The sequence below is a fragment of the Rhinolophus sinicus genome, linkage group LG03 (genome assembly GCF_036562045.2).
Source record: "Rhinolophus sinicus isolate RSC01 linkage group LG03, ASM3656204v1, whole genome shotgun sequence".
Taxonomy (NCBI): domain Eukaryota; kingdom Metazoa; phylum Chordata; class Mammalia; order Chiroptera; family Rhinolophidae; genus Rhinolophus; species Rhinolophus sinicus.
Genome location: NC_133753.1, coordinates 114,065,135 through 114,209,313, shown reverse-complemented (window position 1 = coordinate 114,209,313; position 144,179 = coordinate 114,065,135). Strand labels below are relative to the sequence as shown.

Below are 144,179 nucleotides of genomic sequence, written 5' to 3'. Positions count from 1 at the left end.
TTTTTAAGTAAACCAGTAAACACATTTTCTGATCAAAACTGAGCCCTGATAAAGACCTTAAATGTCTTGTGAAGTAGCATAATAGAATGTGTATTTAATTGTTGGCTACAAATAGTCTATGTACTAGCTCTACATTTCTCAGGATAACTTTATAGAATTCTTCATAATTCTACAATATGTACAGCAACTTGAAAAATCAGAAAATAAAACATCACCATATAAAATGTAGCTATTTAAATGATTACTTCAGAAGGACTTAAATAATAATAATTAATGTGCTGCTTAGAGTAAAACAGTTTTAAAGGGAGGGACTGATTCAATCAAAGGTAATTAGTTCTATTAAATGAAACTTTTGCTTCGGGGACTTTTATTATTTACAAGATATTTTTACCAGTAGTTTAAATTAAACATTTAACTAGCTTGCTACTATGTATGTAGTTTGTATAAGACAGTAACCAATGTTTTTCTCTGAACCCATGTTTCTGTATAACATTTTCTCATTGGAGGTGGCTGTTTAGACCTGGTCCAGTGTGATGGAATTATTTTCTGGGTGTTCAAATATCTTTAACCCTGCTCTTCCTGACTATTATAAGGAAGATACACAGAAAGAATGCAAGGTCTCGGCAGTATTTCACACTTCATTCCAAGGAGGAGGCAAAGGTTAAGAATGAGGAAAATTAAGCAGACAACCATGTGTGGCCAAAAGAAAGGCCTGCTGTTCTGCAGAGGCGGATTCCCCTGACACAAATAGAAGAAAGGCCTGTGAATGAGATCATGTCAACTTCCTCTGCTTACATAGTAATGCCGGGCTTCTTTCCTTTTGGAAAAACAAGTCACCCGTGCACCAGAGTTCAGGGCTGCATTGTAAAATGTTTCCGAAGTCCCGGTGACAGCACTCTGACACAGGTCCAAGGGACAGGCCCAAGCTGGCTTTTGCAGGCCTGGTCTAAGGGCCCGAGAAGAATTCACAGAGTCTACTTTCTGCATGTCAATGAAATCTGAACCTCTCATTATCCACCAGTCAATGAACCTCTAGAAACATATGTTAAATGAGTGGGTTTGATTTTGGAAGGAGAGAACTTTTTCAAGAGTATCAGGATGGTGTTGGGCTGGCTTTGGGCTTAGTGATAAATTTTTAAATGTTGAAAGGAAGTGATTCTGGTTTTGGCAGTGCCAGGACTCATACAGGACGAGATTCAGTAAAATCATTTCACAGATGAACTCTAAGTCAGAAAAAGTTTTCTAAATTATATTTTAATTCATGGATTAGTACACTCAATTTCTTTTATGATTTTTTTCTCACTAAATTATTTTTGCTCTCCAGGAGTGATTCTAGTTAGGTAATATGACATCAATTCCCAGAGGAGGCATTAACTCATGGTAGATTGAAAGGCTCAAGATCATAATATTTTATATACGAACAAGGTTCCTATAATCTAAATCTGAACATTACCCAATTGTTTTATGGGCAAATAGGCCTCTAAGTTACTGAACATTAAACAATGAGCAATATGTTGCTATGGAAATTCTATATTAAAATCAGATGTGTATAGATGTCTACACTTTTTTTTTGGTAGCTGTTGCAAATGTGTTTTTTTTTAAAGTCCCTCTGAGTTTTCCCAGCCATGACAGCAGAGTAGGTAAACACTATGCTTACTTCCTCTCACAACTACATCAATATTACAACTACAGAGCAATCATCATTGAGAATTGCCTGAAGTCTAACTGAACCAAAGCCCTGCAACTAAGGACATACAGAAGAAGCCAACTAAATACTGGTAGAAGAGGCAGAGGTATAGAATGGGCTGCTCTCACAGCTGCATGTCACCATTAAAAATCAGGAGGGATACTGTGGCTGAGGAGGTCCCCCCATCCAGAGGAGCAAGGGGTTTCAGTCCCATAGCAGGCTCCCAGACCAGGGTTCCACTGCTGGGCAAAGAAGTCCCCATATCTTCTTGCTGTGAAAACCAGTGGAGATTTTGGCTGACTTAGTCAAAGGCGGCTGCAGTCCCAGGTGCTCCTCTTAAAGGGCCTGTGCACAGACTTACTCACTGATGGACTCACTCACTCTGAGCTCCAGCATTGGGGCAGCACCTTGAAAGGCATTAGGGACATACGGGAAGGAACTGAGTTGTCTGGTTTCATGGTGAGGGCTGAAGGGGCAGCTTTCTCCCCAACAAAGGAGCTGGCAGAGCCATTGTTTTCTTGTTGAGCCCTTCCCTCTCCTCATGTATAGACATAGGCAGCTGCCATATCTGAGTCTCCATCAACTGGCTAATACTATTAGTTTGCTCCATCCTAGTGATTCCCAGAGACCCACGTCCCCCAAATTTCAGGCACGCCCAAGTCTCTTCCAGTGGCTTTTCCATTCAAACAACCTGTCTTAGTTCATACTATGGACTTTCATAAAATCTCTCCAAGGTTCACAAAACCCAAACAAACAGCATCTGACTTTGGGGTGTCCTGTACCTTTGGCTGAGCAGCCCCAAGCACAGCACTAGTGACAGCCGGTCTCGGTGCATGGCTGAGCCTCTTGAGGCACCTCAAGCTCAGTTCATGTGGCGGCCATGTGCAGATTACTTTGTGGCTCATGCCAGGTGGCCTCGGGCAGGACACAGGCTGCAACTGAACTTAGCCTGCAGTGGGGCCTCTCCCAGCTGCTTCCAAGGATGATACACCCAAAGGCCAGATTGGACAAGGACCAGAGCCCCGCTAAAATGAATCCTGCTCTGTAGGGACAGCCCCTGCACAATAGCTTCTCTACTGTAAGTCACAGCAGTCCTCAAAACCAATCAGCCCTCTCATTGATATGCAAACAGCAACCAAGACTCAACTACAACAGGGGGGCATACACAACCCACATAAAGGACACACCTGGAGCACCCAGCTCTGGTAACCAGGGACACTGCAGCACTGGGCCCCACAGGACACATACTACATAAGGCCATGCTTCTAAGACCAGGAGGCATAGCAGCCCTACCTAATACATAGAAACAAAGGGAGGCAGCCAAAACGAGGAGACAAAAAAAAAAAATATGTCCCAAATAAAAGAACAAAACAAATCTCAAGAAAAAGAACTAGACAAAATGGAGATAAGCAATCTACCAGATGCAGAGTTCAAAACACTTGTTATAAGGATGTTCAATGATTTCACTGAGAACTTCAACAAAGAGATAAGAATCATAAAAATGAAGATAGAAAACACAAAAAGAAAAAGGGGAGGGATTAAGAAGTAGAAATTGGTTGTTACAAAGTAGTCATGTGGATATAGGGTACAGCATAAGGAATATAGTCAATAATATTGTAATAATTATGTATGGTGTCAGATGGGTACTAGATTTTTTGGGGTGATAGATGAGAGAGGAGTTGGGTGGCAGAGTGAAAAAGGTGAAGGAATTAAGAAGTACAAATTGGTAATTACAAAATATTCATGGGGATGTAAAGCAAAACATAGGGAATATAGTCAATGATATGGTAATAACTATGTATAGGGCCAGGTGAGTACTAGGCTATTCAGGGGGGTCACTTTTTAAATTATATAAATGTCTAACCACTATGCTGTACATCTGAAACTAATATAAAATAATATAGAATGTGAACTATAATTGAAAAATTAAAATTGGGGGAAGGTGAAGGGGAATAAGAGGTTCAAATTTCCAGGTATAAAACAAATAAGTCATGGGGATGTAATGTACAACACAGGGAATATAGTCAATAATATTTTGATAGTGTGGTACAGTGTCAAATTATTGCTGGACTTATCATGGTGATCACTTCTTTTGGTACATAAATGTTGAATAACTGTGTTGTATACCGGAAACAAATACAATATTGTATGTTAGCCGTATTTTCATAAAAATATATATTTTTAAAAGTCCCTGTGAAAAAACTTTGAAAAGACCCTATAGCTGGATGTGAGACTAGTAGTCACCTCTGCCAAGGCACAAGTTATTGGTGTGCTATGACTCCAACAACATCCCCTCCACCTCAAAGTAAGATTCCCATGAGGTCAGGTATCTCTACCGACTGTTAGTGGTGTTCTTTAGAATTTCAGAAACAAAGATATCTCATTCCAGGTAATTTGATAACACAGTAGATGCTCTGTTAACTGACCCCCAAAAAGTCAAATCCCCAGACTTGCTGATCTTTCCCAGCCCTGATTCTTGGCCACCCCACATGGATAGCTCATCTTGTTACTCCTGGGTTCCTCTCTAGACAGACTATCTGGGCCTGTCTGCCCTCATCAGTTGTATTATATACTTACCAAGAGAAAGTCATGTTTGCTCCAAGACCTGTTTATATAAATTGTCATTGTTACTATGATTATATGATTTATTTACTATTTAAAATAAACTGATAAAAGTGGCAGAAGAAAAAGTTTTGTACTTTACCTGAGAGCTGTTTTTCAAAAGTCATCAAATTAGGTATGGGTGAGAAATTGTAAGTGATTGGTGGGAATAACAAAAATTTAGGATTTACTTCTTAGATTGCTTCCAAACTTTCTTTAATTCATGTTCCACTTTAAAAAAAGGAAAAAGAAATCCTGCAGTTTAGATGCTCATGCAAAAAAGATGATGCAGAACTTGAACCAATGGCCCAAAAAGTGTTAAGATTAATATATATTTACATGCTTTAAGTTAAAATAAAATGTTTATGGTATATGTCTATCATCATTCATAATTCCCTATATTAATTCAGATTCTTTTTATTAACCCACAAGCAACCAAACCCTGATGATTTTGAATAGGAGGATTTCTACTGAGTAAATAGAGAAATACACTGTGTTATATATATATATATATCTACTGTAGTACATAGATTTCTCCTGTAGTATGTAGCATGCCCTGGAGCAAGAGAAGTAGACAGCAGAGACATGATTCAGGAAGCTATTTTAATAAAAACAAAAAGAAATGAGGACCTGAACTATGCTGATGACAAGAAAGTAACAGGTGTGTAGGAGAGAAATTGCAGAGTAGAAGTAACAAAGTCCTGAATATTTAGAAGAAGGAGTTAATTAACAAGATTCCTAGGTTTAAGAGTAGGCAGTCGGTAGCACCTTACAAAGACACAGGGAATCCAGGAAAAGAAGCTGGTTTAGTGGGAGGAACGGGGACTTGGGTTTCTGATTTATTAAGTTGAAGGCTCACAAAGATATCCAGGTGGAGATACCTGGATGTCATTAGGAGATAGTTAAAAATATAAGAGAGGGATCATTCTTAGAAATAGAGGAGTCATTAACAGAAATACGGTGGTAACATAGACAATAGCAATTGAAGTCCTAAGGATGGAAGAAAACTGAATGAAAGCCAAAAGAGAGAAATGGCCTAAAGAAAAATCTGTAATTTGGGGCAAAATGGATGAGAAGAGCCACAAAGGAGATAGAAGAGTTCAAAAAAAGCAAAGATGAGAGTTACAGTTGGACCAGGTCTCAGAAGCCTAGGGAGGAGAGAGTTGGAGAGGTGGCAGATGGTCAAGGACATATGCTTCAGGAAAGTGCCATTTAATTGGTCCACCACAAGGCTCCAGGCAAGGACAGACTCTCAGAAGAAAGATGAGGGAATACACCAGATTTCCAAATGCTAAATTTTTTCTGGTGAGGAAGAAAAGGCAAAGCAACAGAAAGCTCCAGAAATGTGATGGTGAGGAGAAGGGAGACAGCATCATGCCTTAGAGGGTAAAAATGATGGAGCGATTGAGATTTTTTATGATAATGAAGTCTTTCTCTTTTTTAATTTTTCAATTACAGTTGACATTCAATATTATATTAGTGTCAGGTATGATAATAAAGTCTTGAGCTGACCATATTTATGTGAAAAGGGAAGGAAGCATTAAAAAGATAGCGGGCAATATAAATTAAAAGAGTAAGGGTCGCAAGGAGGTAGGAAGTTGAGGAGCAAGAGAGCAAGAATGGGCAAACTTGGCAAAAAGGAAATGGATCTTCTTTCTTAAAAACAGTAGTGAAGAAAGAGAGAGAGCAAAGAGAGGAAGACAACTAAAAGTGTTCATCTCCACTAGCCTCCAATCTCTTATTAAAGTCTTCTTCATAGCGGCCAGATCAGTGCTTAGTGATGAAGAGTGTCTAAAGCCCTCTGCTAAATGTGATCATGACGGATAGAGTTAGGGATTGGAATTGATTCATGGCATGTAAGAGGCGCACTTACTGAAAGAGACAACTGATCCATAAGTACCTTCACTAAAACAAGCACTCGATGCTACATAAAGAAAATAGAACGGAGAACTGACTCTGGGTGGTGAGCACACAATGTCATATATAGATGATGTAATACAGAATTGTACACCTGAAGCCTATGTAATTTACTAACAATTGTCACCCCAATAAACTTTAATTAAAAAAAAAAAACAAAGAGAAGACAATAGAACAAAAATATTTTGTGTTGATTTTTTTCAACTTGGGTAGACATTACATAGACAATCACAGCATCTGGTAAAACCAAGAAGTGACTGAATTAACATTTTCTAAATTCCCTTCAGGCTCTCCAGTCATGGCAGGGTAGCACAGCCACCTCAAGGCCGGTGATATTGGCATACATAATAGCTCAGTCTCTCTGGGAATCCACTTTTCCGAATCATTTGTCCTTCTCACAGCATCCGCTTGAACTCTTCTGCACACAGATTTTCTATAGCTGTGGTTGGTATTTCTACAGGAATCCCCATCATGTTACTCGGGTATTTGCTTCTCAAAAAGCAAAGCCATGTGTTGATAGGGGAGACAATCCCCAGCTCCCCCTGTCAGAGGTTCACCCTGCAGGCCTGCACTACCTGTTCACAGCCACTTAAAAAGGTGCCAGATTTAAACATGAAGCAGTTGAACTGGTTTTTCTTTTTAGAAACCTTGAACAGCTGAGGCACTGAGAAGTTCATGTGATAGCAATCAGCCTTAACTGGGTTATTTCAATCTTATCCTAAAGCATTCCAATTGCACTGAGTAATCGTGGAAGTTGAAAGAGACATTCTCTGTTTCTGGTGTACAAGAATACTTGTCCACACTGATCTTACCGATGGACAGAAGGTAAATACCTTGTATGATTCAAAATAGTTACTGTTCAAAATATCTCCTCCATGAGGTTGCCAGAGTCCCAGATAGCCCTGTGTCATTCCTGCCTAAGAGGCCACTGTAATTTTACAAGTCACTTTTAGGATGAAAGTAACCCCATAGAGAGATAACCATCAACATTTTATAAACTGGTATATCAAAACCGTCAGCCTGTCCAGAACAGTGAATGGCGGAAAGGCAAGGGCAGTAAATGGTCTAGATTCTCAATAGCCCAAGGAGAAGAGCAGGCCTGGGTGGGAAGCTGCACGAGGGGACGAGCCTTAGCAGCCAGTCTGGTCTCCAGGAGCAGGGATAGAAATAATTACACAGCACAAGCGGGGCAGTGCTTCCCTAACTTACCAAGGGACCCCAAAGGTTTGCTGATAAGGCCTATTCCAGAAGAAATATATTTAATAAGGTCACCTGGGTTGTAGCCTACCATTCCACTCCACACATGAAATTCCAGTCCAGTGACATCCCCATCCCTTCCCCAGCAGCCTGTTCTCTGCTTATGTTCAGATAGGACCAAGTTGTGAGATAAAGGAGGTCAGCACACTAGGTGGACAATCAGACCAGATAATACATAAAATCTAACATTGAGATTCTGTGATTCTGCAAAACATTACTGAAAGTATCGACCGAGGTTTAGGATTTCAAAAGTATTTGGTTAGATAAAACTCTCTTGCAATGAAGATTTTGACTTTCTAAATAATGAAATTCTCTCAGCTCCATTTTCTGTTTATTTTTTTACTGATTTTGAGTACAGAGAAGTCGGAGGTTTGTAAATATATTTCATTTAGCAAGTGAGGGATCCATGCACTTCTTGATGTTATTTTGAGATAGGAAAGTAGATGGAAAAGAGAGAATAATGCTATTCAACATCTATTATGCACTTTGCAACTTACTATCTTATTTAATTCGTTAATATCCAATATGTTTTGTTATCCCCACCTTATAAATGATAGAATCGATACCCACTGAGGTTAAGTAACTTGCCCAGAGACATCAAATCAAAGGGCACAGATCCAGGGTATAACCAGAGTGTTTCTGATACCAAATCTCATGCTGCTTCTACTATCCATTATGGCCTGTCTCATATTTTGAGTTATATTATAGACACGTTTTGACGGACTCCCTCAAATCCCTCCACATTCAATGGTGAAAGTCATGAGTTTTAAATGTAGTTATAACCCAAAGACATTCCTAATCCAACTACAGCTCTTGCTAATTAATCTTTTATCAAATAAGGACATTTTATGCCTATTCTATTTATAGAAAGAATTTCAATTGATTAATGTGGTAAATAGCTAAAGCATTTAAATACCAAATATTGAAATACAGTACTGTGTGTTCTACATTGTAAGTTAAAGCAAAGATTCAAAAGCAAAAATGCAATGGGCAATGGGGTCCTTTAGAAAAGAATCTGATACTCTAAAATATACCCAATCAACCAAATGGGATATGCATAACTGACTGAATAAGATGCTTGAAAAGAACAACTCTAGAATAGTTAAAATACCTATTCATGTCACCACTGCACATCTTTTTTTACTCTGGTGTTTAAATGTTTACTAGCAAAATACATAGATTCCCTTGAAATGTGGTGACCGAATTGCTAGCAATTATATATTTTAAAAATCATATTTTCTGATACAGAGAAAACTAAGCAGGCCATGCCTTTTCTTAAATTAGAATGAGAGAAAAATAAAGTAGACTGTACCCCCACGTAATTTGAAATTATTTCTAAGAAATCTACAGAAGAAGAAAAAATTCATCTTCATGAAGCTATTTGGCTGTATTCTCCACGAGGTTTGACTCCTACAGGCATGCTTCTCCAAGTGTATGATATTTCCTGGGAGAAGAATCAAGCAGAGATGGATGACAAGCTATTTGAAGTTTTAACTGCTCCTTTGCAGGAACTGCCGAGAATAACAGGATTCTGACCTTGCTTTAGTTCTTGGATTACATCCTGCTCTGGAACCTCACAGACCGTCAGTTCCTTGGATTGTGGTTGTGGCATTCAGACTGAACCACCTATTGTGCCACGTGAGGGGTGTCCGGTTCTATCTAGCCTTTATTAATAAGCTCAATATGCTGGTTTTTTAGATTAAGAAAGTGATAAAGCACAGAACTCATCAACTTTCCATTATCTCCTCCAGAATTTAAGGAACTGGAATACTTTGCATGCTAGACTACACCACCTATTACCAACGCACATTATTGTAACTCAGGTCCATGGACTTTGTAAACATCTAGAGCAGAGGAGAAAGGGGCTGCGTTCTAAGATCTGCTGATTCTTTTTAGTTATTAACCAACTTTTTCTGCAAAGATAAGTTCCAGATGAACTCCAGAGATGGGAAAATCATGCCAAACACTTCAAAATTCTAACACACTTCAAAGTAACTGCTTCTTGTCCTATAACAATTTTTGATTTAGTATTTTGGGAAATTCTTTCCCATAGATATATATCTGATTTTATAATAGACGTCAATAAGGAAATAGGATTTGCTTTGCAGAAATTCACTTTATAGCCAAATTTGCTAGCGTGCATCTATTTCATAAACTGGGAGATGAATTTATTTATGTTCGTATCTATCATCTCCGTATCTGCCTACCTCTCTGCTGCTTCCTTCACGCAGAATCTGACAGGAGAAAATTGAATCAGAGGAGAATGTGGTTAATTCAACCAATATGTTAGAACTTGGGGAGAGCTCAACATTTATAACCATCTTGCAGACCACTTTCTAACAGAGTGTATCAATGAATTGCTGCCTCACTCCCAACCCTCACCACCTAAAAAATAAAACAACCTAATGAAGAAAGTATTATTCTCACTATGTTATTTTTATCCCTAATGTACATATTAGGAAACAAAGGTTCTGTGAAGTTATTTGATTTTCCTAAGATCACAGAGTTAATAAGTGTGGCAATAATCTTAAGGCAAAGATTTTTCTGCTTTTCAACTCCAAAGCCCACTTTTTTTTTCTCTAAACATACTGTCTTACTTGCTCAGCCTGACAATATAGTGACCATTTTTCTTTTCTTATACTTCTATCGTCCGTTCTTCTTGTTGAATTTCTTTTCTCCTTTCTTTACCCAGCTGAACAAAAATAGTTTAGTGAATTACAAATCTTCAAAATTAAGGTACTGTTTCTTTAATTGTCGCTAAATTCTCTGTTTAGAACTATGATGCTGACCAAGTTTTATTTCGGGTCTGAGCAGTGTTTAAGTCAAGTTGCAAAACTCAGATTGTGTGTGTGTGGTGGGGAGGGAAAGGAGAAATAAGAAGGGAACTGGCCAAACATCCAGGTGGAATCTTTAAGTAGGAGTCAGAGCAACACATCTTGAGACGCAGCAAGGAGACCCAAAGGAGCAAGAGTCATTTATTTGAGTTTCAGATTATTCACTTTCCCAACTAATCAATAATTGTTATAATTAAAATTGATAGCTGCAAATAACATGACAGAGGGCTGCTGCCAGAATACTGATTGTGTCTTTGGCTTGGAAAGATAGGCAGCAGCGTGGAACACTTATTTTCCAATTTGCTTTTAGCTGTGTGCAAATTGCTTTAGCTGTATCCAGCTGATTTAGACCTTGCCTGGAGGTGCACTAGATTAATTGGGAGCCACACACTCATTGCTTACAGAATGGACTCTGTAATTGGCGAAATTTGTTAGTGCCAGTTATAAAATAACTATATAGTTCTGCTTTTAGCTGTCCTTTCATTACTCTTTCTGTGAGAGGGGAGGGGAAACAATTAGAACCTATCTGACGATTAAGATGGGTGTTTTTACATAAGGACTGAAAGGAATGTATCTATAGTCAATATTTTATACAAGCAAACATTAGTGCGAATACAGTATTGATTTTTTCAAAAGCTGGAAAAGTACTTGAGCGTATGTAAGAATTTTTCCCTCTTTGTTGTGACTGAAACTTAGATAAGAGAAACCACTTCATTAGAACTATGAGCAGATTTTTCAAAATGATTCTTTGTTCTCCTAACTTCACTAAGTTAAATAGAACAAACACTCTTCCTTACGTATTGCCAAATGAAAGAAATAGAAAAATTCTGAGGCTGCAGTGGGGTGTCCTCTAGTTTGTCCTGTTTCCTCTGCTCTCCTTTTTGAGTCCCAAGGTACAATACAGATATCCATGCTGCCTAGTTAAAATATTAGATGAAGTTCAATGAATACGAGCGTCATTTTTGGCTGGAAGGCATTTTTTTTTGAACAAAATATAAGCTATATTATTACATGTTAGAATAACAAGGAGTTATTTGTCTTCAAAGCTTATTATGACAGACAGATGATTACTAAAATTAGTGGGGTGATTACATTGTAAAGTATAAAAATGTCAAATCACCATGTTATACACCTGAAACTAATAAAACTAATAAAATATTACCTACCAACTATATTTAACTTAAAAAAAGTATTTTATGTCAACAGGTTCAATTTGCAAAATGGTTAATTACATTTCTTAAACAACTCTTGTTCTACGCACACCAAGTTATACAGAGGCTATTCCCGTACATATTAAAAAAACAAAACCAATATGTATACACAGAGTAGGGATGTCAGTCAGCCAGGACTCTGTCACTCAAGTGAAAAAATCCCAACTCAAACTCATTTAAGTAAACAAACAAGTGAAAGACTGCGCAGGGGGATTTTATTGGTTCAGATAACTGAAAAGTACAGGAGACAGCGTCAGATGCCACTGGATTCAGGGCTCAAGAAGGTATCATGACTATTTCCCTCCATCTCTTGGCTCAACTTTATTTTCTGTTAGCTTCACTTGCCAGAAAGCCCTCACCACATGGAGGCCCCTGTCAGACCCAGATTTGCATTCTAACTGTTCAGCAATTCCACTGAAAAGAAGGTGCTTCTTTCCTAGGTGTCGCAGCAAATTCTCACACCTGTATTTCACAGGCCCAATAGTGAGCTACTTGCCCACTCCTGAAGTATCACTGGGCCCAGGAGGACAGAATATGCTGGTTAACCACCCCTGAACCCAGCACTCCACCTAGACTGAGAGTAAGGAGAGAGAGTCCCCCAGAGGAACACTGAGGCCTCGTCCCCAAAGAAGGGAAAATGGATGCCAAGGGGGAACAACAAATGACGGTGACACTAAGACACAAAGTTGTTGTCAACTATTAGTGTATTCTTAGTAATGCTTCTTAAACTTCACTCATTGGTATCACTGGGATCTAATTAAAGTTAAAAATCTTTTCCTCCAGAAAAATGCATATGTAACCATGTCATACAAAATGTTGCCTGCTATTTCAGGAGGGTTCATGCATCTCCAGAGCCTAGCTGATAACGTGGAAACTAAGAAATCATTCTGAAACATAAGATACTGTTAGAAGAATCTGCATTGCACATCTGAGAGCAACAATTTTAGGCTTTCTTTTCCTTTCATTCTTTTTTTTTTCCTTCCCCCCCAAGCATTTTCACTTGTGAAGAATTCCCCTTACGCAGCTATTTGTTATCCTTGTTGTGGATGAATGAACTCTGAAAATCCAAACTGTGCCAAATGACTATTTTGTCCAAATGATAGATTGTCAAGGACCAACCTTTCAATTGGATGACTAACATGCTGGCCACAAGAGCGATGTCTGTCCTTCTTTATTTGGCACAAGAAAATGAGTGTTCTGGGGTAAGGCTGGGTAGTGCATCTAATTTAGGGACCCAGCATGAAGATATAGACTTCCAGAAAAAGAAACTTGCTTTGATCTTCTTATTTCATGTCGGACTATAATATGTGACTAGTAAGGAGGAAAAATTATACATAAGACAAACTTTTTCATGGTTATGATCAGAAAGATAAATTGTTTACACATTAAAGTGACTGCCCAAAACAAAAGATTTCATAAAGTTTATCTCAGAAATGTGAATGTGAATATTTAAATTAAAATCATCCTCGCAATTAGATAAAAAAAGTTAACTGTACCTCAGGGGAAAAAAAGACACTCTTAGCAAAAAAAAAAAAAAAAAAGTATTGCTCCACAATAATCTTCCCTCCCAGAAAGAGGTCTTGTCCTGTGTTTGCAAGACAAGATCTTACAATCTGCTAGGAATAAAAAAGACAGACAGAGAGAGAAAAGAAGGGATGAGAAGGCATCATAACTTCAGCTCTTGGTTTTAGATTTTGGAAAAGAGAACAGTTTAAATAAAAGCTCAGATAAAAGAAATGGAAAAATCACCACTATCATAATGTTCAACTTTTGTTGGACATTTTGTCCTTGAAGACAGAATGAATTGCTGTATTTCAAGACCAATAATTTTTATAACAATTTATCAAAAGTCCTACAACTATAGAATAAAAATAAAGTTAATGGTAGGATGGGATAAGGAAACTGAAAGCAGAAAAAAACCAAAAAACTGATATTAACAAAGAACAAGATTAAAGGTATAAATGTGAAAACATATCAATTTCATACACATACATAAAGAAATATCTAGACGGATATTTCTAGAAGGATAACCAACCAATGAAAAATGGTTATTTTCTTAAGAGTTGGGAAGGGGAATAAGGAAAATTTTATTTCCTTTATTCTTCTGCTTTTGCTTAAAATCATTTTTTAAATAATCACTTATTTATACATGATTTGTGCAATGAAAAAAATACATAATAGAAATTTAAAAATGTTTAAAATATGAGAATAAGGATTTCTGGTATAAACAAAATGACAGTTTGGTTCCAAATTTCTTTTCCTTTCCTAGAATCTATACTGAGCAACTAGGACTAGGAAAAAAACAATTTTTATGTGTGGAACTTGGATATCAAGAATACCACACACACTGTTATTAATGCTGCCTCAAACAACTGAGATCAAGCAGAGTCCCCAAAAGCTGTCCTGGAAGCAGCAGACAGCAGCCAAGAAAGGGCTGGAGAGACTCAAGCTGGCAGCAAACATAACATAAGCCCAAATACACCTAGAATGAAAGGGATCCACTAAGAAGTGAAAGACTAAAGAAGATGATATTCTGAGATAGTCTAGATTTGATAGAGCTAAGATCATGCCAGTAGGTTCAGAGAGGAAAAGGAAGCATGACTGCACAACACTGAGATGCCATATTGAAGCAAAATGTCTCTAAGGCAGCAAAGAAAAGGATCCGGAGTGACACAGCCTAGAATTTCATCTTGCCCTACTTCCCCTAACAAAATATACTGTAAATAGGTGGTCCAGGAAAATCTAATCCAATTAATCCTGCAAAACATAATTAGCACAAAGTTGTAAAATACAATTAGAGCATCAAAATTGATCAACAGATTAAAAAAAAACTCAGAAAAATATTGCCATAGAGTAAATGAAATTTGTTATTACAAATTTTACCATGATATACTTTTAAAATAATAAAACAATTATCTCCATAAAGGAAGACTACAAAATAAAAACATTTTAAAATGCAGAGCAGAGTAAGGAAAGAAATACAAAAAAAAAAAAGGAAAGAAAGAATTTTTTTTTTAATGGAAGGAGCAAAGGGAAAAATAGAAACTGCAGAAAAACAAAGGAGTATCAAAGAAAGAAATGAAATAAGCTAAGAAAAGAGATAGACATAAAGAAAAAAATTTTAAAGAATTGCAAAGACTCATAATTCCAAAAAAGACAAAATGTTTTTCATATATATAAAATAAAAGGCTATCCAACATATACATAAGTAGAATCTTCAAGAAGGGAAAATCAGAGCATGTATTTAAAAATAATCAGTAATAGAACTGTCTTGAAAAAAAAATGTAGACTCATATCTACATATTGAAAAGTCATACTCTATACCAGGGAAAATTAAAGCAAACAGCTAACATCAAGACACACTCTACTAAAGCTGTGGGAATTTTAAGACAAAAAAGTAATCCTATAGATTGCTAGGCAAAACAATCAAGTCATTTATATATTTTTTAAGTGTGAATAATAGTTTTATAACGTGTTTTCTTTAAAATAATAAAATATAAATTGAGAGGAGAATGTAGACAGTAAGAAAAGGTGAGGACAAAAGAATGTTATTTAATATTGACAAAACAAGTGGTGGAAGAACAAACATAATTAGCACTAGAAGGTCATAAAAAAGATAATACTGAAGTTGAAAGAGGGAGAGTATATGTAGAAAGGAGCGCTAATTTTATCACTGACGATAGTAATTGGGGTTATTGTATAAAGGTAGCCTTTACATAGGAAAGCTTTCATATAAAGTGGCTTTTGTATGATGAAGTTATACATTTATATAATACAAAAGGGTTATTTAAAATATGTATACAAAAACTACAAAATATTTGTACAAAAATACAAACCTTCCCAAATATCACAAGAATTACAATCTTAAAATAAGAAAAAAGAAAATATCCAAGATGGTGGAATAGATAAACACTGTGCCTGCGTTCTTTCTTGAACATATTTAAATTACAACTAAATTACAGAAGAATCAACCTAGAGAATCATCTGAAGTCTAGCCAAACAGAAGTCCAAGCACAAAAAATATAAGGAAAAAGCTATATCAAGACTGGTAGGAGGGACGGAGACGTGGATTGGTCCCGCACTTCTGTGTCGGGCGTTAAGAATCAGGAAGGATATCTCAGCCATCTTCATTCCCCAGGAGGAGCGAAAGACCCCAGCCTCCCACACCAGGCTCCCCAGCCCAGAGTTCTGGTGCTGAGAAGAGGAGCCCCCACAATATCTGGTTGTGAAAAACAGTGGGGATTCCGAACATTCAGGTGGGCCGGAATGCCACAGGAAAACCAGACAGCCTCTTAAATGGCCCATGCACAGACTCACTCACTGGAAGCCACTCACCTTGGGCTCCAGCGGAGGGACGGTGTACTCGGGGGGCCTCAGAGACATTCAGGGTGGTACACTGAGGTGTGTGGCTTTGGGGGAGGACTGGAGGACAGTCAGCATTTTCCCCCATGAGGGGTACAGCAGGCAGGTGCCATCTTTCTTCTGTTGAGCCTACCCCCTCTGGCCAAATCTGAATCTGATTGGCCTCCACTGCCTGGCCCTGCTGACTCACTGGGAATCTGCCCCACCCAACTCACACACTGCTGGAGGCACTTTCTTCTCGAACAGCCCTACCAACTTTGCACTCTTTCTTGGAAAACTATTAGGGTCTGGCAGGCCCCAGGTGGATAGTACCTGTCCTTGGTGTGCTCTGAGATTTTTGCTGAGTCACTCCAGGCTCAGCACTAGCACCAAACCAGAATTTACATTAACCTGGTGACCACTATTCTTTCCATTCTAGTGACTCCCTGAGATCCAGCCTCACTCAGCTTGCATACCACATGAGGCGTTATCAGTGGTATGAGAACCCCAAGGGAGCTAGCAGGTGGCAGCAGGCCTTGGGGTGTCCTGGCTTTTTGCAGAACTATCCCAGACCTGATACTGGTGGCAGCTGTCCTCAGTTCGCTGTGTGGTCTCTCCCATGCGCCTCCAGGTCCAGAACAGGCAGCAAACAACTGCAATTTGCTTTGTAGTTTCTGGCCAGTCATAGGCAGTGGCTGACCTGGGCCTGCACTGGAGCCTGTCCCAAGAGGCCCCAGAACCAACATACTTGGAGGTTGGCTTCAAACCAAAGCAGAGCACTGCCCAGTTAGCCCTACAAGTGGCACACACAAAGGGCAGTCTTAACAGACATCAGATACCACAGGGGTGAATCCCAATCAGTGGGGTAAGCCTCCCTCAGAACAGCCCATAATCTGTGGATGTGGCCAAACCCGACAGCCAGTCACCCTAATGGTCAATCGCACCCACTGACATACCAAGAGCAATCAAGGCCCAACTACAACAGGAGGGCACATACAACCCATACAAGGGACACTCCTAGAGCACCTGGCTCAGGCAACCAGGGAAATTGTGCTACTGGACCTAAAGGACACCTACTACATAAGGCCACCTGGCCAAGACTGAGAGACACAGCGGATCTACCTAATACATAGAAACAAAAACAGAGAGGAAGCCAAAATGAGGAAATAAAAAACAAAACAACAAAAAAATCATTCCAAATGAGAGAACAGGAGAAAAATACAGAAAAAGAACTAAATGAAATGGAGACGAGCAACCTACCAGAGGCAGAGGTCAAAACAATAGTTATAAGGATACTCAAGGAACTTAGTGAGAACTTCAACAAAGAGATAGAAAGCATTAAAAAGGACACAGAAATAATAATAATAAAAAGACCCAGTCAGAAGTGAAGAATACAATAACTGAAATGAAGAGTACACTAGAAGCCATCACCAGCAGACTAGATGAAACAGAGGATCAAACCAGTGATGAGGAAGACAAGCTGGCAGAAAACACCCAACTGGAACAGCAAAAAGAAAAAAGAATCAAAAAATAAAAATAAAATGAGGATAATTTCAGGGGGCTCTGGGACAACATCAAGTGTAACAACATTTCCATCATAGGGGTACCAGAAAGAGAAGAGAGAAAGCAAGAGACTGAGAATCAATTTGAAGAAATAATTGAAAACTTTCCTAATCTGGTGAAGGAAATAGACATACAAGTCCAGGAGGTGCAGAGTCTCAAACAGGATGAACCCTAACAGGCCCTCACCAAGACACATTATAATTAAAATGGCAAAGGTTAAAGACAAAGAGAGAATCCTAAAAGCAGCAAGACAAAGGCAACTAGGAACTTATAAGGGAGCCCCCATAACATTGTTAGCTAATTTCTCAACAGAAACTTTGCAGGCCAGAAGGGACTGGCACCAAATCTTCAATATGATGGAAAGCAAGACCTACAACAAAGGGTACTCTACCCAGCAAAACTATCATTTAGACTCAAAGGACAGATAAAGAGCTTCCCAGACAAGAAAAAGCTAAAGGAGTTCATCACCAACCCAAACCAGTATTACAAAGAATGTTAGAGGGACTACTTTAAGATGGAAACAAAAAAAAGAGAGAGATCAAAATTGTGTATAAAATGGTAATAGCTATACATCTGTTAACAATTACTTTAAAAGTAAATGGATTAAGTGCTCCAATCAAAAGATATAGGAAGGATGAATAGATAAGAAAACAAAATCTTTACATATGCTTGAAAGACACACATAGACAGAAAGTAAAGGGATGGAAAAAGATATTTCATGAAAATGGAATTGGAAAAAATAAAAAAAGCTGAAGTAGCAATATTTATACCAGACCAAATAAATTTTAAAACAAAAGCTATAAGAAAAGACAATGAAGGACCCAATAATCCCACTTCAGGGTATTTTTCCAAAGAAACCCAAAATGCTACTTCAAGGGCACATGTGCATTCTTATGTTCATTGCAGCATTGTTTATAATGGCTAATATAGGGAGGCAGCCTGGGTGTCTATCAATGGAAGAATAGATAAAGAGGAGGTAGTAAATACCTACAATGAAATATTACTCGTCCATGGAAGGGAATGGGTTCTCGCCATCTGAGGCAGCATGGATAGACCTGGAGGGTGTTGTGCTGAGTGAAGTATGTCAGAAAGATAGAGATGGATGCAATGTGATTTTGCTTATATGTGGAACTTAAGAACAAAATTAATAAACAAAACAAAAACAAACTCATACATACAGAAAACATTTTGATGGTTGCCATGTGGGAGGGTGGTTGGGGTGTAGGTAGAAAATGGGGATGAAATTGAGAAGTACAAATTGGTTGTTAAAAAATAATTATGGGGAGGTAGGGCACAGCATAAGGAATATAATCAATAATACTGTAATAACTATGTATGATGTCAGGTGGATACTAGATTTGTTTGGGTGATAGATGGGAGGCGGTTGGGGGCAGAGTGAAAAAGGTGAAGGGATAACAAAGTACAAATTCGTAGTTACAAAATAGTCATGTGCATGAAAAATAAAGCATAGGGAATATAGTCAATGATATGGTAATAACTGTGCTAGGAGGGTACTAGACCAGCCAGGGGGGTCACTTCTTAAATTATATAAATGTCTAACCACTATGCTGTATACCTGAAATTAATATAAAATAATATTGAATGTCAACTGTAATTGATAAATTTAAAAAGGAGGGGGAAAGGGGAATGAGAGGTCCAAATTTCCAGGGATAAAACAAATAAGTCATGGGGATGTAATGTACAGCATAGGGAATATAGTCAATAAAATTGTGATAGCATAGTACAGCATCAGATGGTTACGGGACTTATCGTGGTGATCTCTTCTTTAGGTATATAAATGTTGAATAACTATGGTGTATACCTGAAACTTATATAATATTGTACGTTAGCTATATTTTTAATAACAATCTTTTTTTAAGTGAAAAGGTAACATAAAATTATATGACTGAACAGAAACAAATAAATCTTTCATAGCTGTAAGTAAAAATGAGCTAAAATTAACTATTAAAGGAAATAGATTTTCAGATTGGATTTCATAGAGAAACTAATCTCTATTCTGCATAAAAGAGACATATCTAAAACAAATAGAAAGCTTAAAATGAAAGGATGGGAAAAGGCATTATAGGCAAATGCAAAATTTTTAAAATGTAGGCTTGCCTCTATTGACAAAAAAAAAGTATATGAGTATATGAGATGAAAATACAATATGATTGTTTTACTTTAGGAACTATCATAAGAATGTTTACAGTTCTTGATCCCATTAGTTACTGCCTGTCCCTAGATACTAAGCAAGGAATTTTTAAAAAGGAAGTCTTTTGGTTACTCTGGGCATTAACTAACCTTAACTCTGCCTCACTAAATTCATTTCTTGCCAAACATCTCAGCCACCATATGTCCTGTGTCTCCAAGGATTCTATACTACCTTTTTCAACATGGTAGCCATAATGCAGATGAGTTCACGCCTTCTCCTAACTGCCCACCATAACCGGGTTTCTTCAAATGATGAAACGCTCTACTATTTCAAAAATGAGATAAAACCTCTATTAAAAGAACTTTGTATAGACTTCTTCAAAATTGATATGTTCTACTTTTAATCCTGATATAGTAAGTACAGTCAGAGGGTGCTTAACCTATTATTAACGAAGACATTTATTTGTTTGCTATTTCATTTGAGCACTTTCCTCATTAAGCTTATATGAGTATGCACATAATGTTATGGTAAAATCAAATACTATCCACAAATAGCCAAGGACAAATTTTGTATAATAAATTTCAAAGCAGTTAACATCACTGTGAATGATTCTATAAGTAGCTAACAAACATTCTTTCTTAATCTAATATATATATACTTTAAATTAAATTAATTGAATAGAGATGATTAAATAGAGATGAATTAATTAATTAATTAAAATGGAGCTGAATAGAGATAGTGAAGAGATAGCAAGAGAAATAGACATGAGGTAGAGACAAAGACAGATATCCTGCCACACATTTTTGGTGAAAGAAATGACGGTTTATTTTTAAAGTGATTCATGTCCATCACTTTAAAAAAATCAAACAGTTCACAATTATAGTAATTAAAAATGAAAGTCCTTCATCCTTAGGCCTCTTCTGCCCACTTCTCATTCATCATAGGCAACCACCGTTAGCAATTCGAGAGGCTTACATTCCAGATTTTCTATCCAAATACAAACATACTGCACAAACACACACTCACACAAACATACAACAGATATACACATTTGTATACAAATACGTACTCATTTATTTACAGATCTGAGACTATGTTCTAACATAATATCCAGCAAATTCATTTGTTAACAATATGTTGTGGCCACCATAGTATGTGAATACATAAAGACTAATTTTATCATTTTCAAGGCAGCTTATTGTGGCTCTGCCATTACTAGACCACATTGATGGGTGTTTTAGTAGTTTTTGGTTGTTTACAATGATGGAGTGAACATTTTTGTACAGTCTTTGTGCAACTGTGTGAAAATGGCTGCAGGCTAAATGCCTGAAAAGGAAATTACTTGGTGAATTTATATTTTTGGCAAACCGTGCTAAATTTGCCTCTAACAGATTTCTCATTGACGGTAGGAACTTTGACCTACACCCTCACCAACATTTAACCTCTGTCATACTATTAATAATAGGTGAAAATTAATCCATTGTCCTTTTAATTCACTGTGTGACAATCTTTTCATATTTCTATCAGTCATTGCATTCCTTTTCTGTTAACTGGTTGTTTATATTCTTTGTCCATCTTTTCTAGGAGGCTGCTGGCTCAATGCTTTTTAAAAATAATCTGAGTATAAAATTTGGCCCTTTGCCCAAGGTATATTTTGCAAACACTTGCATTTCCTCCAGTTTCTTATTATTTGACTTTGTTTTTGATGTTACTCCTGAAATGCAACTTTAAATTTTTTAATGTATTCAAATTTTCCTTTGTGGCTTCTGAATTTGATGCCATTCCAAGAATATAAATAATCAGAGTTTTCTTCTAGTACTATGATACTTTCACCAAATGTTTGATTCATCTGGAAATTATTTTATTTTTTAGGATTTATGTTGGGTTCCAGGTTAGTTATATATTTTTTCATATGGCTAACTAGTGTGTTAAGGTATATTTAAAGCAATAAAATATGACGTTTGCTGGTCAAGCAATGTTTCATTGCAAATAAAGATGAAATTACTCATGTTTTCACGTATTAATTTTACTTTTCAGAAATATTAATAGAAACACTGCAGTAATTTCATGAGTTTTATAACATATATATATCTTAAGAAAGCTATTCTGCAAATTAAAAATAAAGAACAAACAATTGTGAGTTCTGTGTTACAGAAACGTGAGAAAGGAATACCCCCAACTTCCTTTTAACAAGAGAGACTCCAAGGGAACCCAATTATATTGCACAAAAACATTTTTAAATGACTTTTTCAGTAGCGCTTAAATTAACTTTTTAGGGTTATATATCAATAGAAATTGCTATACCGTTTTGCTTTATGAACAAACACTGCAACACTTCTATCAAAGTAGCAAGTATGTTAGTATTCTGCCCCAGCTAACCCAAATCACAGAAATGGGTAATTAAAGTATATAATAGTGTATCATTCATAATCCACTCCAATGGGCAAAAAGAAATACATAAGGAATGACTGCAATAGGATAGTTCCGGTACGCAAGTCAAGCTTATTGCAAAGATTGAAGATCAACTAAAAGCAGACATGCTTCTCAATCTTAAAGACGCTACTTTATCTCCTCCTACCTTGTAAACTTCTCCCGTTAAAGTTCCTTCCTGAGCTGCTGTATCTGTTCTCTAGGCTGAGTCCTGTGCCCACCCTCCCTTCACATGCTAGGTTGGCTGCCTCATCCTACACGTTCTTGTCTCCTTGCCACTGTGACAAGATTGAAATAGCTGGTAGGTAAATAAGTGAAATTAATATCTATTATTCCCCTCCCTCCCCAATAACTCACATTCCCAGCAGCTTTCAAACTATATCTCTCAAAGAATCTGCTGGTACCTGTGATGAAGTTTTAGGCTCATCTAAACAGACAGCTTCTTCAGCGTAAAAATAAAGTCCTAACAACAGCTTATAAGACCTTAATAATATGCCACCTCTATACCCAAAACCACACGTCCATCTCTTCGACCTCATACAATGTGCATTTGACACACTGAGAATATTCAATTCTGCTATGGAAGACAAGGTAACAAATAAGATTGATGCAAATCATTCAACGTGTTACGCACAAACTAAATCATTGACCTGGGAGCTATGCTAGGCAAATACAGCAAGTAGAGCGTATATGTGTGAACCTAGATAGAAAGGAATGGAAGAACCAAGTAAACACTAAATATTCATGATCACTAAATATACATGAGACACACGAAGCACTGAATATTCATTATATACTAAATATACATTAGGACATTAAGCACTCAATATCCATGAAGTTTTATTTCAGCCACTCGTTAGTGACACTCATACAAAGCCCCAACTGCCAGATGTCCTAGACGTGCAAATAAAGCCCATAGCTGCTCATCAGGCTGACATTACAGCTCTTGGCCAGGTTCTCCGATAGAACAAGCATGAGGTGACACCGGGCACCTCACCCTCATCTCTGGCCATCATAACCACACCATCAGTGAGGAAGGCTGATGCAGCACAGAGAGAAACAAGACAAAGGAACATGTGTAACACAGAATTCAAGGGGTGTGGCCCCTCCATTTGCTTGTACCCCAGCCTAAGTGTATTAATCCACTTCATTTCTTTCCACTGGCTTCTAACTCTATGCTTTACATTACTTCAATAAATTCTGTGATTTGTGCATCTCAAATCTGTGAGCTTTCTATGGGATAAGTTGCCTGGCTTAGAGGCTACCATTGCTCAGCTGTATCCATACACACCTTATCTACCATTCTGCTCCTTGTTTGTGCTCTGGCAACACTGTGCCCTTTGCTCTCGCTTAAATACTCCACACACATTCACACCTCAGGACCTTTGCACTTGCTCTTCCGTCAGCCTGAAACACGATTCCTCCAGACATCTACATGACTTGCTCCTTCATTTCATTTGGGTATCTCTTCCCTGAACCTCCTGTATAAAATGACGTAATTCTCCAACAACAATTCTCCAGTTCTCCGACACCCACTGGGAGTCCTACAATTCAATTCAATTCTGAACTACCCGGAGTTAGTGCAGACCCCACAGGTTAAGGGCTCAGTCCCACAAAACTGGTGCCCATTCACATACCAGCCACATATGGGGTCCTCAGGCTACAAGCACTTCTTCCCAGTCAACTATAAATCTGGGGGTTCCTACAATCCCCCTCAGGTTTGATAATTTGCTAGAATGACTCATAGAACCTAGGTAAGCATTATACTTACGGCTCTAATTTTATCCTGAGGATACAGTTCAGGAACAGCAAATGGAAGAGACACATAGGACATGGTATAGGGTGGGGGTCACCCAGGGCACCCATACCATCTCCAGCCATGCCCCCTCCCAGCACATTGATGTGTTCACCAACCAAGAAGCTCCCCAAACCTCACTGTTGAAGAGTTTTTATCAAAATTTCATTACATAGTCATGATTTGTGAAATCAGTGGCCAGTGGTGATTAAACTCAATCTCTAGTCCTTCTTCCCTCTAATCATGTGCTAGTTTCCTCTGGTGACGAGCCCTCGTCCTTAAGCTGTCTCGATGCCTTACAAGAGTCACTCATTAGCATAAATTCAGGTTTGGTCAAAAGGGGCTTGTTATGAAAAGCAGAAGACATTCCTATCACTTAGGCAAGTACAAGGGCTTTAGGGACGCTGTAACAGGCACCTGCACAAAGACCAAACATTTATTTATTTATTTATTTATTTATTTATTTATTTTACCACAAAAATAGAAATTTCCCCTTCTCCCTACGTACTCTCTATCCTCTTTACTATACTCTATATTGTTTGCCATCACTTGATAGGGTATATATTTGTGTATTTGTTTATGGTCATCTCCTCCCATTAGAAGGTAAACTCCATGAGGGCAGGGTTTGATCTCTTTTCTTTACTGTTCTATCTCCAGCATCCAGAAGAGCTTTTAGCCTACAACAGGTACTCAGTCAAATCACTGAGTGATTGTGTCATGTCAGGACACCATGGACTCACCTCCTTTCTTTAAGAATCTGTTTAACCCACACCTCTGGGAGGGACAGCCCTGGGTTCTATCTGTCTGATTCTGCCCTAGCTCTCCCAAGTTGGGCCAGCCACATTTGGTAACTACAGAAACAGAAATCCAGTGCCCATGGCCTAGGAATTTGGAGTGAGAACTGAAAGGCTGAATCAGGTAAATGATGGTGAAAAATGGGCCAGAGTGATCTCCACAGTAATCAGAAGCCACATTTAATGATAAGAGCAGGGAAGCCATAAAGATATAGAAACAGTCAGTCTGGCAACAGAAGCAGGAGAATGGGACAGTTGCACCAAACGAAGCAGGGGTAAGAGGAGATGTGACACTAAAGAGAGATTTAGGGGTTTTCTTGACACCCTCACCATGACCTGCCAATTCCCTTCCTGTCCTTGGATACTGTGGGACTGATTTGCAAGCTTTCAATAAACCCTCCTTGTAACTGAGCTGGTTTGAATGGGCATCTGTTCCTAGCCATAAGTGTTCCTTGGACACAAAGTTTAGATGGCAGTGGTGTAGGGTTGGCCAAAAGAAGCCAAACCTAAGAGGCACCTGAGCAATCTTCCCGTCCCTCAACCCCAAGTTCATTCTAAATTGCAGTACCCTTCTGGTTCCTTGGATCCAAGTTGGGCCACTTTGATCCTCCTGGGAATTTGAAATTAGAAATGCCAGGCAGTACTGCCAGTCAAAGCAGTCCATGTGTTTGGAGAATCAGAGATAGTTAGTGAGCAGAGAGAGAAAGACAGAGGCAGAAGAGGAGAGAGAGAGCAAAGAGAAGAGGCTATGATGAGAGAGAGAGAGAGAGAGAGAGAGAGAGAGAGAGAGAGAGAGAGAGGAGGGAGGAGAGGGAGGCTTCCAAGGAGAATGACAAGGCCTCAGTGCCAGCCCCCTTGAAGCTTGTACACACTTCCTGTCCTTGCTTCCATAAGTCCTCTCTGCCCTACATTAAATCTGCCTATTTTGCTGAAGTTAGTTTGAATAGGTTTCTGTTATTTGCAACTTAGAAGACCTTGACCTAGGCATTAGCAAGCAGGAAATACACAGCTGAGCCTGCTCAGCGTTCAGAGGAAGCCTCAGAGGCCTACAGAGCCACTTACGCAGAATGGGACAAGGTTGAGATACTTGACCTTCTGGGAGGATATCACATTCATATTCAGCACTGATTTCAGTTTCCACCACCAGATGTGAAAAGGAAGTCTCTTTAGTTGACCTTGGGGATGCTGCTTGGTCACTTATATGCCGTCAGCATGCTTCACCCACCAGAGTCAGTCACAGGAACGTACCCGAGCCCCTTGGACTGTCACATGGGGTTTCCAGAAGCTGCATTGCTCGCGTGAGGACTCTCAAGATAGAAACCAGGCTGGCCACTAAGAGACACCAGGGCTTCCCTCGCCTACGTGGCAATGGTTTTTTTGGGTTTTTTTGTGTGTGGTTTTTTTTTCCCTCTGACTTTGCCACTCACCAAGATGCTTGACAGAATCCAGGCAAGGGGCAGAAATGAGTCACCGAAGCTTTGTACCTCTGGGCATATCTGCCACTCCCCAATGGCCTGTTTGGCTGAGCTCACAAAACCTGGGTCAGAGCCCACGGAGCTGCCTGCTGGGGGCCTCTCCATGACTCATTCTGCTTCAGCATTAGTGTGGAGGCAGTCCGGACCAGGAGACAGTCTGGTCAGGTCACCAAACTGATGTCATAAAATCCATCTTTTATGGTCTGTCTCTGTGTATCTTATCAGTGTGGAGACGGTGGGAGTTTGGGGGCAGCTGATGCACAGGCACCTGGGATTTCTGAGACTGAGCCCATCAAGCCTGGAGGTTTATGAGCTTTGGTCACAGAGTCCCCAAAGTGACTTCTTGTCTGCACATCAACTCTTCCCAGTTAACAACATTTCTGCAGGATTCTGCTTGGCTCAGCTCGAGAGAAGCACCTGACTGAGCCACAGAGGGGAGGACTGGCCCACTCTGTCTAGCAGGGCTGGGAGGACAGGGCCTGGGCACCCTGTCCCTAGAAACACCTGGTCCTAGGTAGGCACTTGAGAAATGTTTCCTGAATGAATTCAGCCTCTTGCAAAATTCCTTCTTTGGAAGGAATGTAATTCCACCCGAAGAGTTTCAGCCACTAGACCTGCCAGGTGGAGCAAAAGCCCACCCTCTCCAAGCCAGGGACCACTGCAAGGGACCACTGAATTGTCCATCCTCCGCTGGAGGGTGTTAGTCCTGTGCACACCAGAACTCAGGGCAGGAAATTGAGGCCATTCCTTTGTTTCCTTGCCTACCAACTGCTCTGCTCTCTGAAAGGTAAGAAGAGGGCAAAAGCAAGGAGGATAATCCCCCCACCCCCCATGCCCCCGAACAACCTGGGAGTCACCCCTACTCTTCCTCTTTCAGCAACAGCAAGACTGTTTTCAAAGAACCAGTCAAGGCTCTTCCTTCGATAATTCTAAGTCAATGACCCTGGGCTAACGCCTGGTTTCTCTTTCGCCTCACCACTCTCGTTCTGCCCAGGCTTCAGATTCTCTAGGGGAGAACCAGTTACTGTTAAATGTCTCCCTGATTTCTGCATACGTGCAAACAACACTACCTCCCCACCACACACACACACCCCATCCCATATGTGGACTTACATCTCAGGAGAACCGGAGTGCATGCCAGGGGAATTGACCAAGTCCCGTGGGCCTCACGAAAAGGTTTATTCTCAGACAGCGTGTTCATCTCCCTCTCCTTTCTCCCTAACAGAACCCTGGTTCTAAGCCATGATCCATGCCTCCCATGCATGACCCAGGCCCAGACCCTCACCTGCCTTAGCCTGCAGAAGTCATGGCTATCTCATCCTCTTGTCCATGATGGCTTAGGAATGGAATGTTTCCTGGTTCTGGCCAAGGAGACATGAGAGGATATTAGCCAGAGGTGTCTGAGGAAGGTTTCTTTCCTCCTAAGAGAGAGACGCAAAGACTCAGTCCTGTCCATTGGACATTGATGTCTCTGGATGGGGCTCCTGGAACGCCTGTGGCCATAACAACATGAGGGATAAAGAGGAGGACAAAGTAAAGAGTATCGCAGAGAAGCAGAGCCAGCACCCCAGAGGACTGCCTGGAACTCACCCACGTAATGGAAGAGAATACAATTCTTAACATGTAATGCAATGTAAGAGAATACAATTTCCTTGCAGTTTAAGACAGTTTAAGTCATTATTTCTGTTACATGCAGCTGAAAACATCCCACTCTACAGCAATCATGCTAGAAATGCCCCCCCCCCATGACCATCATGTTGGACGGCGATCCCTGATACACGGGGATTACACCCCTCTTACCCTAACCTGCCAATATCACCCAATAAACAGACCCTGCAAAAATCAGGATCTGATTTAGAAGGACAGGGGGAGGAGCAGTGGACCACCTTCTCATTCTAACCTACAGTTCTTTAAGGACTGCACGAGGCTCAGGATGCCCAGACTGCCCCCTGTTATCCATATTAGGAAGAATGTTTTAATCAAATAGCACATCCTGTCCCAAGCACATACCATCTGGAACAAAATCCCCTTAGAGGCCAAGAAAAATCTAGGCCATTTTTTTTTTGAGGCTTCTGTCATATTAAGATAAAGAAGCAATTCCAATACAAGGTTATTAGAATACAGTTTAAATGTTTATATTTTGCAAATAAATATTTCGTATATGCCCTCCCCCCTACTTCAGTGCACACAAAAATGCATTGGGCAAAAAATCAGGTTATGAGAAAAGAGTTTAAAGTTGTGGTTTGAATATCTTCCTTTTCTAATCTTTTTAGAAGTCCTCTGAGACAGTAAGTATAAGACCATAAGACCATTCAGAGCTAAAGTCCAAATCTGAGACCCTTTGCTAGAACATACCGTATTTCCCTGAAAATAAGACCTAGCTGGACCATTAGTTCTGAGGCATGTTTTGGAGCAAAAATTAATGTAAGACCCGGGTTTATTTTAATATAAGACCGGTATATAACATTAATATAATATAATATAATATAATATAATATAATATAATATAATATAATATAATATAATATAATATAATAATATAATATAATAATAAATATAATATAATATACAACCTGGTCTTATATTAATTTTTGCTCCAAAAGATGCATTAGAGCTGATGGTCTGGCAAGATCTTATTTTTGGGGAAACACGGTAGCAGTGATCCTTTGTTGAACTCCATATTCTCTTCCAGAATCACAAAAGCATCAGCTTTCCCTGTCGGCATCTCACACTCAAGCACCAGTTCCCACTAAGCTCAATTCTTATATTCTGAGCTTCTAATTATCAGATGTATGTGGTAGAGAATTAGAGGTCCCAAGGACCATGATCATGAGCAGAAAAAAAGTAAATCTTCCAGCAACTTCTGCCAGCAATGCATTAGGACCCTCCACGCTCCTAGCGTGCTGCCTCTGGGTTGATGCCCAACTCCAGGAAAGGCTGCACAGGGGTCTGCCTCAGAAAACTGGAGACACACTGTATTTCCCTCATTTGCCCCTCTGAAAGTAATAAATCCTTTAGCAAAGAAAAGCTTGTTAGGTCTTCTTAATTACTTGGGCAGTTTATGATACTTTTTCTAAAGCAGGATAGAATAGTAGTTATGAAGCCTGTCCCTGTCACTTACACAGTGGTATGAATTCTGGAAAACCACTTTACCTCTGTGCCTCAGTTTTCTCAACTCTGAAATGGGAATAGTAATTGGGTTGTTATGAGAATTAAATGAGTTGGTATATGTGAAGTGGTTAGGAACAGTGTCTAATGCATAGTAAACTACATGAGTTCTGACAGTTAAATTTGCGAACTCATCCTAGAAAAAGTGCTACACACCTCATTGCTGAATATCACTATGGTCACCTTCGAAGTACTCCCCTTAGGAAGCTGTGCACTGACACCAGCGCTCAGTCTACCCTTCAAAGCAATTTTGGAACTCCTATCTGGAATGACCATCAGAGCTGTCATCATATTACCCATGTGTCCTGAATGTCATCAACGTCTTTCTTTCAATATTTCCTTTATCTTTGGGTAAAGAAAGAAGTCATTGGGGGCCAGATCAGGTGAGTAGGGAGGGTGTTCCAATACAGGTATTTGTTTCCTTGCTAAAAACTCGCTCACAGACAGTGCCATGTGAGCTGGTGCACTGTCATGATGCAAGAACCATGAATTGTCGGCAAAAAGTTCAGGTCGTCTAACTTTTTCCACACAGCCTTTTCAGCACTTCCAAATAGTAAACTTAGTTAACTGTCCAGTTGGTACAAATTCAACAATGAATAATCCCTCTGATATTAAAAAAGGTTAGCAATATCACAGCAACAAGTTTGCGAACTTGTCAGACCTCATATATATAACTATATTAGCTGCTATTATGATGTTATTATTACTACCCAGGCAGAAAGGAAATTGTTGTTGGATGGTGTGGTAGGCAGAATAATGACTCCCCTGAAGACGTCCACTTCCTAATCCCTAAAAGATGTGAATATGTTAAGGTTAGGTATATGGCAAAGGAAAATTAAGATTGCAAGTGGAATTAAGATTGCTAATCACGTGACCTTGATAGGAGATTATCCTTGATTATCTGGACGGAGCCTAGTTAACCAGGGATCCTCATAAGAGGCAGGGATGTCAGAGGGAGCAGCTGTGATGAGTAAAAACAATAAGAAAAAAAATACACTTCCATGAATATGTATAAAGATGAGACAATAAATAACAATTCAGGTTCCCCAACTTTCCTGACTGAGGATATAACAGGTACTTTAAAGTGCTGAAGGTAATAAAATAACTAGCAAATTTTCCAATAGTGGGACATGTAATTTCATGTTTTGAAAGTGTCTCCCGGCTTGAAAGTAAGGGGATTCTGATGCCCTTGAAAGATAGGTCATGACTCGGGTCCTCAAGTGGTCACTTTCTTGCAAGGATGACAAAAAGGCTTCACGTCGCATGTCAACTTTGATCTATTTTCAGTAGCTGCCAGGAGAGCTGGGCTGAGAAGGTTGTGAGGTCTCACCCACACTTAGCTGGAAAGAGCTGCAATGATGAACCATTTCTGTTACAGACTCAGGTCAGGAGTTTTGTCCCACCCGTACCTACCTGCTATTCCATATAGAGCAGGTTGACAACAGGCCAGCCAGGGCCTGGCTATGGTCTGATCAGACCATAAACTTGGACTCCGAACCTTGCACACACTCATGGGCATTGTCAGTATCTTGGTGCATTAGAGCCCTAGAGATCTTTATGTGCTCTGACTCTCCACGTTTGTCATATTTCTTTTAATTTTATTTCCAAGTGTTTATATGAAAAAAAAAAATCTTCACTGAACTATAGATAGTACCTCTGAGAAGCTCCCAAGTTTACTCCTGTACATGGATCAAATGGGACTACTGGCAGGAAGGAAACCTGAGTTCGATCCCAGCAGTTCACTTACAAATGACTGCTTATTCCAGGTTTTCCAACTTGAAAACCTTCATCCCAAGGAAAAATAATACGTATTTTTAGAGAGTTAGTATGAGGATTTTTGACAACATATATAAAGCATATCTTGTTCGTTGATGCAATATGAGCTAAATTCAGCCCTCAGACATGGTTTTTAGACTGAGTTCATTTTCAATCTAAAAAAAAATTACTAATTATTATGTTAAAATCTGGACCATCCAATTCTCTTTAAAAAGCTAGATCTGGTCCAACTTGATCCAAGTTAGTCAAACGAATATCCATGATATATTTTAATGGAATTACCAGGAACTCTGAAGTCCTTCATGTCTTCTAAAGAAACAAAGAACGAGAAAGCAGCAGTGTATGTGTGGGACGAGGGCCAGGCAGGAGATCTGAATTTCCTATGATCATTTGGTTGTCACAATTTGGGGTAGGGGGTGTGATTAGAAGTTGCTACTGGCATCTGGTGCGTAGAGGACAGCTAAATATCCTACAAAGCTAAACATCCTACAATGCACAGGACAGTTCCCCACCCTTCCCCCCAACAAAGGGTCTGGTCTAAAATGTTAGTGGTGTAGAGGTTGGGAACCTCTGCTTTAGAGAGCAATTTTGTTAATTAAAAGAAAAAAAATCATCCATGACAGAAGTACACCTCATAGTGGGCTTCGCTTTGTTTTCTTCTCTAACGTTAACTGAAAGCAAACAACATGTATGTGACTCAGGCTTCTGCAGGAAGCAGGGACTGGATGGCTGTGGTTGGTGACAAAAGGATAAGAAATGGTACTGCCTGTCTTGTCTCTTTTTCAGAGTCAGGGAGGGAATGAAATGACCAGTAATTATCATTTAAACTGCTGTTTTATCCTGTATCAATCAGAGCTATTCATGCCGGTTACTCTCAGACTCGGGCTGAAACCACACTAAATCAGGGTCACAGCCAGTGTGAATATATAAGGCCAGCCTTTTTACTCTGCAACTGTTAATGACCTGGGCTGAACATCAATGGCAAGTTTCCATGAAAAAGCCATCAGAGATCCTAATCTAGGAACAAATGGTTCTATATGGCGCCTATTACCTTGTTTTTAATATTCTGTGTTCAATGGGACCACAGCTGTAAACAACTCTCCAGTCTCGTTTTGCCATGAAGTTAATTTGCAGTATGTCAGCACTGCAGGCTCTTTGCATATGTTGAGGACAAGCTGATATGAGCAGGCCTGGAATGAATAATGTTTAGTAAAATCAATAAACCTTATTATTAGTCGCTAAGGGGACTGATTTTATGTCTATAAAAGTAAAACAATTAGAACCGTATTAATGGCAGATTCATCATAGTAATATAATGGAGCCAAGCATGCTTGTCTTTTGGGAATCTTTAATTTACCATTCAGTAGTGACTATGTACTCAGCTAGAGAAATGGCACACATAATATAAACAAGCTCTGGCCTTTGGCAACTCATGTTGTCATCAGCAAAAACAACACTGTAACAGTAAGAGGAAGAAACAAAACTTCATTGAGTGATTAACGTAAACCAGTCATGAAAAACGGTCCAGTAAAAGCCTAAGGGGAGAGACTATTCAAATCGCATTGTGCTTTTGGTCATGTATCTCTCTATATTTACCAGCATTCCTGTTTATTACGGGAGCAGGGTGAAGCACAGTCTGATGCACCTATTTATACCCTATCTATTTAGGTACCTAACTAGAAGTGATTACAAGCCTAGTATATAATAAGCACACATCCAGTCACTTTGCAGCTAAGGCAAAACTGCCTTCCATAAGATTTTAAAAAACACTTATTACTAAAAGCAGCAAAGTCAACAGGAATCCACTGTATCGCCTACTTACCAAGAGGAACACAAAAATTCAGCTGGTGAAAATGTAAATTGACCTTAGTTCTGCTCCTGTGTTTCCACAATTGAATTATTCGGTCAGTTCCGCATGCAGACAACCAACAGAAATACCTTACACCATATTCTGAACAAGGGAAACATACTCGTTTAACTGGTCTAAGACCAATCCCAACTAGTCTTCAAGGGTACATCTGGATATGATCTAAGAACTGAAAAAATTTGATAACTTAAAAAATGATGAAAGTATGTGAAAGATTCTTAAAGTGTAGCAATAAACACAGTGTTGTTTTTTTCTTTAATAAATTACAACACGAATGAAATTCAAAAGAAAAACAAACTGAAAATTGAGATTCTCCTATTGAAATCTATTAAGAACAAGGACTAAACCCGTAAGGCACGCAGCAAAAGCAACACTTGGTGGTTTTCCAAAAGCGGAGGAAACATTTCTTTTTGATTGCAAAAATCTCTTCATTTGTGAAACACAGGCCTCTAAGTAGGGGAACTAAGCAAATTATACCAAGACAAATTTTGTCAACTTAAAGAACTTTTTAGAAAACCAAGTGGTAAAACTGTCATTAGCAATTATAGTTAAATCATAAAAACTTACAGCTGGAATGAAGCACTGAAATCAACCAATCCAAACACAGGAAGCACACCCCTATTTGAAGGTTTTGCTCTTGCTTTCCCTCTCTGCAGTGCTTTGCCCCCACATATGTGCACGCGTCCCTTCCTCCTCTCTCTGTTAGTGAAGCCTCCCACATCACTCTATTTACAGTTGCAGACTCCCACACAGTCAGCTAGGCTCACTCCCATGTTTATCTTTCCCCATAGCATTTACCAATCGGCAAATACACACAAAGTCCTCACTCAACGTTGTCAACAGGTTCTGTTACTTTAAGCGAAATGACATATAAGGAAACCAGTTTTACCACAGGCCAATTGATAGAAGTTACTACAGCATCTAATCAACGACATAATGAAAAGAAGTTGAATGACATGTCATCATTCGAGGACCTGCTATACTCTGTATATTATGTATTTTATTATGTTTACCTCACCTATTAGAAAATGCAAACTCTATGAGGACAGGAATTTTTGTATGCTTTGCTCATTGCTATACCCCAGCACCTCACAATGCCTGGGATAAAGTAGGTGCTCAATAAGTATTTGTTGGAAGGAAGGAGGGGAGGGAGAACATGAGGAAACAGTCAGTTCTGTACATCTGACAAAATATTCTAAGTGAAACAATTTAATGACAAGTCAAATAAATGGCTAACTGACTGACTTTTTATACACTTTATCTATTGTCCACCCACGTTACAAAATTTATACCTTTGGAATATCAATCCATATCAAAGAAACCTGTATCTACCTATTTGCAGTAATATCATGCTCCATATTTGGAGTAAATACCCTGCAAATATGCATATACCCACCGAATTAAATACACTATTTAGTAGTTATACCTGCATATCATATAAGGAAAGTTATTATCTGTATGCTGTATCTTATGTATTGGACATTCATAGTATTAGGAAACTTTTCTTTGAAAATTAGAATCACTACCAGTCAGCTGGAAATAATATGAGACAGACAAGAAGCCATTATAAAAAAAAAAAAACTTTTTTAATTCTGATTGCCAAATTATTTAAGGCAGGTATAAAAAAGGAAAGCATTCAATATACATTTTACATAAAATAAACTAGATTACAGCATAAAACAAGTAACCAGGCAATGGCGTTAAAGTCTCTCTCTTCTAAAACTGGATAATTGTAAACATGAAAAAAAAAAAAAAAAGGACTGCAGGACTATTCAAGTAATAGAACAATCACAGATGTCTCTGGTATGCAGGCTATTGGGTTATTTGCCATTCAAGATTATCAAAAAATGACACCTCATTATTCACAGATGCTCATTATTTCCCCATTTTAATCTTTACATTATGTACAACACAGTTTTTGTGGTACTGGCAACCCCATGCCTTCCAAAAGCATTTTTTTCCACAATACACAAGTACAAACAGTGACTACAGGAACATTTTACACTGATGCGTCTTTAACAGGAGCCACCAAATAGACATCTAAATTGTACCAAGTGTCATCATCACAGTTAGCCTTTCTGAGGGGCTTATGGGAAATATATGAAGGATATGCAAAGTTCAGGCACACTGATACATAACATTATTTATTTACAATTTAAAAGGAAAAAAAAAAGAAAGTAAGCAGCCTTTTGTGGCTAACACTTTTTAACATGACAGATACACTTTTATTTCCTTTACTGAGTGGTTTGCAACTTGGCAGCAGACCCTGTGTGTGGCGAGCCTGGTTACTGATACAAAAAGTAAAGAATATATATATATATATATATGTATATATACATATATGTATACGTATATATATATAAAACAGAAGTTTAATTACAGCAACATTTGTTACTCTGTGATAAAATCTGTAATTTACAAAAATGAAATGACTGGTTTTTGCCTGCCATTAAGGCATTTCAAATTAACACCATGGAACTGATGTCTGTATAAAGCGCTTCCCCATGTGATCCAGTCACATGACAACATACATTTCCAATCTTGTTATTCTCTGCAAAAGAAAAGAAAACCTTAGCATTGAGTTCTATCCACATTTGACACTTAAAATATGAAAACCATAAGATTGATAGGCTTATTTTAGTTCTATTCAATTCATGGAATCCAATTCCACAGAAAGTGAATGAACACAAGGATAATGGTATACATTGCGAAAAAAATAATTTTCCTTTTTAAAACAACTTGAGGGATAATTAAAAATAACAAAGAACAAACATTATCTTTAGCATTAAGAAAATAAATTTCGGGTGCAGCTGGATGGCTCCGTTGGTTAAGAGCGCAAGCTCTCAACAACAAGGTTGCCGGTTCAATTCCTGCATGGGATGGTGGGCTGCGCCCCTCCCCCGCAACTAAAGATTGCAAAGGGCGACTGGACTTGGAACTGAGCTGCGCCCTCCACAACTAGATTGAAAGACAATGACTTGGAGCTGATGGGCCCTGGAGAAACACACGGTTCCCCAATATTCCCCAATAAAATTTTAAAAAAATAAATAAATTTCTCCATTTGTGACTATTTTTAAACATAATAACACAAAGGGAGTCACAATGAATACTTGAACACAGCTAGGAGGATAATCTAAGAAATTTTCCAACTGTTTAACAAACTGGTAAGTTAATTACTAATATACATTACAGCTACAGAAACGAGGTTCATGGTATAGAAGTTGCATGTGAAACGTAGTGGCATAAAAGCACATTCATTACAATAATATAAAACCCTAGGACTTCAGTTTTTGGTCTAAAACACCTATATTTGCTTTCCCCAACCCATTAAGATAACTCTATCTAAAAACCCGATTCCAAAGGTGGAGGATATTTACCTTCTTTGTGCAGGAAACATTCCTGATGCAGATGCTTGGGCAGCCACCTGCTGAGAGGCAACGAGGGCAGCAGAGGTCAAGCCTAATGGGGAAAAAATGCAGGGTTTCTGTGACATTCAGAAACATTAGAGTAGATCCAAGCTCAGTGGTGAAGGGCTGCAGATGCAATAAGTCATTTCCTAAACACACACATGAAATGTTTAATGCAGCAAGGACAGAGTACAAACCACTTGGTCTAAGCAGTATCTATTCCTTTATGTGGTTTTCTGAATAGCTATTCAAAGAGAATACAGCATTCCATCTCTCTGGCTCTGCGTGGTGCTAAATGGTTTGCATGTATTCCTGAATAGAAAGCCCAGGAGAAATAATAAGTACCAGGTAACAACAGGAATCGAAAGTCACTGCAAATTATAGAAGCGACATGCTATTTACTTAGAATACAATACTTTCATAATAATTGTTATCACTTTAACATATTCCCGTGATCAAACACAATGCTCCCATAAGGTACATGGAACCAGTGAACCAAACTTAGAAACTGTCTTAACTTTTACCAAGAGAAAGGGAACAGAGAATGTAATGGCTCCAAATGGCATGAAGTTGCAAAAAACAAAAACAAACAAACAAAAAATTCTTTTTAATTCTACAGAAAACAACCCTGGGAAAAAATACAGGAAACAAACGCAAACCTAGGGAAGATTACTCTCTCCATCTGTGTCCTTTGTGTTCTCTTTTAACATCACTAGTTGACACCGAGTAACATGAGTTGAATAAATAAAATGACCATTTCACATCTGTAGCACTTTTCACTTTTGGAAGTACCTTCAAATATATTATCTTGTATTCACACAGCACAGTAAAAAGCAACTTAGCAAGTGCTATGGATGGAATTGTGTCCTTCCCAAATCCCTGTAGAAGCAATAACCCCCCAATGTGACTTTATTTGGAGACAGGACCTATAAGGAAATAATTAAGATTAAATGCGGTCATATGGGTGGGGCCCTGATCCAACAGGATTTGTGTCTCTATAAGGAGAAACATCAAAGAGTAACTCTCTCCTTCCCTCACTCCCTCCTTCCCTCCCTGATGAGCACAGAGAAGAGGTCAAATGAACACTCAGCGAGATGGCAGCTGCCCGTAAGCCAGAAAGAGAGCTTTCACCAGAAACCAACGATGTTGGCATCTTAATCTCAGGCTCCCAGCCTCCAGAACTATGAGAAAATCAATTTCTATTGTTTAAAGCCATAGAGACTGTGGAATTTTGTTAGGGCAACCTGAACTAAGACAGCAAGATCCTAGCAAGTGACCTGTTGGTAGAGACGGTGCCAGTGCCTACCCGCGGGAAGGTGACAGAGGCAGGAAAAATGGCACGTGCTCAACTAAAACACCACGAACTGAAGCCTCCCTCATGTTAATTCTATGGGTTTTTAACAGATGTCCCTCCATCATTAGTGAAAGAGTCACAGCAGTGAAGGGCTTCCGAGGCCCTGGATTAGGTTATAAAAAGTGTTAAGCCTTACCATGTTACTCCCATTACCTCCACGGGAAAAGAGCAGCTTAAAAGGCCTGCACAAACCAGGACAAGTAATTTCACCAAAGCCTCCCACCATGCCTCCCTTTTCTCCACAATTTCCCTGAAGTAGCTATCTGATCTTCTGATTGTTAAACTCGGTGCCCCAGACACTGGCCGCCACCCTCCGTCTGTGAGATAACAGTAAGCCGCCGATAACATCAACAAGTGACAGTTATTAAGTGGTAGCCATTTCATGTCTCTGTCTCAGTAGCATACAAAGCTGTGGGAACAGCCTTACTTGTGCCACTAGGAAATACTAGGAAGCCAGTGTTCAAAACCCTCCCCAGAGCTACTGTTAACTCAAAGCTCAGTATTTTTATTTTAAGACATGAAAGGTAGTTTGGGCAATTGTTTTCCAAAGCAGAATGAACAAAGGCACAATAACCATAGAGCTGCTGACCTTGAAAAGGGTCATATTGACCAGGGATTAGTGGGTAACCCATGCCAACATGGGTGTGGTGATGTGTATGCAGGTGCCGCTGGCCAAAGGGGGAGTGCCGGTCTCTCTCCCTCTCTGCTTCCCGTTCCCGCTCAGCTGTAGCCTTCTCCACTGGCTGCAACAGAAAAGAGAGATTTCCCCCCTTAGTCCTCCGACAACTACTAATAGGAGTACTAAACCACCTCTGTCCCTTCAGCAAAGGGTTTATTAAAAAGTAAATGCATAGATACGTAAAATTCCTTATTAGTGGAACATCATTTAAAAAAAAATGCTTCTGTTTCTGTTTCAGTTGGAATTAAGTCAACACTAAAGACGTGGTTCACCCAAATGGAGTATTAATGTTTTCCTCAAACGACTGAAATAAGAAGACTTCTCTCTCTCTATTCAGTCTTAACTGCAGGTTTAGAATCTACCCAGTTTCTTCCCCAAAACAATTTTAACATAGGGATCAAGGAAAAGAAGTCGTTGTTGAGATTTAAGGTCAAGTTTTCTGATTACCCCTCTGTTTTACTTACATTGCGGAGAGAACCTATCTCATAATTTTAAACACTTTTATCTATTTTGTTCCACTGAAAACACATATCCTAATATTTATGCCAGTATCACGTAGAGAAAAATCGCTGCCGTCTGCCTCCAAAAGCATTCCAGAATCTCTCCATTTTTGAACACTCAGAGGAGCGCTAGTTCTCCCAAATCATAATTTGGTTAAGGATCGTGCGTTTTTGATACATTTCTACCCACTAGAACTTCACCACCCTTTCACCAAAGTTCATTTTCTCCCTTGAAAAAAATTGCACTAGGAGTGCTCACAGAAAAAGATTCATAAATCATCTTTTCTAGTTTCTTTACAGAGTCCCGGTGGACTCATTCAAATCACAGACTCTATATTTTAATTTATTCCAAACTTCTTTTTCTTGCCAAGAACCACATCCTTTCTTTGGTCTCTCTTCACAACACTCTCTAGGACTAGCAGTTGTCCTTGGGTGGGGCGGGATGCGGGTGGTTGCTGGGTGGTGGTAGAGCCATCTTTCACAAAGACACACGTTGGTATTACTTCAGTGGAGTTTTAAGGACATGACAGTGAGTCAAAGACAAAAACACAGCAGATGCAGCCACCACTCCTTAGCCAAATGACTCACTCTGGCACACGACTGCATCAAAATATCTTACATCAGAAATATTTCACACGGAAAGTCGGTTCCGATGAATTTAAATGTCCACCTAAGAAGCATTCTCCTGGGTAGGCAAGGTGTAGTCGATTTTGTAACAGGAAAGCTTAGGACCACCATCCACACTTTAACAATTTCCCCCCCTCATGTATGAAACCATCTTACTTTTGAACATTCCATTCTTTATGTATTAGGATAAAACGGCATCCAGAAATCACAGCTGGGTTCCAAAACCATTGATATTTCAAGACTGTTCTCCAGCATGTCCCTTTTTCTCCCCTCAAAACGCAGTCTTTTTCAATAGTAACAAAAGGAGACTTACGGCAGGAGACTTGCTGCGGTATTGGTTGGCATGCTGCTGGAGCAAATCCAGTGCTTTCGATTCAGTGGTCGTTTTCGGGTTGATGCTGGGGCTCGTATTGACTTTCTCTGCCTCTTCTCTCCCTGACATCTTCCCATAAACAGGATAATGAAATCCTGGAGAGAGATAGGCCCCTGCAGATAAACAACAAATGCCACATCAAGTTACGGGGTTTCATCTTAAAAAAAAAAAAAAAAAAAAAAAAACATTTGGATTACATGAATTTGGGACAAGAGTCACAGATCTTAAAATAGGGGATCACATTAAGAATGGGCTACATCATCATTAAACTGTCCCTAGGTTCTCCAATTTTCTTCTCCCGGTTAATTCATCCTGATCAACGGAGGTTATAAACAGAATTGAGCTTACAGCCATTTCATACATTTATGTGTCCGCTTAAGTGAAAGGAATGGTAACTATAATGACTATGACAGAAAGTGCTTAGAATATTTTCATAGGCAATAAAGTATCTATCAGTCTAACAGTTATAGCAGCCCATCAGAGCCCACGGAAATAATAGCTGAGGGCTCGTAACATTTCATCCTTAAAAACAAAACAAAACAAAACAAAAAAAACAAAAAAAAAACTTAAATTAGTTTCATCTTTGGGACTTTAATCAGCATAAAAACAAGCAAAACAAATGTCACTCTTGAAGGGTCTAATTGATCCTGAGTTTTGAATAACTAAGATATGAACACAGCCTCTTCCCTCCAATATAGTCAGAACCCACAACACGTACCAGGGTAACTGTGCATTAGGACGGGAGAAACAGCCCGGTATGCAGGGTGGCTGGGGTCATACATCTGTGGGTAAGGATAAGCATGCAAGTACTGTATGTAGGACTGATGCTGACTCATGGGTGAGGAGACAGCCACTCTTGTTCCCCGAGAGTCCTTCCAGTTCACAGGAGTCTTTCGATCATCATTTTTCAGCTTGTTCTCCTCCATGGATTGAGAATCAGGACGCTTGGCCTCTTTGGGCTCCTCTTTAATGCTGGTTAATGACACAGGAAGGCTGGGCACGCCACTGTCTTTATTGGGCGTTTTCCTGGGACTGTCCTCCTTTAATTTCTTTTCTCTGTCAAGGTCTTCTGACTTTTGCTGATCCAGGTATTTGGGCTGGTATACGTAATGATGCCATGTCCTTGAATCTGGGTCCTGATTTTTTTTTAAAAAAAGAGATTTGCTTTAAAATTTCAATTTTAACAAAAAACCCATTAATCATCATGATGGCACATTACTATTACTTCTAAGTTAACATTTAGTCATGTGTTAACGCTATGCGAAGAGCTTTACCTCCTCTCACAGAACAGTAATATCTGAGGTAGGCATTATTATTGATCACTTTACTGAAGACAAAAACCAAAGCTGTGAAAGTTCCAAGTAACACCAGGGTCACACTGCTGCCCAAGTGTGGTGCTGGGCTTCGAACACAGGGCTGCTGCAATTCAGAGCTGGGGCCTTAACGTCACTTCTCAACATTAAATAACATCCTCAGATATATTTAATCTAACTCTCATTTTCCTTTTGATATCTCACATAGGTAAAAAGAATTTTTTAAAAATCCAACTCAAGCTAATAATAGTAAATTTAAGTAATTATCATAGCAATTAATGTCACAGGGTGGGGGGAGGGACTTTTGGTTTCCTAATACACGTTCTTCATCTGCAGCTGAAGCTGAATAGGTCGGCTTACGCCTCATTATGTGTTCACACCTCAATCAGAATAAAATTTCAAATTAATAACACACATTATGACTCTTCTATCAGGAAACAAAGCCATCCATAGCCCCGCTCCTCCAAGTTCTAACAGAGCCCTGTGAAGCCACAGCCTGATTCAGGGGGCAGCCTCCAGAGCAGGGGGATTGGGACCCTAAATGGCCTCTGTGCCCCCCATCCCATTCATGATATAAACCCACTGGGTACCTAGGTCCTAAGTGAACATTCAAAGTTGGGCCTAAGGTCCAACTTTTGGGCAGAAATGAACATTAAGAAAGGATTCTGTTGCTCTGACTCACAGGGGGCACCTAAGCATGGGAGTGGGGTGGGGGGCAGGGGTGCTGGGAAATACCAGAATTAATACTCATGGGACGGCAGGGAGTCAGGATATCTGAGCCGTGACAGAAAGTGGTAGCACATGTGTGCCTTCATGGGGACCGATTTACAGGTGTTTGCACATCTAAGTAACCTCAGGCTCTGGGATGGTTGCTTGAGGCACATCCACCCAGATCTCCTCTCGCCTCACAAGGGATCAGCACTGAGCTCTGCTTTGGGGCACTTAACACAGAGTGTAAAACAGAGACCCAGGCATCTCAGATACCATGTGAAAGACATCTGGGACTAAAGTTTTATTTCAAAAATGAGTGGGAAATGTGAATTTAGGGACCCAGCCTTAATATTCCTAAAAGATGCCAACAGAAATTTGGAAATGTAGAACCACCACTGTTTTAGAGATCAGACTCAGAATCTCAGAGTTAAGTCAGGAGGGAACTGAGTGGCCTTGGGGCAGAATTCCCTCACTTTGGCCTCAGTAAGAAGTTCAGGGTCCAGGTCAGATTCTTGGTTAGTTAATGGCATCATGGAACACGAAAAGCACACGTCCACAGTTCTTTTTACTACACAACATGACAAGGAAATAGTGAGTAATGTGCATGTTAGAGGCACACAATAGCTCCTGAGAGAATCTTTTAAAATATTTTTTAAGAGAAGAGGAGTCCACCCTAGTGAACCCCCGGTGTATTTCCTGTGAAGCCTAACCAGATCAAGCCCAGACATGTACAAGTCTCAGACTGCTCTCTCCCTGTGGGGGCCACGCTCCACAATCTTACTTGTTTAAATCTCGAGGTTGGGTCTACACCTGTCTGCTTCATAGAGTCCATGACAGATTTCATTTCTACAGCCTCCTTAATAAGCTGGTGGTTTTCCATCTGCTTAGCTTTGAAGCTGTCGGCCTGAAGCTGCTGCTGGTGATTGGAGAGAAGCTGCGATTTACCTGTCTCCTCAGTTTTATTAGGCACTGACGGCCCTAGTTTAGAATGGTTTTTGTTAGGCTCCGGGGTAGAGGGAGCTTTTGAGATTGTGGCCGACGGCATGTTTTTCTGTTTACTGTCCTCCTTGCCCAGCTCTTTCAAGGGGAGCTCATTTTTCCTTTCACAGTCTCCTCTCCCAGTTTGGGCCATTTTCTGCTCTGCCAGCCTCTGGTCCTCATAGTACTTCTCGTACTGCTGTCTGTAGGCAGGGCTGGTGGCCATCAGAGACTTCTGGTCCATGTAGAGCCCGTAGGCATACTGGCCATAATAAAGTGACTGAGCCAGGGCAGGGTGTCTCTGTGTGATCACCGACTGGTGCTGAGGCTGCAAGGATGTGGAAGTATGGTCCACTCTCTTGGCATCTAGCTGCTCTGCCTTGTCTTTCTTCTCTGCGTCTTCCTCAGACTCCTTCTTGATCTTCATTCCCTGCGTGCTCCCACCGTTCCCAGCTGCAGGGGCGCCGACCTGGCCAGGGTGCATGTAACTTGGAGAATAATAAGGATCGTAGCCATGGTAATAGGGAGAGTGGGACTCTTTCATTTGAGATGATGGAGCTGTAGTTGAAGAATGCCCTTTTACAACACCGTCCTTACTAGAAAGGATATCTGATGGGGAACTGGCCTTTGACCTCATGCCCTCTGACCTACTGTCAGAACCACCATCATCAGCAGCATCAGATATGTCCGAATAGGCGGGGCTGCTTGTCTTGGCCGCAGAACTCTCTGCCCCGTTTTGCGTCAACACATGCAGTGGGGCCATGGGCGCCTGCCCGTTCACCAACGTGTTGCACTCCATTCTCGAGGCACTCCCGATGGAAGGACTGGGAGCATTGTCTGTGAACGTGTAAACCTTATCAGCCTCGGCTTTGATACTGGCCATTCGGCTCTCCTGAGACTCCGACAGCCCATTAGCCAGCCCTTCATTCTTGCTGAGATGGTCCTTTAAAAAATGCCCGGATAAATCTTTCCCAGCCCCCTTGGCGTCCTCTAGTTTGCTCAGCTTTGCATCCATTTTCGGGCTTCCCGTCTCTTTCCCTTCTTTGTCCTTTAGCTTTCGCTTCTCCTTTTTCTTCTTGTCTTTGAGCGACACAAGAGCTGGGTTCACGGTGATGGGCTCCCCCATAATTGTGGGCTTTGGTTGAATGGGTTTTAACGGAGGACTCTTTGGTGTGGCCTGAACAACAGTGGTCGTGAGGGAGGGCAGTCCGGGTATTGTCCCCGTTGTGGTGCTTGTAAAGGCTGCAGTGGGGATGGCGATCAGTTGTGGCGGGGTCGGGGCTGGGGCAGGGGCGATGGGCCGCGCAGTTTTCAGTTTGGAGAGGTTTTTGTCCATTTTGCAATTGTTGGCTTTTTTGCCCTTTTCCTTCTCTCCCAAATTTTTCTTGTCAATTAATCCTTCTGCTTCCAGTTTGGGCATTTCCGCAGCCAAACTGCCATCTGCTGCTGAGCAACTGTCTAAGGTGGCCGTCATGTTGGAGATGACCGGGAGGTTGTTCAGTTCATTGTTAAGGCCTTTCTTTTTTCCAGAATTCTTCCCAGCTTTAGATCCGATAACGGAACCTGGGCCATTGCTCATCAGCTCCCTCTTTCCCTTGGGGGTCCCAGGGGGGTTCCCGGAGCCAGGGGATGCTGGCCCCTTCACCTGGTCGTAAGCCGACACACTTGTGCTTGGCTCACTGCATTCGAGCGCCACGTTACTCAGTGCCTCCTCGCAGTCCGAGATCTTGTCCTCGCTGTCAGGTTCAAACTCCAGCTTGTTTTCTGGGTCTAAGTGTGCGTGAGCCTGGTGGTACCGCAGGCCGTTAATGTGCTTGTACTTTTTGTTGCAGTTTGGGTGGGGACAATCGATTAACACTGGAGAGGAGCAGCCTTGGTCCAAAAAAGTAGTCTCTGGTTTCCCTTGAGGGGTGGTGGGAGTGCTTCTAGAATTTGTGCGGACACGCTTCCCAGGCTTATTATCCTCAGAGCTGGAGTTCAGGTCTAGCTCCATAGGAGGCCTGTTTTTCCTTTTGTTGGTGGAGGAGGGGCTGGCTTTGATGTCCTCAGCAGCACAATTTGGGGGTGTCCTTCGCCCACTGGCATTGAGGCTTCCCCGCCTCCCTTTCCCATTGGCCCCCCCTCTGTTCTTGTTCTGCAGCCCTCTGGACTCTGTGAAGCTGGCCTCTGAGCCTGGGGCAGCTGCAGCAGACCTTGCTCTCTTTCCTCGGCCCCGGCCCCCTCTCATCTCCAGGTCACTTGTCGGTGACTCACAGAACCTAGGGAAGCAAGTAACAGACATCAAAATGAGCAGCCCCAAAAGGGCTAGGTAAAATCACAAGGCACACAATAGCAGCTTGAGGGCTGGGCCCATATAAAGAAAAGACACCCTATTCTTCCAGGGACAATTTTCACGCCTGCAAAAGAACAGGCTACCAACGGCTTACATTCTTTCTCAGAAAGCCAAAGAAAAACAGCTCAGGTAGCCAGCTTCAAATCCAGTTCAAATTCCCATTTTGAGAAAAGAAGAAAACAAAGAAGAGAGAAAAGGGGCAGAGAGTAGAGATCTCCTGGCAGGAAAGAAATCCAGCATCTGCATTTTACTGCGTTAGATCCTGAATTGCTCATTTCCCTTATGCTTGGTTTCAATTACAGGCAGATTTTATGTATTATTCATTTCTCTATATAGTTTCCTTGCAAAGAAAGGATGGGGGAAGGAGAGGAAGGAGGAGAGAAGAGAGCCTGAAATAAAAGGCTCTGTGCATACCTGGGAGGGGCCCAGTCGTGCTTGGTGCAGTCCAATAGGGTCCCTACGTAAGTTTTGTTCCTCCACGTGACATTGACCACTAGGACACCTGCAGGAGCAGGGAATGAAAGAAGACCACGATTAGCACCGATTACTCTTATTTCCAGTTCATTTATTATTATTATTATTATTTTTACCAGCAAAGTTCTATTCTCATTTGCTTTCAAAAACTGTGGTTTGCATTCTTCCTCTTTCTGGTTTCAGTGACCTCAAATGAAAACCCACAGGAAATTGTGTGTGTGTGTGTGTGTGTGTGTGTGTGTGTGTACTCAGGCGCATGAGGTACAAAAGGGTAAGGCTTTGTGTGAGAGTGTAATCAAGATACTGCTGACAGAAGGAAATGGTTTTTGCCATGTCCTGCTGTAAAATAGCAACACTCACCTCTTAATTTTTCTATTATTACACATAATTGCTTTCGTTTGGCAAGCAGCCAACAAAAACTAAGCGCCAGTTACCAGTGCTTAAACCAGAAGGTGACTGAAAGCAATCGGTTTTGTTTCCAATTCAACAATATAAAACAATGGTGGGTTTTTTGTTTTGTTTTTTATTTAGAAAAAAATTATGTAGGTGTCCAAAAACAGATATAGAGCTAGGGAAGTAGGAGCCTGGAATCCACGTAGCAGACAATCGGCTATAATTTCTCTTTTTCCTAATCCTCCCCTCATTGGCTTTGTGAGACAAGAATCAGCCTTGTACAGTATCTGTTTCACTGTTTGGTCTTGTTTCATATTAAGGACTCCTAAAATAGCCCTCTTAAGAAAATAAATGTGCACAATAGGTTTGCTCTTGGGGTTATCTTTAGAATCAACTTTAGTAAGCATTTGCCACAGAGGATTAGAAAAAAAAAACCTCAAACCAGCACACTTGTTTCCTGCAAGCCATTCTGCTTTTCCCAACTGCTTTGCAGACAGACAATTTAATTTAGCACTGCATCTGTGAATTACTAAACTTGAGTGCACTTAGTATACCAAATGTCACAGGGAAACAAAATATAACATCCTCTTTATTTCACTAGAGGACAAGTGCCCTTTTAAAAAAAAATCACTCTTTAAAACATATATACACAGACCTATAATAGATTTTGAGACATACATAAAATATTAGGGTAAAGAAATGAAATATTTAAGTGAGCCTTTGTTTTCTCTTCTGTACCTACGCCCGCACTCTTTCTTGGGAACACCAAGGGACATTACTCAAAGTCTATTTCTAGCTGGTTTGCTTACATGCTCACTGCCATTTTGAATTTTACAGAAAACCTATATTGAACTCCTTTATAATAACGGGCACCTCACAAGGTAAGACTCATTTCCTTGGGAACGTTTTAACAGCAGGTAAAATATTAGAATGGTTGGGACTCAAGTAGTAGGGAAGGAAGGATTTCTTTCAGAAGTCTCAAAAAGAGATTTAAAAATTGTTTCCCATATGGTCTATGTTGCAATTACTTAAGTGACAGCTGAATTTACTCACTGTAGCAATCCTCAAGCAGGGGAGGGAAAAGCAAGTAGCAGAGCACGAAGCAAGCATCTCCTCAGGTCACGACTGGTTCCATTCTGATTCCCTCAGGAATTTTTTTTTTTTAAAACCATTGAGTATGAAAATTCATATTGGAATGAGAATCAATGGTAATTAGGTATTTGGTCAAAATTTGCACAAGACAGAACAATTGGAGGAAAGGATTCTTTATGAGCACATCCCGTCAGGAAAAGGGAGGGGGTGGGAGAGGAGGGGAAGGGGAAAACAGAGCTGGTTTTCTCATCATCTGCTCTCTGGGGCACTGTGTGTGGTGTCAAAGACCTTTGCAGCTGCTTAAAATTCTTTAGCATGTCAGCTATATTTACAGTGCAGGAATATATCTGTACTGCCAGAAGGTTACTGCATTTTAGCTTTAGATGCAATAGGCTAAATCACTGCGTTCCAGAGTCCCTGATGTAGCACAAATGTATAATTAAAATTGCTTGAAAGGAAACATGAAAGAAACAACAAACCCTCCATTCTTGCAGTAATAAAATTAAAAACAGGAAAAGTCTGCACAGACACTTAACATTTGTCTGCAGTGAAAGGCTTTTGTTATTGCTTTTCCCCTAAGGGTTTCGCATTTCCAGCAAACGCTGGCTGCGGATTGGTCGGCGCCTGCTGGGAATGCTCGCATCTGATTGGCTGGGCCGGTGGCGGCGGCCTGGAGCAGCGAGGTAGAGGTTGCGGATAAAGGAGGTTGGCGGAGGAAGGAAGCCGCGCTTCGGCGGCCGCGGGCGAGGCGGGGTCGTGCGCACCAAGCCAGGGTTCCCGCAGCCAGAGTGGGCTGCACGGGCTGCCCGGCTCGGTAAATCACCGAGGGCCTGTCCGTGCGATGAAAGCCACATCTGCGTGACAGTGCTAGTTTACCACCACGACCCACGCTGCGCAGCTCACCGTAGCACTCCAACCCGCTCCGAACCGAATTCGTTGTCTCCAAACAGGACAAAAGAAATCTGGGAGCCGGCGAGAAGGAAGAGACCCCAAACAAGCAAATCCCCGGTTATGTGGAGATACCGTTTGAAGCTGCCACAAAGGCTAAAGTCCAGTTGCAACTTCCACACTGTAAAACTATTCACATCGCCTGATACTATTTCTAGAAGCCACACAAGCAGATCTCTTATCTAAGTACAAGTGATATTGTTATTATTAGCACTCATGGGGGGAAAAAAATCCTTAAAGTCCTTCTTCAACTTCAAAGGGCGTCAATATGTCAGCTTTATTTTTCTAGAAGCCCTCTGCATTTAAAATGCTCAAGATAAATGCTCTATTCCCGGGGAGATTTTGAACAGTCTCCATCACGCGGTGCTAATTAAATACGTGTGCCTGTGTCTATTTTTCTTTATATGTACAAGACGCTTCACAATGCCACAGAGTATTTATATCTGCCTAGAATTTGCATGCGACTATACACACGCACATGTTTACACAGCCAAATCTGCCTTTCTGTGTTGGAATGAAGGCTTAAAGGAATGCTTCTCATAAACGACAAAGTGTCTTGTTTCTTTGTAAAGGAAGTCTGTGTTTAGACAACATCCTATTGTGAGGGGCCAAGCATAAAGGTGTTTTTGCTCTAAAAAAATGTACATGGTTTATCATTTTGCTGAAGCCTCAAGATCCTCAACACTTTGTAAGCCATGGTCATATAACGCAGACTCTACTTTTTACAGGAATAAATGCCCAAAATGAAAATTAGGCCTTTAAAAGTACCAATTTTGAATTCTATAAATCTGAGCATAGTTATGTTTCTTAACTTGATTTTTCACATACATTGGAAATAAATGTATGTACATTTGTTCCAAAAAGATTTAATATTTCTTTTAATGCACATTTATGCTTTCAAACGTCTAGTCTATAAGCTAGGTGCTGGGGACACTTAACAAAAGTCCTTTTCGTCTTTATATTCTCAAGCATCTGACCAGGTTTATTATCCTCCCTTTCCCAAAACGTTAATAATGTCTGCCCTGTAACATTTTATATTTGAAAAAAATATCTGAAGATTGTTACCAATAAAGTAAGGACACCGCTGAAGAGAGCACGGGGTGTTTTGAGTGCACTCACCACACAGGGTTTTCCTCTTGGTATTAAGGCTTTGTCTTCAATAACTGATACAGAAGCTAAACTCTGAAGCTAAACTGATACAGAAGCTAAGCATCTCCCATAAAGCGTATTGCCTACAGGACACTTAATAAGAAAGAACATGGTCTGTGTTTTATAACCTGAGCCTGGTATCTACAAGCTAAAAGAGCCCTGAGGTCTCATAAGGATTCCACCATCACAGTGTTCTATTATTTCCTCTTGTCAATACTTAGTGGGGAAGTGTTCCCAGAGACATAGATGGGCAGGCCCATTAAGTATTTATTGTGCATCTATAGGGTATACACTAGGTACCTATTTGGTGCTGTGGAATCAATCCTTTTGGCTGGAACTCCAGCCAATCTTTATACTTCAAGAGTCTGCAAACTTCGAACAGAGCCAACACAGGCATACCCCATAATCCAGAAGTGTAAGTATAGTTTGCATACTTACCCATACTTACCGAGTAGGCCCCTTAATCCATCACATTAAACTAGACCCTGGATGAGACTTTCACAGTGCCTGCCCTGTCCACAGTCGCTGCTCAGAGGGTAAGCTTAAGGGACTAGGCCGCTAGACCAATAATCCTAATTGTGGCCTCATCTGACAGGACTCATGCTGGGCACGTGAGAGGCAACCAAAGAGGGACTTGCTTTGGGGATCAGAATTAGTCACATGGAAGGAAAGTTAATACTAAGAGTAGAAACCTGAAGGTCACAGGGTACTAAAAGCTGAGACGTATGGTAGGCCAAAGCCCCAAGGATGCAATGGCTACGAGATGAGGAAAATAATGCGAGGCCCTCAATACTTGGTGTGTGTATGTCCCGTTGACCTCATCCCTGACAGGGTCTCTCACCAGCACCCAGGATGGCCCTGTTATTTTCCAGTCATCTTGTTAAAAAGTTGCTCCTGGTTCTGAACTGAAACCGGGCTTTGAATACTGTGGCCCTCTGTGCCTTCTGAAACCCTGGGGAGACAGTCCACCCATCATCCACTTGACAGCCTTTCACCAGGCAAAGGCAGTGGCCAATGTCAACATTCTCTTCACCCCCAGTTCATACTCTTTTTCACCCTCCAGCCTAAACAAGTCTCTTTAACCATTCTTCATGTCACACTTTCAATTCCCCTGAAAAAAAAAAAAAAAAAAAACATGTCTTGAAGCTGTCCTAGTCCACATCCCCAAGGAAAGTTAAGGTTCCTAATGAATCAGGACAAAATGAAGACAAAGTCCAATGTCATCTCTTCTCTGAATCCTCTCCAGTCACACGCAGACCATGTACACCACCGAAAGCTGGCCCCTCCCTCTTAGGTCCCCAGTGCACTCCAGGTATAGCCCTCTCACCAGAATCCATGTTTTCCCTCGGCTAACCACTTCTCAGCCTTGCTACTAGAAAGATGTGGTCCTGGGACTCGGTGCTAAGAGAGCAAACAAAGTGAGTCAACTGATAGTGCCACTTTCAGACCTGGCCCACAATAATCTCCCGTGCATGTTCTTCTAATCTCTTCCCTTTCTGGCTGGCTGGGGTGGGGACTCCAGCAACCTTGAAGGCCACAAGAAGATGGCAGAGTCTCCTTCATTTAGGACCCTGAATGACAAGGAAAACCCTCACCCAACAAGTACACCGACTTCGTCTATTAGGTGAGCAGCAAATAAACTCTATGTTTAAACAGTATGGAGACTATCCATCTTACCCTGGTACACAGTCCTGTTAACATTTGACACCACTTAGATACGCAGTATGCCTATCTCTGCCAACTGGACTACACTCCTGGAAATCAGGAGCGATGTCTGCGCCTACCGCACCTGGGAGCAGTGTGCAGCACCCAGAGAGGACATCCAACACTTAGGAACTACTGGATGGGGACAGAAGAGAATCTAGATTTGAATGCTACCCAGTGACTTCTTTTCACTATTCCCATACTTTTTCAATAAGCATAATCTTCCACTAGTTTATAGATGATAGAAATTCTCTGCAGAGAGATTTTGCTCCCAAGATGTTATAAATATGGTTTATGAATTACTGTTTATGGTATTTGTGAAGATGTTTCTTCAAGAACAGGGCAAATGTCTGATTTCCCAGTGGATCAGCATAACTCTGTTTATATTACAGTTTAAGGACTGTTTCAGTGCCTCATCCCAGGGACAGACATCACAAATGCTGAATTTGGAATCAGACACAGTTTTGTTTCTCGTTTTCTTTTTTGAACTCTTATTCAGACCACCACATCTGGATGGGCTTGGTGTTCACTCATGCAGAAAACAGAAATCTCACACTAATAACAACAAAATGTAACCCATTTATGCCACAATCCTTTTTTGTTTAAGTTTACACATTTCTTTCCTTTTACATATTTTTTTCTAGTAGAAACACTAGTGACAATAAAAGTGCCACAATATGCTGGTTTCATGAGTTCATCATAAAGTTCATATATTTTGGATATCATATTACCCTATATTTTTACACAATGTGACTATTGTATAAGGAATGATTTATCATCATTCCTTTGTGCTGAACTCCGTCTCTCTAATATTTCGTTGTTGTGGTTTTGGTGTATCCGATACTGGTACTTTTTAAAAAGCTGTGTTTTGTGTACTGTCGTTGTTCATTTTTCTGGCTTCAGATAAGTCTTTCTTCAAAGGACAAAGCTCAGTTTATAATTATTTGGGGAAATTTTAAATTTACGACTAAGGTTGCCAATGAAATACCTGGCACCCAAAAAGCAGAGGGACTTTCCTAGGACCTCTGCCAAGTAGATATGGAGCACCAGGACAAGAAAAGTGCTGTCACGTGACCAGAAAATGCAGTATTTTTTTTTTTTTTAAAGAGCCCTACTGCTGGGCTGAATGTTTGAAGAGTCACTTTAACCACATCCTGTAATCAAACCATCTGGAACACAGCGCTGCGATTAGTCACCCTGAACATTGGGCTTTATCTGAACAAACAGTGTATGGCAATGGAGCTTGGGAGATAGGGCAGTACTAACAAAGGGAAGTGTAATGAAACACTTTAGGCCCTAGTGTGCCGCCACCCCTGCCATAAACCCCAGAGACACGCTGCTCTGGTGTTAATGTACTACTTTATGAAAGCACAGTGAGCTTCAAGATTAAAGGACTGAAGGGCTAAAAATTGCTGGTTTGGGTAGATGTTCTCTGTCGGTGGCGGGAATACATTGGCACCACACTATCTACATTAACTATAACATCTCAGATGACAGTTCAGCATTCCTAGTAGCGTTTGGTGTTATTTTATCAGGACATTGGGACAAGGTTCATTTATGGGAGGATAGTTATGATTCTTTCTTTGCCAGGGGTTAATCTGAACACTGAGACATTTCTTTTTGATTCATCAAAACCCTTTCCATAAATAACAAGAAAACAAATATAAGACCTTAATCCAAAGAAACACACTAAACCAACACCAAAAAACAATGGTAAAATGCTACTCCAAAACGTATTTTAAAAGACGGTATTCTTTTTTACTTGACTGTGTTTTAAGTACATTTGATCATCGGATACAGTCTATGGAATTTTTTTTTTTAAATCTGAAAGGATTTACCCTCCCTCCCCCAATACATTGAATAAGCCCTAAACGGGGGAAAAAAAAGAAAAGAAAAAAGAAAAGGGGGAAAAAAAAAAAAAACATGGCTAAAGAAATCTTGTTTCCCCATGGGCCTTACGGTTTAATACACAAAAGAACACAGAGCCACTTCCATCACTGTCACCTCCCCTGCAGCCTTTGTTCTGAGGCCTGATGAGCTGTATTGATTTGGGAAAATCATTGAGCTTCTTGGAAAACTAGACTCTCGCTTATTCACTGCCATCTATTTCTTTCCCATGAAGACAGGTGGTCAATATCCAGTTGACTGGTCAGCTAAAAGAAGCTCTTGCTGCTTTTCTTTTCTTGCTTCCCCAGTAACATTATCCTTTCCCACTTCCAGAAAATACAATGGCCTGTTAAGAAGTCTTGCGGGTAAGAAAAGAGAGCAGAAAGAAGGCTTTTGCAAGGCTGTCCCATACATTTGCATGGGGGCCTGCACTGCACATGTGGATGGTGACAATATTTTCACTGACCAAGCGTTATACAAGTTTAAGCATTAATAAAAACTTTGATAGCGTAACATACAACTTTAAAAAAATCAGATCAGATCATTAGAGCTCAATTAATGTTTACTGCAGAAAGAGATGCTTTACATCTTTTAAATAATCAGTACATGTGTTTTCAGCAAGTTTCATAGTTATAAGATGTCACAGATGTCAGTGTAGACATTTTGGAGAACAAAGAGCATATTGGGAAAAAAATCACATAGAGATCTTTAGGAAGTAATTTTTAAAATGATCAGTAACAAAAAACATGTGCTTTTAAGTTAGGCCGATATTTATATCCTAAAGCAACATTGTTCTTGATGGCTTGAGGCTAGTTTAAAAAAAAAAAAATTGCTTGTTGCAACCATTCACACCACAATCTGTAGCCCTTATTGCTCAGGCAGTTTCTTTAATAAGTTCCTGCTAAGGCCCCCAGGGTCCCCCACTTGGAGATAGGCAGGAAGACAAGTTTAAGGTGTTAGTGTTGGGAGGGAGGTGGGGGGAAGAAGACCAGCCCCTGAGCTTGAGTCAACAAGGGCAGCAAGTCATAGAGACTTAGCCAGCTGCATCAAAGCCACCCCCAGCCCTTCCAAGGGGATGCTTTTCAAGCTGTGGTCCATCCAGGCTCAGGAAACGGACAGCAGGACCAGGTGATTACACTCAAGCAAATGACACAAAATAAAAGTGGGGAAGAGGCAGAAAGGAGAAAGAGACAAGGGAGATGGAACAGCAAGAAATACAGTCAGTCTTCTGAGACAGACATTTGGAGCAATTTAAATGCATGAATTGAACATGTATATGTATGGAGTATATGTAGATATGGATACATTTTTATAAAGAGGCTTCATTTTTTCGATCCAACTTTCCTTGAGGCTTGGAAGCACAGAGACAAGCGACAGCACCACTCTGATTTCCGGTACAGAGTTCTAAACCTGCATTTTCCCCTGCTCCTTTGCAGGCACACATTCGTTTATATGAAATCTAATGAGTTTAGATGACTGATTTCTAGTGCCCACAGGTTGCTCAAACCCTCTCCTTTTTTTTAGGCACAATTTCCTCATGAGAGTAGTGGAATGATGTCTCATTCCCCTCCTCCCTTTCTTCATGGGAAGACCAGAGTTTAGTGCCAATTATAACAGAACTGACTCACCTCTCCTAATCCAGTCTCACAAGCTTTAATTATTAGCTCAGTAGGAGATGATTTTTCTCTTCCTTTAAATAAAAGCATTCCAAAGTCTGGGAGAGGTATTTGATAAGAACTCACTGAACTAGGCCTACTATGAGCTATAGTAATGATACGGTTCTTATTTTATTACCTCTTAACATGTCGTTCCTTCAAGAGTGTTATTTTAGGAGACACCTCTGTACAAGGGGTCTGGGCACAAGCACCCAGCCGGGATCCCCCAGAATGGGAGGGAAGCCGCCTCTCCACACTCCCACTGAAGATAAGTAACTGAAAGAATGCAGGCCCTTCACAGCATCAGGCCCTGTGTCACTGCCTGCATTTAACATTCATTACAGGACCTTTGCAGCTAACAACTTCTACAGTCAGGATCGCCACAATATCATTACCTCAACTTGAAAAACAGGTAAAGAGAAATGCAAAATCCGGCTGGGGAGAAAAAACTATCCTCAAGGCAAAAACTCCCCCTCATGCCACTGCCCCTAAGAGAGCATACTCTAGGGCTAAAAGGGGGAAGGAGGGTATAAGATACTATAAATCTGTAAAATCGTTTAACAGGTACCTGCACTTCCCTACCTCTGGGTGCAGCAGCAAGCAGGCTGTTCCTGGCCCAATGCTCCCCCTGTGGGAGGAGTAAGCAAGCAGGAAGGCACAGGAAGTACTGGGATGAATATAAACGAAAGATGCAAAAATAAATGAATAGAATTGAAGAATGGAAAGCCTCATATACTTTGGGGGAGGGGAGGGGGCACAGAAAAGGGAACATGGAGGTATCGGTCCTCCCAACGTCTCCATCACCTCATCTGCCTCACAAACCTATTGTAGATCAATGGAGGGGGGAGATTAGCCAAATTTCAGGTTGCAATGCTAGGGAATTGCTTGTCAAAATATGTGTAATATAACTGTGGATTATAGGACTGTGTTGTAAAGTAATTTCTTATCATCCTCAGTCCTTGCGATACAACGGGACAGTGGGAACCCCTGACAATTACGCTCACATCAAAAAGCTGCTACTGATGCATGTATCTCACTGGGACTGAAGAACCAGGCTTCATATAAATTATGATGCTTTATTTAAAGTCAGAGCGCTTATTTGCTTTCGTGCCAGCTCTGGGCCTTTTTCATCTCTAGCTCTATGGGGCCCAGGAGAGCACACATTCCTGCAGCCCGGCTGGCCACCAGCTGTGTACGTCATAAATCATAAAACCTCTGAACAAGCCATTCTTTACAAAGGCCAACAGCATTTACTGGAGATGATCACTCTGCTATTATTCCACTTGCTGAAATTTAAAATAGCAATTTACAAACAGCGGCTGAAAAAACAGGGAACTGCCTCTGTCAACTCGTGTGTGTGTGTGTGTGTGTGTGTGTGTGTGTGTGTGTGTGTGTAGGCTCTGCATGTATATGGCATGGGGAGTAGGTACATTGTGTGTGTCACCTAAAGGTCACCATCTGCACATCTAAAAAGGAAACAAGGGATGTGGCTGTCAGAGAATCCAGAGTCAGTGCCCTCACAACAAAAAGCAATGGGGTGAGTGAGGTTTCTGTTCTTGGGAAACCTCCCTGTTCTCACCTGGAGGTGACCTAGCCCTGGGCAGCGTGGGAGGTAGTTCCCATACACTGGTTGTGAAGCCACGTAATCATGGCTCCGGTTCAGAATGCAATAAGGAAGCTGAAGGCATTAACTCTAATCAAGCTCAGTCTGCAGACAATTTTACTTTGAGAACTAGGGAGGAAGAAAGAATAAAAGAGGGATTGGTGATCAAATGGAGCCTCCTAAGCACCTGAAAAGATGGCTCTGGAGACAGACTCAACCTTGCTCCAAGCCCACTTTGTAGCTGCTTTACCTTGAACTAAACCTCTCTGAGCCGCCGTTCCTCGCCTATATAATAAGGAATCATATCAGTATCAAATAAGATGTGATTTCTGTAAAGCATTAGAACATGGGCACTGGCACAAAAGAGTCACTCAGCGAATGGACTTGGCTTCCTCGTCCTTGAAACTGCCCCATAAACCAGGCCACGAGCTCAGGAATGGAGGGAAGTGCCAAAAGACCAAGAATTCCCCACTCAGAACTGCCACCAGCCGCAAGCCTCCTGCATTCCTTCCAGGTAAAGCACCCTGAAATATGCGTGTCTACACTAATTGTCCTCTATTCCTGGTGACCAAGCTTACTGTGCAGGTGGCAAATCTATCGTTTGGAATCTTAAGAGGTGCAAATTCCAAACATGAAAGACGTTTGCTATTTCTACATCTGTCTCAACTACGAAGGGCAAAATTAAAGGTCCCCAGTACCTAGACAACAGAAATGAGAGCCTGCAACAAGGCTCTGGGGATGCAGATGCAGGTTAAATGCAAACTCATCTTTCCAATTCCCATCTGAACAGACCAGTTTTCTTGACAATGGCCAGAGGCTGCCTTCCCACCCTCCCCCACCCCACATTCCAAAGTTCTTATCTTTCAGGGAAGAAAAAAGCCCAACAGAGTTACAAGTATTTCAATAACGTGCTTAGAGACCAGCTCTTTTCTGTAAACAAGCCTAATGAAGCGTGACTAATAGTGCTCTCCCAGAGCAGAGCAGAGGGAAAAGGGCCTTTGTTAGCACTTACTGGAGCAAGTTCTGGTTTTGCTGGAGCAGAACAAAACTTAGCTGGTTATTGATTGACCAGCCCTGCTTCCTCTCCTCGGTGGGTGTCACTGCTTTGCTGTCTATTTCTGTATACTGTGTGTATAAATACATGTGTTTATGTAGACAGAGATGTCCTACACATGCACACTCTAGGATACCGTCACACACAGCCACCCTAAGCTAACTTTAGGCTGCATTTCTTTGCAAACCGGATGACGTATTCAAGGCGTCTAAGTGAAACCTAATTCCTCTCTGATACTTGTGTCTCTTCTAGTCCTTGATATTACCTAACATTTCTCTCCATGTTGTCAGTACCGTGAACGTCAATTTCAGAGTCTGTAAACCAACTCTCCCATGGACACTTAATAGTTTCCAAAGTCACTATAATTTAACCTGATCTGCTTATTACATTCGATAGGCGATTTACTTTTGTTTTTTAATAAATTCAGACTCGCTGATGTGTCCTTTCACCTATCAAATCTAAAACTCCTGAAATTTGGCTCCAAATGATACCTGCTAAATAAATATTCTATGATGATTTTAATTCTATTCTTCAGTTAAAACTTCAATTAAAGTTTGTCTTCAGTGCTATTAATACATACAACAATGATGTTAGCAGGAAGATCTGAAGTTGACCCAGACTTCTTTTTGGACAGACTGGAATTCAAGTCAAAACCTGCTTTCCTTGCAACTCTAAGCACAAATTTCTGTATAAATTATGGACTGCACTTTAGCCTCATCTGAAACATTAGCCCCGCAGGCTGATAAGTTCTGACCCCAGGTGGCATATCAACCCTCTCAGAAGAGGCTGGAACATTAGTGCTTTGCACTGGGGACTAAGGCGTGAGAGCCAATCAATCAAGCTCTCTGACAGCTTTTACGGCCTCTGAGCTTTAGGCCCAAGTCAACCTCCAAGACTCCTATTGTTCGCATTATTCTCTTCTTCTCTGGTCTGATGAAGTTAGGGTTAAGTCCAAGGCTTCAGAGACAGAGAAAAAGGCTATTGTTAGTAACTCAGTCTTTATTGACTCTGACCTGCAGGGCAGCCAGCTTGAAGTCTTTTCCAGAAAGTAATGCACTGTTAATTGCAGCTCCTAGTCAGGGTGTGTTTTATACACCTCTTTTCACTGAAAGAAGGCCTGACTCAACATTTCAACATTTTTCCAGGTTGCCTTGTAACACTCCCAAGAGTTAAAACACACACACACACACACACACACACACACACACACACACAGGACAAAAATCTGATTAGTACCCAACAGTCTCTAAATCGCTAAATCTAATACCAATGCAAACACAGAATGTTTGGTTGGACAATGCTAACACTTGGAAGTTGGCATATGGAGCATTAAATTATTTATTTTCATGGCAAATGTCTGTGGGGATTAGTACATGGGGCAGGAAAAGGCTTGATGGAGAAATGAGGTAAAAATCTATTATTTCCTATGGTTGTTCTTGGCTTAAAAAAAAAAACTAAAGATCTTTTTCAGCTGAAACTACTAGCTATATTTGTGAGCAGTCAGCAACCGACTGGATGGCCCCAGGGTGAAGAGTACAAAACGCGACTCGGGCTTTGTTTGAAGAATTCAGCATTCTAAAGACACTGCAAAATCATTGGTGCAAAGGCTTTCCGGGTTTCTTTGAAAGAAAAATCAGGCAAACCATTATCTATTCTTACCCCATCAGGCCTCTCAGAGAAGAAGGAAAGGCAGTGGCCTGGTAAAAGGTAAGTACCCAGGTCTGTCTGTCCTGGCTAGGTGTCTAACCCAGGTCGGCCACACAGCAAAGACCCCCTACAGAACTTGTTGAAAATGTTGAGCACCAGGCTAGAATCTAACGCCTCAAAGGAGAAATCACATGTTGACATTTTGGAAACTGAATTTCTTGGATGGAAAAAAAGCTCAAAAAACCAATGGTTTGGTTTTTCACTTAGCTTTTGATTTAGAAATTTTAAGCCACAAAATTCTTGAACATTTAGCCACAAGACTATGCTATTTTATTTAGTACATCCCAGACTATGAATTAGTATATATGAATTAGTGCACACTTTTCCAAACAGGTGAATAGAAAGCCATTTTTTTAATTAAATTTTGCTTCATTTATGTGTTTGATAGTGTACTAACCACCCAAGATATGTGGATATAATTCCAGATTTGATAAGCTTTCCATAAAGGTGGTGGTTAGAACAAACTGTGCAACCAGTCCCGATAAAGTCTCTTGGTGTAGCAGATGACATTTTCTGGTGTCGTTCAATTCAACTCAACTTTAATATTAAAGAAAATTTGAAATTTCTAATTTAACCAAGAATGCACAGTCAAAGCACACTAAATTCATAAAGATCATGGGCTACCAGGGCCAAAAATTTTTTTTGCAAAGTAGTCAAAACAAAATTGAATGTGTAGCCTGTTCTTCTACAAAAGGACTTCTTTGGGCAGTCCCATTTCTTACAGCACAAGAATAAGTTAGGAAAAGATTTAAAGAAAGTCATCTGAAATATTCAAGTAGCTGTTGTATATAAAGACGGCCTACAAATTATAAGTCTTGAGTCAATAAACATGGAAGCTGCAAGGGGACAAAATAGGTATCACTAAAATGTTTTAAGCCTGTGGACAAACTGAACTCAAGATCTGATCACTGAATCTTGGTCTAGTCGTTGTGTCTGTGGTCTCCTCAGAAGTGTCAAAGAAGGCAATTCAAAACTAATAAAATAAGCATTATTTTATATAACAGGCAGCTAACATTTGTGCTGCTGTTCTCAAGGGGCAAAGACAGAAAATAAATATAAGGAACACTGATTGAATGCTTTACTATGTGCAGGTCACAAGAATATGTGTTTTTACACAGATTTTTTCATTTCTCAGTGCCTACGTGCCAGGTTCTGTTGTTATTTCTATTTTACTGATGAGCAAATTAACTCGAAGAAAGCTGAACCGACTGACTTGCCCCAGGTTAGAAAGTCAGAGATTTGAACACAGGTAGTCTGAGCAATGATACCGTGCTCCTAGACTCATTATGTAAGTTTATATAAACATAAGTGTATAAATAACACAATTTTGTGAAGGAGCTACACATGCAAGAATGGGGAACCACAAGGCTAAGTAAGGCCGACTCGTCTAAGTGACGACCAGGGCTATGTCTGGAGGCATGTGCTGTAGACAGTGCACATCTCTTTCCAACTCCACATCCAACAGCACATTGGAAGCTTGAAATTGACCATGGAGAGAATACTATATACAGCATAGCAAACACTAGGCATCAGGGTTCCCCTTCTCCCTGCCCCTGCAACTCCCACCCCAGAGCCAGTTGTTAGCTATTTACCAACACACCAATGGCTATAAACCTTAATTTGTTGAACTGCTGTTCTTCTCTCTCACAATGTGCTTAGTCAGAGAAACCAGTGGTCTGGGAAAAGCATGGAACCTGAAAACCCTTCTATATTTAAGCTTAACTACTTGGATGATATCCACAGTACAAAGCTGAGGGATGGTTCTAGAATTCACTAGACTACAGTTCTAACTTATTATGATGTTAGTTGTTAATTCAAAGGGGACACATTTCACAATTTCAGACTTCTCCTGTTTAAGCACTTGCATCTAACCAGTGACCAAATCATGCCTATTTTGACTCTCTACTAATTCCCAACTCCGTCCCCTCCTCTCCATCCATACAACTGCCCAAAGTCAGACCATGGTTATGTTTGCACTGCTACCACTTACCTCTCACCTGCCTCAGACCTCAATGTGCCTTTAAATGTCCAACTCCAGGAAGTCCCGAGACTCCCTGACTGCCCTGTGGACACTGCTACCACAGGACTTCCCATGGCATACACGATCCCTGATTTTACCTGCCAACCCCTCACAGTAGACTAAGCACCATGCCTTTCAAAGTGCCTGGCAAAAAAGCAGGGCCTCAATCAATGGGTATTTTTTAAAAGGCAAATGAAATATTAAAATGAATAAAACCATAAAAGAATCCCTGAGTTATAATTACGTATACAAATCAAAATATAAACGTGAAAACTGTGGAGTTGAGAATTATTCATCACCTGATTCTGATACCTCCTAGGTAAAGGAGCCCATCTCAGTCGATTCTCTCTACCTACAAAGCAATTTGATGATAATATAATAATATAGACGTAAACAATTTGGTTTTCTGTACCTTCTATTTTTCACTAGAAATTTTTCTGAAATAAGGACACCTACAAGTTAGAGAAACCAGGAACCTTCCTCTAGGATTTCAGAAGCCATGTACTCTTCTGGAACTATTACTAAAGTAACTGATGAGGTACATTTGTCTCTCACCTGATGGAGAAGCTCTAAACACAGACCATAACCCGCCCAGCCACAGCAGATCCGGACTGTTGGCCTCTCCCACTACTCCTTGCAATTTAATGAACAGTCATATCCAACAAATCTCCTCCCGATCGCCTGCCAGTGGTTATTCTCCCAGACTCCGGGCCCCAAAGAGAGATTTGTCATTGCTTAAATAAATTTTACAGATGTAATAGATAAAAGCAATAAAAAAAACAGAGCTTTTATAAAACAAAGCTGACAGAGCAGAAAGCTATCTCTCTGTAATGGCCATGTCCGTTTGTGCGTCCTCGGCTGCCTACGTGTACCAAAGGGAAACAGACGATGAAGGTTAGGAAGCATGAAATGACAGCCTTCTTTGCCTTTCAGGAAACATAAATTTTATTTGCTGAATGTCAGTTTTAAAGCCATGGTTTTCAATCTGCGTGTGTGATAACCAGAAATGGATTTCAAGGAGATATACAATTACTTCACTTAGTGCCAAGCAGTGAAAATCCCAGGTGACACGTTTGTGATTATTAACAGTGGAAAACTCGGGTGCACTTCTGAGCGATGCTTTCTTGCTCTGATCCTGGTTGGCACAGCTTAGTTCACTTGCCTTTTGGTTAGCTCGCCACTGGAAGTGGTGTTGGAAATGGAACTGGTGGAACTGGTTACTGGTACACTGACTACAAGTTGGCATTACTGGAAGCGAGTACATTTATTACCTGTCCTCAACAAGTGGCCTGTGACTTTTAAGGGACTTTCTTGGTGCCCACTGAAAGGCAGAAAGCTTTTCTTTCCCAGTGCGCTTTTAGCATGGCTCATGCTCTCCCCATGATACAAATAGATTCGTTTCTTTAAAAATGTCAGGTCTTGAGGCTATTAAAGACCATGTAGCTAGCTGCTAATAAAAGGGAAAGAGATGGAAAGGACACCATTTCAATATCCTTTCATGATATAGTAAAGGCACTTTTCCCCCCCAGAAGATTGGTAAACTCATTTTGACTAGTCTCTTCACAACTCAAATGATCAAAATATAGACTGGTTTTGCTGTATGTGTGTGTCTTAATCTGTTTAACAAAACTGCGGCATTTAATGTTTAACTCTGGTTAATTAAATTAGTCTAATTTTGTTATGGTAGATTTTAAAATCGAAACTTGATAAATGTGTATAAATCACAGTGTGCAGGCAAATATTCTACAACGTATAACAAAGAAATACTGGAAACCCTTTTTTATATATATATAAAAAAGGCTATTCGAAGAAAACATGCCCATAATAGCAACAATGCAAATGCCAGTAATCAACACGAGTAAATATGGTCAATACAGATGCAGCCGGTGGTGTCCTCTGGTGCAGGAGATTACAGAAATGAACATTTTCATTTCCTTACTATAAATTAGCAATTCAATTGAAAGTAAAAATAAATTGCCTGATCCCTGAGTGCATGAGGAATTTAGGATCAATCTTTCAAGATAACTTCTACTTAGAATGCATTCACTACCCCAGCCCAGTCATCATGTGAAAGGAATAAATGAAAGAAATTTACTGGTATGGGTTTCGGGACTGGAAAGGGGGCGATCAACTTTTTTTTTTTTTTTTTTTACAAAGGAGCACTCTTCATAACTACACCTCTTCCCGCCATTTACATCCAACCTCAGAGGAAAGGTGCTTCTGACAAGCACTGAAACTGGGCTCCTGGGACAGTGTGCATTCACTGCAGACCCGGCAATGCGTTCACGTCCCTCCCTTCACCGTCACCGTCACCTTTGTTTGCAGTCAAGACACCTGCTAGCCTGATGCAGCTGTCAGAAAGGACACACATGGCAACACTAACACCACTGTTAACTGTCAGAGTTTCTGTAAGTATGAGGGTCTTCCCATCTTCTAGGTTGGAATCCCACATTATAGAGACTATGCTGACAAGTAAAAGAAAAGCACTCCTGTCTTTCCTACTTAACAAATAGGGACTTGTACTTTTGTTTGCTAATTTAACAAGTGCATTTGGTGATGATTATGTATCAGGCATTACTGAAAATGTCTTACAAATATTAACTCATTTAATCCTCCTAACAACACAATGGGTGGTACCATATTGTGTCCATTTTACAAACAACAGACTGAGGCATAATGCAGGGTGGCGTTACCACCGAAGATCACACGGGTAGTTAGCAATGGAATTGGGAATTGGAACTCAGGGGGTCTGGTGCAAGTTTGTGACAATTACCCAGGATCCCCATGTACACTGGCCAAAGAGGGTGAACATATGCACGTGGCCCTCGATTCAAGGGGTTTGCCTCTTACCCTAATTTGTTAGGGTACTAAATCTACATGACAAGATACATGATTTACACAATAAGCTTCATCATATCGTGTCCAGAATTCCCATAAAAAACACACCAAAAAAAAAAAATCATGGAATTTTCAAGCACAAAAGAATCTTGGAGACTACTTATTCCAAACTTGCTCTCGTTATCGAGAAGGAACCTGAGGCCCAGAGAGGTTAAATGACTGGAACTAGGTCCCAGGACTGAGGAGAGCAGAGCCAAAACCTCAGCTGGGTCTCCAACTTGCCTCTCTTCCAATGATCCTTTGTCCACACAGCAGCACACTGGATGGGTGGCAATCAGGACGACAGTCGCTGGTCTCTCTGTGCTTCTCTAATGAGCAAGAAATTCCTTTAAAGCCCATCACATAGGTAGGAGGCCTGACCAACAGCCAGGAGCCACTGTGGAATTTTGCCCCAGTGAGACCAACACCCATCCAAATTATCAGAAGTTGCTTTGGAGAAGAGAGGGATCAAGAAAAGGCCTCTTTGAGGTCTTGGTAAAGAAAGAGCCAGAGCACCGAGTAATAACTAAAGTCCTGTGGTACATAACACGGAACCAGGGACACCCTTTTTATTTATTCAATCCTAAATTTCTTGGCCCAATTTGCAAAGCAGCTCAAGGCTGCTAAACAGGAATGTCACACATTTATGGCACATAGAATGACTGAAAAGAATGAATCATACATAAGACCTGTTGCAAAGAGCATACTGCTAAAACACAATTCATTTAGTGCCACATTTGGTGCACCGAGAAGAAAAACAACAAGACGTCGGATAAAGCAGTACCCCTGACTGCCTTCACTGTATGCAAGTATGACATAGACTTCCTGGGGCAGCGCCTTGATAAGGGAGGTGCAAGTGATAGAGGAGAACAAGCCCGGTGACCCCCCTTATTCACCCCTCCCCTCCCCATTGCCTGCCAATGAACGATGTGCATCTCTGCACTGTCAGAAACTACATTACTAAATAGAGTCCATCTAAATGGGCACTGCGAGACGTTTGTTCTGCTTCCTTCATCACAAGGCTCAAAAGGGAGCTAGGGATGGCGGAAATGCCTGCATCCCCAGGCATTCACTGTCTGCTTTGAAAGAGGAGGTTTCTCAGGATGGCAATTAGTCATCGTACCCTAGCAGTCTAATGGGAGATGGTACATGGCTAAGGGACCTGGCAGGAAGGGCTGAGCAACACGCAATACCCAAACCAAATGGAGCAATACCGACAGTGCGTCCACAGGCTTTGTGGCTCTGACTTTTTCTACATGTTAAGAATCAGGGTTCTTAATTTTGAAGGAACTATAGGGCAGGTTTCCGAACCTGGGTTGCTGGATGGACTACAAAGAAATCTGTGAATGTCTTCTCTCAAACAAACAAGCACACATTCCCTAGGAGACAGTATACGTGGGTTTCAAACCCTGGCCTATCTGACTCTAATGTTTTCCCAAAGTCACTGGCTGATAAAAATCCCCTTGAGTGTGTATTAAAAATAGTGACTCCTAACTCTACTCCAAGCATCTAAGGTGATTCTTGGTGCAACTAGGCTAACAGACCTTAAAGAAAAACATACGTTTTATGAAATAAGACATACATAAACCATGTCGAGTTTTTCCAGGAAAGAAATGGGGAATAAAGGTTTTGATTAATTCCTTTCCAGCGTTCTGGGGGCTGGGGCTGCAGGTGGGGGTGGGAGGTATTATGTGATTCCTTTGGGAAAAGTCACCAAGCAGCCTGGAATGAGGCTGAGAACTCTTTATCGGCCTGAGCCCTTTGACAGGAGTATTAATACAACAGCTTAACTTGGTTTAAAGAAAGAATTATTTCACCATCCACACTAATCTCTTCTGGCAAGAGGCAGAATTTTGCTCTGGCTACTCACAAAAGATGATGGAGCCCAGCCAATCCTTTCTTCAATAGAGGGGAGCTTGGGGCTTTTCAAAATATTAATATAGGCTCACTTATTAAGATAAAATGATGTGCTAAAGCACTGGAAATTCTCACAATGGAGGAGCTATCTATTTTCTTTTACTGTTTGTTTTTAATGGAAAGGATCTATAACTAAGTGTCCATTTTCACATCATAACCTAAAATAACATCTTGATATACTACGTAATTGGGTGCTTGTTCTCTCACCAGAAGTTAAATAACGGAACAGGTCACTGTGTAAGATAAAATAAGTTGTAGGTTAGAGACTAATAGCAAGGCTAGCTTCTGCATTGTTCTAGGCAAGATTCCTCTACCAGGGGCACAGGGGATGTGAGGGTGGGTGTGCCGAAGGGTAACTTCCGACTCCATCTACTCACCACGTTGAATGAGTTAACCAGTACCCTTTTCATTAAGTTTATCAAAGGCCTTTTCTTTCCTTTTCTTTTGAAAGGATAAGAAAGAGAGAGAGAGAGAGAGAGAGAGAGAGAGAGAGAGAGAGAGAGAATGGGGAAAGAGGGAGGGGAAGAAAGCAGGAAAGGAGGAAGAAAGGGAGAGACAAGCAGACAAGCTTGCCTTTTCTACACTGCTCCACCACAAAAACCTCTTGTGAGGTCTTCAAAAATAACAATTCAGCAAAAAGTGACAGCAGAGCAACCACTGAGTCAGCCCTTATAAGTCCTTTTCAAAAAGCTGCTTTCAGTGAATCAATTTTCAATGTTGTTTCAGTTATTCTTAGGGAGAAAACTTTCTGCCCCCTCCCCTTCTCCTTTGGAAATTTGGTAACCATAGTTTCTGTATCCTGCTGAGACGTGATATGTAGAGCTGTATTCTACCTGCTATTAAGCTGCTGATAGCAGTGTTTCTGTTGCAATTTATGAGCAATGTCAGTTGAAGGCAGAGAGTATTGTACACACTATATTTCCCCAGCTGGAGATCTCCGTGAATGGAAAGCAAAAACATGAATACACATGCACTGTGGGCTTGAGGGAATAAAAACGCAAGGAAAAAAGTAAGGCTAAAAAATCAGGTGGGTGGTCTTGATTATAAACCAAGTAGATAATAAAATATTCAAAGGAAGCACTAACTAAATGGTCAGGAAATTGAGATACACAATATAAAGAGAGTCCTGGAAAAGTCTTTTTCAGCCTAGGTGTCTCCAGCTTAATTCTTAGTGATGTGCCAAGACTCACCTTGCCACCTGCGGTTTTAAATAACTTGCTGTAACCAAAAGGTCATTTGAAACCCCCAAAACAAATCCCATTCCACATTAAACTTCTAATAACGACTAGAGCACAGGTAAGCAGACCACATCCAATTTCCAACCTTCTTTTCCAAATGGCTCCACTCACACAGTACCTCAAAAGTCAGATTTACCTCTTTGCCCTTAACCAAAAGTATTTTATATGAAAACGGAAATTGGGTTTTATTTTTGTGGCTAAGAAATAGATACATTGTATTGTCTGTCCTTTGGCTTTTTTTTTTTTTTCAATCACTGGAGTGCACAGAAAAGGTAATAGTCCCATTGAGTTCCAATTCTACAGAGAAAGAAAGGATCAAATAATGAATCAAGAATTACGCAGCAAATTTATTAAAAAGCCAAAAGATTCTTTCCCTAAAAAGCTACTGAGAAATACAACATAAGTAGTAACAGGCACCTTATGAAATCAACTTGACTTAATTCTTCTTCCATAAATAAAATGCGGAATTGGTTTATATCAGTGGTTCCCAATACTGCTGCAAATTAGAATTACGGGGGAAAGTTTTTTTAATAACCATATCATAACCTAACCCCTAAATATTGCGATTCAGTTGATTTGGGCCTAGCACTTTTTTAAAAACATGATTCTAATACTCTTTGTGAAAATAATGAATCATTAAAAAAAATCAAATTATCACCTACTGTGATGGGGACATCAGTAGGCTATACTGGCTGGGAAAATGGGAAATTTATCTCCAGGTACTAAAGGAAAAATGCGTGCAAAATGGATAATTACAAAAAGTAAAAGGAACATTCACTTATTTTCACTGAAACATAGTTTAAGATCTTTCCCAAGTAGCACTGGAACAGATCCTCAATCAAAGTGGTCAACTGTCTTCCTAATCAGAATTTAACGTTTTTGACTCAGACACTCATCTCACAGTACCAACAAGTATAAAATAATAATACCGAGCGTATTAAATTTACCAAGCCCAGAGCTAAACCAGGAGGAAAGCAATTACCATTTAAATAGCAACATGAAGTTCTTTGAAGGAACAGCCTTTTGATGTTAGCATCTCAAATGCTAAAAGGCAAAATCTCAGATCTTGACATTGTTCAGAGGAAATGCAAAAAAAAAAAAAAAAACCCAACCAAACATGTCTCTTAAAATTTCTTTCATCAGAAAGAAGCAAGTCGTTTATCATAGGCTTGTAGTCAGTACATGGTGACAATAGTCAGGTCCTACAAAATTAAGGTGACTAAGAAACAACTAGGAAGAAAGGGGAAGTACAATGGACTGGCTTTTCAAACAGCAGAAAAAATATATAAATATAACAAGAAAGATTGGGCACAAGCAATTAATATACCTCTGGAGCCACTAATATCCACCGATGGGGACCTGACTATAGTATGTAGACATCCTGACACCCCCTATCCCCCCACCATCAGTGTAAACATAGTTTGTGCATCTTTTCAAATGGATTCAGAATAAAGTGGGGAGTGCTTGTCGTTGTTAAACTCAATCTCTTAACTCACAGGGGAGAGGGGAATTTTTCTCCTACAAATGATTAGAAACACCAGACAGTATGATGTATTATATTCTATATCTCCCACTCTTAATTATAGTGCAATTGATTATACTGGTCGATTAAACGGGTTGTGCACTATTCAGATACCCATTCATATTTATCCTCCAACCACAAGTGATGGTCTCATACTTTTAATTTCTAGTGGCTCACACAATGCTACGTTCATAAGAGAATTCAGTCAATTCTACTGAATGCTCTTGGCTTTTCCCCTTTGCTCTCGTTCATTCATTTGTTTTTAACATAATTCTATATTTGATTATCTCCATAAGACCAAAATTGTGAAAATGAAATAGAGTGAAACAAACCAGACAACGGCCCCCAATTTTAAAAAGAATACATGGGGGGAAAGGCAGGGAGCAGTAAAGAAGACCCTCACGTACAGTGAGACTTTTTCATTGGTTTTGTCTTTTAATTATCCGTGATATCCCTACTTATTATAATAAACATTTGAGAATTTGCCATATTGCTTTCATCAAACATTTATCTCTGGATAGGTTTTTTATTTCAAAGATTTATACAGCATGTAGTTTATGATTATTTAACTACAGAAAGACAACAATTATAATTGTTAGCTGAAATGATATATTTGAGACCTTTTGCTGCTTATTAGACATTTTCCTAAATCTGCAAGACTTTTATTTTAATTATTCATAAGACCGGGAGTGCCTACAAAGCAAGTTTTTCTGCTCAGAGACAGACCAAGTAAATTATAAGAAAATTCACCCAGGACCATAATACAGTGAGAAGTGGAGTAATAACTGGGCTAGGGCCATGTCCCCCAAACTTGCCTGATCATAAAACCCACCTACAGAACCTGGAGATCCCCAGCCATTCCTCTGGAGACCCTGGACCAGGAGATGCGTTTTAGTAAGCATTCCAGGTACATCATATCAGCAAGCAAAGTTGCACAGACCTTTCTGTGTCCCTCACTGTTTTGTGTCCAAGGAGCCCACAGCCGTGGTTCAAAAACTGTTGCACATTAGAATCACCTAAGCGGTATTTTAAAAACCCCCAAGGCCCAATCCCAGTTTAAATTAGAACCTCTCAGAGTGGCACCCAAGCATCACAGCATCACGATGCTCTAATTCCCCCAGGGGATTCCAGTGGACAGCCACATTTGTGAACTAATGACCTCTTCTAGCTTACTGCTTCTCAACCCTGACTGCTGGTCAGAATAACCTTTAGGAAGTTATACACAAACAAACAAACAAACAACAACAACCAAAACAATGCTTAGACTCCATCTTAAACCAACGGAGTCAGAATATTTGGATGAGACCTGAGCCATGGCATTGTCCCAAAGTTCCTAAAATGCTTTTAATGTGCAGTCTGGGTTGAGAAAAACAGTTCTAGTAGATAATAAGGTTAAAGAAAGTATTTAAACAACTTAATGGAGATTTATCCAAACACTCTTTCTCTGCCAAGCATGTGACTCTGTCTGACCAATAGAATAACAAATTTAAAAAAAAAAACAAAAAAACAACCCAGTCTCTCCTTTGAAGGAGATTACAACTCAACTGGTCAGATAAATAATATACCTAAATGAAAGAACAAGAGACTATTATTACAAAGTATCAGCAAGGGTAAATTTACTGGACTCTGAATACTTAAGTGTGGAGCAGCAAATAAAAATGTTCTTAGTAAGTTTCCAGCTCCTATCAGCTAGGTGCACACATCACTCAAAAGTATGCATATTCTTAATGAAAATTACTGAGGCTGACTTGGAGTCATAGGTTTGAGAGAAAGTCTTCTGGAGCCTTCTAACCTGAAGACTGCTTTCCTACAGGAAAATTCTCAAACACTAAAAGTTTCTTGTCTCTACTAGGATGCTTCCTCTAAGACCACAGAAACAATCTTTAATCTATCTGTTATTTAAGGAAAATTCATGTACTAAATCCCTTTTTATGCCCCTCCCTTCCCATGTGCCAGGCACTACTGGCTGCTTGGAACACAGTAGGGAACAAAATAGACTCCACACCCACGTACCACGAGGGGCGAGACAGGTAATAACCAAGTAAGCAGCTATACTTTTAGATACTAAGTCCCTGCAGGAAATAAAGCAGTGTAAGGGTTTAGGAAGTGATGGGAAAGAAGCCAGTTTGGGGATGGGAGTCAAGGAACGTCTTCCTGGGAACGTAATATTTGAGTCAACATGTGAGTGAGACAGCTGGCCATGCAGAAGATCTGGGAGAAGAGGGTTTTGGGTGAGAGAAAGGCGAGGCAATGGCCTACAGAAGGCATGTGGACTTCTAGTTATCCAACATGGCTTCTCTCAGAAGACATACTTGAGGAGTGGGACATACCGTGTTTCCCCGAAAATAAGACCAAGCCGGACAATCAACTCTAATGCGTCTTTTGGAGCAAAAATTAATATAAGACCTGGTATTCTATTATTTATATTATATTATATTATACCTGGTCTTATTTCTTATAGTAAAATAAGATCAGGTCTCATATTAATTTTTGCTCCAAAAGATGCATTAGAGCTGATTGTCCTGCTAGATCTTATTTTTAAAGAAACACGGTTTGAAGTCGAATAGATGCCATCAAAGGCCTCGAGTGAATGCCATTGGAGAAACACAGCCAGAACACCTCGCGATGAGTGCAAACAATGGTAAACGCTCTGTGAACTCAGGAAGCAGAGGTGAATGGAGCACACATAAAGGAGGCAGGCATTCTGTGTTCCGTGTTCTCTTTTCCTGACATTTATCTTTTTTGATCTTAAAATTCCATGTGACTCTTCAAGCTGTGGGATTAACAAACATTAATGAAATACATTTTGCACCAGCAATGACTTTTATCGGCAACGCTATTAAGAGCAGAGAAATGAAGCCACTGCTCCTTTATACTGTCGTGTAAATAGGGGCTTTTCTTTGAAGTGTGTAATAAGTGGTCATTTTATAATCTATAATACCTGAAATATTTTGTGACATACCCTCTTGGCAAAACAAATCCTAAAAACGAAAACAAAAAAATACCAGCGTACTGTTTAAAGTAGATTTGGTTTGTTGAAAAACGGGCCTGGATACCAGGAGATACGTACAGGAATGTTCACAGGAACAACAATTGAAATAGCAAAGAACTGGCCACAGTCCAAAAGCCCATGGATGCAAGAATGGATAAATACTAATGGGGCATTGTAGTCAAACAACCTGGTACAGCGATGAAAATGAACTAGAGCTTAATGTTGAGTGATAACAAGTTGAGAAAATATAGTGTACATGACTCCATTTATATGAAGTTAAAATCAGGCAAAACAAACAATGTATTATTATTTAGGAATTCAGAGAGATGCGGCAAAACATGGGAGTGAAAAACACAAAACTCAGAATATTGGTTTCATAGAGAAGAAGCAGAGTGAAGATGAAGGAAGGGTCACCAGAGGTTTTCAAAGGTCCTGACACTGTCATTTTCTATTTCATTTAGGTGGTGGGACATATATGTTCGCTTACACGTTGTTCTCTACACCTTACACAGATGTTTAAAATAGCATTTTGCATATACTTAAAATTTAATAAAACAAGTCTTGAAAACTGACTTAGGAATAACTCAGGGCTTCTTCACCCAAATATGGCTCTGGCTTATTTCACATTTGTATATAAATGCTTTTTGAAAAACATAAGTTTAACACCCTTTCTTCTATTTATTCAATATGTTGGAGAACGCAGCCCGAAGAAAAGAAAACCATCTGAAAACGCAAGGCAAACTGCAAACAAAAACCATTTTCCCTGAAAAGCCACGGGAACCCAGAGCTGGTACTCTCTTCTTTGACAGACTGTGGAGTCAGTCTGTGGTGCCCTGGTCTGACACAACCCAGGGTCTGTGAGGCACGCTGCAGCTAACATTCGCTTATAAGGGTGCCTTTTTCACAGAAAACCAAGGATTCAGTTTCCCAAGACTGCTAGGCAAGAACCTCCAAAAAAGGGAAAAATAAAACTTACATATCCATGCAAATCAAAATTCATAGAACAGTGGCAGGCAGCCAACCCAACTATTCCAGGTCTGCTCTCCCATCTGCTTGGCCAGTTAACTGCCGGAAAATACAAGCAAATCACTTCTTCTGCAACTAATTCTCAATAGGGCTCCTAAAAACCAGACTCCATGATGCAACTTTAATAAGACAGAATAGCTTATTATGATCAATAAAGCAAAGCCTTCCAGCAGTTGCTGAGCCAAACACTGGCTCAAATGCCTCTTCCATGGACATGGGGCATGTACACCATCCTTCCCCAGCAATGAGGAAGGCCCTGGGCCAGGAAAGGCTCGCAAACCAGGAAGCAGCTCTGTCCTGATTCCTCTCTACAGAGAAACCCAACGGCGTTCTCATCCTGCTCGATTTTATTAGCCCCAATATATGGTAATTAATTTACTGCAGGCTCTTAATTCATAAATGGATCAAATAAAGCCTTGCATGGCTCTTGGCAGCTAACCCTTACTAAATTATGGTGACTAGAAGTTTGTTCAAATGCTGCCCATAAGTCAGCCCCTTCAGCTTGTAAAGTTCAATTAGAGTTCTTAGCTTATTGTGTGCCTTAAAGCTTCAAAGAAGGCATTATTCATGCAGTTTCCACTGCCAAAAAGAGGAAAGCTGGCAATGAAGCAATTCCTAGAATGTGGATTCAGGCATTACCAGGAAATTTTAAAACTTCAGCTCTCAATACCCAAATGTCTCCACTTTAGAACAAATCTTAGTGAGCTGTAAAAGACTAAAATTAATCTAATGAACTATGTAAATCTACATAATAATGAAAGTTCTGACCAAGAGTGCAGAAAAGTAACACCTACTAGAGTTTCTTTTTCTATATTTCCCCAGTATAAGTGCCACTGGTAGGTTCCTATAAATGTAATAGAAAACAGGCTGGAGGCTTAATGGGAGGCCAGAAGGGACATCTTAGAATCACAATCCCCACCACCATGGGCTGTCATCTCAGTTCTCATGCTCGTATCTCGAACTGGCAGACAAAGCCTGGGGTACGACCCACCAAAGGTTTGAATATGACTGGCATTTTCTGAGGTGGCACTTCAGCTGCCATGCGTGTTTTCTTTGTATGCTGTCTACTTTCAGGCAGGGTAGTGACAGTTCTGCCCAGGCGAGCAGGGCGAGGACTTTCGCTCTGACGCTTCCCTTCCCGGCAGGTAAGTGACTGGACTCAGTTTGCCTTCCCCGGGGAGGTGCTGCGGTTGCCCTCAGAGATGAGAAAGAATTGGTGTGTTTTCCCAACAGCACACCATTAAGTCAGAAAAAGCCCCTGGCAACAAAGCTCCGTGTCTGTCTGCAAAAGAAGAATCTGGTGCTGCCAGTTCTGTAAACATCCAGCCTTTCCTATTCCTGGGCATGAGGCTTAGATGAAGGAGCAGGAAAACAATTCCACTGTGAGCTCCTGCCAGGCAGGCCAAGGCTCTAAATCTCCTTGAAGCTGAAAACAAATTAGCAGCTTTGCCTGCACCAAGCTGGCCATCAGAAAGGAGGCTTGCTTTTCACTCCAGCACTACAAACTGTGCTGCTCATAGATAACACTTTTAAGGATATAAAAATGTTTCCTTCAGCTTACTGCCTGTCACCTTATTGACTCTACTGACAGAACTGCGTGAAACCCACACAACAAGCTCCCTCAGGCCCCAACGTGGGCTTGAGCAACATGGAGGGAGACAGACAGGAGGAGGGAGGGTAGTTTTTAAAGTCATGGACTAATTACCTCCTTTCTCTTCACAATTCATTCATTCATTCACTTCTTTATTGGTAGCTACCTTTGCGCTTGGCACTAGGGGTACAAGCGTGAACCAGACAGCCAAGAATGCTTCAGAATCAGATGTCACTGTGATAGCTATAATCATATTTTACAGTTTTTATACTCAATTAGGAAGGTAAGTATCCTTTATTATACTAAAGTAGGTGGACTAAAGGAAAAAGCACCTTTCAAGGCTGAGAAGAAATACTTGAAAATAACAAGTACAGTTGACCCTTGAACAATATGGGTTTGAACTGCACGGGTCCACTTATACGCAGATGTTTTTTCAATAAAAATATAGTCGGTCCTCTGTATCCCTGGGTTTTGCATTCACGATTCAACCAACTGTGGATCTAAAACAGTATTTTAAGTCCTCGGTTGGGAATGAGGGCCTTAAGTAATGCATGGGGGTCAGAGTCCCTAACCCTGGCCTTGGTCAAGGGTCAGCTGTAATTGCTTGTGCTTTGGTGAAGTGAGCAGAGTGCTTCCAGACACACCCTGGGGCCTGGTGCTACCAGAACAAGGCCAGGGGACCTTGGCTTAATGAGGTGTCTTCAATGCATCTGTCCTTGGTAGAAGGAAGTGCTTATGCTCAGTCAGCATCTTAGAGGTGCAGGTGTTAAAGGGTTGGTCAGCAACCAAGGCAATGACAGTTTTGCTACAAACACTGAAAGGAATTTGTGAAAAACCAGTTTGGTGAACTCATGATGCTAAGATAAAAAGAACAGAACTCAAACCCAAAATAATGATCTGGCCAGGATCCAAAAGGGAGGCAGGTAGTCTGTCCAATCCCAAAGCTACTAAATTTCTTTTGTTTAAATAACCAAGAGCCAAACAAAAATGGGCAGTTTGCTATTTAATTTATATGCCACTGTTTTAAATTCCCAAACACACATAGTCAGTCTGTTTGAAAACCAAGCATAACTAAAGCCAAATTTGGGGGATGGGAGGGGGAAAGAAGGCCAAGTAAGCTATGGCAATCATAAATTGAATGACTTGATCTCTCTATAGAAGGAAAATGATAATTATGAGGCATATTCCAAATCAACTGAAATTATCTCAATTTCAGGTCATGGAATAGATGGTAGCTACCAAGAAAACTCAGCAAAGGAACTTAAGGTTCTTTAAGAGTTTTCTCATCTGTATAATGGGTATAGTATTAAAGTTTAAAAACAAGATTAAGTTTTTTTATACAAAGGAGAAATGAAACTTTACCCATTGTTTTCTGAAGTTTGCACCAAAAAAGTTGGTGACCAGGAAATCAGAGAAGGCTTTTCTGGGGAAACTGATCAAAAATACAGAAAAGGCATATGGAAACCCCCCAGCTGGGGAATCCTAGAGAAATGATACACTCAGATCTCCCTGTACCGTCAAAAGGTCCACCCAAGCACGTGGAACTTCACACCAGCTTCTTAGCACATCATTGAGGCAGAGAGCTAAGGATCATCAGGCATTGGAGACAAGTCTCCAACACCAAAGACAAAGGCCAAAACAAACACACAAACAAGAAAAGAAACTTAGAGGACTTAGAAACAACACTGAGAGAAGGAGAGGGGAAGGGGGGGGGAGAGAGAGAGAGAGAGAGAGGCAGCGAGGAGGAAAGAAAGAGATAATTGATATCCTTGGGGAAATGAGGAGACACTGCATTGATGAAACTAGACTAGGAGGTTTGTAAGGAAACAATTCCAATAACAAGAAGAGCTTCCAGAATTGAAAACTATATGAGAACAGATTTTTTTCAATGAAAAAATTGAAAGAGTTGAGAAACTCTTCCGAAATCAGAAAATATGTAAAAACCTATAAACCAGAGATTTCAAAAAGGAGAAATAAAAAAAAGTAGAAGATTGATATAGAAGGATCAACTTCTAAATAAAAGGAGCTCCAGAAAGGGAGAAAATGGAAACAGAAATTATGTCCTCTACAAAGAAATACATCTACAAAATTTCCGGGGCCTCAATTTCTAGTGAGAGAACCAAGCTCAGCACAAATGATTTAAAAAGACTCATGTCTGGATACTAGGGACCAAGAAAAGATGAAGGCCTGGTAGATGGGGAAACAAATAGTATCAAACATAAGATCTCCAACCAGGATGTAGACTTGTCAAAGACAACATTGGGAAGCTCAAAGCAATGGAACAATGTCTTCAAAAGTCTGAAAGAAAATGATTTTAGCCAATTCTTGCATCTAGCCACTTTATCAATCAAGAATGAGGGTAGAAAGAAAACATGTACAAACATTCAAGATTTCAAAAATTTTACTTCCCATGAAACCTTTCTTGGGACGCTATTGGAAGATGTTCTCACCAAAATTAAGGGTCAAAAATGAGAGAAGAGTACAAAGATTCAGAAAATACGTAAGAAGCAAATGGAATCTTTAGGATGGTATACAAGAAAGGGCTAAGATATTTACAGCTCTGCATACAAGCTGAGCTATTAGTACAGATTAGAGCAGATCAGAAGACTCCAGAGAGACTACTCCAACAGATAAAAATGTATGGATTGCTTGGTGTATTTCAACAAATGAGAAGCAATTTGTAATTCTGGCATGATAGTTTATGGTCAATTAGTGATGGGGACATACAACACTAAGCAAACAAACAGTAAGGCAATTTATTAACTCCAGGGAGAAAGTTGAATGAGAAAGGAAAGGTACATGTCTATGCTGGGAATAACATACCATATTTTGCGGTGTAAAGTGTGCTCCCACGTATAACACGCACCCACATTTTGGCCCAAACTTTCAAGGAAAAAATCTTCCGTTTAAATTTTTTAACTCAAATTTTTATTTGTTTACATTTAGGTACTTGTTTTTTGTATTATAAAGGAATTTTAGCATTTATTTTTTAACATATTATGGTACAAGACATTTTATGTAACAAATAATTACAAAACACAATAACAGATACAAGGTACAAGAAATTTTATGTACCGGTAACAAATTTATGGTATTTAACCCATCATAGACAGCCAAGAACTCTTCCATATTGCAAGTTTGTTGTAAGTTCAGCAGAACCCATTATCTTATTTGAGGGTATTATTTTGCATACAGATATTGTAATTGATTTCTAGAGTTACACTTTTAACTCATAAGCATAAATAAAAGAATTAAAAACATTTATATAGATACGAAATTAGTACTACCCAGGTATAATGCACATCCTTGTTTTTCCCTCACAATTTGGGCACAAAAGTGCGCATTATACATGGAAAAATATGGTACATAGTCATAATAATGTAAACACTGAATACTGACCAGACTAAAACTCACTTACAGTAGGTAGCCTCTACGCTGGCCTTCACGACCCCTGCTTCTGAGTACTCACATCACTTGCCTGATGACCTCCCCGCCTTGACTTTGGGCTGGACTTAGTTCTAATAAATAGAATAAATGGCAGAAGCAATAGATTGTTGTTTAAACATTAAGTCACATGAAGACTCTGGAGTCCACTGTGGGCTGCTTTCTCTTGGATCTTGCTGGGGAAGCAAAGGGGCAGGTCATGAACAGCCCTATGGAGAGGCTCATGTGGCACAGCACGGAGTTAAGGTCCGCAGTCCAACAGCCTGTGAGGAATGAAAGCCTGTCAACAATCAGGCAAGTGAGGTTAGAGATGGATCCTTGGGCCCCAGGCCTCAGTTGACTAACCGGGCTCACAGACTGACCACTACCTCATGGGACAACCTGAGCCAAAAGCACTTAGCTCAGCTCCTTCCAAGATTCTCGACCCATAGATACTGTGAGGTAATAAACGTTTGTTTGGTTTTTCTTTGCAGGTACTACGTTTTAGAGTAATTTGTTAAACAGAAACAGACAGCTCCCAACTACATTGGGAGAATGGCAGTAAAATAAATACGTGTTGGGAGAGAGGCATAAGAAAGCTAAATCATCAACTTCCATAATAAGAAGTTAATATAAAATACCTAAAACTGAAAAAAATACATTAGTAAATAGCCACATAGACATGTGTTTTCAAAACATAGAGGAAAATACCAGCTAAAAGAATTTAAAGTAGTTAGTTGCCTCTGGAGGGGAAGGTGGAACAAGAAACTATTTTTTTTTTAAGAAACTGTAGAACTCTGTGGCTTTTAAAATTATATACATGTATACCTGAATAACCTGAATAAAAGTTAAAAAGGAAATTAAACTACACGTGAGGGTTAACTCTCGTGCATCCAATATATTCTCTATTTCACAGCTATCATTGGGGCATTTTAAGGAATCTTAATGAGTCTTTTTTTAATTAAATTTATTGGGCTGACATTGGTTAATAACATTATATATAGAAGTAGATGGAACTTATGCAGGCATTTTAGACCATGGATTTGAAAACCTGTGAATGAAACTGTTATGATTCAACCTTTTAGGAATCTGATCAGATGTCTTCAGTGTGCCCGTTCTCCTTGGAGTGTATGAGAGCATAAAATAAATGACACCCTACTCAGACCAGACTCCACTTTATCTGCACTTCTGCTAATAGTTGAACAGTGATTTGAATGAAAACTGAGTAAACAAAGAGTTCCAGAAATGGCTCCATTTTTTTGGAGATTCAAGTCACGCCTACATGCTCTTCAATAGGACTTAGCACTAACCAGGAAGGTGATATAAGGGTAGTGCCATCGAGGTGGATAGTTTGCGACAAATTTTGTTCAAAAATCCTTTAAGTCTGAAATGATTCTGGCAAGAACACTCGATGGTCTTCACATTCCTTTGCTTCCCGAATTTCAGGCACCTTCAAGAGACTATGTACTCCACCCTCCCACCCCCATTTTACACATGCGCAAAGTGAGGCCCAGAGCCAAGAAAACATAGCTAGGTGGTGAGAAAAGTGAGACGACAGCCTGGTTCTGTTGACACCTTGTCTAGGGCTTTTTTCTAGGGTTCTTGTTTTCCTTAGTAATTTATCAAAATCCCCATAGTCCAAAGGCATTTCTGACCTACATCATATTATTTAGCGTATTCAAAATACATTAGCTTTCACAGTGAACAAGGGATGTCAGCAAAAGCAAGGAAAAGCAACCAGAACACTCTAAAAGAACTTCATTAGCTCATTACATACACATATATTTTTATAACAAATGGGGATGGTGGCATGTGGGAGTTCCAGAAGTTTAATAGTCACATAGTTCTCCTCCTCCTTTCAGCCAGTCTCCCTTCTCTCTTCTCCTAAGACCGATACGCTGCAGTAACCGTAACTGCAAAGTTATAGCAATCGCATCATTTTGTTTCCAATTGTTTTTTCTCATGGTTTAATCAGAAGTCTTTTCTCAAAAACAGTTTGTCTAGTAGGCATCACAACTGCACCAAGAACCCTTGAGGATTCTGTAACAGTACTTTTTTTTTTTTTTAATCTGCCTAATAAGTAACCATCAGAACGTTAATGCCAAAAGGATGGAGAATTTTTAATAAAAATATTACAGGTACTTCTTGATTTATGCAACCATGACCTTCCAGAAGATCTTAATAAACACAAGATTTTGTATCAAATGTGAAATGCTCCTTTTATTTATCATGGGGGATTACACAGTCACCTCACTTCTCACAAGCTTTTTCAGTTATTGTCAGTCGAGATACTTTTCACTATTCAACTAACCAAAAAAACAAAAAGAAGTTCATGTGCAGTAGACGAAAGGCCTTGGCTGCCTTCAAGGGATAGTAATGTTTTCATTTTGGGTTCTAAGCAATCATATTATGCTTACCAACTGGCCTGGCACTCCTGCTATCCCTTTTCATTTTTCATTAATGATCATAGTGAAATACATGGGGCAATGACACCAAACACTGAGCCACAGCAAGCTGAAGCTGCCAGGATTTGCGGAGTGAAAGAACACCACAAATTCAGGCTCTCTGCAATCAATCCACTAACACTCCTCAGTAAACACCAGACTACTATTTCTACTTTCCAAAACATGCAAACAATTTACAGAGTAAATGTACACTACGTAAAGGTGTACATCCTTCGACAGTATACATGCACCTCCCTTGGGTAAAGGGTGGTGTAAAGCCTGATTCTACGGATCAGGAAGGTCAGGATAGGAGTCAAATCTGGAAAAAAACAAACGTATCAACGAGCTGCAACCCAGACCCCAATGTATTTGGGTTAGCGCCAGGCCTGAAAGACTCCTCAGAGGAGGGGCCCAGTATGGGTCAGTCCATTTTCTTCCCAATCCTTGAAGTAAGCATATATAGACAAGACAACTAGATCCCCCCAAGGCATCACTGACGCTACTAGAACTTGGTGGCATCTGACTCTCCTTTAGACCCTGCCTTGATTCCACCCGACTCATAAATTCCATACTTTGTTTTCCTCACTTTGAGAAAACGAGGAAGGTGATGCTAACCACTGCCTCAAACACTTAACAGTCAAACACTCCACATGCGTCATGCTTTGTTGAAATTCCATACTTGGAAATGTGCTACTGCAAGAAATTGCAAGCTCGGGAGGACTGGTATGAATGATTATATTTATTTTAAGAAGATATCTAATTCAAAAGCCAGATATAAAGTGAGGTGCTCTAGAGGGTGTACACTTCAGAGATTCTCCAGTAACTGAGTGAGGATTTTGTGGTTAATGCTCTCCTTCTGAATCACTGAAGATTAATGTGCAGTCAATACAGTTTTAAGTAGCTCACTGCATTCTGCTTCTTTGAAAACTGACCTGCCATTTCCCAAATCCCTATGGGTCGTTTGTCCCACTATCAATTTAGAACTTAACATTTTGTTTAGAACTCCCTGTGAATGGGATCATGCCTTTCAGTTACCCTACCAAGCAGAGGTCTTATGGAAGAGACAAGTTCAATATGGCACCAGTGTTTTGCAAAGAAGATTGTCACAATCCCAGGCAAGGCCTCCTAACTTGTCTGCCCTTGAGGACTCAAAGCCTCACTGAACTCAAAGAGCCTCTGACATGCTTGCTTACCACAGCCAGCTCAGTACTAGGTTCAGAGAGTGCCAAGCCAATGTCCCCGATCCCAATTATGGCTTTTCTGTGTTTCCAGTCTCCACTCCCTATATGTTTGTTTGGACAAGAAATAGTTTTCTATGTGTATGCTCAGGGTGCTGGAAAGAAGTGGCTCACTGTGTGTACTGCGTACAACTGGCTGGCTTTTCATATTCTGAAAAGCTACTGGTCTTCTCATGAAGCCGAGGAAAGCCGTGGAAAGCAGCCTTTGTTGGTTCTCTCAAAAACAAGTTGGCCTCTGCTGCTACTCAAGCAAAATAGGACACATGAAATGTTCTCCGTCAGCTCTTTCAACTTGACTTACTTCAAAAGTTGTCTGTCACCGTGGATATCCAGAAGACATCTACATGACAACATACAAACGGTGCACATGTACATGTGAGTCCCTGAAGAGCTGGCGGGATGCAAGCCGCCTGCCCAGTGAGCCAGAAAAACATGTGGCATTGCCTCTGATGCACGGGAAGTGGTTGGCCACTGTTCTTCTTGTTAGAGAAGGCGTAGTCAAAAACGACATTTGGGTATTTTTGTAAAAATATTTGGTGAATATTAAATTTAAAAAACATTTCACTCTATAAGCCGAATTAAGTTCCCACATTTCAGTCAAAACCTCAAACTGACAAGCAAATGTTTGTCTTTTAGCATATTTTTCAAATAATCGGTTATATTCATACACACACACGCACATAAACAAACACAGACTTAAAACTAGGAAAGGCTGATCATTTTAGGTAGAAACTAGAAATCCAGAAAGGACACACAGTCACTGTATTTAAGTTATCTGGACCTCAGTTTCTCCATCAGAGTAATAGGGTTAGTGATAGCAAGCTTCTCCAGAAATGAAAAGATGCTAATTAGATGGTGTTGGCAGAGCAACATCAAGTTTCCCAGGCAAAGTGTTTAATTGTTCAGACACACCACATGTGTCATGTGTCATTGTAAAGGAAACAGCCACATTTCTAACGCCCAAGGACTGTAATACTACAAAAGTGTCTCAACTACATATTTGAGTCAGAAGGCTTAATTATTAAATGAATATGTATGGGTGTGGTGTGTATATAATTGCTCAATTTACTATTCAGTTATAAGCAATTATTAAATGAGTAATAAGAATCTTGCCTACTTCACCATTTTGATCGGACCCCTCCTGGGTCTCCTGCCTGTGTTACATCAGACTTTGATAGACACTTTGCAACTATGCCCATAAGTTTAATTCCCCCAACTTTCTTTGCTGAGAATGGCTTTCTGAAACCTATAATATGCCCTCTCCCATTTTACAGCTTGTTTTCCTTTTTCCAGGGAAATATTAGCCAATCTTATTTGAGAACAGAAGGGCTATAGTGGGGTAGATATTATTTTTAAAAACTCACTGGATAGTTCCTCCTGCTACAGCTATAGAGAAGAAGCCCAGGGAAGAGTCTATGGAAGGAAATAAATTTTGGAGGCAGAGGTGTGTGTGTGGGGGGGATGGGGGCGCGGATCATTGAATGGCTGGGGTGTGCGAGGGAAGAAGCTGCAAACTGCTTGAGTACATTAAATGACAAATTACATATAGCAACAAATCAGGAGGCGCAAAAGTTTCCAAGAAAGATCCTGTCCTTCATCCATCCTTATTAAAAGGAGCAGAACCCAAAAAAAAAGATGTCTGCAGTGACAGAAACACAAGTGGCTTAGATTCCTCCCGGTTCAGAATGGTTGCATGACAGACAAATTTTCTCCCCTGGGTGTGTGAATTTCTCATATCTAAAAGTCTCTTTTAACTTTTTCACTTGGGGGGGAAAAAAAAGGCTGTAAGATGTCATTCTAGATATAAGCAGAAGTGAAATCTAAACCTTTCTGTCATCCAGCACAAAGTTCCCCACCAAAGCGGAGTCCCAGCCACAGACTCAGCAATGTTACTTGCACACATGCTTTCTCTGGCTTGACTATTCTGGTTTCTACGACAGGGAAAAATCTCATTCCCTTTCTATCTAGGGAGGACCCTGGCTGTGGGCATTGCAAGCTATGCATTTGACTTACAACCTCAGCCCTTTTGTCATCAAAATGTCAGGGAGTTCCAAGTCGGGAAGGGTGTAAGTGAGAAGGGCACTCAACCGGCATAAACCGGCCCAGGAAAGCAGCTCAGCGGCATGTGCTCCAATGTGTTAAAAACGTTTGTGTCCTTTAACTCACCAATTCTGTTTCCTGAAAACAGATCCTCGCATAATAATTGCAAATTCATAAAAACACTCCAAAAACTTCATGCACAAAATTATACAACGTAGTGCTTATATTTACCTAAGAAGGTGATGGCAATGTAAATATCCATCATTAGAGGAATTTAAATTAATTTGTGTATGTGTCCATTTCATGGAATATTTTATATCCGTGACAAATGCTTCTTAGAAAGTGTTTTTCACATCAGAAATGTTTATGCTTTAATGTTATGATCAAAAGAGAAGGCGATAGTCAAAAGTGTAGTATCTACCAAATGATCTCAACTACATTTTTTAAAAAATGCATATGGAAAAAGCTAAGAATGAAGTAACCTAACAAATCAAAGTAGTTGTCTGAATAATGAAACTACAGATTGTTTTTCTTCTACCTTTTGGGGTTCTTTTCCCTCAAATGTCCTAAAATGACCATGTATTCTTTTTATAATCAGTATATAAAAACCATATTGAGGATATAAATGACTAAAGAGAAAAAGCACACCAAATATTTTCTCTTTTTTTTTGTGGCGATTGATCTAATAATAGCAAGGTTGGAAGCTGAACTTTATAATGGTTTTTAAAAAAAAACAAAAAACAAAACAGTGACAAAGTAGACTTCTGGAACTATTTTTTCCAGATTGTCTAGGCCAAACTTCATTTAAAAGGAACACATTCCTGACTAGTAAGCTATACTACTTAAACTTAAACAGGTATAAAGACCATACCACGTTGTTCCATGAATTTACTCAACAGTCAACAAATATGTATGGTACCCTTACTCTGCCAGGCGCTGGGGATCCAACAGTGATCTGAACAGATGGGATTTGTGCACTTGAGAAGCTTACAGCAGAGCGGGCTGAAAGGGAGGGTGTGTGTACGTCGATGCAGCTGAAGCTGACTCAATTACTCCTGCCAAAATCAGATGCTAGAGCTATAAAGAATTTCCTATCCTTCCGTACTAAAAATAAAAACTCCACTTATTATGTCACATCTTACTCCCTCTCCCCAAAGAGCATATACAGTACTTCTGGGCAGAGGTAGAGAGAAATCCAGACGCCAGTTCAAAATTCACTCACCAGGTATGCTGCCTTGCATAGGTGAATCCCTTCCTAAGACTCATTTATTAAACTATAGATAATAATCACTTATATTGGATTTTGTTCTGAGGATTAAGGAAATCATTACCTGCAAGCAAGCCCAGCACAACGCCTGACACAGAGAAAGTAAGTCCTTTCTCTTATCCATAAAATATACATGTTTACGCATAAAAACAATGAAGAATCAAGTAAGGACAAAGACATAAAAGTCAATAAAATGGGGGGGGTTGGGGTAAGTGGTACCGAGGCTAAAGGGTATAGGGTTTCTTCTGAGGTAATGAAAATATAAAATTAATTGTGGTAGGGCTGTATAACTGAATACATTTGAAAAAAACATTTAATTGTATACTTTAAATGGGTGGATTGTATGCTATGTGAATTATATCTCAATAAAACTGCTATAAAAATTGTATTTTAAAAAGTCAAGGGCATCCGGATGGCTCAGTTGTTTAGAGCGCAAGCACTCAACAAGGTTGACGGTTCAATTCCCGCATGGGATGGTGGGCTGCACCCGCTGCAACCAAAGACTGAAAACGGCAACGGGACTTGGATCTGAGCTGCACCCTCCACAATTACATTGAAGGACGACAACTTGGAGCTGATGGGCCCTGGAAAAACACACTGTTCCCTAACATTTCCCAATAAAATTAGAAAGAAAAAATGTCAAGCAACTACAGAATAAATAAAAAGTTTGGCTAAAACCAAAAAAAAATCAATGAACTATGTTAATCAATATAAGCCCAGATGAGCCAACAGTTATTCTTTGCAACCAATGAGACCATCTGCATTTTGCAATTAGGAGGTATATTTTCAGTTCAAAGTCATAATGTATTAAGACTCTTTCAAGATGTTCTTACTAATTCCTTTACAGGGAAAAGACAAGCAGACAGGACAATACCACACACACAAATCTTATAAGACAACACTTAAATCTTTTACTATACTTAAGTCTGAAGAAAAGGTTAGTTTTAAATGTCTTACATTCTGTATTCACATATAAGGTTAGCTACGATATCAACAAACTAAAAAGGGTAACGAAAAGCCTTTACACAGTGAGAGCAAAACTTACTGCCTCATTACTAAACACCTAATGTCACCACCAAAATATACACACAAATGACACAAAAGAACAAATGTTCGGTCTAAAAACATTAAGCTGAATCCTACCTAAGAGCAGCTTACTTTTCACATTGAAAAGAGGTGAAGTGACTGTCTACGTTCTTGCTTTCCAGCAAAACACACAATCACTCATCACACCCAAAGATCGGCCACATTACCTCATCGGGAAAGCAAAAGCAGGTAAGTCGAGGAGAAAAACAAACCCCAGGACAATGTCACGGCCAAGCCTTCCCCTGCTCCCTTCCTTACTCTTTCCTTCAGCCAACAATTTTTTTTTGAGTGTCCACTATATGAATGCTCATCCTCCATTTTTCCTTTCTGATTTTTTTTATGAAGCTGGTAACATTAGTTTAAGTAATCTTAAAAAAGAAAATACTTCTGTATGAGTTTTATAGTTATTTATAATACCGGGGGTGCCAAAAAAAATGTACATAAGTGGACACTTTGGTCAACATTGCTCAAGCAGTAGTTCACCGTAATCAGAAGTGTCTGGACACTGGTGGTAACCACTTTGAGCACCTCTTGTAATTGCAAAAGTTACATGTGACTTGTATTCATCTTTTGTTATCGGTATACACTGAGTATTACAATTTTAATACAGTTTCCCTTTCTTAAAATGTGTATACATTTTTCTTGCACCCTCTGTATGTATATATCCTTAAACCAATTTTATTTTTATTGAAAAAAACTTTTTGCCACCATACACAGGATAATCAGCGCGACTAAGGTGGTGTATGGTCCAGCAAATATGCAGACTGGATTTTCCGTCTGAGTTGCCTTCTGCGTGTGAAAACAGGCAGCACATACGCAGTTTAGAAGGTGCATCCTTTGAGCTACTCTACCACCAATGGTGGTGAATCTCAAGGAACCAACCATACTTCCATGGGCAACCAACACTGCAAGATGGCCCAAGAAGCTAAGGATGAAGTTCATGGCCGATGCCCAGAGTGGCACTAACTACAAGTTCTTTCAGCTCCTCAAAACCTCTGTGGAGTGCCTGTTGAGGATCAAGGTTGGACCCTTTTCCGCATTAGCACAGTGCTGAAACAACTCTGCTCACCTGCCACACGCACACATAGGCTGATCTATCTCCGTTGAGCACAGGACCAATGGGGAGTGCACGCCCATCCGACATCTGAAAGTTCCCCCTGACTGCACAGTGCCAGTGTGGCAGGTAACAAAATGCAGAAGCATTCTTCCTCTCACACCAGGTGTTAAGCCTTCTCAATAAAAGCATACTATCATAAGTTGTTATTTATATTTCCATTGTCCCCTCTGAAAACCCCCAGTGATTTTTCTGAATACAACCCTTTATTTGCTACTTCATTAACTTTCTTTTATACTCTGGGTTTCTGAACTATTTCAAAATTAATTCAACCGAGACCACACAGAAATGAAACTACTATGTCTGGCTCATTGGAGAAACAAACAGTAAGGTCCACCTGACCACAGTGATAAATTAGGAAGAGTGGTACCAATTAGTTGTTCATTAAGTCCCCAAAAACCTCTGTGGAGTTCACGTTCAGGATCAAAGCTGGACCCTGTTTCTCATTAGCACTGTGATTAAACAACTGTGCTCTCCTGCCACACCACAGCATCTTGTTAGGCACTATTTACCCGGTGGCGTAAGTCAGACAGGTGTCTCTGTCCATTTGGTACCCAAGGAAATGAGGTAATAACACATGTAACTTCCTTAAAGGGAAAAAGTCAAGCAGCCAGCAAAAGACCAGGACATCCTCTCTGTAATGCAGGTCTGAGCTCCTGGCAGGTGAACGCAGGATATAGAGGCCGAAAAGGAACACCAACAGACCCACAGGTAGGGGTTCATACCACTATATTCTCGCTGGCAGCCGGGTGAGACACAGGAAGTAGGATCCACACTTGCTAGCGTAGCCACGGCAGTTATATACAAAACAATAGTGGCTAAAGGCCAACTGGTTACAGCTGATGGCCAACTGGTTACAGCTGATGGCCATTTAATAACCGAGCCAGCATCTTTCCACGTGAGGCCGAGAGACTGGAAACTGCTCTTTGGGACTCTGTCCCCTACACCCTCTTTGAGACAGTGGTTTTCAGCTTAGTTTGCACATCAGAACCCTTGGCGAGCTTTGGAAAAAACACCAATGTCAGGTTGCCAAACCAGACCACATAGCCAATCCAGATCCAAGAAATAAATGCCTGGGAGTGGTGCCCAGCCATTAGCATGTTTTAGATGTTCTCCAGGTGACTCAAAGGCACAGAGTTGAGAACCACTGTCCTGTACCCTACAGTAGATGTTTAAAAGGTTGTCACTGGCAAATACCAGTTTTCCTTCTCTCACTACCTCTTCTTCAGTGGCTTTACTTAACCAGTAAGAGAATGGAGGGGACAGGGATGACAGAGTGACAGAGCAGTGGTAAATGACAGCCATAACAATGAACCATGGACACAGCTGAACCAAGTATGTTCTCCATAGGGCAAAAAAAAGCCCAATCAGAAACATGATTCAATAAAAATCAAAAGGAAAATACATTCACGAGAGCTAAAAAGCCAAGTTCAAAATATGAATTTACACGCATTGTTGCATACACCCTGTTTTGTCTGCTTTGTTTTATTTTTCCCCCCTCAAAAGGGCAAATTTTCAAACAAATAACTACACATAGGCATGTGTGTCCCAAATGTCAGAATGAAATTCTAAGGAAATTCTTTCCAACATCTGAGAGTAATTTTGTACAATACATCATTGCTCCTATGCATTCACCTTAAAGTAGAAAGATCAGAGTAGAATAACTAAATATCTAAATGCAGTAATAGTTTTTCTCTCCTATTAAGCATGATCTGAAACCAACTAATTATTTCCAGAGGGAACGTCTCCCGTGACACTTTATTCCTGAGAACAATTTGGTTCGTAGGCCAACCAGGATTTCATGTACTGCCAGTACCACTAAGGGGAAAGTCTGTGACTAAAAGTATCCTCCTCAAATGAGGAACTCCAAGCACAAGAAACAATTAGATATTTAGTGGGGATTTCATATTTCAGTCTTGCTGTTCCCCAACCGGCATCCAAAGAAGTCACAAGAAGACCCTGTATTCCCCAAACACTGCAGATACAAGTTCTTAAAATTTCTAGGCTCTTGAAACACACACACACACACACACACACACACACACACACACACACACATCTACAACCTTCACACGTGTGAATGCTCATAACAAATTAGGTTTGTGAAAAACACTACCAGTTATACAATACACTCAAAATGAAAATACCAGAAAAGAGGTTTTATTCAACACAGTCTACAGGGCATTAGTCAAAGGCAACTGACAGTTTTATAACTGCTCAACTTGAAGCTCTTTGTTAGTGAAACCTTACACTAGGAAACTACTGTGGCTTACTTTCTCCTCCCCTTCTTCCCCTATCCGTCTCTTTTAGCTCTCCCAATGTGTTTGTTCTGTTCCCTTCTTTGTTTCTACCGAAAGGGAAACACTAACAGTCAAGTGGGTTTAATTTTTAAATTGGTACAAAAGCCTTAAACACTCTGTACTAAGAAAAAAATGCAAATGGAATGCTCTTGAAAACGGTTGCACATTAAACACACATCTTATGACCCAGGCCTTTATTTACTAAGACGAGTTCTTAAATTCTGCGGAGGTCAGAAGTTTAGTTTATTCAGCAAGAATAACTCTGTTAGCAGCTCCAGCGCCTTCTTGTCACCACAGTAAACATCCACACATTCCAAATCCAGGAAAATGGGAGGCAGTCAAAGGAAGGCCAGAACTGCCCAGGGTTCCATTACTGTGTGTGAAAAGCTTCTACAGCTATCAGTCTACCGTATGAATGTACAGAAGACATCCCCAGAGATGGATGGATCACAGCGTATAAAAGCAAGTACACCAAACTCAGGAGACTGATTTTTCAGAAGATAACAATAATAAAAATAATAACAATAAGAATAATAAGAATAATACTGTAAAGCTCTTTAAACATATGCCTGGTGTATAAGAATTCCATATCAACTTTATCAAGTTTTTAAACACAGATTTTTTCCCCCCTAAATAATCCCATCTTTTATTAGAGGCTAAGGTTAAAAGTCAAAACCCAGCAGACTTCTAAGCAAAGTAAAAAATAACCCAAGGCTTACAGCTGTTCCAGAAAGTTTGTGGCTAATTTTACAACATCTACCACCCAGTGAGGTCATACTACAGGAACTCGATCCTACCCTACACTGGAATAAATAAAATAATGACTAAGTCATAGCTAAGAAATGGAAGACAGTGCTTCACCCTAATGCATAAATTATCCAAGTACAAGAAAACCTGACTTTCAAGTTTATGGAAATTAACCCTTACTCTTTCCAAATCATTTTCTGGTCCTGAAAATTGGCACCTAAACTAATTAACGGTGACCTTCTTATGTCTTGAGTCCTATTCTGTACTTTTCACACCAAGAAACCAGCCTGAAGCCCTTATCCATCTATTCTGCTCTAGGGAAAATCTAAGGGAAGGAGAACTGTGCAACAGCCCAAAGAGAGGCAACCGGTAGTTTGTGTCCCACCTGGGATCCCTTGCACTGGATAGTGTCTGAACAGGCAAGCAAGATGGGAACATTCTAATTCCAGCTCCTCTTATATCAAGCCCTCCCAATGTGTTTGCATAGTACTGTTTTAAGTGGCTTTCCAATTAAAAGTACAACAAGGGAGGTGCCCCCTAAATTTCTAAAGCCAAAAGTAAATTTTGACTTTCGCTTCCATTTGAGCGAACAAAAGAGTTCCACATAGCTACTGTTTTCATTCCCTTTCTCTGGTTCCTTCTTATATAAGTCTCTATTTTTCCTTACTGGTTATGTCTACAATTTTTAAAATCTAATTATGAAATATATCCTAGAAGAGTACATTTAATGTAATATGTAGAATTCAAAGATTTTTCTAAGAATTTTTGTTTTTCTATGTTAACACACCTTAAGCAATTTCTGCCTTCATATAATGATGTTTACGCCTGTCATTGATTTTCATTCTTCATTATTATTCTCTCCTTTCCTCCCCCAGTTTGTCACTATTTTTAACTATTTTCTCTCAACTACTTCTTTCCCAACAATTACTCCCAATAGAGTCTCCTTTCCCATCCACTCAGCTTCTTTTGCATATATTTTACTGTCTCCTCTTTAAGTTTCAGCCTTTAATTTTTCCCGTTGTTACAGAGGAAACTAAACAATGATTTTTAGTCTCAGACTCTTCTTGTTACCCTCATCCTAGCCCTTCCCCTCTCCTGAAAGACGGTGATATTAACAGCTGCCATCTCCTTTATCCTTGACCAGTCTAGCTTAGAGGAAACAGTTTCCCCCTGTTCTTCATTTTCCTTTGTTCCCCTGGAGGACCCTTTTCTACTCTACTCATTCCCCAGTGGAGCAATGCAGCTCTGTCCTTGGTATTTAGTTTTTAATTAGTTGGCCTCTATCAACTGCACAGAACATCTGAAACACGCTGTGTCCTTCATGAGCATGTGCTATAGATGTGGCCAGCCTTGGTCTGGATCCACTATCAGTATGGCATATGCCTGATTTATATTTCCAATAGCAATGATAGGGTTAATCCTGATCCATTTCTCTTGGACCTTGCTTCTCCTGTGACTAATGGATTGCATTTGTCAGATGGCCTGCCGAGCTAAGGGTCAGGGAAGGTGCTCTGGTATCCAGCTGGCCACAGAAGAGAACTTACTGGCTCAACTGGAGCTTAAGCCTTTGACCTTGGCTTCATTAGCTCTAAGCACCAACCAGCCATAGCCATAGCCCCATTACTGTGATGGCCCTCACTAAACGTAAGAACCCTGGCTCAATTCAGAAGGCAGATATAAGCCTTAATAACACAAAAATATCAAGACAGATAGATGAGCTGGCACACCGAGAAGAAAATGAACTTGAGCTCTAAGTCCCTTTCTCATTTCCATGATACGTCTTAGGGGACAGGGTAACCCTCACCCTGCTTCTCACAGTCCCTCATGTTAGAGCACTTAAAGTGGAGAATCACTTTTAGGAACACCTGACTCATTCTGAAAGTAAAAGCAGCCATGAACAAAAAGACAAACATAGTTCTTATTTCAACAAAAATCCAAAGAGCAGAAAAAAAACCACTCTTCTTTCCTCTCTGAATACCACAAAGCAAATTCCCCTTACAGGTGACATAAATACATCATGGGAAGAGGGCACAAGGAAATATATAAAAAGAAATTGTATTTACCTTCTTCTGTTTCATGCCACACGATCCCTTCCAAATTCACACTGGTCCCAGGTTCACAGGGCCCAAGACACTCTGGCTCTGTCACTACTCCAACTTCACAGGTATTGACACCCACGGAACGAGTCCGAACCAAAAGCTGTTCAACCGGTGCTGCAATATTGGATGAAGATGGGGAAAAGTAGGAGGGTAGAATCTGAGGCGTGAGACTGCTGGAAATCGGCGGTGGTGGTGCTGGCACTGTAAACAGGGGGTCAACCTGCAAGACAGACAGTCTTACTGCAGTGGTGCTGCATTCTGTGAGCGCTTCTTAATGCAATCTGTTCACATCACTTTTAGAACATATCACCATTCCCAATTTCATTTGCAATTATAATAGGCTTTGAGTGTTTTAATGGTACCAAAATAGAAAGTAGAACAGGAATGAGCATTTTATCTTTTCACCCCAAACAAGGCAAATCTGGGAGCTCCAGCTTCCTGCATTATAGGCAGGCCTTCGATGTCCTTCTAAACTCACCAGCAGACAACCTTTAGCTTCAGTAGACATGAATAAAATATGCTTTGCAAAATTAAGGCTATTGCCCACTTGGAATGAAATCTTATTTTCAAAATTACATTATTTTCCAAAGGAAAAACTTCCAATAAACACCACATATACATCACTGAACATCTAAGCACAGGAGATGGACTAAAATTGTTTTCAAAGTACTTTATACACCATAATGAATTAAAATCACTACTAAAATATATTAACTTCCTCTGCTGAATATATAAAATACATAAATTTGATTATATGCACTGAGACATACAAACTAGATATTATTAGCATATATTAAGCATCAACTGCAAAGTTTGGCAAAATTCATAAAAATGGAGATATGAATAGGTTTGCCCAACATCAGCAGAATTTGAGTTTCTCCAATATACAATTCCTTTAGTGGTTCAACTTGGAAAGATCCCTGATGAGCTTGACCAAGACTCAGCAGCCGTCTCTCTAAATCCAGGAAATAGAACTGACAGCCAACACAAGATCTGCTGCTGCAATAACTCCTTTGCACCCCCCTGTCCTGAGAAGAAGGATTTCTTCATGGAAAGTTTAGGAGTCTGGCTATCATGAGGCCAAAGGCCATGAATGTCCCAAACAGATAGATCACCAACTAACTCATTCAGTCCTTCGCCCCATTTTAACAATGATTTATGACTGCTACCGAAGAGCTTTAGTCCTGCTGACAGGTTATCAAATGTGGCAGAGCCAAAACTGCAAAGGCAGGTCTTCACCACCACTCCAGATGCCCGCTGCACATGGGCACCACCTACGTATAAGGAATGACACCTTGCATGTTGCATCAGTTGGGCTAGCAAATCATATGTATAAAAAGACACATAGAAGGTTGTTCTGGTAAAATGCTATCTTAGTCTGCTGTCCATATACCCCAGTTAACCTTTGTAAGAAATCAACGTTGTCTACAGACATAATATTATCCAGTCTTTGTTGTTTAAAAAAAAAAGAAATACACACACACACACACACACACACACACACACAGTGCATTTCAAGATAAGTCACGTGAGGAAGTGTGCTTCTAGTTAAACAGCTGAAGCAGTCATCTGTGTGGGCTCCTTGTTCATATGACTGTAGGAACTATTTCTACAGTTTGCATTTCACTAAAATGATAAACTGACGTTCACTTGCCTGAGTGATCCAAGACGCAATAGAACAGCCCTTCATCCAAACTGCATGTTACAGAAACTTAATTTCCTGCTCTCAGAGCTGCCATAAAACTTCTTTTGCTCCATGCTTTTTATTGTTCTTCATTCTTGATCACAGAGCCCAAGAAAGAAAAGCATTTAACAGTCCCAAACCCCAGATCTGATGATTTATGCTTTCGCGTAAATACAGCTTAATGTGGATCAAAGTTCACACTGATAGTTCCTATTTTAAAACTGGGCTGACAAATGACGGAAGGAGCTCTGAGGGCGGGAATTTAAGGGAAGGGGACCCAATGTGTGAGATCAGAATGGCTTTCTAGAATTAAAAACAAAGACCAAGGAAAATTAGAAACCAGCTACTGCACTTTTTTTTTGCATGTTTCCCAACAACCTCTTAATTTGTATAGTTAGTTGTAAATTGACTATAATTTGATGCTACACATATAAACTGAAAAAAACTAAATGGAACAATATCCTCAAACTATTCTTTATAGCACTTGATTGACGGCCTACATTAATTCTCAGAGAAACAAACATAGCTTCAATTGGATAAACAAGATAATGAAATGAAACAAAAGAGGTGAGGAGTCTTAGAGAGCATCAATTCTCTGATTTAAAAATCCTGATCTTTAAAAATTGGGCCATGTGTGCAACAGAAGTTAGAAGGACAGGGCATGATGACCCTAGGACTTTGGCCCCAACTCTGACACATTAATTAAACGTGTGACTTTGGGGAATCATTTAACTTCACGGAGGCACATTTTCGTCAAGAGGAAAATGTATTGGTAACAAAACATATCACAACAGAATTTCTAGGCTAAATCCTTATGTAAGTATAACTGTACTTATGAATATATTTGCATACAGATACATACATTCATATACTATTCGGGATATGTATGTGATTCCAAACATCAAATTTCTAAAGAATCTAGATAGCTTGAATGGAGAGGCCATGGTATCCTGGGTCTACTAACAAGTTCAATGTGCTTATGTCTATTAACATACTCCACATGCAATGAAAAAAAACTTTAGTTGATGACATTTATAGAAGGGACACTGGAGCCCTGTCCCCACATGTTTTAAAATGAGAGTTTGACTATAAATATGAACTTACTCATAAACAGTCCACCAATGTGATAATAGCCTAAAACCCTTAAAACTTGATAAGAAAACTCTATAGGTAATATAGTTTTAAAGGTTACTCTTTGACTTACACACGTGAATTTCTTAGTTTTTCCACAGCCCTGGCTTCCTCACAGTAGCTCCAAACTACCCTTCCCTCAGGCCAGGGACCATCACAACCAGAGACTGGAGACAAGGGAACTTTTCTCCATTGGGATTTTAGGATTTGGAAGTGAGAACAAAGACCACCCACGTGGTCTACCGGGGATCCCTCTTCCCTAGAAATCACCAATGAGAAAGGAGGGTGGGGAATTACAGCCACTCCCAGAGGTGTTTTATTTGGCAGGTATGCTACTTTTAAAAATATTCCAATGTTTTGGCCAACACAAAAAATTAGGGAAATGTATGAATTTCCACTATCTCTTAACATAATAACTGAAAAGTATGCTACACTGGGCCCACATTCCCCGTAGCATCAACTGGGAGGGTTGAGCCTCCCTTCAGCCTGCGGTCACCAGCCCAGACCCAGGCAGCAGAGTCTGTCCTCCCAGCTTTTCCGGGAGACAGTCACAGAATGTTTTAGATATAAGGTCATCTAGCCCAACTGACTCATTCTAGAGAGAAATGTAGCCCATAGTTGTGCAAGGGCAAAAACCTATCTCTAATGGCAGCCCAGGTAAGTATGAAAGAGCGGCATTCTACAACCAGAAACTTTACAGTAGGGATTTAACAGACATGAGGAGACAAAAGGGGTGTGTGGAACTCATTCAGAGTGTGGACAATTCTTGCTGCCCGTGAACGCTCCCAGTGGGAGGTGTTCCCCCCAAAAAAGGTTTCAGTTCTCTTGTGTATCTCACGGTGCTAACACAAAGCCACATGGACCATATGTAAAGCAGGATTTTTGAGGGCTTTCAATAGTTACTTTTGCCTTATACAGAAGATCAACTCTACTGCACCCTCATTTCTCAGGTCACTGATCCTTACACGGAACCATCATTTCTTCAACCAATGAAGCTCCTTAATACAGAGGGCAGCAACAGTTCTCACAAGTACTCTCTCTGGAGAGGAGGCCGCATACCCTTGGATTTGATAGTACTGGGCCTCAGGTTGTGTTGGGTTCAAATCCAGGCCCTCTCGGTATTTGCTGTGTGGGACTCTGAGCAAGTTACCTGGCTCAGTGTCTGGGTCTAAGAAATGGGAGCAAAAATAACAATTACCCACATAGAGTCGCGGTGAAGACTCAGTGAGATAATTCATGCTAAGTAAAGGCTCAGCCATAGTGCTTAGCTCAGTAAACAATGGCTTTAAGAAAAAAAAAAAAAAAGTCCCTGCTCTGATATTACAGTTCCCTAACCCTTCAGGCAACCTTACAAAGCTCCTTTTTATATCCTACTATGTTTAACATAAATCTATAATCCCCTTCAAATGCATGGGTAAGTGCAGTTAAAGTGTGTTAAAAGTATAAGAAAAAGGGCTTAACCCTGAGAAGTTCAGCCTGGGGAAATACCGCTCCTTTCATACACTGGCATCTGGCAGCATAATCCACCCCCATTAGATACCACGTCCCGATGACTCCTACACTCCGACAAAACCTCCTTCCCCTAATCTCACGTTGCACCTCTTTTTCATACACTGCTCCCCACAAAGGCTCCTTTTACTCACCTAAACTCGATCATATATCCACCCAATAAATCATTTCTACACACCTGCTGTGTGTCAGGCACTGTGCGGCCTGCTAGCAAAACAAGAGTGGGCAAGGCTGTAGCACTAATCAATAATCATCCAAATTACAGTTGTAACTGTGGAACCGCACCCCAGGGGCTGTCCCGGGGGGCCTGAGTGCAAACAGCAGCATGTAGGGGGAGATGGCAAGGGGCAAGGTCAATCTCTGGAGCTGGAATCCAGCTCTGCCTTTAGCTACATAACCTCAGGCGAGTCTCTGGATCTCTGTGGGACTCAGTGGCTTAATCTGTAAGATGGAAATGACACCTGGTTAACGTGACTACTACATGAGATCACACAGACAACGTTAGCTCAGGGCCCAGTACAGAGTAACACTCAATAAATAAAAGCCATTGCCATGGTCAATATTATTATCATTATTACAAATACACTTGCGACGTAATCTAAAAAGAAATCAATAGGTGCTTTGGCCCTATAAGGCCAAATGCTAGGATTCGCTACTTTCAAAAGGCAATTTAAGAGAGGCAGTTATGAATATCTTTCTGGGGGGAAGTTCCCTAAATTGGTCATAATCAGATACTCCATTTAAAAATCGTTGGGGAATTAGTAGTCTAATAATACCAATCACTGGAATAAAAGATAAGAATGGAGAACTGGCCGGGTTTAGTAACTGTTCCTTTGTCAAAGCTCTTTTCTGTCATCTTGATGGGACACTGATGTAACCTATTGCAGCCCAAAAGAGGAAAAGCAGGAAAGCAGCCATCTCCAGTGGAAAAGGAAAAAAAAAGAAGGAAAAAAAAAAGGCCCATAAGTCTAACAGCTGGTGATGGCAGCCTGTCAAACTGAGGAAAGTTAATGTCAAGAACAGACGCGCGGCAGTCTCTCACTGTTATTTTTGCATGATTATTCCCAGGTGTTGGTGCACGCTGAGCAGTAGCCTGGCTATTTATCACTCGAGAGAGCCTAAGAGCATGGGAGTGGGGGAGCATGGAGAATAGAGAGAGGCGGGGAAGAGAAGGTTATTTACACAGATAGCGGCACTTAGTGTGTGTAATCAGAGGACGGGAGTGGGGGGGGAGGGTGGCTGTCTGCAGAGATATTCTGGCAATATTTTCCCTGTTCACCTTATTTCAAGGGCTTCCTGAGTGCTGATGAGCAAGGAAGCCTCCAAAGCCGGAGGGTTGGTGGTGGTGGCTTTGCATGGCTGGAGCAGTGACTCTATCAGCCAGTGATGGTTTCCAGTACCTGGAAACTGATAGCCAATGCGGAAGGGTTGCCAGGGCAGGGCTGGGGCGCTCTAGTGGGCACTCCTGCTCTGCTCAGACCCAACAAAGAGCCAGTCAGGTGGCTCCACAGTGGGGACAGCTAGTGCTGCCAGGAGGAGGGAGAAGGAGAAGCTCAGGGCCAGGGAGACAAGCAAGCCTGGATGAAAGATTCCCTCCCACACCCCAGGGCAGGGGAGCTCGCCCCAGGTTTCTTCCATCTGTTGCCACAAATCTCCAAGCTCATCTTGCTGTTAACCCCTCCATCCTGGGGTTCTCAGATCACCAACAACCAGAGTGGGAATGGTGTTTTATTTTGCTCAGTCAATATTTTTACATTCTAGGAGCGCGCCGGGGCACAATGACTTAATGCTCACGTTTTCTTCATATCCCAGTATTTGGCTGTTTTATGAGACTGCCCACAGTCACCTCTTTAATTTAAAAAGCATTAGACAGAGGTTGCTCTTCGTGTAGGGGAAATCACAGCTCTTTAGAGGTGACCACTGCCGCAATCTCTCACTTTCCGTTTCACCGCCCTTTCTGTCTTACATCCCTGCTCCGTGAGCAAAGCAAGGGAAGCTTAAAAAACTGTTTCCTTACGCACTCATCTTTTCTCCATCCCTGATGGACAAATCTGGAACTGTACTTCAGTCACTCCTAATTAGAGAGATTTAGGAGACAGGATCAAAAGCAATTTGTGCTTTAAAGCTTTCTGCGAAAAACGACATGGGCAAATTCTTACTAAGGGCCTACCTACCGTATACCTGGCACCACACATTTTCTACGTCCTCCATTTAACTCTTACAACATCCCCATTTCATAGAGGCAGAAGCTGAAGATCTCAGAGGATGGGCAACTTATCTAAGGGGCTGAAATTCAAGGCCAAACCCCTCTGACTTCAAAGTCTGTGGACTTACCAAAAAAAAAAAATAGTTTTAACAATCAGCAGCTACTGTTCAACACATGTACCACAGGAAGGGTTGCGTTACAGTGTGCATTCTCTCATTCAGTCTTCACAACGAGACTGTGAGGAAAGTACTTTACAGATGAGAAATAAGAAACTTGAGGAAAGCAACTTTAAAATGTCACTCAGTGTCTGCAGCCGAGCCAGACTTTGAACCAACAACATTGATGTAACAGCATAAGCAAACTCTCCTCAAAGTAAAATAGAACACAAGATGGAAAGAAACCTTCCCCCCAAAGTATTTTTTGACCCTTCTGTGTTAGAAGCCATGCCCACCTGTACCACCTTTTATTTTTGCACATAGTTCAGGACAATGCCCCTCGCGTGCAAATACCGCAATCCTTTCAGAAGCCTCACGTAAAAGCCTCACAAAACCAAAGCTCAGGTTTGTTTTGTTGTGATTGTTTTAAATCATCCAATTCCAAAAGCTACAACTACCGGTATGTACAACGACTGGGAATTATACCATTATTTCCATTTTCTCATTCCCAGGTGTGAAGGCCAGAGACTGCCCTAAGTAAAAAGCTAAAGGTTTAGCTGCTCAAGGGCTTTTAAAGGCTTAGACCTGGCAGGTCTCCCTGGGGATGGACTTCCATTTCCAACCAGGTCTCCAGCCAGCCTGAAATCTAGGGTCAGTCCAGGCTCAGAGCCAGTCCAGGGTCTCTATGCTGCAGGCGGGGGTGGGAGGGTGGGGATGGGGGGTTGGGGATCACTAACTTTTAGTGTATGACTCCAGAAGTGTCCCTACATGCAGGTTACAAAGCGGAGGCACAAATGGGCTAACCACATGCATAAAATGTACTTTAAACAAGTGACTGTTTTAACTTCATTTTCTAATGTTGACAGTTTTTCAAAGCAAAAGAAAAGGTACTGAGTATGTAAAGATGGAGTTTAATTAAACTGCTCAATTTAATATCTTAATTTTGTTTATTTGTTTTGAAGTCAAACCAAATTCAACCGTGTAGAGTTCCACAGGAAAGTGACACCGGTGGAGGTGGAAGGGACATAGGGACTCCAGCCTTTCCACCAGAGCACATCAGTTGTCACATACTTAGCCTCATTTGTGTTCTTTGAAAAAAAAAGTGTCCTATGCTGAGCCAGACTCTTCATCTGTTTTAAAAGTGCCGCTGACATCTTCCAGAGCTCAGTCTAATGGGCGTGCTTCATTTAAATAGTAGCAGTAAATGGTCGGTGTTTCCATATCTCGTTCATAAGGATTGTCTGATTTCCTCTCATCCTGTCTATTTCCAAGGACACTTAAGAAACAAAAACTAGCCACAAAGAAAGGAGACTGTTCTAAAGGTACTAAAAAGAGTCTGTCTTCTTGGATTAATCCTCCTCATGAGTCCCTTTACATACTTTGTATAAAGGTGAATTCCTGTAAAGTTCACACAATCCCATTGCTATCAATTAGACCTGGTGCCCAATCCTTAAGAGTAAAACTTTTCAAGAAGAAGCTCAACAGTTAAACTCTGGATTTTCCTTAACATGGATGCACTGATATTGATGAACAAATTACATTTCAAAACCCCTAAATATTGAGTCCCTTAGCAGATCTGGACTGCAATACACTGCCCGTCTTTGCATGACCCTAAATTCTCCTTGAAATTAGGCTGAAGTTGGGGAAAGATTGAAGGCCTCTTACCCTCACCCTTCTGGACAAGACATGATTCTAAGAAGGGAGGAAGGAGAGTGGAAAAAAAGGAAAGAAAAGCCTGTTTTTTTTGGGGGGGAGGGTCACCTTATTCTTAATCCTCATTTCTTTACTTTATACTAGGGAATCTCACTTGCATACCTAAAAGGAGTATTTTCAACTAAAATTTTAGACATTTGAGTTATCAACACAATATATGCTGGTCATAACAAATGAAATAACAAGGAAGTGCCTGAGTCACACGTAGGGGAACTCAGGGGTGCCTCTCCAAAGCATGGTGGGTCAGCCACAGAACGGGGTCATTTTGACCCCTGCCCAGCACACTGTCTTGGTAGCATTCACTCTCTTCCCTGCAAATCTAAACACTGCTCACATAAATACATGTCTTGTGACATAAACATCTTGTCCTTCCCTTTTCCCTCCAGACCTCCCAAATGCTGATTCTAAATACTGATCAATCTCAATAAATTAATGAAAGCTTTGAAATTTTAATTTCATATCAAATTAAACAACTCAGAAAAGCTCTGCATCGCTTAGCACAGAGATAGGCGGTGAGAGAGAGGTGAAATCCTAGAGCTCCTACAGCCACCTACCTGCGTAATTGCAAGGGCTCCTTGGAGACACTCACCTTCATTCTCATTACAGCTCTACCAAAAGCAAGGGTGAGGTTCCTCATCTGATTTTGTAAACTGAGGAAACTGAGGTCTTAAGAGATAAGTCACCTTTCAGGGTCAGGAGCAAAACAAGAGGACCTAGGATATCCTAATGGGGACTGTCGTGACTTCTACCAAGTTCTGTACCGTAACTCAAACTTATAAAAATTGCTTCTCATAAAACCCTCCACAAAAAAGCTGCTCACAATCCAGAATTCTGTTTCCCCTCCTGAGAACAGAGCAGACTATAAAAGCCAATAGGTCATTCCCCAGGGAGAACCTCTCTTCTAACTGTTTTTTATGCATCCTTCCAGAAATTTTATCCATATAAAAACATGCAAGGGGAATCACTTTTCAATTTATAGCTTTTTGTGCTGCATGGATTTTAACATGCATATGTATTACTTTTTTAATTTCTTTTTTAAAAAATGAATTTTTAATAAAAAGATGCCAAGCCATTCCACTTTAGAATAAGAGTAAACAAATGCTAATGCAGAAGAGAGAAGGCATGGGATGTCTGAAGACTATTATTTCAACTCCTCATGCAGAGGTCTTAAAATCAACAGGTCAAGGGTAGTATTAGGACCTACAGTAGTTTGTGTGACAGGGGTACAGTGTATTGATCCCATGCCCTCTTCTTTATAAGGGCTGCTGCTGCTTAAAGCGGCCTCTCCTTGGGAAGTCATTTCCTCATCCAGCAAATTTTTGCCAGGTTCCACTATGTGCCAAGCATCTCTGCAGGAGTCCCAGAGAGGCCCCGAGGCGACAGAGGGGACTAGCAGTGGCCATACAGCAGTGTGTGGTCAGGGTTGAAGCGGTCGGTGGGTCCCAGGGCATTGTGAGAGCACCAAGGGCAGGGCAGGGAGTGTGCAAGATGGATCTTGAGGAAGTGCAGGAAGGAGCTAGGGGAAGGGACGGGAGGTACAGGCAGAGCTGAGCCATTTTGGACAGCACAGTCAGTTAAGGGGCTCAATGTGTAAGGGTTCGGGATAAGAGAGAGAGCTGGGCTGGAGAATCAGGCACTCGAAAAAAGCCCAGATCAGCCTAAGAATTTGGGGGGCATTATTGCAAAATTAGAAGAGAGCACTGAGAATTTTAAAATAGGGGCATGGGAGGACAGGACGGTTGGTTCCTTTGGTGAAAAACCACACAGGAAGCTGCAGGGAAAACAGACAAGAGGGGGTAAACCTGGAGGAAGGAAGGAGGACAGTTAGGAAGCCATTACAGTAGTTTACAGATGGCAGCTGTGGTGGGGATGGGGAGAGAGAGAAGACGCTCTCAGCAAGGTGGGGGAACACAGTAAACTGAAAGAGGAGCCCCAGGGTTCTGTTTCAGTTGGTGAGGGCATCTTTCCCTGTGATAGGAAGGATGGGTGAAGAATCACCTGTGGGGTGATGTCTATTGGACCGGTGGATAGAACTGCGTGGCCCTCAGGAGAATTACCTAGCCTAGAGGGGAGGCAGTGGCATAGAGAAAGTGGTGACGCCAGCAGAGTGGAAAATGTGAAGAGTATGAAGAGAAGAGGCAGAACCCTACAGGTCCCAACACTGATGGGGCAGAAAGAGAGGAGAAGGAGTCGCCGTTAAGTCACAGCAAACCAGGAGAGAGAGCCCAGATCAGAGTCATCTGAGAGACCTGGTGTCCAAAACCACAGAGAAGTCCAGAGGAGACAGTGCCTGGAAGAGTGCCACCCTTGGGAAGTCGGTCTGGGGTCCCTCCCTACCCTCTACTTACCTGCAGAGCAAGCTCTTTCACGGCTCACAATTCCTAACACAGCCCTTAATTTCACCCTAACAGCCGTTGGCAGCCCCATCGTGTGGCCTCTACACCTCCCTGGCATCTTCTGTTTCAATGTAGGTGAAGAAATAATGATTCAACACCAAGGCTGCAACTAACGCTTTTCCTTGAGTGGACTTGATCTTTGAAAATCCAGACTCTACCCCCAAAGGCCAGCTCCCTCCACCTTCTTCTGTCACTGGCATCCACGAAGAAAACGAGGCCTTTGCTTCAGGAGTCTGGGTATCACAAACCAAGGGGTATCCTGGATATACGTTTTCAAACTGACCCCACCTGATCCTGTCCTTCCCAGAATGACACTCAGCAGTGTCCGAAGTACCCGCCTGGAGAATCACTGCCAGCACAGGACAGAGATAAACTCTCTCTCCTTCCCTTCTCTCTATTTACTCTCTTACCTTTACAAATATGTTCCCTCATTCCCTATTTTCCTTTGCACAGACTACATATCCCATTGCCTCCAATAAGAACACCTTCCCTTTCCAGTCTAGGAGCAATAAGCCTTTACAGAGGCAGAATCAAGGGTCGTTTACCCTGCTTGGAATGTCTCTCCGTCCACAGTCTGGTTCAAGGGTTGGCGAACGACCCTTTTTTATACCGTCCTAAGAATTTTTTTTACAAACGAATTTTTACTATCAATTTAATGATCGCAACCCCTAACTTTGAACCCATATGAAGTGAAATGTTATCACCATTCCCTATAAAAAGAGAATTAGATTCTTCTCATTAGAAGACCTGTATTACAAATTGTACTCAATTACTATCATTATTTTTTAATTTTGATAAATTAAAAAAAACCTGTAGAAACTGTTTTCTCTCCCCATTATGTAACTACCTACATAATATCCTTGTTGCATCTGAGCCCACAAAGATTGAAATACAGAAGGTGCCAAAAAAAAAAGTGTACACATTTTAAGAAAGGAAAACTATTAAAATTGTAATACTCAATATATACACCGATAATAAAAAATGAATTCAAGTCACATGTGACTTCTACAATTATAAGAGGTGTTTAAAGTGGTCACCATCAGCGTCCAGACACTCCTGTTTATGGCGAACTACTGCTTGAGCAACGTTGACCAAGGTGTCCACTTGTATACAGTTTTTTGGTATCCTCGGTATATACTATGGTCTCTTTACAGAAAAAGCAAATTAATAGCAAATATCTGTACAGATGCCCCTTGAACAATACCGATTTGAACTGTGGGGGTCTACTTCAGATTTATTTCAATAAATACTGTAAATTTATTTTCTCTTCCTTATGATTTTCTTTTCTCTAGCTTACTTTACTGTAAGAATACAGTATATAATATCTATAACATACAAAATACATGTTAATCCATTATTTATGTTATTAGTAAGGCCTTCAGTCAACATTAGGCTATTAGTAATTAAGTTTGGGGGGAGTCAAAGTCATTCATGGGTTTTTGAGGGTGCAGGGCAGGGTTGTCGCCCCTAACCCTTGTGTTGTTCAAAGGTCAACTGTACTTTCAATAGCTGACTCAGGTCTACCCCTGGACTCTAATATAAGCTGATGGAGATGGGGAGAAGGGATGGGAGGAGGAATGTTGGAAGAGAGCAGGAAAAGGAAAAAAGGAAGCAGGGAGTAGGAAGAAGTATAGGGAATAAAAAGTAAGCGCACACAACCATTTCTGAATGGTGGAAAAGGAAAAACAAAAAAACATAAGGTACCAACTACTTCTTAGTTTTCCCAATAAAACCCAGGAGTAATAACCCAGTGCAGAGACACAAGGAGGCATATTTCAATTCTAACTTGAAACATTCGATAAATATTTATCAAATATCTCTTTGTAATGCCAGCCATTGGGCTCAACATTAATATAATGAAAACTAAGACAGGTAAGACCTGCCTGCACAGAGCTTACACACAAGTGAATTAAAAAACAATAACAACAACTAAAACATTGTCAATAAATGACACCTCTCTACTCCTATAACAGAGAAAACTTAAGTATCTTGTGTAACACATCTTGCAATGTGTTTTTGATAACATTTTAATCTTGAAAATCGGGATATTTTACCTTGTTCCCTCACAAGTGAAAGAATTAGATGAAACAATTAATGTTCTCATACTTATTTTGTTGGGGACTAGAAATAATGAAGCAATCCCAGAAACCTGGAGTTCTTTCATCCAGAAGTCCAGTCGTGAATGAGTCAACTAAGATGGTCATCCCAGAAGCTCCTTCTCAAAGAATGACAGGTCAGTGTCTCATGCCAAGTGTCCTAGTAATGCTTTTGAACTGGTTAACAGAGTGTAATAAACAACAGTGCAGTCTCTGTGTTTGACTGTCAGATTTTGTTTACTAGCTATACAATCTTAAAGTTTTAATTAACTTTTCTAGGTCTCAGTTTCCTTATCTAAAGTGGGGATTACAGACTTATGTTTAATGTAACACACATCAAATGAGATAACCCATCTAAAGCCCTTATTATCCCCATCACATAATAAACGCTCAACAAATGTTAGCTATGACTGTCATCCCCAGCATGCACTGTGTCCAACAACCTCAGTGGTACATGTTTACAAGCCTTGTCACATGGCTAAACCAACACATTAAAAACATGCTCCTATGGTCTCTGAAAACCAAAAGATAGTTTTCAAATAAAATGGAAAATTTCAAACTATCTGGGGGTGGACTCATAATTGAACATTTACAGTTACTTAAAATCAGGTATAGAAAAAGATTTTATTTGGAGGATACAATGATTTTTTCCCCCTTCTTCCAGAAGCTGGTGTCCTGAGAGGAATCCGAGCCTAAGAATGATACCAAGAGCTTCTAGTGTCAGCATCCATGAAACAGCATTACGAACGCTAGCCTTAGCTGTTTCATAGGGGCACTTTAAGAATCAAAATAAACTCTCTGAAAATGGTCTCAAAAGAATGCACAAATTAAATAAAAATAAATACAACTATCTATTTACACAAGATGTACAGTCACTAATCCATTTTAGTTATTTATTTTTTAGAGTCAAAAAGTAATGAGGGCTTAGTGGGGGGTGGCAGACAGGGTCACACTAGCTTAGCATCTCTATTTCTAGAATATTTAATTTTACTGTCTTATTTCAGAACAGATTCTAGATGGCTATAACAAATTATTAAGATTAATTTTAGGGGCAATTCACCCAACCCCATACTTATCAAAAAATACCTGCTCTAAGAAAGAATAATGCTGGAGGTATAACACGCCCTGAATTCAGCTCGTACTACAGGGCAACAATAATCAAAACAGCATGATATTGACAGAAAAACAGACGCACAGACCAATGAAACAGAATCGAGAACCCAGAAATAAACCCACATAAATATGGACAGATAATTTTTGACAAAGAAGCCAAAAACATACAATGGAGAAAAGAAAGCCTCTTTAATAAGTGGTGCTGGGAGAATTGGAAAGTCACGTGCAAAAGTATGAAACTAGACTCTATCTGTCACCATATACCAACATTAACTCAAAATGGATAAAAGACCGAAACATAAGACCTGAAACAATAAAATGCATAGAAGAAAACATAGATACTAAATTTATGGACCATGGGTTCAAAGAATATTTTATGAATTTGACCCCAAAGGCAAGGGAAGTAAAAGCTGAAATAAATGAAAGGGACTATATCAAACTAAAAAGCTTCTGCACAGCAAAGAAACCATCAACAAAACCAAGAGGCAACCAACTGAATGGGAGAAGAGTTTTGCAAACAGTGCCTCTGATAAGAGGCTAATATCCAAAATATATAAGGAACTCATACAACTCAACAACAACAACAACAACAAAAACAATCCAATTAAAAAATGGGCAGAGGACCTGAAGAGACATTTCTCCAAAAAAGACATACAAATGGCCAATAGACATATGAAAGATGTTTGACATCACGAATCATCAGAGAAATGCAAATAAAATCCACAATGAGATATCACCTCACCCCAGTCAGAATGGCTATCATCAACAAGACAAATAATAACAAGTGCTGGAGAGGCTGTGGAGAAAAAGGAACCTTCATACATTGTTGGTGGGAATGCAGACTGGTGCAGCCACTATGGAAGGCAGTGTGGAGGTTCCTCAAAAAATTAAGATTGGATTACCATATGATCCAGCAATCCCTCTCCTGGGTATCTATCAAAAAAAATCTGAAAATATCCATAAAGATATATGTGCTCCAATGTTCACTGCTGCTTTATTTACGGTGGCCAAGACATGGAAACAACCAAAGTGTCTTTCGATAGATGAATGGATAAAGTAGTAGTGGTATGTATACACAATGAAAACTATTCTGCCATAAGAAAAGGTGAAATAGTACCATTTGTGAGAATATGGAAGGATCTTCAGATTATTATGCTGAGCGAAATAAGTCAGACAGAAAAAGTCAAGAACCATACGCTTTCACTGATATGTGGTATATAAAACTGAAAACAACAAAAGAACAAGACAAACAAATGAAGAAACAAAAACTTATAGACACAGACAATAGTTTAGTTACCAGAAGGTAAGGGGGAAGGAAGGTGGTAGATAAGGGTAAAGGGGATCAAATATATGATGGTGGAAAGAGAACTGACTCTGGGTGGTGAACACACAATGTGATATATAGATGATGCATCACAGAATTGAACACCTGAAATTTATGTAACTTTACTAACAATTGTCACCCCAATAAACTTTAAAGAAACAAAAAACTACCTGCTCTAAATCTTAGTCACACAGAACCATAAGAGATCAGCTACAAAACAAATGGTTGGCCATAACTCTTCAAGTGGATATTAGAATCTGTCAAGATTTTTTAGCCAATGAATAAGAAATTTTATATGGTGTAGCCCCCACCAACCCTCAAAAAAGCAGATGATGGAGGGCATATTCTATATAGTAACATCAAACTATAAGGACCCTGTAGGTGATGGAGTTTCCACATTTATATTAAAATGTATATTTCTATTATGCTCTCCCTTAATATTACAGTAATTTCCAGTTAGTCCATAAACACCTGCAAACAGTATTAACATTAGACTAAGCTAAATTTATATTAATTTGAATCTTGATTTAAATCATCAGTCAAGGAGAACTGGTATCTTTTTTAAATTGAAGAATGCACTTATTTTTGCCATGATGGTAAAACACTTCATAAAACTCATATACATACAATGTTTTTAAAGAAAACATTCAAGATGGCAAAAAAAAAAATCTTTAAAAATACTCAATTTTTAAAAAATTTTAATAGTACCATTCAGCCCTTATATATGCACACATATTTTATATAATCAAAACCATACTGTCTTTTAATATAATTTTTCATATTTTACAGCTACATTAGAAACTCTAACACAGTTGCTTTATGTATCAAAACTAAATGGAGAATCCATTTACATCCCTAAAGACCATCTTCTCTAAGGTAATGGTGCATTAAAATCCAATAACCATAACCAAAACAGCTTACATGTAAATTGTTTTGTTTAATAAAAAAAGTGGGGGAGGTGGGTATTTCCTTCAACCACAAATAATTTTAAGATAAGCACCTTAATTAAGTATACCTTTGGTCTTCCATGCTAATACTCATCAATAAACATTTGCTCCTTGACTATAGTGCTTATTTTAATTACAGCCCTAAAATTTACTAGGGGGAAAGGAAGTGCTCATATCAAAACCACTCTTAGGCACTTAAGGAATAAATATGGCACCCAGAAGTAAGGACGCAACTAAGAAGCTAAACCTGACAAAATAGTTTTATGTATGTAAAACACCAAATATTATATAAAAGGCACATCTATCAAGCATTTGTTTTAACTAACAATTTTAAGTCTTTATAATAACTCTGAAGCACTCTGAGATTTTATGTAACTTCTGTTTTGTTTTGGTGAGTTGGGGGATATTTGTTTCAGATAGCTTTGGTGTTAAGTGCATTCTCCTGCATTCTTACATTCTAGAGCTCTAGTAACTTTTTAAACTATAGCAGTTTATCAACAGAACTCCTCCTCCCAATGTTTGCCACATAATTTTATTCTAAATAAAAGTTAAATCGTTCATTTTGATGAACAATTTAACCCGACACACTTTAAAATGAACGTCTCTTAAAAGCATGTGATTTTTTTTTTAAAAGCCAGTAAAAGAATCTATTTCTTAAAGTCATAAATAATTATGATATAACCACTTCTTTGAAATCTGGTATTTGCTCAAAAAAAGAAATTTAATATTAGCAAAAAGACTTTGAGGTGCTCTGGAACAACACAGCCCAAGGATATGCAAAGGTACAGAAAGAGAGCAGCAAAATGATCTCGGAAATGATCTACTGTGTTTTCCCGAAAATAAGAGTTAACCGGACCATCAGTTCTAATGCATCTTTTGGAGCAAAAATTATATAAGACCGGGTATTATATTATATTATATTATATTATAAAGACCCGGTCTTACATTAATTTTTGCTCCAAAAGATGCATTAGAGCTGATGATCCGATTACGTCTTATTTTTGGGGAAACAAGGTAAGTCTAATTTTTTTTGTTTTTGTTTGTTTTATAAGTGAGGAAAGTTAGCTCAAGGGCACAGGAAGTTATAGAATAAAGGTTCAAGACTCAGCAGAAGTTCCTCATCAAAGCCCACCCTGTGTATGCAACATGCAACCCGGTTTCATCTCTGCAGTGCTCAGAGTTCTGGGCAGATGGATCTGTCTGCAGCCAGTGAGGTGTCCCCATGTGGGCAGTGAAGGAAGACAACAGATATGATTTCTGGGACTGTTACCTCTTCCTCTTGGAAAACCTTGCTATCCCTTGTCCTTCTATAAAGCGGAGTCATACCCTGACGTATGGATTCAGCACATACTATGACTGAACAGTCAGTGCAACCTCACAATTCTAGATGGCCTACCCCAGCCATGTCACAATCTGAGTACAGGCGCACATTCTGAGAACATCCTCCCTGGTGGCCTCTTCTCTTCTTTCAGAGTGGCATGGCCCCAAGTGGCCTGGCCCTAGTCCATTCACCTCAGCATGAGTAGCAAAGGCCAAAATAGGACCTGCCACCCCAGCCTGTACCTCTTCTCATGGAGAACAGGTAATCTTTCTCTGCCTGTCATTCTCCAAGTGCCTTGTTAGAGGAACAAAAAAATTCGCTTTCACGGGCGTTAGAAAGTCTAATATTTTGTCAAACAGAAATGAAAAATAAACCTAATCTAAGCTGTCACAGAATCATGAAATGCCTCTGGCTGTTCTATCAAAGTATGTAGACATGTAGGGACTCTTTGAAGAAATGAAACTGCAGTTTATCAAGTGTGATTTATAAGCAACACTGATGTAGCTGGTAGATAACACTGCTGTCTAATCATTAGTAGTCAGAAAACAGCCATGTGAACACATCCATTATGGGCCACTGCCAAAAGCCCTTGAGATCTTGGAGATTAACAGCCAATCCTCTGTTTTACAAGCTCACATCAAAAAGAATATTAATAAGAGGAGGGGCAATGTGAAAGCTTGTCAGAGTAATTCAGCCACTAAAACCAGGCATTTTTTTCCCCCTCTCCTCTCTGTTGAATTGGCCCAAGGAAGAAGCTGGCATCAGCTACAAAGTGCAATGCTGCCAATTTCTTGGAAAATGTTTTTCACTAACATATGGGAACTTGTAAGGGTCTGCAAAACTGCTATTTGGTGAAGAAAGACAGGCAAGCCTTCTTCGTGTCTCTTTTTTTAATGCTGGAATGAAACAAATACAGTCATTATTGAATTATTTTCAAGTTACTATACATTTTAATAGAAATACCCACTGACTTTTTTCCTACACTCAAAATCTGAAATTTTGTAAAAATTCACATATTTCTAATACTTCCACCATCCACCAAAATTGAATTAGCTAAAAGAAACTATGAGTACTAACCTGCACATTAATGAGTTTCTTTCCAATGTAGAACAAAAACCAAAATGTATGATCTCTAACTTTAAGTACTTAAATTCCTTCTTTCCAACCATCTCAGGAAGACACATATAAATCCCACTGATATTTCTGCAATTAGAATTAAACCAGTTCTCACAACCCATATATAGAAAGCATTTGCAAAAATACATGCCACAGGCATAGCATTTATTTCAGTTATATCAGTAGTTAACATACGCACCAGTGAGGAACTGCTATATTTTTGTAAATGATCAGATTAAACCAAACAGCTGGCACTAACGGTTTAGTGGGGTTCCAGCAGGCTCCCTAATATATGAACATAAGCCACACTACAAAATGCATGGCCTGGATTTCCCCTGCTAACACTTACAGATCTGTTTGCATTTTTATTTGTAGAACACTATATTTACTGAGTGTTTTCCTCATATTTCATTTGTTGTTCATCATTTCAAAATCAGTATGGGGCAGTGAGAAAAACATTAGGGGAAGAAAGAGAAGCATGGAGCTCCTGTTGCCTCTCAGTAGTCAAGCTGTTTGGCCCCTAAATAAGTCACTTAATTCAAGGGCTTGCTGACAAGCAATTGTTAAATCAAAGATTCTTTACCTGGGGTTCAAAGTCTTTGTGGAGACTGAGAAACCCTGTAATTATAGAACCAAAGGTTTACATGTTTGTAATAGGTACCCTTTCACCGCCCTCCCCACCCCCACCCCCCGAGAAAGAGTTCATAGATGCTCAATAAAATCCTAACCTACAATAGAGTTAAGAAGCGGGGACCTGGTGGTCAAGTTCAGGGCAAGTGTGGTGTTTCTCTTTCATTACAGTGCATACTCTACACACATTTGCTAAGCAGAGGCATTGCATGAGTTCTAAACCTTGGTTTCTTCACCTGTAAAACCAGAGCAATAATATGCCCCTGACAACCTTTGAAGGCCGTCCTGAAAATCAACAGGGTATGGTTTTAGAAGTACCTAAACATAATTTACAGTATTATTGAATTCAATGAACAGTCGTTGAGCAGCTAGATGCTGCTAGGTATTGTACAAAGATTAATAATTATTGGTTGCATTTTGGATATTAGAAAGGAAATCGCCTTCTGAGTAAATAATTTATCTAAGAAACTTATGGGAGGGAGGTCCTACAAGGAAACAATTCCCAGGCTTTGTTGATGCTACACTAGAAGCCCACGCCAAAAGATACTAGAGTTCTCCTTAATGGGCACCACCATCACCATCATCATCTTCATCATCTTTTATAATACATCTGATTTTGAGATTTCACTTTTCTACCATTTTTCCAGCAAAAGCTGCTTAATGTCGGAAAAAGTACACAACTTACTACAGACTCTAGAAGACCTGGCTATTAAACACAGCAACCACTCATTTAGGTGAAAAAGACTTTCACAATAAACACGTATAGTTTCAATCTAGTAAATGTATATTGGCAAGTGTATTTTTTTTAAATGTATTTTAATAACATGTTGAGTTTAATGGGCCACTTCAAGGTAAAAATTAAACCACTGTTCTATTTAACAAGTTATGACTATTAATGACATATGATTGTAATCAATGATTATAGACCAAAGCTCTCAGAATGGGCTGTGCTCCAAATTCTTATACAAATGTTGCCAAAGATGAAGGGGCCAAATTCCATCCCTGAGCTCCTAAGATCTTATTACACTCCAATCTCCTGGGCTGACTTTTTTTTTTTTTCTTTTGCAAATTAGATTGTTAACTTGGTTTAAACAATTTTCCCAAGGTCACACCTAAGCTATAAGTTATAATAGGCTCTTCTCCTTTACTTGGATAATGGATAGCCACTTGGTCAGTGACTTCTCTTTTACTTGCATAATGACCCCCCCCCCTTTTTTAAAGAGTAGCTTTCATTTGAGCCCTGAGGGTTTTGTGGGTGACAAATAAATCATCAGACAAAAATCCGCCAGTAAACAGGATGACATTACAATCTGTTATTCTAACACAGCATAACCCTCCTGGGTAAAGCATCTTTATCTCTATTCTTTAAAATTCAACAGCCATGCTCTACTAGACCCAGAAAAAAAGCAGGTGCAATATAACCGATTACACAGATGCTTTAAAGAATTAAAAACACCACATAAATGCAAGATATGTGAAAATATAGATAATTCCCAGCAACGTTTTTGCCTGTAATCTCTCCAGGGGAAAGAGACAAAAGATGTGGACCCAGAGCACCCGGCTTTGAGGCACTCCTTTCCCTGCAACACAGCACACGTTCACTGACAATTTCCTAGAATCAAGCACCGTGCTAGGTGCTAGGGAGATAAAAATAAAGAAGATGGCACCCATGCCCCGAAAGGTCTCAGGCTGGCAGGGGAAATGTACATTCACTGATAACAGCAACAAAACGGGAGAGATGCAGACACAATACACTGTATCCAGTGCAGTAAGTAGAAGTGGGGGAAATTAACAACCCTTTTTGAAACACTCAGAAAATGTAGTCCAAAAAGAAACTAAGGCCGAGAGACAGTGGCTTTTGCCGAGGGTCATCAAAGAAGTAAAAGCCAAAACATCCAAGGGGACCCAGTCTCCCAATTCCTAGTTCCACAGCTTCTCTCCCTAGACCACAACCTACGCAGGAATCAAAGAAAAGGGTCGGCTGCCTGAAGGCTCCATGTGACCAACCTCAGCAGGACTCACTGGCCTTGCTTAGCAGACTAAGAGGGCATGATAACAAACTGGCAAATTTCTGAAGCCCAGCTGACCAGAAGAAATGACCTCCATAGATCAGACTCCTGGCAGTACTACTTAGAACCACATGCTTTATACACTCCCAAGCATTTCCTCCTGCCTTCATTGCGATTGCCTACACGCTACTAAACAAAATGGCTACCTAAGCAAAGCCATGGTCCATCTTTACTCCTGTGCAGGATGGCTCTGCTCTAGGATTCTAGAAACACTAGGATGGGTATTGACTTGGCTGTAAATATTTCCAGGGCTGTAGCTGCAAATCATTAGTCCATCCTGCCCTACCTCCCATTTGACCAAATATACTAATTAACCACCTATTAAACACTTACTGAAGTCATATTTAAAGCCATGCTGTGATTTTGCTACAAAGAACCTTAAAAAACAAACGAACAGGAAATTCTAATAACCATTCCTAACATCTGCCTTTGAGAAAGAAAAAAGACATATTCAAATGATCTATCTGAAACTTTTTCTAAGGATCCCCCCACCCCTCAACCTCCGTCCCTACCACCCCAAGTGGAGAATCAGAATAGGGGAGGGGACCTGGGCCTGGGTGTTTGGGGAAAGGAAGAAACTTAAGCACTCTTTAGGTGATTCAAGATACACAGCTCTGATTAAGAAGCAATGCTTTAAATTAAGGGTTCAAGGATTTTAGATATTGAATCAAAATAATTTATATTGAAATATAGCCCCAAAAGCCAGTAAAATGAAAATCACACTCACCTTCAAGTTGAAAACTATAAAGATAGTCAACTACAATCAAAGAAGTACCAAAAAACACATTTTTTTTTAAATAATCTTGGAGTAAAGCCTCAAGAAAACTCAGAAACCATAAAAAGAAATTAATTATAAACCTGATTACACAATTTAAGATATTAACAGGGGATAAAGAAAAACTAGCATAAACCTAATCAAAAGACAAATGAAGAGATAGGGAAAACATCTGCAAGCACATGAAAAAATATTTACAAAACTAAAAGAAGAGTATGTAATTAATACACACTGAAATACTTTAAAATCAGTAAGAATGGCCAACAACTCACTAGAAAATTAGAGATTATAAACTGTCAATATCTAGGAAAAAAAGATACAGCATCTCATAAACATGGAAAGGGCAAATTAAAATAATAGATAACTATCAGATTAGCACAGATGAAAGCCAAAAAATTATAATTCACAGTAATAGATGGTAGACATAGAGGCATTTCATCTTCCATTGTTTGTGGGACTGCAACTGGTGAAATCAAGTTGGGGGACAATTAAATTTTGAAATGCATTCAAAATGAAATTCGCCAGAGCATTTTGTAACTTAAAAAGAATGGAAAACACCTAAATGCTATTAGTAGAGAATCAATTAAATTATGGAATTAAAGATAGAAAGAGCATACAGTGTTGGGAAACACATACAGTTATGGGAAAAGAACAAGTTGCAGATCTGTTTCTTTAATAATGTCTGATCTGTATAAAGAGACAAGAAATATAAATGTATATGCTTGAACATATGGAGACTATTTCAAGAAAGACATACAAAACAGTTAAAAGTAGTTGGCTCTGGGGAGCAGGTCTAAGGGGGAAATAAAACCTACTTTCCATTATATAATATTTTAGTACAGTTTAAACTTTTATCGATTTATGTACTGCTTTAAAAAAATTGTTTTTAATCTAATAAAAAGTATTTTAATAAATGCAACTAGTTTCTCAGAGCTCTAGACCACTCTCCAAAGCAGGAGGCATGTTAAATTTCCAGGTAGTATACAAAAGCTCCAATGAGGTGTAAAAAAAAAAAAAAAAAAATCTATTTATACTACTACCTCATTTTAAATTTCTGTTGTTCATAATTTTAGTAACAATCAACTATATTAATACAATAGCACGTGTGCGTACACACAATTAGAGACACCTGGAAAACACTCATTCTGGGAGAGAGCCTCTTTTTAATGTCTTCTGAGGAAGGTACCATTTTGTCTTTGAAAACAATTTCATATTTATGATCTTGCACCTGAGTTCAGTTCACATAATTCACACAAGATAACACCTCCATCTCCCTTAACCCCTTAAACACTAGAATGAAATCCCCAGAACTGAGGAACAGAGCCAGGAGGAAAGCTGAGGATAGGTCCCCACACACTAGGAGCCTTCCATAGCATAATGCACAGCCTGGCCCTCCTGTGCTCTCAACCTCCCAATCCCTCCCATCTCGGAGTCTTACTTGGTTCTTTAGGGCTCCCTGGAGCCTGGAATCACGCTCCTTCCTGAACCTCATCTCCTCGCCGTTTCCCCTCTCCCTCTTTCAGCTTCAGCCACCCAGGGGTCTCATCAAACACACCAAACACACTCACTCCTCCAGGGCTTGTACACAGGCTGTTCCCTAAGTCTAAAGAGTTCTCTCCCCAGGTCAAATGGTTCCTCCTCACCATACAGTCGTCCAGTGCATAATGACATTTCGGTCGACAACAGACCATGCGTGTGGTCCCATGAGATGATAATAGAGCTGAAAAGTTCCTATCGCAGCCATCGTAATGTCACAGCACAATGTTTTACTCACGTGTTTATGGTGATGTTGGTGTGAACAAGCCTACCGCACTGCCAGTCATATAAAAGTATAGAATGTACAATTACAGTAGTGAGCTACATACCATCTAGGTTTGTGTAAGTATGCTCCATGATGCTTGTACAACAATGAAATCACATGATGCATTGCTCAGAACCTATCCCCACCATTAAGGGGCACGGGACTGTATATCATGTCCTACTCCAACTAAACAAATATAAACCCTCCTTTTCCACCATCCTTCTCTATCTCCTCCTCCTGCTTGATTCTCCCTTACAGCCAACCAAAACACATTTATTTGTCATATTTATTTGTCCGGAATAAACTAGGATATAAGCATCATGAGAGCAGAGACTTTGTTTGCTATCGTATCTCCAGGACCCAGGCAGTGCTTGGCATATAATCGGTATTCAACAAATATTTGCTGAGTGAAGGAATGAATAAAGGAATGAAGGAAAGAATCAATCGAGACTTGCATTGACACCTCCCCCTTTCTAATATGGCTACTGTCAGAACACAAAATAGTCAAAGTTCCCTAAACTATAGGAGGATACAGGGAATAAATGAAGAAATGAACATTTAATTGTTCACAATATCTATATATCTATATTACAAAGACTCCCTTAACCCAGCAACAATATCTTACACAAATGATAAAAATGAAAACGTCTTCATTTTTCCACCACAAAACCTACCAACCCCCTGCATCGGTACATATTTTCTGCCTTTCCTCCTGTTACAATGGAGGACCTATCCCAGCTCCAGAGCCCACAGATGCACCCATGCACCATGTCTTTTCCTCCCTCTACCCCATGCCTATTTCAGAGCACCTTAGCCCCTATCTCTGGTATAAGCAGCAGCTTTTCTCCCTTTCCAGTATCATTACCATCAGCATATAAACAGGCTGCTTATTCAAGTGTCCTACTTCAAAAAATTATACAGATAGACATTCCCTGACCTCATGCTGTCCTTTGTAGAAAAGTGTGCTATACTCACCAAGTACGCAAAAGCCAAGCATGCCATCAGACTTTATTCCCCCCATGCCCACCCCTCACCCAGCACCACTTGTGTTAGAATCACCAACAACTGTCCTCCTTCCAAAGACAGCAGTCAATTCTTAGCCTCATCTTAACCTGACTTCTTGGCAGCATTTGATACATCTAATCACACCCTTCTTGCTAGACTTCCTTCGCTTGCTTTTGGGAAACACCAGACTGGCTGGGTTTTCTTCCTCCTCACAGTGGACTCGATGCTGGCTCCCCCTAATGCTCCATGGCTCAGCCCTGGGTCCTCATCTTTTCAAACTGTACTCTCTAGGTGACCTCTGCTGGCCCCAAAACTTTAAAGCCCACCTATATGGCCACTTCCCCCAACCTATGCCACTAGCGCTGGCCACTGGCCATCCAAATGGACAGCATCACCTGGCAGCCATGGTTTACATCAAAAGTGCGTCCCAACTCTTGATTCTAGATGTTATCCTTGATTCTCATCCTCTCAGCACTCCATATGCAAGTCCTATCCTCACAACCTTAAACAATGTGAGCACTTCTCGCCAACTCCACAATGAACACAGAAGTCCATCTTCTCTCACTGGGACTGCTGAAAAAGTCTTGTGACAGATTTCCCTATTTTCCTTCTTGCCTCTCGTATAGTCAGTTCTCCACGCAACCGTCAAGGGCAAGTTTTTAGAAACAAATCAAATCATGGCAATCCGTTGGCTCAAAATTCCCTAAAGGTACTTCATCATATTCAAACAAAAATCCAAACTCTTTACCACGACCGATGAGGTCCTGCGTGATCTGGCCTGTGTCCATCTCCCAATCCAATCTGGACATGGCCTGTCCAGAACCCATTCCATGTGTGTTACCCATATGGATTTAACAGCATGTGCATTCAGCCGAGAGAGACTAGCAAGCATGTCCAGAAAAACCATGCAAATAGCCAATCAATCGGAAATCCAGGCTTTCGTTGCCTTCAAGTCAACATCAGTTGTTGAATCTGTTTTTTCTCTCCCATCTCAAGTTTATACTTGGCACAGCACGCTACACTGTGATTGGGCCTCAAAAACCATAGCTATATCAGACCCTGCTTCACCCTCACCCCTTACACCCAGTTCCTAGCACCAAAGGTCTTAAAAAAAAAACGTTCTCAACAAGTAGGCCTATAAATCTAGCACTGTTTTTCCAATGACCCTCTTCTCCACTGTTTCCTAAGATGTGCCAAGATTTCCAACAGAAAGAGTACACAACCATGCACTTTGTCAGCCCTAAAACCCTCTCCTTTGCACAAGCCAAGGTATCAGAGGAAATGAAAGTACCACTGCTTGTACAAACTGTGGGGAACTCTGGCCTGCGGTGAACTGAGAGGAGGTGGGAGATACACTGGTGAGTTTTTCACACCCATTATCTTTCTGACTTGTGTCTTTGTGACCTAGACCTTGTACAGGTGCCCTCACATAATCTTTTACAGTTCCACATATGATTTCTAATTGTTTCTATTCCTCAAATCAAATTATTCAGGTATATTAGAGATGTACAGTGGAAGAAAACACAATTTATATAAATGTGCATATGTATGTATATATATATCACGTATATGTGTTATGTAACATATATGTATATATGCATGTGTTATATAACATATATACATATTAACAAATAAGGAAAGTAGAAATATATGACAATAATACTACTCTCAAGTCTGACCACATAACTTACTGACGGTATCAATCCTCAGGTTTTCACTTGCCTATTAGGTCCCTATTTGAACCTCACTCCTTATATTAGTTATAAAAGTCCCTTAAAATATCCACTGTAAAATCAGAGGGGGAAAAAAAGCCACGTCAGACCCTGCTTCAATCTCATCACTTACACCTTTTGTTGCTAGCTTGAAATATCTTAAGAACCATTTCTACAGAACAGGTTCTCTCCAAAAGCAAAAGAACTTGACAAAGAAACAGTGCTTGGGGCAGAAAAGATGACTGCTCAGGTGTGATTTAAGACACCGAGAAAACTCTCCCGCCTCTCCCCCTCCCAGACAGTCCCTACATTTGAGCTTCATTCCTTGAGCCTTTGAAAGTCTACTCACAATGAAGTACTGGCACCATCTTAAAACCACCTTAAGGGTCATTCAATGGATTGCTAATGGAGTGCAAAGCTCTTGACAAATGGAGAAAAATAGGTTCTAAGCAGATAGGGACATAAAAGAAGGTAAAAGAAAGATTTTTTTAAAAGGAACTTAGCTAAGGAGATCAAAGCAAAGATCACCTTTTGTTTATCTTGCTCTCCCATGCTACAGAAAATAATAGCCTCAGAGCCTCACAGATCTACACTTAAACACCTCCTCGGGAAGCATCTTCTCTTGGCCTATTTTACACAGGTTTTCCGTAATCTGAAAATCATTGGCCCAACAGGGCTGGCTTGCTGCTTATGTTCCTTACCTAGCTCGGTCCTTGCGCCATTTTTAAATGCAGGGAGTTCAATGATCAAATATTAAAGCAACGACTATGTGGCAACTATAACACATATAAACTTAACCCATTTCTCTACATTTTCTGAATTTATGGAATGGGCATTTTTTCATTCCTGTGAAAGAAGTGTGTCCATTTGCTTGCCTTGTAGATCACTATGTCATAAACCCTAAGCATTCTACTCAAACAAAGCAGATCTTAACAACAGCCCCAAGGTCTACCCTTCTCCTGTCCATGACACATCCTTCTCTTTTTCCTTGTAATTCAGGGTAATACAAATACAGTTCATGGTAGAGCCCTACTAACCTACCAATTTCAAAGCCAATTTATTGGCCCAAGATTTAGGTCAGCAGTGTCCCATCTAAAACAGAGGAGGGGCCAATTTTTATCCTTTTAATCTGATTCGCATAGGTGGCAACCAGAAAATCTTGAGCAACTTTAAAAGCATCAGCTCAGATCATTGTATTCATTCCAGTACGGCCATCACATGCCAAGAACTGTGAGGAAACAAATGGATGCTGAAAAGTAGGCTGGTCCTTCTATTCACCATCTAACTGACCCTTTCTGTAAGCTTACTCCCTCTTTCAGCGTCACAGCTGCTGTGTCAGAACAGCAGGCTGGCCCAGGCCTCAGAGAGGTCCACAGCAATGAGACAAGCGCCAAAGCCTGGGCAAGAGTGGTATTCCCTAAGGTTTGAGGAGATAACTGCCAGCTCTCTTTAACCAAGAACAGCGGGTGACAGGAAAGTGGTATCTTCTTAACACACTTGAGAGGAAACCTATTTTGAGCCCAGGAAAGGCCAAACACACTTTAAACAGCACATACTAAATCATTAAACATTAAAAATCACTTCTCTTGATCCTATCTGTTCATGCTGGCTAGTAGAATAAATTCTTTAAACTTTTCCTTGACTAGAGCGTGTGTGTACATATATATACATATATGTGTGTGTGTTTATATAATATACAAATATGCTATATTTAGTGACTTGTAGTTACTTTTCATTCTTTTTTGTTGCTTAGTTGTTATTTCCTGTACTCCCCCAAAGGGTACTTTGAAATCTTTCCAGTTTTTACAATTAAACCTAACCATCTGGACTAAACTCTTCACATTCACTAAATTAGTCACAGATTTTGTGGGTAAGCTGAGAAAGTAAATGCTATGCTCAGTGCTAGGATTTAAACCACATCTACCGCAGCAAAACACTCTCTCTCCAATAATCTCTCCAATTATGCACGCACATGCAGGCTCAAATAACATGGAGGCAACTATACCTCATTGCACAGAATATTTGTACAGTCAGTATCGCTCTTTAGATCCCAAAGTGAGTTGCAACAGATCCAAACTGAAATTCTTCAAAACCCCTTCAGAATGTATTTTATAGACAAAAGATAAAACAGTACCTATTTTTCCGCCACCATTTAACTTTCTCCTACTACTAGTGTGTGCTGATAAGCTACTCACCAAATTCAGAGGTGATTTGAAGATTTCTGTATTTGCTTGTTGAATACCAGTAAAAATGTGATTTGAACATACTCAGCATTTTCCAGATTTTTCAAGTACACAAAGTTTTCAAATCTCTTCAGATTTGACTATAAGTATCAGAAAAGTAAAACTCAACGTGTTTAGGATTCGGTATGCTTAGAGAGTTGAAATCCAACAAAGGCAAGTGATTTTATGTTGTCATCCAATCACTGGTAAATAGTTGCAGATATTACAGAACTGCCATCAGTCTAAAACTTAACAGGATTTATCTGGTGGAAGTAACTTCGCAGCTGTACTATCTCCAGGTAAGCAGAAAACACTGGTTCTTACAAGGAAATAATATATATGAATTTATAGCAGGCTTATTGATTCACACGTGATAGCCTTTCAAAGGAGACTTTAACCCTTTAATGTAAGCTAAGATAGAAGCTAGTAGACGTTAGTGTAAGAAGGTTTATAAAAATCATTTTCAGAGCATCTTAAAAAGGTTAGCATTTTTCCTTTCACATTTTGTATGTACAACAAAAAGCATCCACTTAAATAGTTTGCATAAAGACGGTAGAGAGGAAGAATCAGACACAAGGGGAACTCTTGTTAATATATAGGAAGCTCAACATCAATTCCCCTGTTCTTTATGTACATGTGAACAAGAACTACATGGTATGTTCAGGTGATTTTTTTAAACCCTCAGAAACATTCCCATTGTGCATACACTGACAATTTGGTTTAAAAAAAAAACAAACCCAAAAACTAAAACAAAAAAACTTTCTTTCCAGGAGGGATTAAAACTGTAAAGAGAGTTCAAGCTTGCAAAGCCTCTCGGTTGTCATATATATTAACAGGAGCTATGTTTTTTATCTTGGCTCTTTTGTTTTGGTTCGCTAAGTAAATCTAGATTGAGCACGTATTAACAGTCAAACAATACCCCCAAAAAATCCAATTTAGGTGAGCATTGACAGGGATTTACCTCTTTGGTAAAATTTGATTTTCTACTGCATGATTTTTAAAAACGTATTTACACAAATTGAGTTCACTTAGTGACTGTAACAGTGCGAAATTTCATGAGATTTAAAAATGTAAAGTTTTAAAAATTATATTGGATGCTCACAGAAGTAAAATCCAGTCTCTTCACTAATATAGAAATTAGAAGAACATTTGGAATGAACAATAGCATATTAAAAAGTCACTAGTTTGACCATGCTGAATCCATTTAGACTTAAATCTTTACACTCTTTTTGCTTCCCCATTCCTTTCATCCTCCTGTTGCTTACCACCACCCCCAAAAGGAAATAGATCTGCGAAATGAAGCTATTGGTCGTGACTTAAACTCAAAAATCAAGCCATTTCAAAAGGCTGATACCAAAATAACAGTACCAGAATTTAGTAAGGAGAAAAACAACACAAGATCATGTTAAGCCAATTTAATGTATTTAAACATTCAATTTATCAAATATGCAGCAAGTAACAAAAAAATAATTTTAATGTTATAGAAGGAATGGGCTTTTTCTGGCCAAACAGAATATAAAGACATCATATAGAAACAATGCTTGCAAGCATCCTGAGTTATTATTAGGGTGACAATATATAAAGAAGCATTTGGGGGTAAAGGGTTTCACTCCTAAGATTAATGTAAAAAATAAACTAAATTGGCGAGTGTTCATAATGATTCTTCTGAAAAACACTTTACTAGCGATTTTTCTTAAGCCTATTATTCATAAAAGGATTAGAAGGACAGACTACAACTACAATGGGAACAAATGACATGATTTCTGGTCTTCTGTTAAATACAATCTAGTCCTTTAAAAAAAAAAAAAAGACATTCTGAAATTCTGGCTGCCAGGCAGCAGTTCTTACCTCCCACCCCCAAAATGCTATTCCGTTTCACTGTCCTTGCTGGAGAGTTCCTCCCTATTCAATATCATGGCCCCTAATTGATGAAATAGTGGGGAATTTCAGTAAACGGTTCAAATTATTCAAGAGAATGAATGCACTGTCTGAAACTGTTTTAACAAGGGCTCTCCTCCAAACACCCCTTTTGCCACACACCTTCTTTCTACTTTTTACTCCTTACTTCCATCCTCCACCACCAATCCTCCTCGTCTGAACAAACCAGAAAATTCAGCAATAGCCATTGTCCCTCTCAATGGGAAGAACCTTAAATTTTTAGGTTCCTGACCAAGCAGCAAAGAAATGACAACCTGCCTCTGCCTTCCTCCCCTCTCTCTTTACAGCTTAACAAGTACACTTGGCCAGGCAGTTCTCACCATTAAACCATTCATTCATTCTTCCTCTGTGAAAAAAACGAGTAAAACAGCTGAGCCTGATCACAAAACATAACACTGGGCATTCAATTCCTTTACCTTAGAGCCTCATTCTTTCCCCTCCTGGTCCATAGCATTTGGTGACCGAATAAATCTTAATCTATAAACAAATGGTTTGCTCTACAATTAAACCATTCATTCTTTTTTATTTTTAAATGCTTGGCGGCTACCCAACCCAGGGACTTCTGGGCTCTTCCATTATTTAGTGCTCCTAATGGTTAAAAGGCAATAAGCTCATTTGGAGTTTATAAAACTATGCACCATCAACAAAAGCATGTAATGCTTCCAAGATGCAGTGGCTTCTACTCGCACAATGGGGAGCTGTGTGTAGTCTCCCCCAAAACAAAAATGCCCAGCTCCAATTAAGCGCCCTGGCGGCCTTCAAAGCAGTTATGCTAAGTTGCAAATACAGCAAGATCCACTTGAACTCCAACTGTCTTGTATGCTTCTCCTCCCAAGGTAGGGAAAAGGCTGGGGCAGACTGACCTCATTAAAGGGTAATTAGTGAACCCCAGGACTTAAGGGGCTAGCACAATCGTGCCTATTGTAAGCATTTCACTATGGGGCCACTATTTCCTTTAAAAAAAAAAAAAAAAAAAAGCCTAGGAGGTCTCTACAATCTTAAAGGCCCACATTTACAATTTTGAAGGATTTCAATCTGGCTATTTTTTCTTCTCCCAGTCATAGGGTAAGAAGAAAGGAAGCAGTACAAAGAACACTCCTATGTCTTTTGTGGAATTCTGGCATAGCTAAAAGTTTTCAAATAAAATAATTTAAATAATTTATACTCTATATATAATAAATAATTTAAACTAAGTTGTTTTATATGAAGTGAAAGAAGTGCTCCACCTCTTGGTTACAGAGATTGAAAACAGAACATTAAAAAAGGGACATTATAAATCAATCATTATAGGGCTTTTATGATTATATGTGACAATGATGTTGAAAAAAACAATTGATCTATTTATATGTGAAGGTGTTATTTAGAAACTAATACAAAGTAATGTGATCAACGTAACCACTTTACCATCAATAAAATGCTTCACACCTCTTTAAAGCCCATTATTACTGTTGATATCAATCTGCCAAGATGCTGAGGACTGAATGCTACTATAAAATGCACAGTAAATTTGGCTGTTTATATTCTTTAACTTACAGAGTACAACCTTTCTGCAAATGCTAAGCCAGCGACCCACTGCCTTGGCACTACAATTCACCAGTACATAAAAAAGCACTTCTTAAGGCAAGTAACAAATAAAGCTAAATTTGACCTCAGCAACCAAGATTTAAACAACCCTAACATCTATATATAATCAGGTGGCTCAATATCTTTGTAAAAAAAAAAAAAAATCGCTGAAAAGGAGGAAACAGTAGAGTAATTATCTCCCTCAAAGTTGAACCACCCCAAAACCCCGAGTCCAGCACATTCTCCTAACAGTGGATTATGTAGGGAGGAATACAATAAGTCACAGGAAGCCACCAGCTACTACTTCAGCCCCCAAGTTCCAACAGCTACCATAGGACCCCTCAGGAGGTATGCTCAGGATCTAGGCACCCACTTAAAGGATAAGGCTGCAGCCCAGTGTGACTTCTTTAATGCTACCTTTCTATTTGTTAAGCCAATTAACCACCCAATTCCCTTTTTCAGTTTACAGCTTTTGAATATCAAATAAAAGAATTTAAAAGTGTGTAACAAGTCTTTTGTGTTTTAGCCAAATATACTTAAGCCATATTTAGAAGAAAATCTGTGTCTATTTGTGCTCTATTAAAATATTGCACCAGGAGCCCTCCATTACACATGGGCAAACATCCTCGTTTTGTTTACTTTAGAAATACTACAAAAGTTATTTGTGCAACTTAAACGTGTGACACATTTTGGGAAATCTTGAAAAGATGGAAAAGGCTTAATTATTAAGAGATTTGGGGGAACCCCACCCTAGTTTTTGTGCTTCCAAAATATATATATATATATATACTATATACCCAGTATAGGAGGCTTTGAGGAAAAAATGCAAATCCTGGAAGTCATTCCAAACAGTTGGAAACTCTTCCTCTTAAAAGTTAAATTCAAAGGCTCAAAAAATAAATATTCAAGAGCATTAATTTGTTTCTAGATGTGTGCGTGCAAGTAAAACAGCAGTCATAATGTGGAAATTTCAGTCACATTTTGCAACTAATTGGAAGCAGATTAGAATTCCGCCTCTGGGGAACGTTGTCAAACTAGAAGCAGGAGCAAATGAAGAAAGAGGTGAGCGCGTCGTGAAGAGCTGACACATTTACAGCGCTCAGGGCTATAAACGGGTCCTGGGAGGGAAAGAGGGCGCGTCCCCGGCTGCGCGCCCCCACCGCCCCACAGGGAGCGCGCAGCCCGGCCCGCGGGCGCGAGCGGGCCACGCCCCCGGGGGGCCCGGGCCTCCATCTGCCCCTGCTGGAAAACAATAAACTAACTGGGCCTTCCGAAGAAACCAGTGGTCCTGATAAGATAAACCTGCAGACTGATAAACTGGAGCTTGCAAAAGTCAGAGGGAGAGAAGGTTTCTTTATTTTAAAAAGGGGTGGTTGGTGGGGGAGAAAAAAGAAAGCAGATTGTGGAGGATAATACAGCAATGGAGTAATGGAAACAGCTGCTCGCTTTCTACTTCAGTGTCTGGCATCTGCTGCGGCATCATGGGAAAGGCTGGTGAAGGATTTGGGCAAGGAATGTAAATGTAGACAATAGGCCAAATGGAGTTTGATGCGGAAAAGCTCAATTGCTCTGTTTTAAAATCATGTTGTTCCCTTTGGGGAGCAAAAGCAAACAATATTACTTACTCAAATTCCACCTTCAAAGCAGTTTCAAGATTTGGGAATGTGAATCACTTTCAATCAGTTACTTAAGATGTGAAACAATATAAACGGATAAAGCCTAGTTGTTGGAGCTTTGTCAGAGTGTCCGGCTCATCTTCCACAGTCTTCATGGAAAAGTTAAATTGGAGTACTTTTCTATACGTTTCACTTACTTTGAAAAAAATGTTTTCTTAAATCACCACTGCTTACTTCTGAACTGGCTCAAGGGACAATTTCTATTTGTTGTGCCTGTTTTCCCCTTGGCTGCAAAGATTCGGTTCTAATTTCATTTCCATCACAAAAGAATTGGCAAAGAACTAAAGCACAGAAACACAGAACTGAAGTGCTGCTGTGCTAGTCATAAGCCTATAATAAAGCACAGATTTGATAGCATTATCCATGTACTGTGGTGAACCACACACAAATAAACAGTGCTCCATGAAGAATGAAAACCCCAGGCTTCAACCCTTCCAATTCAAACATTGTTGCTTTTAACATGAGCCATCCATAAAATCAGCCAAGGAGGTGACAGGAAATCCAAAAGTAATCTGGTCTGGCTATGTACACTTTGCAAGAAAAATGTTAGGAGATGCTTTGCAACTCATCCTGATGATATTCTAGTGAAGAATGGGTAAAACTGTAAAACCTAGGCATAGAAACAAATGGTCCATGTATGCGAAGTGAATTCAAACACATGGAGGATGTAGCAACACGAAAAAGGACAGCCCTCCAGTAGGGGAAAGCTTGCTAGTAACCTAACTAGGAACAACTTAAACATGACCTTTGAACCTTCAGTGACTAATTCGAAAGACAAAAAAAGGTGTACCTAAAGCAGCCAGAGGGCCAGATGTGCTTTCCCAAGAAACCAACCAAGAGTTTTCTCTAATCAAAAGAACGAACAGTGACTTCTAGGAGTTTATGAAAGTGTGACCAATTGGAACTTTGTCGTCTGTTGCTAATTGAAGCATATAAAAGAGTCCATTTCTTAAAACATACTACAAACACTTTTTTTTTTTTTTTTTAATTCACTGCCACATGACAAAAACCAGAATCAAGTTGACTGGTAGAAGATCAGTGCAACCAAAAACCAAGCTATTATTTCAAACTGTCAGGGGAAGGCAGTAAAATTGCTACCAGGTCTCCTTAAGTTACCCTTCAATAAAAAGAAGCCATCAGGGAAATAAGAGGAAAAGAAAACACATCAAAACCTTAAAAGTCCCTTTAAGTAAAATTATACGTCTGTGGCACCATGCCATCTGCTCTCCGGTTAACATAATAAGCCAATTCCACAACCTAAATATCTGCTTTCTAAAATCATTATGTACAACACATAATATAATCAATATATTTTTTAAACTGTATAAAAGCGACATTCATATGGCTTTATTGGAATATGCCTAAATATCCCTCTAGGCACCTTTTCTTAAGGTGCTAGCAGGCAATGAGGAGTCCCAGGAGGCAAAAAAGCTCAGTGGTTGAGGTAGAATGTCACAGTGAATAATAATCAAACTGGGGAGAGGGGTGGGGGTGAGAAAGAAGAGGGCAGCTTTGAAAAATCAGCAGTAGTATTTACTCATCACTTCAACCCCATTTGTTCTGATCGAAACATCCTTCCCTTTGAATTCTCTTTTACAACTTATGTGTGTGTGTGTGTGTGTGTGTGTGTGTGTTTTAATTCTCATATAGCTTCACTGAAGGGGGAAACCTTCTGAAATCCAGATGAGATCCATATAGTTCAAGACCCACTGACCTACCAAAATATAAGAATTATTTGCTTGGCGATCACTTCAGTTCTTCAGTCAAAACCCATCATCTCTTTTAATGCATTCCCAAAGGTAGTTCTAACCAAAATTTAGCAGATAGAGATCTCAGCTCTAGAAGCAATGTGCCAACCTGACCCTCTTGAATATCCTTAGAGCTCTCAAAATAACATTACAAACAGCCCAACTGCTGGTCAATTGACTATGAATACTTTAACACCCTTTCACTCCTTAGCAAAGACTTTGTTCCAACTGCTAAAACCTTTAGCTTAAAAGGAACTTGCGACAGCACTGTAGTTTGTAGTGAAACTTCAGTGGGAGAGAATTAGACACCAATGGGCCCATTCACTCTGCAGCAGAGTGGAACGTAAGCAGCAATGGTGACACTCTTTTAAAAAGACGAAAGCCCATACTAACTACACCCAATCCACTGCCAACCCAACATCTATATATGCAATTATAACATGTATATACACACACCTATGCAGTACACAGAGGTACCGTACAAGGCACCAGTCTGATCCCTATGTTAGTCTATAATGATGATCTAAGTCGTGCCTAAGGCAGAAATTTCACCTGTTTTCTTTCCCCATCTATAACCTTAAATGTACAGATTAAGAGGGTTATTATTTATTGACAACAACCCTAGTGAAGAAGGGTTATTTCCACTATGACGTTGCTAAGGACAGTCCAGCATTTTCTTAGTTCTGGCTTCCATGTCCTACCAGAAGGCAACATTTAGGAATAAGTCATTTAGGAATAAACTGTTTAGTATTCAAGCAAAACCCTTGATGTTCACATCACTGGCAGGTTCAGAGTGCTGGCAATTGAAACTATGTTGTGCTGAAGTAATTACTATGAAAAACTTCCAGTGCTTAATATTAAACAATAGAATAACATGATACTTCTACCTCTTCTACACCTCTAGAGTGTGTTCAACATGGCAATTATCTCCATTCAAGAAGCAGAGAGTTTAAAATGCCTTGAAACTCAATTATACCCATGACTTTTTAAACATACACTTCAAAAGGCACATTCAGATCACGAAGCAAAATCTTTTCCCCCACTTATAAAGAATAGATTTTATCCCTCTCCCTTGAGATATCTTCAGGTATAAGACTGACTTCTTTTTAGCTTTGGGGCCCACTTTTTTTCTTCTTTATTCAAGCAGAGGGATGACAGAGCAAATGATGAAAGACGAAGGGATCCCATCTGATAAAGACCGTTCGAAGTGCAACTCTCCCAAATGTCACTACCACCCAGCCTAGAGGTACCACCATTTTAAAAGACCAGATTGCACACTTGTTAACCAAAAACACATTACTTTGATACTTTTAAGAACGTAAAGAAACCAGGAGTTTATGATTTATGATTTAAGTGCTTGTGGCTAAAATAGCTTTCCAATTATCGAGGGCCTCTTAGGAAGAGCAAGAATGCATTATGTGCTAATGACCACAACCAGGGGTCCCTTCTCGACTCTTTTGTCAGAGCCCAAGCAGATCCTCCCCGCAGTTTCACCATTAACATGTCTGTTTCCTGTCAGCCCACTCAGAGATAATGTCATTTATCTCGGGGAGGCACATGCCCAGTCATTAGCTTCTATAAAAGACCTCAAACAAAGGCCGGATAATGTTTTACCCAGGGCTCTTACGAAAATCAGAACCCAGAAGCTTAGCTTCTAAAAGTCAAGGATTCAAAAAGTTAGCGTTAGAAGAATATATTCTTCCTTATCAACAACCCTAGACCACAGCTCCGAAGGAGAGCAAGGTCTCTGTAAACATCAGTCCAAAGCGCTATCCTCCACAATTAGATTAACCGATAAAGGCTGACCAGGGTTAGCCTTGAGAGCCTTTGCCCCCCCCCCACCCCCGCCCCTTGCCTCCAGGGGGAAAATTGACAGAATAATTCAGGTACTGACTAAATAGTTAGATCTTTGAAGAACTGACCCCTCATTGTGATGGCCTGCAGGAACAGAATAACCATTAGAAAGTGTTCAATGGCTAGGCTTCTGGAAATCTTTTAAATAAAAGTGGAACTGGTTAAAATAAATGTAGAAACATGTGTTTTCACAGTGTTGCTCATATTACTGCAATTTCAAGTTTCTATGAAGTACCAGGTGAACTTTTTTAAATTAAAAAAAAACACACACACAGACACAGTCAAAATTGGAGCAAATCTCAGCCATTCAATCCTTGTTTTTCATGCTGAAAACGAAGAACAGATGGTACTTTCCATGTTGTTTGAATCTGGTTATTGAACACCTCTGTGGTTAGGGAGATTTCTGCTTAGCACTTTCGGCATACATTTCATTTACTAACTATAAAATGCTGCTTAGGAAAAATAAGTCTTTATAACACTCTAATTAAAACCATTTTGCAGCCAAGCAATTTCACTTTAAGAGCATTCTTAACCTCATGACATTTGGACAATCAATCCCTCTCCCCGCCTTTTTTACAGACTATTTGCAAAGTTATTAAAAGTTGCTAAACATTATTTTGCACAATCTTGATCAGTTGTGTGTATTTTTAAAATCTCTCCAGCAGACGTCAAATATTAGGCTCGGAACTCAGTAATGTGCCGAAGTTCATACAAATACTCCAAGCTGCATGGGTTCTCATAGAAAGCTACCTTGGCGAAAGAGGCAGCCCCGCTGCACCCACCTCAAAAGCCCTATCACCCTCTGAGGGAGCCTATAGAAAAGTAAGGAGCTGGATCAATGCTGATTGGGAGCCACCCTTTAGTTACCAACGTTTTTAACAGCTAAATCCCTTGTGTAGCTTTCAAAACAGTTTGCTGTCAGACAACAATGGACTTTGTTCTTTAATTATAGCAAGTGACCTTTCTGCCCTTTTATTTCACAGTAGATAAACTGCACTCTCTAAGCAGAATGTGTAGGGGGCACTATATTTGGGAGGGGGGGAACACATATTATCCACAAAACTCATTAATCAAAATACATTCTTAAACTGCTCACATTCACTTAGAAACCGTGCCAGAATTCCCTAGTGAAGTGTAAAAAGGCTTCTACAAGAGAATAAAATACAATGAATGATATCCTTTATAGACAGGTCCATTTGTAGACACCACCTTTAGGCTGTTAAGGACCAGCTTAGTGAAAGCAGTGTGATAGTGGAGAAATAATTCTCTTTGCTGAATATGTACTGAGTAGTCAGAACCCTAAGACAACTATAAGCTCTCCTGTGCTTTTCTTGTCTGCTTAAGTATCAGCTGTGTTTAAGAAATCTTCTAAGTATTTTTGAATTCTCCAACGATCAAATAAACCCATGTAACTCTAACCATTTAGCCCAGCCGAATGCCTGTGTCTGATAAGTCCAAGCTGTAAGACAGCTAAGGAAGATGCATGCAGAAGAGCCTCAACACAAGCTATTATGCTTCAAAAGAAAGGAGGGGGGAGGTGGAGAAGCAGGTTTTTAACAACCAAAAGCCAACCCGTCAAATCTACTTATTCAGACATGTCACTGGTGGCTTAACCACAAAATGGGCTATAGAAATATAGCTCAAACATCTTAGAATTATGGCATGTTTTGATTTTGTTCACGTATTAAGGGAGTGGTGACTTTTACAACATACTTGTGGTTTCCACATAAAGGAGTAGAACACTCATTGATTTAATTAGGTTTCATAAGGTCCAATTTATCATGTTTTACATGACTTTGTGTAGTGAAGAAACAGAATAAACACACCAAAAATAGACATTTAAGCATGCTGTGAAAATTAACCGGTGACAGCCAGTCTTATGAATCTCCTGTGAACCTTCCAACCAGGAAGGAATAAAAAAGCACACACACATATCCCCACTTCGTTTTTCACATTTGGCCCATCATGAGCCACATCTGATGGCTGAAAAATTAATCATCTCCACTTTTGAGGCACTTACTCTTCACAAACCCAGGTAATCAAACAAGGCTGAAATTAAAACACTATACAAAATGTCAAAAAAAATCTTTCTCAAGATGCCTCAGTGTTGAAATATTTTTGTCAGGTGAAGCTTATCCTACTAAATCTTTACCTCCTAAATAGGTATCCTCCTGTCTTCAGGAAGTATTTCCTAAATTGAGGTCTAATTTACACAACCACGAGTTAGTGAAATTAGAGTTACTACCCTGGGTGGCATCTGTGCAAGGGAGTGCCATCTCTGTGTGCCAAGGATGAAAGCATTCTTAAGAGAGGTAGTGCTGGGGCGTGGTGGGGGTGGGGAGGAAAGCCTGAAGGAACGGTATTCCTGAGCAACACCCAGCTTGACAGAGAATGGCCAACACGGCAGGATTCAGATCGCTAGGAGCCATCCCCTCAGTGCCCCTGTGCGCCAAACTCCAGTGGCTATGGTTGGCAGGGGACTGAATCTAAATGCACTGAGCTCTCTCCCCTCCCCCATCCCAGGCCCATCATGACTTGTTTGCTCTTCATTTATGTAATTCGTATTATCACATTTATACTGCTCTGCCTGAAGATGAGTTGCATGGATATGAATAATTTAATTCTTCCATTCTTCATCCAGTTTCCTCTGTGACTGGAAAGTGAAAAGAACACAAAAACTGGAGAACCGACACCATGCTCTAATCTCAGTTGCCATGACAGCAGCCTTTGAGATACTGAAATGTTCCGATTGCCAGCTAAACAAAATTGTTGAATGTGAACATTTGGCTGGAAGATTAAAAGGCTAAGGGGAATGCAAAAGGGCAGTACCTCCCACATTCCAGGCAGCAGTGAATCCAATCAAATGGCTCTGACTCCTTAACCACAGCCTTTGTGAGCACTGGATTAGGGCAATTCATCTAGATAGTTAGAGCAGATTAGAACTGCAATTTGAAGACTATTGGCAACAAAAGTAAATGCCCTACTGTACTGAGTAATAAGATTTCAGAACGCCTTTTAGCAGAAATTATGTGAAACTACACATTCAAACATAAGAATGAAAATCTAGGATTTTTAAAAAAATCCATTTAAATTCATCAATGCAAAATGCCGTCTAACCAAGAGGACATTATGAATAAAAGAAGTGCTCAGAGGCTTTTGGCGGTTTGGGCATTATCTACACCTTAATTTACCTTCATCAACTTCTAAAATCATCAAATCAAAACTTTATTCCTGTACTCCCACTTAAACCTTGAACATACAAACACAGACATATAAAGGATTAAATAGAAAGCAGTGAACAATTGTACACAAAAATAATTACCCAAAGACATCTTATAATTCTGATCAAGTTAGAAACAGCAAAAGTCAATTTAATAAGCATATTTCCAAACAACCACGCCACAAACCACATACGAATTTTGCTTCTACAAGGCACAACCTGTAGAATTAATCTAAACATTAATTTTATAGAAACATCATTCACACCCCCAGCTCACTCCCCACCTGCCTGGTGGACAGAGCACCTTCAATCCTGGGACATTAGTCAATGCACAACAATCACCAAACCGGTAAGTCACAGGCCTCCAGCTGCAGAACCCTGGGGGCTGTTTTTCAAACGCAGTGTCTAACTAGCCTTGAAGACAACGACAAAGATGGGAGGAAGGGTCCAAATTGCCTAAATCAAGAATCCCCACTGCTCAAATGCAACACGTAATTCTACTATCTTTTGGCTGGGTTTGCACATTTCAGGAACACCAACCCGCCAAGTCTACTTCACTTTTATTCCCAACCTTTCAGCTCCCTACTCAAGCTAGAAATCCAGGTGATAACCCTCTTGAATCTCCAGCTAAGAACTGGGCAAGAGAACAAGGGTAGAGCCCTACCCAGCAGCCACCAAAACCATTGCAGTCTTTCTACACAGTTATGAAAACCAAGGACACCAACCAAGGTTGGGGTTTAATTCTGGACCAATGAGAGGAACCCATCCAAGGATGATATCCTTTGAGAGAACTATTTTGAGAAAAATAACGAAAAAATAAATGGGTTGAGGATGGAGTATGAATTATAATCCCCAACATACCTCTCCAGGGAAAAAACGGTAAACCCTTCACCTAAGGACACATTACCAGAAACACTAAGGCATGTTATTAAAACAGAAAACAGTTCTCCTTAGGGGAGAAATCAGGACAAGAGTCAAGTAGGTACATGCACAGGTTTTCTATTAAAAGCACACAACTGACTGACTTGGGCCAGGAGCCCTTCTGCAGGGCAGGAGCCCTTCTGCAGGGCAAAAGGTACTTAGAACACCCAGGCCCTCCCACCTGGGAACCCAAACAAACACTAGCACCACCAGCAGCAGAGGCAGCAACAGCAGAAGCAAGAGCTAAACAGTGCACCCAAGTAAGCTACCCCATACCAAATCTTCATGGAAAGGATGCATATAATAGAAATCTCACAAGGAACCAGAGAGCATGAATAAGAAATGTAAGGCACAGAGGCACAAGCCCCCCCGCCCCCCCACCACCACCACACACACGCGCACGCACAGATGCACACACACAAATGCACACAAAGAGGAAAGTGGGAGATCTAGGAAGGCGACTTTATCCTACCTTCTCCGTTTTCAGTTTCTTGATTCGCCTGTGGCTCTCCTCCTCCTCCTCTTCCTTCTTTACCAACATACAGTTTCCCATGAGCCCTGAATCCGGGGCACTTTTGCTAACTTCCCCTGCAGCCGCGACGCTGCCACTCCCAGTGCCCCCGCAGTGGAAGGGGCTCGCACCACCTCCATTGCTCTTGGCCCCAAAGCCATAGAGGTGCCCCCCGGAAGGGGCCTGGCTGCCACTGCCATTCTGGTGGCCCTGAAGCAGGTCGTGCTTGTCCTTCCTGGATTTCCCTGCATCCTTATCCCGCTTGGCGCCTCGGCTGCTCTGGCTTTTACCTGGCTTCTCCTCTTTGCTTTTCCCACAGGAGGCCGCCCCCGCGGTGGCAGCGGAGGTGCCGGTGCTGGTACTATTGCTGTTTGGGTTGCCGCCGCCGCCGCCGCCGCTGCTCACACTTTGACCCAGTGCTGAATTCATGCCAGTTGCCTCTCCAGGGCGCCCTTGGACTTCCTGCCTCTTGCCAGTGCTGCTGATCTCGGGAATCCCATACAAGGCAGCAGAAGGCAGAGATTTATTAGCATCCTTAGAAGTTTTACTCCTTTTCACTTTTGATTTGCTGGTCTCTTTGTGTGAATTCCCCTGGGGAGCAGAGGGCTGAACAGAAGCAAATTTTAGGCCATCAGCTAAGGCTGCGGTAGCACCGGCCCCACTGGAGGCCAGACCTCCACACTCTTTAGAGTTGCTGCTGCTAGTGGTATTGGTGGAATTATTCATCTCAAATTTCTGTCGGTCCTTCTCCAAATCAGCGTCCAAATCAATTATTAAATTTCCAACCCCGATTTCCCAATCATCGCCACTGTCATAAGTATCAACCGTATTTGGATCCACACCTTTTCCTGCAGTAGAAATGTTCACTGACATCCTGAAGATGAGCTCTCTAGAATAAAAATCCGATGAACTTTCCTTTGGAGATGAGGGGACATTCGTTTAGCTCCGCTGGGCTTTCTCTTAGGGAAAAAAAAAGAAATCTTCTAATCTTCCTCTTCTCTTTCCTGCCCCAGGAATGTGTCCAGGGATTTTACACCCTTCAGTCCAGGTCCACCTTTTCCTGTGAAGGGGGAAAAGTCGAATATTTCTTGTCTGGGTGTTACCAGAATAAAAAACGATTAATATTGGGGAGTCAGTAAAGGGTACAGGGAAGGAGGGAGAGTAAGGTGGCTCATGTATTGTCTCCACAGTCCAATATCAGGTATAAAGGAAAATAACCAAGCCCCCCAAACATACCCATGACAGTAAGCATCTTACAGTAGCTAAAAAAGAAAGCCCCTTTAGCAACAACACAAGGATAATCACTTTTTAAAAAGCATTAAAATAGCTTAAGGATCTGACTCAAGTCCAGAAAGGTTTAAAGAAAAGAAAGAGCTGAAATTTTTTTCTAGCACATACATGTGATATCACAGCCTCAGACAAGAGGGAGCAACACGGCTTTAAACATCCCTAAACATGTCCTAGATCTTGCAATTTAAAAGACCAGACCCTGGAAGTTCTCTGAGGTTTACTTTCAGAATGATGTTGCTAAATTCTTATTATTTCTAATTTTATTACTTCTTTTTACAAATTGGGCAATCTGGTTTTTGTTCCCAGTAAGGAACAGAAAAAACAACCAATAATCCCCCCCACACACACATACATACTCCTCCTCTTATCCTCTGTTCCCCAACAGTTTCTACAATTTTATTTTTGGAACATACACACGTCTTTTAAGAGCCTTTCTCTATAGAAAAGACAGTGTTAGATAAAAAGCTAAATAAATGCCTTTTGAGAAAAAAATACATCTAAACTATTCTACCATATTCCTAGGTCACAGACTTGCTCAATCTGCTAAATATGCTGCTACTGACTATCCAGGGAAACTGATTAAGACATACACTTTAAGTGATCTGCGCCAAGGTGGCCTCAATGACCGCAAATGAGTGTGTGTTTGACAAAGATCAGTTAAAACGGTTTTTAAAGGGATCAGCCCCCTTTTAACAGTTGATTGTCAAGAAAAATAAATAAATATACATACACACACACACAGACATTGCTTACCTTTAATCCTTTATCATTTTTTAATTAGGCCAGCAAATCAAAATGCCTTTCCCACTCCACTCGGCAAACAAGCCTGTGCCTCATTTTACTTAAACACCAAATGATCAAGAAGGAAGAAACCAAATAACACATCTCAGCCAGAATAATCACTCGATAACATTATTCCACCTCCCCACCCCCCCTTTTGGCAAACGGATCAGGAGTCCTTTTCTCCTTAAAAAAATGTGTCACTGTACAGCTGGAAGATAATGTTTCACATTCACAACAGAAGCACCAAAGGTTTTTTTTCCTCTTAACAAGCATCGAGAATAATAGTTTTTTTTTAAATAAAAAAAAGAGAGCTTAGAGAAAAAAGTTTTCCCAACTTCTCATTCCGCCTTCAGTTCCAGACTTCAGAGTCACCGTGATCAGTAAGTAATGATCCCATGTAGCAAACCTACAGGCGTCCGCTAGTAACAAGACAGAATGTGCTAACATCGGGATAAATTAGTGAAAGGGAAGAAAGAATAAGAAGAAAGGACTGAAAATCTGGGCTGGATTCCGCCTGTTAGTCGGGAAGTGGCATTTTTCCGCCCGTCCTGACAGATTTGATTTCTTGAACTAACTTAAGAGGAAAGGAGGGGGAAGAAAGGGGGGAGAGGTGGAGGAGGAGGAAGAAAGGGTGGGATGAGAAGCCGAGCCAAAGGAGAAAAAGAAAGGTGTGGAGGCTCCGGGAGGGGAGCAGATGATTCAGTGAGCTGATAAACCAGTTATAACAGCATTCGCTCGGGGCGGGGGGAGGGGGGGTGGCGGAGGGGGAGGGAAAATAACGGCGATTAAAATTGGTTCAGTCTTCGAAACCTAAAGGATGTGATGTTTTCCTCTTTTATGTTGTTTTAAGAAAAAGGAACCGAGTTCCTAGTATAGTCCCCGAGGGGGAAAAACCCGCTGTCGCTCAAGCCAATCAGTCAGGCGGTAATTCGATAATTAGAGTCAAAAAAAGATTTTTTTTAAGGCGACCTTTTCCAGGACAGTTTTCCCTATTTATAGTCGCAGCAAACGGTGCGTCTCCCTTTTATTTATTTTTCTCTCCTCCTCTCTCGCCCACCCCCTCCTGTGTTTAGTCAGATGGCCCCGGAGCTTGGCTTAGTATTTTTAATTAGCTGGCGTTTGGAAGCTAAAAGCAGTAATGAATTGTTGATGGATTGGAAGTGGAGAGTCGCTTTGCTGGAAATGTCGGGGCTGGGAGAGGGGGATGGGCGAGTTAGCAACAACCAACCATCTAAAAGGAGCGATTTTGTTACAGTGCAAGCCTTTCACATCACGTGAGGATCAAGGGCTCAATTGGTTGTCGTGAGAACAAAAATGGTGACAAGCGTATCAAGAAAATACTGATCTGGTCTTTAAAAAAAAGCTGAAGGTCTCTCCCCTCCCCCTGCACACACTCTTCACCACAGTCGCCTACCACCACCCCCCCTGCAGTGGGCGCAGCTACAAGTTATGAATGTGAAACATTTCTCGCAGATCTAGGCTCTCGGAAGTTAGGAAGGAGTGAAATGTAATGAGCACAAGAGCAAAGCAGATGTTTTAAAGAAACACCTTATAAACCTTTCCTCAACTTATCTCCAATTTGTAGGCATTCCCAAGAGGCCAGGGATAGGGACGCCTAGGCGAGGGAGGAGGGCACCTCTAAGCTACTTGGTTTTTAGGGACCCCCTCATGTCTTAAACAAAGAAAAATATCTTGCTGGCTCCCAAGCCAGGTCCTGTAATAAATATTAATACACCATTGTTACTATTTGTGGGTTTGTTTGGGTTGGGTGGGGCTTTTTTCCCTTTAATGGTGTTTTGCTGCTTGCTTTTTTAAGGAGGTGGAAAATGGTAATTATAACCATTACATGTAATGGGTGACTATTCCCTTGTTTAACATTAAATTATTGGGCAGTAGGATGTGACAGGAGACAGAAATCGGCTTGTTCTACCCTTGCCCCCATTTTCCTGGCTCGGTTTGGAAGAGGGTCTAGCCCAGCTAGGACAGGAGAGGGAGGGGGTGAGGTGAACCAGAGAATGGACACTGCAGATCAGGATATGTAACTGTGTCACTTTTATACTCCTTGGGTTAGAGCCCAAAAGGTAATTTACTCTAAGTTACCCCGAGTGCCCAGTCAAGCTTAATTTGTGTGAAGAAGTTACAAATGCTTCACCCTCCACTGACTAAAATTCACCTTTCTTGGGTTGTTGTTCTCAATGCAAAAGCCAAACCCTGTAACTAGTTCCTCATTTCAATGCATAAAACTCGCACATTCCCCTGCATGAAGTCCCCGCTAAGTGCTATATAGAGACACACCACGCAACCGTACTTACGGTCTGTATTGGATCGAGTTGACCTTTTCCTTCTAACTGCATTGAATGTGTTTGGTTGCAGCCGCTTTATTTTGGAAATTATAATCTCTTCAACAAATTTATTATTAAAGAAGATGGACCATCAAATGTCACAGACTGTCCTGTGTATTTTTTATAAAAGCAAAAATTAAAATTAAAAAAAAAAGAAAACAAAAATCCCCCTGGTGCACACACACAAGCTTGTTCTGCAACACTGAAATCAGGACTGAAACAACACACACAGACACACACACACACACACAGACACACACACAGGGGGAGTGGAGCAAAAGGAGCTCTCAGCCTCTATACCTGAAAGGGACTTTTCTTTGTTCCCATTGCCCTTTCGGACCAGGCCAATCAGAGAGCAGCTTTTATGAAACTGGGCTCTCTCATTGGCTAGCTGCTTTCTCTTGGCTACTGTAGGGGGTTGAGAAATACACACGTATAAAACACACACTGAGAGCGGGTGGGGGTGCTGTGGGGGGTGGTTGTGGAGACAAAGCGTTTTATTTTCCAACTAGATTGGGGTACAGGAACCTCCTGCAGTAAGAAGGGGGAAAAATGGTGCGCCCGTTTCAATTACTACATCATTCACATAAAACACTTATTTATTGAAACAAACCTCAAACAGGCTGCGAGGAGCGGATGTCGGTAAATACAAGTTTGATTGTGTTATCTTGGGGGAAATAATGTATGTGATCACTCGGTGGCAGAGGGAAGCCAAATGAGCCACTAACGCGTAGCGAGGAAAAAAGGGAGGCTGGCTGCGAGACTGAGCGTTTTGTTGGCTTCCCTTCCGTGTCGCAAGGACTCGGCAGCGCGAACTCCCAAGACTGATTTTTCTGTGTGGTAGCTCCTGGCTTTCAACCCTCCCCCCACCACTTTGCCCTTCTTCCATTTTTTTTTTTTTTCCCCTCGTGTCTCTCTTTTTACTCGCAGATTAAATAAGAAAAATCGATCTGGGGGTAAAGGCGGTGGTGGAGAAACAAGTGTAACCCTTTTGTTTCCAGTCTTCTGGTCTACAGGCACTGAAGTGCGAACGCTGGCAACCATTTAACCACCACTACGTGAACGGTTCTTCCCTGGAATTAGTAACAATCTTTCCCTCCTGGTCCTATGCGGCTCCAAAAAAATACAAAATAAAATAAAGTCCCAGCCAACCTTATTAACACCTCAGGCCGGCCTTATATATTTTTTTAATCGATTTGTGGGAGATAAATATACTGGGAGGATTAACCCATTCAACAGTTCCAGCCCGCAGTTTTAAAACTGACAGATTGTTAGTTCCCTTTCCCACAAATCTTAACCTTGGGGAGAAAATGGTGTGTGTGTGTGTGTGTGTGTGTGTGTGTGTGTGTGTGTGTGTGTGTGTGTGTCAAACTCCTCTGACTGCTACACCACGCAATATACCCTAAGCACAGAAATATTTTAGAATTTATTGTAGGACAAAGGCCAGTAACCAAATTAATAGGACTCTGAGGTCACTGGATAAGAAAGGTTAATATGAAATAAGTTCAGTATTGTACTGCAACAACTAATATACTTAAGCTAATGTATTTGTGTATATTATACCTTTAGAGCACTTTTATTTTTAATTTCTCATTGTTATTTTCCATTACTTTTAGAAACTAGAATATAGAAATTCTAAAGTCAAAGGGTGCTCTGCATTTAATCGAAAGCATTGTGATTTTGAAGATCCCGCACTGCTGGGATTGTAATTTCCACATGACAATGGCAATTTAAGATTATCTTAGCAGAGTCAAATGGACATATAAAGTGATTTAATCCTAGCAGAAGATAGTTTATGATAAAAATATTCAGTGATAACTTTGTGGAGCAATAAAAATATCCATGTGACGTTTTTACTAAGTAATGTCATGTTTGAGCTTTCAATATAGTTCACAAAAAATATGTCCATCAGTTGTTCCACAACCCAAGATGAACTAGATTTGATGCTGCAAACAGAAATAGAGAGCAGTTTCCACCCTTTTCTAGGGTATGTAAGCTAGAGGAACGAGACCTACAATAGTTTTTAGATCTCTCTAAATAGATTTGTATTCAAATCAAAGCTGTACATTAACAAATAAAATGGGGCAAAGTAGATATCTGATATCCACTTACCCTCCATTTCAGTTTTGATGTTTGTTTTATATTTTTGAATGTACAGATTTTATAGTTTGTGTATGTTCCATTGATAATAACACAGCACCATATGGTGATTTTTAACTTGTCTTCTTTTAGAAGAGTGGTTCCTCAAAGGACCAGATCACTCTTGGACACTTCCAGTGTCCCTGGAGTATCATCTACATTTCAGCCTTTGGAAGCTGGTAGCTAGTCCATATGTTATATCAGTTTGGAAAAAATCAATGGTTAAGTCTTAAAGCTACTGGACTTCAAAAGACATGGAAAAGAAGACCTGGTGAAGTCAGAAAAGGGTAAAAGCACTCCTCCAACACACTCTCTTGGGGAAAGTAAATCACAGGGTCTGCAACATAGATTTAGTATAACTAGAACCGAAGTGTAGGCTTCCTGATACTCAAATCACCTGATCCAACCCTAACTTCAATACCTGGCCCTAAATCCTAAGCCTTTTTGATAAACCCCAACTGGTCAAAGATAAATATGAGAACTCAATCACATGTTTAACCCACACCATTTTGATAAGTTAAATCATTTTCTTTCCATTCCAACATCTCCACATTGAATTTGCACCCTCCCCCATCTCCTGCCCTCCAAGTTCTTCCAGGAGACTTGAATAAACCAGAGTTGTTATGCTGTCTTTGCATGTGGTTGTTTTGTGTTGTTTGACAAAGGGGCCAATCAAGAGATATCAGAGAGCTATCAGCTAATTGATGACTGACACTAAGATAATCACCAGCTTAGAAAATCAGAGCTACACCCCTCACAAAATTGGAAGTTCAATTAACTATATTTTAGAGAAGACAATTTTATCTTTATCTCTTATCAAGATAACAGAACAGGCTAGTCTCCCTACTAACATTCGTGGGCATATATTTGATAATCCCAGTACATTGTTGTACAATATGTGCACTTTGTAGTTTTACATTTTAGTGTGTGTCTGCTCAGAGATGTGGTAGAGGGAAGGAGCTGTCTGGTAGGGAGTCTAGGAGGAACAGATGGGTGGGAGGAGAATGAGGATAGAGTAGAAGGAGCAGTTAAAGAGTTATCCCATCTCCAATAACCCTCACCACTAGCTCTGCCCCTGCTCTTCCTGAATTGATTACATAGTGGTCAGAAGATCCTGGCACAAGACTGTCCCTGTTTCTTCAGGGCAGAATTGCACAATGCTGAGGAAGTCAGGGGCTTTGAGCAGTAACACAGGAAAACCTGGTGGTCTTTCTTTGGTGCCTACTTCCTCTGATTTGTGGTATATTATTAAGGATCAGGAATGATTTCTTGGGTTTTCGTTTATTTGTAAGGGAGTCCGTAACTGGGCCTAGCTTTTCTAAATCTGTGCCAACGTTGACACTTGAGATTTACTCAAGACCAAGGGGAAAAAGTGGAAAACAAAGTTATAAAAAATAAAGCCTACCTGGACATGGGCTTAATTTATGGGAAAAGGAACTTAATTTAGACATAATGAGAAACTTTCTCGCTGGCCGAGAAGATTGTGGGGATAAATTCTTATCTGTCTAAGGTTGTTTATGAACAGACCTGCCTTGCGGCAGGGGGCAAGTGACCTGCCCTGGTTCTAGGGAATGTAGAATTGGTGATTTATTAAACACCCACATAAACACTAAAAGATATTCACTGTTTTTACCTACAGGTACCATCCTAACTTCCTACCTCTGAAAGGTCTTTTAGAAGAAACTCTGTCTTTGCCTTTTCACACATGCTTGCTAAGTCCAATTCAAGTTTCTGTGGAGTATTTTTAACAATATCCATCTCTAGACAACTGTCATCAACAAAAGGTTAGCAGTGTCCTTGGTCAAACACATGCCATATTTGCAGTATCCTGAAATATCACTGGACCAAAATAAAGTGCCAAAAAGTGGTACAGGATAGTTAGCATGTCCCTAGGTAGACAGGGAGGTCTCTGGTGGAATAAAGAAAAGACAGTCATATCCTAAAACTTCAGGTTTTGAAATCACTCCTTCGCTCCAGGACATAATGTAACAAGGCCTTGAGGTTAATCATAAAATTCATTTTGTCCTGACAAACGGAACAGATCTGATAGATAAAGAGTAGGTTACTTTGTTAATTCCTTTAGGATGGGCAAGCAGAACAAACCTGGTAGACGAATTTCATTAGAAGGCACCAGTTCCCTTCTTCAAACAGATCCCCTTCCCCAAGCAGGCAAGGGAAGGTATAAATGTAAGAGCTTTTGCCTCAGTCATGGGGCACCCTCCATTCCGGAGCCCCTCCTGCTCAGGAGCTGCAACCTCTTCTCCTGCCTCTGATAAACTATTCTCTTTTTAAAACTTTTTGCCTCCCCCGGTCCGTGTTTCCATTCTTCGGGTTCACGAGACACGATCCCGGCCCGCACTCAGAAACTGCCGGCAGATCCAACATCAGCTACATCAGAAGAAGGTGTTCAGAGAGAGGACCCTGAACGCAGAAACATTTCAGGTCTTTCCCTGGGGGTGGATTAGGGGAGAAAGACCCAGATGGTGGTCACCCTGCCATGGGAAGATTCACAGACTGATATACATCTAGTGAATATGGGCATTTACACACACTGTATAACACAGCTCTGTTAACTTTTCAGGTCATTTCTATGCCCTATAAGCTCACCTTCAGTTTAACTTCGTGAAGTGTAACAAAGGGACCGTATATCCAAGGGAAGGAGAATAATGACTGTCTTCATAAATCTTTATAACACAGTTTTGCTTATACAAATTGAAATGACATAAAGCAAATTTTCCATGCTCTGATTGAAGGCTACAATGAATTTTCATAGTAAAGAACTATAAAGTGAAAGGAGGAGAACTCTACATGTATGTAGTTCCCCATTCCTTCTCCCAATCCTCGACCTGAAAATAAGAAGGAAAAGCAACACGTCTCATCCCTTTCATGCCCCGAAGTTCTAGAGAACGCAGCAAAATATTGCAGGGCAGCACATTCTTCTAAAGGAAAACAGTTGTATACTGCTCACATTGAGAGAACTGCAATGTAGGTCAGTGTTAAGTGTCTGAAATCTAACCTCCACGTGGCCCAGGCCCTTGTGGTGTGGTGTGCACTACTATATCTGAATGGGTGCCCAAGCAAGGTCTGCGAATTGGTTAGCAAAGTAAGGCAATTTACATCGCATGTAATGAAACCATTTCAGGAAAAGGATTTTTCTTTTATGCCAGTGGAGACCGGGTGCGTAAAGAAGATCAAAACACAAGCTACATTTTTTTAAAGCTACTTATTGGAGATTGCTGTTGCTGGTTTTATTACAATATGTATTTTACAGATTTAGGTAATAGCCCTGATTTTTCAAATCGACCTCTGTTTAGACACGTTTCACTTTGGGCTGTTTCTTGTCTGCAAAATTACAGTCATTTGCACGTTATTACAGTGAGTAGGAGACAGATTGTATTTAGCGTTGGGTGGGGGAAGGGTTATTATGGGAAGTGATCTGCTACGGTCAGCACATAATTTCAGCCTGAAGAAAATTGCTTCTGAATGGCTGGTCTGTTAGCTAGCCAAAGAATGGTCACTG

General features: G+C 40.3%; 1 protein-coding gene across 5 annotated transcripts; it reads right to left on the bottom strand.

Annotated features, from left to right (window-relative positions):
* Positions 1-34,436: 34,436 nt before the first annotated feature.
* ZNF608 (zinc finger protein 608) lies at positions 34,437-138,746 on the bottom strand. Of its 5 annotated transcripts, none has more exons than XM_019728034.2 (10): positions 138,491-138,746; positions 134,067-135,165; positions 91,714-91,969; positions 45,557-45,644; positions 42,614-45,068; positions 40,527-40,944; positions 39,749-39,921; positions 38,219-38,372; positions 36,246-36,327; positions 34,437-35,419 (listed from the first exon to the last, which is right to left on the bottom strand). In XM_019728034.2, the coding sequence occupies exons 2-10, from the start codon at positions 134,976-134,978 to the stop codon at positions 35,413-35,415; spliced, it is 4,545 nt and encodes a 1,514-aa protein (XP_019583593.1). In that variant the 5' UTR covers positions 134,979-135,165; positions 138,491-138,746; the 3' UTR covers positions 34,437-35,412. The 5 variants fall into 5 exon arrangements, with proteins under 5 accessions (XP_019583593.1, XP_074184651.1, XP_019583591.1 ...); XM_074328550.1 differs by lacking the exon at positions 138,491-138,746 and adding an exon at positions 136,149-136,809 and having other exon boundaries at positions 40,641-40,944; XM_019728032.2 differs by lacking the exon at positions 138,491-138,746 and adding an exon at positions 136,149-136,807.
* Between the last annotated feature and the right edge of the window lie 5,433 nt (positions 138,747-144,179).

Excerpts from the sequence above, each read along its gene's own strand:
- ZNF608 (XM_019728034.2), bottom strand. The coding sequence starts at position 134,978 with ATGTCAGTGAACATTTCTACTGCAGGAAAAGGTGTGGATCCAAATACG. Across the intron at positions 91,970-134,066 it reads AGAAACTGAAAACGGAGAAG|GTTGACCCCCTGTTTACAGT; the intron begins GTAGGATAAAGT and ends TCTGTCTTGCAG. Across the intron at positions 45,645-91,713 it reads GTGGCATGAAACAGAAGAAG|GTGTCCTAGTGGTCAATGTC; the intron begins GTAAATACAATT and ends CTGCTCCTGCAG.